The sequence below is a fragment of the Schistocerca americana genome, chromosome 5 (genome assembly GCF_021461395.2).
Source record: "Schistocerca americana isolate TAMUIC-IGC-003095 chromosome 5, iqSchAmer2.1, whole genome shotgun sequence".
Lineage (NCBI taxonomy): Eukaryota > Metazoa > Arthropoda > Insecta > Orthoptera > Acrididae > Schistocerca > Schistocerca americana.
Genome location: NC_060123.1, coordinates 327,313,663 through 327,457,841, shown reverse-complemented (window position 1 = coordinate 327,457,841; position 144,179 = coordinate 327,313,663). Strand labels below are relative to the sequence as shown.

The following is a 144,179-nucleotide window of genomic DNA, read 5'->3' as shown; positions in this document are numbered from 1 at the left end:
TATATGCTGATTACTGCACTATCCCTATATGCAAGTATATGTTGATTACTGCACTATTCCTGCATGTAAGTAGTGTTAACTCAGTACAGGCTGCTCTCGGCTCTATGTTTATGAGTTTGGTGGAACACTCAGGAACGTTGAAAAAAGGGCACCAGGAGGTGAGCATCGGACCGAAATGAAATGTATTATACTAATGATACAGATGAGAGATTCAGTTGATCCCATAATAAAGACAAGTAGACAAATACAGTGAGTATAAGTAGACAAATACAGTACAACATAACGCAATGAACCACCTTTCGCTGCAATATATGCCGCAACACGGTCCGGCATCGTGTTGATTAGATATCTGTTGTTGTCCTGAGGAAGAGTGGACCACAAATCTTGAACAGCCACTTCCAATTCATGTACAGGTAGAGACGGCGGCATTTGGCGTTTCAGTATGTTCTATAGGGGACAAGTCCGGGGAGAAGACCGGCCGTGGAAGTGTCGGAACATGACGCAGAAAGTCTTGAGCAACACGAGATGTAAGCGGACGTGCATTACCTTGCTGGAAAAATGCCCCTGATAGACTATGTAGGAAAGGTTCCGTATTTAGGCGAAGAATGTCATCAACATAACGCTGGCTCGTTGAGGTTCCAGACCAGTTCTCCATGCGGTGTAGCGCGCGACAGCGTGGGTGGAACTGCACCGCCCACCAGGCGGCCTCCACGCCCGTATAGCAATTATCATCCGTCCCCGAAACGAATCGGCACTCATCACTAAACACCGCGTTTTGACAATCAGTGGCGGCCACATCGTTCTAGCTTGGCAGTGCTGTAGACGGAGTCGCCGACGTCTCTGTGTTAAAGGCAGTACACGACAAGAGCTCCTGGATTCCAAATTCTAAACCGCAAAGCGGCTGGAAATGGTTTGCGAATAACTGGTACCGCTACGTCTGCCTGTATAGTGGAGCGAGTCACTGTAGGATCCCTAGTCGCTTGCCGTAAGATCCTTCGATCATTTCCCCTTGTTGTCTTCTTGGTCGCTCCAGCCCCGGTATGTCGCAAGTGGATGCCGTCTCGTGTCCACAGCTCCCAACTTCGTCTGACGGAACTCTCCGAACGATCGACCTGGCGAGCCACAAGACGTGTCGCCTTCCATAGGTCCCCCTCAAACTGGCCTCTGAGGAACGTCGCATAACGTGCCCATCTGGCATTCTGCGCCTACTAACGACCTCCTCGAATCAGCATGTGATCGTCACGTGTACCACTCGCTCACTATGCGCCGTTTGAATGAGTCCCCTGCCCGATTGCAGCATCATTGCATGGTTGTGGGCATGCGCACTGACCCCAGACTTGGATGATTTGCATATCGGATCTCACTGTACGCATTTGCAAAGTTTCGTGTTTGTACGTTTCTTCCCTCTGTGTGCGCTATTTTTAATGTTCCTGCGTGAGTGTATTTCACTGTTGAACTTTAGTATGTCTTTTAGTGACAAAACCCCTACCCACTGGCATAATTAAATTAATTCCCCGTAAGTATGAATGAAGATGATTGCCTTGCACAGCCGAGACTGAATTTGTCTCAATTAAATTCCCTGCAGCTTGAAAATTTTCGTTCGAAATGCAGAGCCAATTGCTACTGCCTAGAGATTGTGTAGCGAGCTGTGTACATCCTGCTGCCCGGTGTTTAGGACACAGCAGGGAGATTATACACATGTCACATTAGTGAGAGATTATAATTTTTGGCAGGTCGCCGCACAGACAGAACGAACTTTCAGACGCTGGCAATACTCAATCTGATGGGGAATATGAGACCCACATGTTGCTGCGAGGTCCCTAAACAGAGCACGTAATGTTCCGCGTAGATGTCTTCAGGCCAGTAACACGATTTAGAGATTCTGGCACTAGGTCGCACAGCACAAGGACGAATTTCCCCTACTATTCTTGTCTCCACAGCTACAAAATGATAACGAGGTGACATTCAGCTCATGACCCACCTTGTATTGGTTTACTTGGCCAGTAGCGTCGCCAGGCGTGCGCTATGTCATCCTGCATCAACGCTATTAAAATATTGTGTACCACACGAACGTAGTACGCTGTCGAAGAACTCTATGTACACTGACCGTTGACAGTAAGCTGTCTGACACACATCACGTGTTTCATTGTAGGCCTCACAATACAGCCACGACAATCTGTTTTTTGTGGATCACGAAAATCTCATGAACTGTCGACACATGAATCACTGTCTTAAACACATAGTATTTCATTGTACCCCGGTGGTGTTGTGGCAGATGTAATCATCAATTTTGTTATACTGGATTAACATATTGTGTATTACCGACACGAATAAGGGCAGTCTGAAATTTGACACTCATTGGCATTTGCTTTAAGAATGTATTTCCGGGCTGGTTGTTGTGTGATTTCTGATACTCGAGATGTTAATAATGAATAGATGTTTGTAGAAACGACCATAAGAACAGAATCAACACGTAAAAAAAAATCAGCCACTTTTTGACGAAACTATCACTGAAAATAAAAACATAGCCATAGCCTCATACGTTTCAGCTGTTTAGTTCAATACCCAGTGGTCCGTACTGTACATCATATGTTAGTTACAGTTTTAGAGTTGGTAGAACAGTCATTCGTTATTCTATTTGCAGATACTGCTATTGTTAAAATATGATTATAGAAACACTTGTAGCCAATGGTAATTAAATTCTCCATTGTATGCACGGGATTAGCTTAATAAAAAGTACCGTTATCTCTAACAATAGACATTCAGTTGGAGGCAATGTTTACTTGTGAGGAGGAAATCGAATCAACATTTGGCAGCAGCCACATGTGTAGTTTCGATGAGAATTTACCCTTTATACAACTAGTTCCCTACTGATCCTAACGCTTTGAGTGTCTTCGGTTTAAAGACATGAACAGTGTTTGTATTACCAAGCTTCAACCACAGGAGGCCTATCGTCAAAAGTCATACAAGGTTATACAAGAAAACTTAATAAATATTAAATGCTGGTTTACATAAGCAAGCGAAACGTTGGCTCCAGCTTGTACAGAAACAACGCTGGAATTATACAGTGATGTGACAAAAGTCATGGGAAGTCTGCTAGTATCCTGTCGAGCCTCTCCTTCTCCCCGGCTCAGTGCAGCAACTCGACGTGGCATGGACCCAACAAGTCGTGGGAAGTCCCCTGCGGAAATACTGAACCATGCTGCCTCTATAGACTCCATTACTGCGAAAGTGTAGCAGGTGCAGGACTTTGTGCGCTTACTGACCTCTCGATTATGTCCCTTAAGTGTTCGATGGAATTCATGTCGGACAATCCGGGTGGCCATGTCGTTCGCTCAAATTGTCCAGAATGTTCGTCAAACCAGTCACGAACAGTTGTAGCCAGGTGACTTGGAGCGTTGTCATGCGTAAAAATTTAATCGTTATTTGGAAACACGAAGTCCATGGAAGGCCTGCAAATGGTCTTCAAGTAGCCGAACAAAACGATTTCCAGTCAATAATCGGTTCATTCAGTGTAAACACAGCCAGTACCATTATGGAGCCCCCACCTACTCCAGTCCAACCGATATGGTAACGAGCCAGGAGAGGCGCTGCATGCGTTGTCATGCTGTTAGCAAAGGCTCTCGGGTCGGTCGTCTGCTGCCATAGCCCATTAACGCCAAATTTCACCGCACTGTCCTAACGGATAAGTTCGTCGTAGGCCCCACTTGATTTCTGTACGTATTTCACACAGTGTTGCTTGCTGTTAACTCCAACAACTACAACTGACAAGTATACGGAAACGCCGCTGCTCTCGGTCGTTAAGTGAAGACCGTTTGCCACTGCTTCGTCCGAGGTGAGAGATAATGCCTCGACTTTGGTACTGTCGACACACTCTTGACACTATGAATCTCGAAATACCGAATTCCCTAACGTTTTCCTAAATGGAAAGCACCATTCGTCTAGCATGCGGCTACCATTTTGGGTTAAATTCTGTTAATTTCCGTCATGAGTCCACAATCACAACGGGGAGCTTTACACATGAATTACCTGAGAACAAATGACAGCTCTGCCAATGCACTGTCCTTTTATACTGTGTGTACGCGATACTACTGCTATCTGTATATTGTATGTGCATGTCGCCATTCCATGACTTTTGTCGTCTCGCTAAAATAGTGTACTGATATGAATCCGAAACAGTAGTTGAGAAGGAAGTGAGATAAGGTACTGTTGTTGCGTATTCCCTACTTTGTGCAATCTACAATGAGCAAAGAGATATTTGGAAGATCAGTTGAAGGGAATCTATAGTGTCTTAAACATGTGCCTTAAGGTAAACATCAACGAAAGTAAAACAAGAATAACAGAACTTAGTCGTGTTAAATCATGACGTTGATGAAATTAAATTAGGAAACGAGATGCTGCAAGCAGTAGACGAATTTTGCATTTTGGGGGCAAAGTAACTGACGATGGCTACAACAGAGAGGAGGTAAAATGCAAGAAAGACGTTTTTGAAAAAGAGAAATTTGTTAACAACGAATATAAATTTAAATGGCAGGTAGTCTTTTGCAAAGATATTTGTCTGAAGTGTAGTCCTATAAAGAAGTTGAACTTGGACGGTAAACAGTTCGGGTAGCAAGGGAATAGAAGCTTCTGAAATGCAGTGCTACAGAAGAACGAGAAGAATGTAGAAGATTAGATAGGTAGAACAGATAAATAATGAAGCTGTACTCAGTAGAATGAGGGAGAAAGAAATTTATGGTACAACTTGACTAAAGAAAGGATTGTTGCCAGGACACACCCTAAAGCATTAAGGAATTGTAAATTTGGTAATGCAAGGGAGTACGAGCATAGGGGGGGGGGGGGGGCGAGGGGAGGGGACCGGAGGGGGGGGGGGGGGTGAATTGTAGAGGGAGACCAAAGCTTGTTTGTTTGTAGTTTGCAGTAGGTATGCAGAGATAAAATCTATTGGAGATATGCATTAAAGCATTCTTCAGACAACAACAACAACACGAAACTAAAGATAGTAGGTGCGCACTGACGGAGGCATAAAGGTGTGAAACACTTTCGTGAAAAGAGATCAGAATTTCTTCTTCTTCTTTTCAAAACCAATTGGATCGCATCCATATAACTTTCCTCCAGCTTTTCTAACGGAGAAGTGACTATGCAGTGAACACTATGTAGGTAACTAGTTGTATAGACCGGATGGCAGGGCTGCAGCCGAGTAGCCCACGGCCGAGGTTCCCGGAACGTGCCAAGCGCGGCTCCGCAGCAGCCTCGCGGCGAGGCTGGATCTCGCAGGTGGCACGGGCACGCGACAAGATCTTTATTGTGCCTCTGCTGAGGTCGAGGGTCGAGGGTCGGCTCGCCGGCTGCCGTCCCCACGAACAATGGCTCCTCGGCACGCCGGCGTCTTCTCCCGTATCTCGTCCCTCGAGGATAACTGTCTGGCCTACAGCTGGGACAATGTTCGCCACAGCCAGCGCGCTTAAAATTAATGACTCACTACGCAGCCATTGACAACGACATCTAGCCCGCAGCGGATTGGCGCAGAGTGAACTTACACTACCCACGAAAGAAAACGTACTTTTACCCGAGCAGGCGGGTCTGTTACTCTCCAGAGAGCACTCTAATGGAATCCTACCTCCTGATCACAGAATCAAATTTTCCAGAGGAAACTGTCAGCATATCGATATTCATCTCATATGCACTCAAAAGCAAAAAACAGAACACGCACCACGAAGTAATTATCCGAGTGGGACGAAAATCGGTAGATGTGCTGTACATCCGCAAACAACAAATGATTATAATTTCAGAAAAAAATGGATGATTTATTCGAGGGAAAGATATTTACAAGGGAGCAAGTCAGTAACGCATTGGCCCATTTCTGACCCTTATGCAAGCGGTTATACGGTTTGATATTGATTGATAGAGCTGTTGGATGTTCTCCTGAGGGATATCGTGCCAAATTATGAGCAACTGGCGTGTTAGATGGTCAAAACCCCGAGCTGGCTGCAGGGTCCTGCCCATAATACCCCAAACGTTCTCAATTGGGAGGAGACCGGCGACGTTGCCGGCCGAGGTAGGGTTTGGCAAGTTCTGAAACAAGCAGTAGAAACTCTCGCCGTGTGTAGGCAGGCATTATATTGCTGAAATGTAAGACCAGGACGGCCTGTCACGAAAGGCAACAGGACGGGGCGTAAAATATCGTCGACGTACCGCTGTGCTGTAAGGGCGCCGTGTATGACAACTAAAGGGGTTCTGCTATTAAAAGAAAAGCACCCTAGTCTAACACTCTTTGTTGTCGGGCCGTATGGCGGAGGTTGGCATCTCAGCGCTGTCTGGGACTTCTCCAGACACATCTTTGCTGGTCGTCGCGGCTCAGTTGAAAGTGGGGCTCATCACTGTATAGAATTCTACTCTAGACAATGAGATACCAGGCCGAAGACGTGTCTGGATACGCCCTAGACAGCACTGGGATATCTACCTGACTGTCGTCCCCCATACGACCCGACAAGCAAGAGTGGTGCACTTCTTGTAGCAGGGCCCCATGGGTTGTCATCCGCGGCGTCCAAACAGCACAGCAGTACGTCAATTATATTGTACGCCCCGGTTTGTTGCCCTTCGTGGCAGGCCATCCTGGTGTTACATTTCAACAAGATAATGTCCGCCTAGACACGGCGAGAGTTTCTACTGCTTGTTTTCGTGTTTGCCGAACCCAACTTGGCCAGTATGTCGCCGGATCTCTGCCCAGTTGAGATCGTTCGGAGCATTATGTGCAGGGCCGTCGAGCCAGCTCGGAATGGAGAACATCCAACGACCCTGTCAATTACTACCAAGCCGAATAACTGCTTGCATAAGCGTCACAGGTGGCGCAATGCGTTATTGACTACCGCAATTTGTAAATCTCTATATTTTGAATAAATCTAATTTTTCTGAAACTGTGATCATTTGTTTGTCTGCACATACCCATCACATGTATCGTTTCCGTCCCATTCGGATAATTTCTTTGGACTTCGTCGTTTCTTTGTCTTAGAGTGTCTTCCGCCAGGAGAGTTCATTGCGGCAAAATTTTTATACTTTTGGTATGCTGATATAGGAGTACCAAAAAGAATCTGAGCGACATGTGTCATGTGTCCAGGCGCGATCCAAAAAGGTAATGCGTGGGGGGCGGGGGGGGGGGGGTGCTAATGAAGGTCATGACCGCCTCCTCAAAGAAAGAAAATTAGCACAAGCGTTTATGTGTTTACATACACTGCCTTACAAAAAATGGGAAGCACCCAAAAGCCATGTTCGGTTGTCTGTGTAACTTTTCACACGTACATACTATCGGCTGGTATGTAAATTATTAGAATTTTAATTCACTGTGACAAGTAGAATGGCAACTAGAGTGAATAATGTCATTCGTGTTTAGTATTATTACCAAGCCTGATATGATACATAGGGGGTGTGGACAGTCAGATGCCGAGTGACCACTGTGAAGGAGTAGGAGATGCCCCGTACTTGTGTGAGACAGCATTATCAGCACATGCCAGAGTTTGAAAGGGGCCTCATAATGAGTCTCTACTTTGCCAGCTGGCCTAATCGTGGATGTCTAGATTTGGGAGGCATTCTAATGTGACAGTGGCCCGACGTTGGACTGCATGGGAGCATGAGGGCAGAGGTACTCGTCTGACTGTCACGGCGGAGGATCGCCGTTTTGAGCACCGAGCACATAGTATCCGCTTCACATCTCTGCCTGCCATGCGGCAGGCCTCCCGGCAATATTCCGTGTCATCCCGCAGCATTCGTCAGAGACTAACAGCAGCCAGACTAAAGAAATAACCGTCCCACGCATTCGTTGTCGTTAAAACCACAACACAAATGAAATGATTCAATTAGGAACGGTGTGGTGACCGGAAGGCATGGACAGCTATTGAATCGCGTTCAGGGGTGAATCTCCTTTCTGCTCAGCCCAGGTGGCCATCGACAGCGAGTACGGCGGCAGCCTTGTTTCCATGTTTTGGAGAGGTACAGCGGTGTTACTTCTGGCGTCATTGTATGGGGAGTCATGTGATTTCAAACACAACCAAGAGTCTGTGAGAGCACCTCGATCGGGTTGTTAGCGCCATGGATCCTCAACTGAGAAACTTGGCGCAGCTAGCCGCGGTACTGTAGTCGGCACGGCTCCACATCCCTGCCTGTACCTTCCAGAACCTCTCGGATTCCCTTCCTGCTCGTCTCGCAGTGAACCCTGCCGCAAAATGTGGTTATCCTGGCTTTTGACAGGTAGTCAAAAAATGCTCTGAGCACTATGGGACTTAACATCTGAGGTCATCAGTCGCCTAAAACTTAGAACTACTTAAACCTGACTAACCTAAGGACATCACACACATCCATGCCCGAGGCAGGATTCGTACTTGCGACCGTAGCGGTGGCGCGGTTCCAGACTGAAGCGCCTAGAACCGCTCGGCCACTCCGAGCGGCACAGGAAGTCACTTTAATATGATTGCACAGTATATAAAAAGCTTTTACCTAACTCTGTGGGTTGCCAAATACATAGCAGTCAGATCCAAAGCTTAACTCCAAGAGTTCTGTTTCGTAACCGTGTCAATTACATTGTAATCACTGATAGGGAGGGTCTGTTTACTCGCTAGTCACGATCACGATGCAGAAGTGGGCAGATGGTAACTTGTCATGGGCTCTTATGCACTACGAGAACGGCACTGCATGCGCCGGCCATGAAGGGGGTGTCTGTAGGACGGCCGTCGGTTGGCGGCCACGACTGATGTGTGGCCGCTTCTGGCGGAAGTACCCGTAACGACTGGTTCCAAACTCGTATCTGTAAATACACTACTGGCCATTAAAATTGCTACACCAAGAAGAAATGCAGATGATAAACGGGTATTCATTGGACATATATATTATACTAGAACTGACATGTGATTACATTTTCACGCAATTTCGGTGCATAGATCCTGAGAAATCACTACCCAGAACAACCACCTCTGGCCCTAATAAAGGCCTTGATACGCCTCGGCATTGAGTCAAACAGAGCTTGGATGGCGTGTACAGGTACAGCTGCCCGTGCAGCTTCAACACGATACCACAGTTCATCAAGAGTAGTGACTGGCGTATTGTGATGACCCAGTTGCTCGGCCACCATTGACCAGGCGTTCTCAGTTGGTGAGAGATCTGGAGAATGTGGTGGCCAGGGCAGCAGTCAAACATTTTCTGTATCAAGAAAGGCCCGTACAGGACCTGCAACATGCGGTCGTGCATTATCCTGCTGAAATGTAGGGTTTCGCAGGGATCGAACGAAGGGTAGAGCCACGGGCCGTAACACATCTGAAATGTAACGTCCAGTGTTTAAAGTGCCGTCAATGCGAAAAAGAGGTGACCGAGACGTGTAACCAGTGGCACCCCATACCATTACGCCGGGTATTACGCCAGTATGGCGATGACGAATACACGCTTCCAATGTGCGTTCACCGTGATGTCGCCAAACACGGATGTGACCATCATGATGCTGTAAACAAAACCTGGATTCATCCGAAAAAATGTTTTGCCATTCGTACACCCAGGTTCGTCGAGTACACCATCACAGGCGCTCCTGTCTGTGATGCAGCGTCAAGGGTAACCGCAGCCATGGTCTCCGAGCTGATAGTCCATGCTGCTGCAAGCGTCGTCGAACTGTTCGTGCAGATTGTTGTTGTCTTGCAAACGTCCCCATCTGTTGACTCAGGGATCGAGACGTGGCTGCACGATCCGTTACAGCCATGCGAATAAGATGCTTGTGATCTCGACTGCTAGTGATACGAGGCCGTTGGGATCCAGCACGGCGTTCCGTATTACCCTCCCGAACCCACCGATTCCATATTCTGCTAACAGTCATTGGATCTCGACCAACGCGAGCAGCAGTGTCGCGATACGATAAACCGCAATCGCGATAGGCTACAATCCGACCTTTATCAAAGTCGGAAACGTGATGGTACGCATTTCTCCTCCTTACACCAGGCATCACAACAACGTTTCACCAGGCAACGCCGGTCAATTGCTGTTTGTGTATGAGAAATCGGTTGGACACTTTCCTCATGTCAGCACGTCGTAGGTGTCGCCACCGGCGCCAACCTTGTGTGAATGCTCTGAAAAGCTAATAATTTGCATACCACAGCATCTTCTTCCTGTCGGTTAAATTTCGCGTCTGTAGCACGTCATCTTCGTGGTGTAGCAATTTTAATTGCCAGCAGTGTAGAAACGCCTGGCGTGTGTAACGACAACACCGTGAGAAAAAGCGTGTTAACACGAGACTAGCAAGGGAAAAAACAATCAGGTTCAAAATCCGTGACAAACTGTATATTTAAATCCGACAGCATATACAACTGATAGCTTCATGTGAAAAAGAAATTGAAGAAAGAAATCCATTGAAGCTAGCACAATAAATGCTGAAAAGTATCTGGGTGAAAACAAAACTATAAAATGGTGTCTTGTATAAAGCAGACTTCCTCTCAAGTTTTTCACAGCAAACACGTCCATAAGAACTGGACATTCATAAGATAAAATTATATGATGAAACAGAAATTCTGACATTGGCGGTAATAGGGCACTGAAATGAATTCAGCGGCGACAACAGAAAATTTGTTCGTCACGCACACTGCTGGAACCACTGTCAACGGCACGACATCAGACGTCAGTGCTGTCATCTGTACCTGATACAGTTCATCTATTTGCTGTTTTGCAAATGGCGACTACTGTGGACACAATCAGGTGTCTTAATAATGCGCAGCTCGTGGTATGGATATCAGTCGGCGGTTGAGGGTTCGGTTGTGGTCGGTGTCATAGTTTTTTATAGTGTAACTCGCTGTCAGCACCGCTTTTAGTGTGCCCCAATGCCTACAATTATAACAATAATAACAATAAAATATTTTGATATAGTAATAACTTGTTTACATCAGTGAATACATCTCTTTAATGTAAATTCCAATGCATTCCAGTTCAGACAACTACAGAATTTGAAAAATATTTGTCCACAAAGTTAACAAGGCGTATGTCACGCAGTTGATTTAAGAACATCAATAGTAACAAGCTTGACAACATCAAAATTTTGTGCAATATAAAGTCAAACTGTGCCTTTATCATTACCGATATTTCACATAGCACTACTCAGGCCTGCAGAATTTGATTATGCGAACTTCACATCACGGCTATCAGGGAACTCTGATGGCGCGGACGTCCTGTGTCCTCATGTGTTACTCCTCACGAGACGGTGCCGCGCTGCCGTTGGTCGCTAGGGCGATGCTCGTCCACTAGTGTCTTGTGTCTCTATGAAGTGATCGTGACTAGCGAGTAAACAGTCCCTCCCTGTCAGTAATTACGCTATAACTGACTCGGCTACGAAACAGGGCACTTAGAATTGAACTTTGGATCCGACTGCATTGTGTTCGGCAACCTACAGAGTTAGGTAAACGCCTTTTATATACTGTCCAATCACATTAAAGTGACTACTTGTCAAAAGCCAGAATAACCGCATTTTGTGGCAGGGACCGCTGCAAGAGGTGCAGGAAGAGAATCCGAAAGGTTCTGGAAGGTACAGGCAGGGATGTGGAGCCGTGCCGACTACAGCACAGTGGCCAGCTGCGCCAAGTTTCTCGTCGAGGATCCATGGCGCGAACAGCCCGATCGAGGTGGCCCCACAGATTCATCGTTGTGTTTAAATCAAGGGATTTTGATGGCCTGGGGAGTACGGTAAGCTCATCCTGGTGCACTTCGAGCCACGAACGTACACTGCGAACTGTCCGACACGCCGATTTCTGTTGCTGCCATCATTCCGAGGAACTACATGTGAAGGTGGACATGGTACCCAAGGATAGACAGATACTTGTGTTGATCCAATTATAGCTTCCATAATGACGAGATCACCCGCGATATGCCGCGAAAACGCCCTCAGACCATAATGCTCCATCCTCCGACCTGAACCCTTCCAACTATCCAACGGCTATCAGTCCGAAAGAGCCTAAAACATAATTCATCTGGAAAGGCTACCTGACATCACTCAGCTCACGTTCAGTTGCGTTATTGCCTTGAAAATTCCAGCCTTCGTCGCCTATGAACAGCAGGCAGTGTGGGTGCGTGAACCAGGCGCCTGCTGCGGAGATCCATACGCTGCAACATTCGCTTAATGGTCATTGAGGAGACACTCTTGGTAGCCCTTTGATTCATCTGGGCGGCCAGGTGCTCGTCTGTTTGCCCGTACACATCTCCGCAACGATCATTTACCCCCATTACTCATGACCCATGGTGCTTCGAAGTTGCCTCGGCGCCGCTTTTGCATAGCGCCACATGGACGGCGGCACGGGAACAGTTCACAGACTCAGCCGTTATGGAAACGCTTCCACACTTGGCCCCAAAGCCAATGGTCAAGCCGTTCTGGATGTCAGATAAATCGCTAGGTTTCCGTAATACGACAACGAGTGCCCTGCTTTCCGCGCTCCCCTTGACACGTTTTACATATCCTCCATTGCTAGTGGCGTCACCTGCATGTTGACGTCGAACATAAGCGATGGACACATTAATGTTGCCGGACCGCGTATAACTGTTGTTCTGTATCTCGTGCTCTCCTTTCTGCCTTGGAAAACACGCATCGCTGTGGGATTTAACAGGTTTGTTAGACAAGCACAGAGTTTCTGTAGTCATTTCACGTGTGCAACGCGCACAAAAAGTGTTGAAAAATGCCTGTATGAAAATAAAGCTATAAAATGGTGTGTTGCGTAAGGCGGAATTCCTCTTCAGCGTTTCTCTAGTTCTTACAACATATAATTGTTTATTAAAGTTCTAACGCTGGCTGGCAGTTGTTCGCTTCTAGTAAATATTTAATAAACAACAACATTTACGTTTATTTTCTTTACACTAACGTGAATATTTACTCTAAAAGTAAATAATGTTGTCTAATCATTATTGTTATCCTCTTCAGTTGTGGTTGGTTTGTGATCATGCTTAAAGAGATTTTTCAGGCTTCAGCAGGTCTTATTACTCGTGACAAATATATTACAATGTGTAAACAATGCATAATCAGTGGTAGATGGGTATAACACGCTTCTCTTAGGGTTCCATTAACATGCTCGAACAAATGCAGGAACGCTCACTAAAGCGTAAGAGCTATGTGAGTCATAGTTTAAACACGAATGGCCGCAGAGGTACCCACCATTCGCCACATAGTAGCAGACAAACGCCGACATCGCCGACGGTTGAGCATACGCCTTACCACACAAGGTGGTCGCTACTGTAAGGCACAAGCAGCCATAGTGAAAGCAATGGACGATCGTTTTTGTCATCTTTATTGGGAACAACCATAGATGTTGAGGCCGCTGCAGAAGCGTTACAGTAGATGACACACACTATCGACACAGCAACGGTGTTAACATTAACGGAGGAAGTCTTATCTGAAGAAGTGGGGACGCCTTGGACAAGTGTGCAGTCAATAGTCCTCCAGGGCCTGGTGGATTACCAATGGAGTTTTAACAGACCTTCCATGACTTCATGATGCCGTACTGAGTTACAACGTTCCATGAACTCGTCCCAAGACTGCACTGTACCACCTACTTTAGTTGAAGGACTTCTTATACCAGTGCAGAAGCCACTGGGAGGGAAATCGGTCAACAACTAGCGGCCATTCTTAAATTCACGGTGAAAACTTCAGCTGTCATTTATTTTACACAATTCGCTAATAGTTTGTCAATGGTAATTTTTCAAAACAAATAATAGCTGAAAGATTCACCATGAATTTTAACAACTATTTGGCGGCTGAATATCCCCACATGCAAACATACATAAACTATTGGCCATTTACAGTGTTGAACTCTGAATAAAAGATCTTCACCAGGTATTGGCAGGCGACCACTTAAGACGACATTGCTGATGATCCTAGTCCTGGAACAGATGTCGCAGGAAGAAGATACCAACACAAAAATGGCCTCTGACGACTGCTGTGTTCGCCTCGGTGTGCTTCCTGCGAGTGGCAATCGTCTCCATGGATTTCAATCGGGTCTTCGATAGAGTGCACCGTAACTTCCTCCTTTGGGTGATGGACCGTGTGGGATTTCCCCTGAGCCTCATCGACACCCCGCGGAACTTATCGGCAGCTGTCAGCTCTCAGGTCCAAGTCAACGGATGAATGGTGGATCCAGTACCCCTTTCTACCTACCTTTATGATACCCTACACGAGCCAGTCCCTGATGGTCTCAGTCGCAGGCTATCTGGCATCAGCCTGTGAGACATCACCTCTGCCTATAGGGCACACGCTGCTGACCTGTTACTGCTGGTTCGTTCCACCAATGAAGTCTACAGCTTATTAAACTCGATCGATCGATATGCACAGGCCACAGGCAGTCTTCTGAACTTCAACAAGTCAGTGGCGTTGGATATCGGGAGCGGTCTCGGGCTGGGTGCTGCTGCCCCAACCTGCCCCTTACTGAAATGAGATATCTGGGAGTCACGTTTACGAATGATGTCCACGGAACAGCCACAGTTAAATGGCTACTACAGATCGTATATGTGATGGTGCACCAGGATCTGCTCTGGGAATTCAACAAGCTGTAAGATGTGGAACATCTGAACCTCTATGACGTGTCAAACCTCAGTCATGTGGCATAGGCCTTCCCCTACTGGTAGTGCTAGGTCACAGGCTTCGGGCAGCCTTTAGTTATTTTCTGTCCTAATGATACATATTTAAAGTACATTATGACACTCTCACCCTCCTACTGTGTAATGGAGGGCTGGGACCATTTAAAGTCCGGCACGGGCACCTGCCTTCTGTGTGAGCAATATGTGGAAACGATGAACCAGTAAACACACCTTCCTTACAGGTTGTCTATTGGAGGTTCTGATGCCAGTCTCTCACGTCCAGCCGCTGTCGATGACGCACGTCGCAACACAGCTCTCCCATGTGTCGACATTCATCTTCAAATAAATGTATGTTATCTCGGATCCCCCTGCAACACACCCACTGAAGACAAAAGGTTTCTACTGCTCCCCAATTTCCGTTTAATGTGGTAGAAACCAAGTACCAAGCTGTTTATTGGCAACGAATGTGGATAACGATACACTAACATTTTCTACTCACCACCTTTCACGCCACTTGATATCAAGCCACCAGCAAACAATATTTGACGAGATACCAGCTCCAAGTTATAGGATTAAGGCAATCCCCACTTTGCTTTGCCTGTCGTCTCCTGGAAACCAATGAACGTTATTTCGCGACATCGTCTGGCTTTTGGCAACTGACACTTATCTCCATGTCACACCTGAAGTGACTGAACCTCGGTACCTCCACCATCTGGATGACTATTACTTTCCCTCTCCCCCCCCCCCTCCAAGAAAAATAAAAAATTTCATGTGCTTACATGGTTCAAGGGAATGACCGTCGACTACATCTTCAGGGAAGAGAAAAAGTGGAGTTTGGTTTCTGGTGACAACTGCAAAACGCTAATAATATCCTCGAATGCACACCGAGGTACTATACGCTCTTCATAAATTGTTCATGCAATATTTTTGTTAATCCCCTTACCGCCCTCGTTGGGAAATGTCAGGATCAGTCTGACGTTCCACAGAGCATCACATTGAAGACAGAATGTCCTGGACTGTAAACAGTGAGGATGAAAGAAATCGGCTGATCTGTGGGATGTTGCGTTCATTGAGGCATTAGCAGAGCAGAATGATATTTTCACACAGCATTGTTGGGGATAGAAAAGCCACTGGCAATGCACGAGAAAAATCCAGTTGCCCTATCTCTTGAAATAAGATTCTCTTAGAAGAAGTAGCACAAGTAATATATTAATGTTATTTTTGTTTATTCTTTGAATATTTTTGTAACATTATGTTTCATAGGATTTTCATTTGTACCCATTTTCTAGTTCTTGTTATGGCGATCTTCAGTCCAAAGGTTGTTTTAATGAAGCTCTCCAGCTCTATCCTGTGCTAGCCTCTTCATCTCCGAGTAACTACTGCAACTCTTGTGATCTGTAGTTAATAGAATATTATTGTTATTGCCTAGATAAATTTTGTAAAAATATTGTAACATCAATGAGCGAGAAGTGTTTGAGCTGCTGTAGGAATGTTAGTTCTGGGGTTCTGTGCAGCTGTTGTGGCAGATGGTTACGTTGGGGTGAATGTAGTGGCATGGGAATTGAGGAAGTAAATGGGTCTCTTCCATGGTATTGCAGATTATGTTCAAGGGATAGGAAAATAGCGAAACAGGAAGAGAAGATTAGAGCCCTTCAGGCTGAACTGGGCGGTGCCAGGGAGGGACTGATGAGGTTAAGGTTGGAGAAGGGTGAAGACAGGTGGGAAGTGGTAGCAAGGAACAGGGGCCACGTAAAGAGAACAGTATCAGATGTAAGTGTAATCAGTACTCGATAGACTTTCACTAGGAAACCAACTGTTCCAAAAAAAGCAGAAATTAGGAGGAAAGTTCTGTTGTTAGGTAGTAGCCATGGAAGAGGTGTGGGCCAGATCTTGCAGGAAAAGCCCAGTGCATGTCTTAGCCAAGTGATAGAGGACGTAGGATCATTGTGCAAGGGTTTTACAAAGAAGGATCATGTTGTGGAAGTGGTTGGGGCGAGAAACAGTATTGATAGGGATCAGGGCTACAATATTGAGTGTGACCTGGTAAAAATAGCATCTGCAACGAACCATACAATTGTTGGCTTGGTTCCTGCTTTCAAGTGGTACAATCCGCCCCAATTGAACAGCTCTGTCAGGAGGGTCAATATGGAGCTAGATCAGCTGCTTCAGGTGGCTGCTCTGTCAGGCATAGGTTTGGTTCCTGTTGATGGTATTGGTAGGTGGGGCTTCACAAGATATGGCCTGCATCTCAATAGGTTAGGGAAGGGTAAACTGGGATGATAGCAAAATCTTTAAGGGGGGCACTGAAACCCATGGGAGTACTTTTTAGGCTAAAATCATTGTCCAATCACCCAACATTGATTGATATTAAGTTTTATCAAACTGCAATTCAACCCACCTCTCCTATTGAAATTAGGAAAATAATAAACTTACTCAAAAGTAAAAGCTCACATGGAATTGAAGGCATTTCCAACAGAGTACTGAAAGCTTGTTCCCAATAAATAAGTAGGATTCTCAGCCACATTTGTAGTAGCTTACTGAAACAGGGCATTTTTCCAGACAGACTGAAATACAATATTGTTAAACTATTAAGTGAAAAAGGGAATAGGCATGATGCTAACAACTAATGCCCAGTCTCACTTTTAACAGCTTTATCCAAAATTCTTGAAAAGGTAATGTATTCAAGAGCAGCATCCCATATTTGTAAAAATGAAGTACTAAAAAAATGTCAATTTGGTTTCCAGAAAGGCTTTTCAGTAGAAAATGCTATATATACTTTCACTGATCAAATATTAAATGCATTGAGTAACTGAACATCACCCATTGGGATATTTTGTGATCTCTCAAAGGCTTCTGATTGTGTGAATCATGAAATTCCTCTAGATAAGCTTAAGTATTGTGATATGAGTGGGACAGTCCACAAATGGTTTAATTCATACTTAACTGGAAGAATAAAGAAGGTTGAAATGAACAGTACAGATAGTTTGCAAAAATCAGCATAGTCCTTTAACTGGGAAGGTATCATGAATGGTGTCCCACAGGGTTCAGTATTGGGTCCCTTATTGCTCTTAACATATGTATATTAACGACTTGTCACTCTATATTCATGAAGATGCAAAGCTAGCTCTTTTTGCTGATGATACAAGTGTAGTAGTCACACCCATCAAGCATCCCTTATTGTTCTTCATATAAATTAACGACTTGCCACTCTATATTCATGAAGATGCAAAGCTAGTTCTTTTTGCTGATGATACAAGTGTAGTGGTCATACCCATCAAGCAAGAATCAGCTGAGGAAATTGTAAATAATGTCTTTCAGAAAATTATTAAGTGGTTCTCTGCAAATGGACTCTCACTAAATTCAGAAAACGCAGTTTATACAATTCTGTATAGCAAATGACATAACACCACTAACAAATATAAACTATGAACAGAAGTCTGTTGCTAAGGCAGAATACTCAAACTTTCTGGATGTGTGCATTGATCAGAAATTGAATTGGAAGAAACACATCGATGATCTGCTGAAAGAGTTAGGTTCAGCTACTTATGCTATTAGGCTTATTGCAAATTTTGGTGATAAACATATCAGTAAATTAGCCTACTAAGCCTATTTTAATTCACTGCTTTCATATGGCATCATATTTTGGGGAAATTCGTCATTAAGAGAGAAAGTATTCATTGCACAAAAGTGTGTAATTAGAATAATAGCTGGAGCCCACCCAAGATCACCTTGCAGATATTTATTTAAGGAACTCAAGATATTCACAATACCTTCGCAATACATGTATTCACATCTGAAATTTGTCATTAATAACCCATCCCAATTCAAAAATAACAGCAAAATGCGTAGCTACAACACTAGAAGAAAGCATGATCTTCACTATTCTGGATTAAATCTCACTTTGGCACAGAAAGGGTGAATTATTCAGCCACAAATATCTTTGGCCATTTGCCAAATAGCATTAAAGGTCTGACAGGTAGCCAACCAACATTTAAAAGCAAATTAAAAGAATTTCTGAATGGCAATTCCTTCTACTTAATACATGAATTCTTAGAAATGAAATAGTAACTGTAAAAAATATAAATAAATAAATAAAAATTAATTATTTTGTGTAAAGAAGACTTACGTTAAAGTGACACGTTCCACATCATTACGAAATGTCGTATTCATGATCTATGGAACAAGGATTGATGTATGTATGTATTATGTACATATTTATGTAACCTACATCCTTATGAGCCTGCTTACTGTGTTCATCGTTTGGTCTTCTTCTACGAATTTTATCTCCCCCCCCCCCCTCCTACACACACACACACACACACACTTCCCTCCAACAATGGATTGGTGATCTCTTGACGCCTCAGAATGTGTCCATCCAACTGATCCCTTCTTATAGTTCGGTTGTGCTACAAATTTCGTTTCTCCCCAATTCTATCCAGTACCTCCTCATTACTTACGTGATCTACCCATCTAATCTTCAGCCTTCTTCTGTAGCACCACATCTGAAATGCTTCTATTCTCTTGTTTGAACTGTTAATCATCCTTGTTTCACTTCCATACATGGCTACAAATACTTTCAGAAATTACTTCCTAACGCTTAAACCTATATTAGATGTTAACAAAGTTCTCTTCTTCAGACGCACTTTTCTTGCGATAGCCAATCTACATTTCTTATCCTCCCTGCTTCGGCCATCTTCCATTATTTCGCTGCCAAAATAGCAAAACTCAGCTACTCCTTTAAGTGCCCCGTTTCCTGCTCTAATCCCCTTAGCATCATATGATTTAATTCGACTACATTCCAGTATCCTTGTTTTGATTTTGTTGACGTTCATCTTGTGCAGCTCTCCATGCTACGCTATTCCATGCAACCTCTTGATCTCAGAATAACTACTACAACCTACATCCTTCTGAACCTGCTTATTGTACTCATCTCTTGATCTCTCTATCCGAGTTTCATCACCACCTCCAATCCCCCACACACTACCGTGATGATCCCTTCTTGTCTCAGAATGTGTCCTACTAACGGATCCCTTCTTCTACTTAGATTGCGCCACAAATGTCATTTCCCCCAGTTGTGTTCAGCATTTTCTCATAATAGTCGGCGACAGCACTAATAACCTTTGGCTGTGAAAATCACAAAAAATGCTACGTTGTTGACTCGGCTGAAAGTGCGTAGACAGTAACTACTTTACGATCCTGTACCTTGTCAATGTCGCAGACCAGCTCGCTTGGAATGCTTCACATTAGAAAAACGAGTACACTTTAAAAATATGGTCCCTTACTGCTTTGTGAAACACTTTGCGCCTTCTAGGTGTTTCAGCCATTATGAGAAAACCCACACAACGCACAGCATACCGCAGAAATCAGTCAATCGTCATTTCGCGCACGTTAGAACGCTCATATGTGAACTGTGACCGCTCTGACAGGAAATCACATATCCAGTCACATAACTGAGACGATATTCCATAAGCATGCAATTTCACTACGAGTAGCTTGTGTGGTACATTGACAAAACCCTTCCAGAAATCCAGAAATACGGAATCGATCTGAAATTCCTTGTCAATCGCACTCAACACTTCGTGTGAATAAAGAGCTAGTTGTGTTTCACAGGAACGATGTTTTCTAAATCCATGTTGACTGAGTGTCGATAGACCGTTTTCTTCGAGGTTATTCATAATGTTCGAACACAATATATGTTCTAAATCCTGCTGCATATCGACGTTAACGATATGGACCTGTAATTTAGTGGATTACTGCTACTACCTTTCTTGAATATTGGTGTGACCTGAGCAACTTTCCAGTCTTTGGGTACGGATCTTCCGTCGAGCGAACGGTTGTATATGATTGTTAAGTATGGAGCTAATGCATCAGCATTCTCCGGAAGAAACCTAATTGGTATACAGTTTGGACCAGAAGAGTTGCTTTTATTAAGTGATTTAAGTTGCTTAACTACTCTCGATTCCAATTCTGGAATATTTACAGCATTGTCTTCGACAGTATCTCCATTGCTTTGTCATGTACATTTCGCTGTTTCTACGACAGTGTTCTAACCCGTTTTGTGTACCAAGGAGGATCAGCTCCATCGTTTGTTAATTTATTTGGTATAAATCTCTCAATTGCTGCCGATACTATTTCTCTGAATTTATGCCACATCCGTTCTATACTTATATTATTGATTTGGAATGAGTGGAGATTGTCTCTCAGGAAGGCGTAAAATGAATTTTTATCTGCTTTTTTGAATAGGTACATTTTTTGTTCATTTTTCGGGGATTTCGGGATTACATTATTCAATCTCACTACGACAAACCCTGTTCACTAATCCCTGAATCGGTTTGGATGGTCGTTATTAACTCAGGATTATTTGTTGCTAAGTGTGTTTTCACAACCGTTTACTATTCGCGTGGGCTCATGAACTAACTGCTCAAGCAATTTTCGGAGAATGCGTTTAGCACAATTTCAGATGATATTTTATGCGTACCTCCGGAATTAAAAATGTATTTTCGCTAACATATCGAGTGTAAACTAAAGTCACCACCAACTATTATCGTATGAGTCGGGTACGTGTTTGAAATCAAACTCAAGTTTTCTTTGAACCTTCCAGCAACTGTATCACCTGAATTGGGAGGTCGGTAAAAGGATCCAATTATTATTTTATTCCGGTTGCCAACAATGACCTCTGCCCATACTAACTCACAGGAATCCAGTTGCGTGGCAAGTTAAACTACTTCTGACAGCAACAAACACGCCACCGCCAACCGTGTTTAGCCTATCCTTGCGGAACACCGTTAGGTTCTTCGTAAAAATTGATACCGACGTGAGCAACCACCTGCAGTTGACTGCACTCTGTGCTCTTCATGGCATCCGGGAGGACCCTTTCCACATCTGGAATGACTTCACCGGTATGCACACGGAGTGCACATTAATTTTCTTACCCTTCTTGTCAGCCAAGTCCCTAAGGGGTCCCATAACGCGCCTAACATTGGAGCTCCCAACTACCAATAATGCCACCCTCTGCGATTGCCCGGATCTTGCAGGCTGAGTGGTTTCCAACGAACCAGGACAGGCGACAGCATCTGACTCAGCGACAGTGTCAGCCACAGACAGCAGCTGCAACTTGTTTGTCAGACAAACCGGGGAGGCCTTACGTGCGGCCGCCTGGGAAGTCTTTCGCCGCCTGCTTCGCCCCGGGGCGATCTCCCACTCGACCACAGGTGAGGGGTCAGCCTCAGTGCGAGCAGTAACTGGGGTGACCACCAGTGAGGACCGATCGAAGGACTCTGACGTCCTGGACGTCCGTTGGATCCCCACGGCCGGCACACAACAGTGGTGCCCATCCACTGCAGCCTCAAGCTGTGTAACCGAAACCATCGCAGCCTGAAGCTGAGAGCGAAGTGTCACCAACTCGGCTCGCATCCGCACACAACAATCGCAGTTTCTGTCCATACTTAAGACCGTGGATAACTAAACTATGCAGATAAACGGACTATCGGCACGTGTGCAACTCTACTGTAGACCCTGACGAAAACGCACGAACTGTGTCTAGTAATACGCAGATATTCAAAAACCTAACTGCCGAAGCACTCAGGTGAAACTAAATAATTTGCCCCTGATTTGGAACTTTTAATATGTCACAAAATCGATTTTCTTTCTGACGCAAACGAAAACGCGAGAACTGCTGCTATTAGATATTAAACTTAGACGCAGAAACTCAAGAAACTAAACTATTAAAGAACACAGATGATATAATAAAATTCGCTCCTGGTTAGGAACTCGTAAATGTCATAAAAGCGGTTACTTCCCTGTTTCTGCGTCTGTCTCGGTCGGCTACTACTGCCTGATCTTGACAATGACAATCTGCCTGTTGCAAATGAGGCATTAACATTCATGTTGACTGCTGTTAATGGTTCATGGAAAATTCCAATTGGCTACTTTTTAGTCAATAGCCTAGATGCTGTTGAAAAATCAAACCTATTTAAGGAGGCATTGAAGTTTACATATGATGCTGGAGTAGAAGTAATTTCCGTGACTTTTGGTGGTGCTCACGTAAACACTGCAATGGTAGACAAGCTAGGGGCCTGTCTTTCAACATGCAGAATCAAATCTTTTTTTAAACACCCTCTATGTAAGGATGATGTTTGCATATTCCTTGATCCATGTCACATGTTCAAGTTAATTCACAATACATTAGCTGGTAAAGGTGTCATTTTTTATGGAAATAAATATCCAATATAATGGTATTATGTATTAAAATTACATGAGCTGCAAAAAGTGGAGAACCTTCTGGCTGCTACAAAAGTAAGAACAAAACACGTTGCGTGGTATCGTCATAAAATGAATTTAAGGATTGCTGTGCAAACATTTACTGGTAGTGTAGCCAATGCTCTAGAAATCCTCAACAAAGATTTCCAGTTTGCTGACTTTAAATGCTGTGAACATACAGTTAAATTTATAAGGACAATGAACAACCTTTTGATTGTTTCATTAATAGGAATCTCCTGTCCAAAGGGTATAAATCACCTCTGTCAATGCAGACAGCTGGCCATATTTTACCATTTCTTGATAAAGTGGAAAAATATATTCAGGAGCTGAGACTTGAGGCTAATGGGCCATCTATTTTGTATACTAACAGAAAGGCTGGTTTCCTTGGCTTGCTTGTATGTATACAGAGCCTAAGAAAATTATATGTTTCCCTCAAAACAGCTCTCAACCAAAACTAAATTTCTTGCTTACAAATAAATTCCTACAGGATCACATAGAGACATGTTTCAGCTCAATCAGAAGATATGGTGGTGACAACAACAATCCCACAGTAGCTCAATTCAAAGCACCCTACAAACGATTTCTTATCCATCAGCAGGTAAGAGGGTCAGAATTTGGATCTACTTTGGATACTGCAGATTGTTCCATTCCCAGTGTATCTTCTGGACTGGATGTGACGCAATCTAACCCATTTACATCAATTATCAATTGTAATTCAGAAAAGTTAGGCCTAGATGTTGCAACAGTCTCTCGTGATCACTCATACAGCATTCCTGCTGTCTCATTTGAACAGCTGTCAAATTATGTACGGAATGTTGTTGCATACATAGCAGGATTCATTGTGCATAAATTGTCTAAGTCAGTACATTGTGTAGAATGTGCAAATTCCTTATGTGGGGCAAGAGACAGTGACTTTGGACTAACAGAAGAAAGAATGTGGGAGGTTTAGTTACGCCTTCTGCTGACGTTATTAAAATTTGCAAAGCAGCAGAGCAAGCTTATCGGTTGCACAAGGCGAAGGGAATGTAGCAAAAGAAAACTGTTATGCTTGTTCTTCTTTCAAGTGCTATGGCAGATGTTGCTTGTAGTGTTTCTCAGTCCATCGACGGACATATTATGGATTTTGAGCCCACAGAAATAATCTAATTCAATCAATTTTATTTGAGTATTTTAAAATTAGAAATCACCATTTTAGAAAGACTGTGACAGAAACATTCCAAAAAGGTTGTGTGAGGAATTTATACACAAAAACAGTGTTCCTTATGGGCCATTAAATGTTCTATGCCTGATCCCTATTATATTACAGAGTTAATAATTGCCAAGTTGATGTTATTTATTATTAATGTTTGAACCTTGATGGTCTACATAAAGTACAGACAGAGGTATTTGGAGTTCTTAGCCTTTCTAAGTGCCCATATTGCGTCCACTAAGCCTTTTTCAATATATGTTTGAACTTTACTTCTGTTTTCAGACCAGCTGGATTCATTTCTTTTATGTAAACCTAGATATTCTTTTCCTCTTAATAGAATATATATTTATGTACTGTCTTTTTTTATTTTTTGTTTCTTCTAGGTCGGTATGTCGTGTTGTTAATTTGTTTGGGCGCTTATATTTTCAATAGTTTTATTCCCTTGTCAGTGTCTTGTATATCTTTTTATCTGTTAAACATTTTCTGCCCTCTTAGAATATGGGCTTAAGAAATAAATCTGTTGGAAAATATTGTGTTGTAAGAAAGAAAATGTTGTGAAATAAAATTTTGTAAGAAATAAAATAATGTTCTGAAATAAAGTATTGAGTTAATTTTTTCTGAATATCTAGTTTTACCCAAGAGATGTTAGTTTGCTTTGAATACTTGCAGCAACTGAGACAAAAGTGCAATAAAATTAAAATGAGAAAAGCACTTGAAAGAATCAACATGTATTCCTTTTCTTGCGTATTATAGAAACTCAAACCCTCAAAAGTTGTTTCACATAAAAGTTTAAACCAATTTCTTGATTCTTAGTCACTGTAGCTGGTGCAATGGATAGTGTTTACTTTGGTAAAATGTGCCTACTATAGATACGTAATAGCCACCAGGTAGTAAAGATCTGTCAGATGAGCTTGTAATACAAAATTCAGTAGGCTCTGAGAGAAGCAAGTACAGGTACAGATATTTCATTCGTATGCAACAGCTTCCAAAATTTGCTACGAAACTTAGTGAAAATGTGAGATTGTGCATGGTGTTGGCAGTTGCAGGTTTGTAAATGTCATTGGAGTGTCAAGTACAAAAGTATTTACATTACCTCAGTTGTTACTGCAATGGATAGTGTTCACCTTTGGAAAAATACATCCACTACAGACACCAGGTACTAAGGATTTGTCACATGAGCTTGTAATAAAAAATTCAGAATGCTGTTTGAGGGAAGCAAGTACAGGTATGCACATTTCACTTATATGCAAGTTTCCAAAATTTAGTACAAAATTTCATGAAAATGTGACACTGTGCATGGCATTGGCAGTTTATGAACTGTGCAGTTTATGATCTCTGCAGAAAACAGACCTCACTTTTCAGTGTAAGAACAACTTTTCCTATCTTTAAAGGTTACTCCTAAGGTAGGCCCAGATAAAAAAGTGAGTTCTTAAATTCTACATTGACTTATTGTCTTCTGCTGCATTTGTAGTGAGCTATTCAAATTGTGCACAAACTGCAATGATAAACATTAGTATCTAATCAAAGAGAAGTTTTGTTTAATTTATGCTCATGATCCCACACAGTGTCAGAACAAAAGCAGATCACTGTACAGGCATTATTTTTCTAAATTAAGGGCCCCTATTCTTATTGCACGGAGAGACTCGCAAATTTTATGGGATGTGCTTCATTTTAAGCAGTAAGCAGACTGTTTTTGTTTTGGCAGATGAGCTCTAACCTGTTTGTGCCCTGGAAAATAGCTCCTAATCTGGATGAGGGTCAGTATAGTTTCGCAATATTAGGAGTGAAAAGTCTTCCTCAGATAGTAGTCTTAAAAAATTATATACTGTCACAGTTCATTGTGGGAATTATTTTGCACTTTGTTTCCCCACAGAATGATTATCTTAAGACAGAAGTTGACAAAAGTGTTTTAACCTTGAAAAGAGTTTTCCTTCAGATTGTTTTCATCAACTGTGAAGAAATACCTGTCAAAAATTAAAATCATTGCATAGGCTCTTGGAACTTTTAGTTTCTGGCCTGCCCTGGTTAAATTTAGAGCTGTAACGACTGTTTATAGATGTTTCTTGAGTCATAATTGACAGCTTTTACTATGGTGCACAATATTCACTTTGGTATATGCATGATTCATTTTGAGTACTTAACAGCACACAGGTACCAAGGATTTGTATATACAAGTGAGATTTAATAAGGTAAGAGCACCTATAGTCGACACATTAAGAGAATTTCTTTCTACTTTCTAATATTATGGCCATACTATTAAATAATTGTAGGTTCTAAAATTATTTTCTGAAACTTCAAAGTCTCAGCTTCCCTCTAAAAAGATCAAGTTTTTTAATAACTTTTGTAAAAGTAGGGGCAACTGAACCTTTGAAGTGCACCTAAAATTGATACCCTAAAGTGGACCTGCTCCTAAAGTCCACAATTTTGGCACCTATAGATGACATAATTTCCATATCCCATTTTCTTTAATGAGTGTCTAGAGCTCAAAACGGGGCGAATCCATTCTTTTAAGTTTTAGCACAAGCTCACTCTTACTTTTTAAAAGAATTTTAACGACATTTTACTTTAATTGATAGTTTACAGTAATTTCTTCTCACTGCCCACCAGAGTCGCGTTCGATGTATTTGTTGGATTTTCGAAATGGTGCTGTGAACAAATCCAGGTCAAATGTATTTCTGGCATAATTTTTCGCAAATGAAAAAGGAATTTTCGTTGGAAGCATTTGGCAGTCAATTGAGAAATGTGGGGAAAAAACGATACAAACATAGGATGGCAGACCGCTGATTTGAAATCCCGCCACGTTTTGCGAACAGTTATGTGGTTTATGTTGGAACCACACCAGCCCTATAGCTTCTGCACAGCAAGGCCAGTCTACTAGTATCTATGGTCAAAGTTGTCGACAGAGTTTACAATCTCTGGTGGGACAAGAGACTGTCGGACCCGCGGGTGAAATCAGCTGCGAGAGAGCAGCCGAAAGTGAACGAACGCAGGCAGAGCTAGCAAATCCAAGCGATATGCTTGCATTCATGTTCCAGAAGTTGTAAATAATGGAACAGCGCAGAAAAAGAGAACGCGAGGAAGGTATCCAACGGTAAAATGAGTTTTTTGAAAAGGTTGAGACTAACATAATCACTAACGTGGAAGAGATGTTAGTCAAACGCGAACAAGCGTTAGCACAGAAGCTCAATCGCGCTCTAGATTACAGGGATCAACGTATATTAGAACACGTTAATAACGATTCAGGCAAATGCCGGGATGGTTCCTTTGAAAGGGCGCGGCCGATTTCCTTCCCAATCCTTCCGTAACCCGAGCTTGCGCTCCGTCTCTAATGACCTCGTTGTCGACGGGACGTTAAACACTAACCACCACCACCACGTTAATAACGAAATAGGAACGGTAGAATCAGATGTATCTGAAGTTAAGAATGCTTGACGATGTTGGACATAAGAGTCATGAAGGTACAAGCATAAACCAGGAACCTTTAAGACCCGAGATTATCGGAAAACCATTGGGTGACTGTGAACATAGAATCGTGAGCTGTGCCGTACCTAGTCCATGCTGCAGTAGTTCATTTAATGTACATCAGGGTGGAAATAATGTGTTAAATCGGGACACGTACGAAAATTCACCAGCAAATAATGTGACTGTTAGTCTATATGTAGGAAATGAGACACTTAAAGTAGTAAAGGAGTTTTGCTATTTGGGGAGGAAAATAACTGATGATGGTTGAAGTAGAGAGGATATTAAGTATAGACTGGTAATGGCAAGGAAAGCGTTTCTGAAGAAGAGAAATTTGTTAACATCGAGTATAGATTTAAGTGTCAGGAAGTCGTTTCTGAAAGTACTTGTGTGGAGTGTAGCCATGTATGGAAGTGAAATATGGACGATAAATAGGTTGGACAAGAAGAGAATAGAAGCTTTCGAAATGAGGTGCTACAGAAGAATGCTGAAGATTAGATGGGTAGATCACGTAACTAATGAGGAGGTATTGAATAGAATAGGGGAGAAGTGGAGTTTGTGCCACAACTTGACAAGAAGAAGGGACCGGTTGGTACGGCATGTTCTGAGGCATCAAGGGATCACAAATTTAGCATTGGAGGGCAGCTTGGAGGGTAAAAATCGTAGAGGGAGACCAAGAGATGAATACACTATGCAGATTCAGAAGGATGTAGATTGCAGTAAGTACTGGGAGATGAAGAAGCTTGCACGGGATAGAGTAGCATGGGGAGCTGCATCAAACCAGTCTCAGGACTGAAGACCACAACAACAATAACATAGTCCATATGCAGTGAATGCATGTAGAAATAATCCAATAGATGTGCGCAGTGATGTACCCACTCTTACTACACTGAAACATGAAGAGTCATTGTTGAAACACAGATGATTTCAGGTGTTTCCCGAAGAAAAGAAATCTATTCATCCGGTAATATTCATAAAGAGTTTTAAGAATGTGCTACCTGTATCTTGGCAGGAAAGGCAAAAGATACAGTTAGTTATCTCATATATTACCGGAGATGCCACATTATGGGCATCAGAGGTGGCAGAGAACTGTCATTCTTTTAGCAAGTTCGAGCAACATTATTTGGCCAGGTTTTGGTCAGTTAGTATACAAGAAAGACTACGGAAACAGGTATATATCCCTGAGATGTACAATTTCAAGCTAGGAACGCTCAGAAAATATTTTGAGAAGTACAACAACAAAACGAGGTACTGGTCAGAGCCAATCGCCACACGCGACGTGCTTTGGATATTGAAATTCAAGTTGCCTATCTCAATACGGAAAGAATGGGTACATGTACCCCACAACGATTTAGAGACATTCATGTTGGTCCTGGATTCTTTGGATTTGATACAAGAGGATGCACGGCAACAATTTAGGACGGTGAAAGGACAATTAACAACCACCAACATAGGAATAACGGTTATGGAAACCAACACCAGAATAATAACTGGGGATACAAATGTGTTGGTAACAGCTATGAGAGATCGAACGGTCAAAAAGGAGGAAATGAAAACAGAGTACATGGTATGTCAAGCGGTAACTGCTCTGCCAATAAGAACAGAAGCGATATGATGGATCCGAAAAGGAGGAAGGAGGAGAATTACGGAAGTAATTTTCAGCCGAAAAGTATGAAACAAGGAGGTGGCCAGTGGCGGCAAAATATGGCTGTAAACTGGTCGGCACCGTCAAATAGACAGGAACAGGAAGTTCCGATCAATAATGTCAAAGCCGTTCCCATGCTGACAAATACTTCGATGGCGACATTATTTTATAACCTGAGTACTACACAGAATAATACAAATAGGCAGCACAATGTGCAAATAGTAGAAGTTACAGATGATAAACAGCCAACAAACTACAGGGGGTCGATGTAAGCCATCGGCACTCGGCCAATAGGAATGGAAGCGAAGGCAAACTAGATAACGTGGCTATGCTGCGTTATAATGACGGCCAGGATTTGCGGGAGGAATTAGTCACAGAACCGCGTAAATGTTCTGGCCAAGTAACCGAGATCGTGCAAGCTGCGGTACATGTAAAAGTAAATTGTGTCTTCGCAACGCTTTTAATTGACATAGGAGCGGCTGTGTCGTTGATGTCTGAGAATTTCTTTAATGTCATTAACGAAAATAAAAGACTGCCTACATTGCCGGTTCAAAACTGTAAAATTACGGTGCCAATAAATAGGAAGTCGCAAAATGTCAAAGCTCAGGTGCAGACAGGAATAGAAATAGGAAATGATGCGATATTATACACATTCCTCATTATTAAGAATTTTACTGCAACTTGCATCCTGGGATGGGACATACTGGGGGAAAGAATGCTGTGATGACATCCGTCAGGGCTTGTGCTTTCTACGAACGCCTACCAAGAAATTGCAATTACCACTGATCAAAACAATGGCAAAGCACAATAGGTACTGTCGATGGTTCGAACATGTAGAAGTGGAACCCTTTGTACTTAATATACACGATAATGTACCATGGAGAGCGTATCCTGAAATAAAAGAACAGTATGATGAATAAACCGTTAATTTACAAGATATTCAATTAAAAGCCAGGGAGTCAGAATATTTAACTAGCGAACAGCAGCATGAGCTTTCTCGATTACTGAGTTCGGAAAAGACCGGAATATTTTGTGGATATGTGTATGATACTCAGATATATCCGCACCAGACCTTCTGTCATGCTTCCTATTCTGTGCCTTGTAGTAAACGCGAAGCTGTGTTGAAGCAAATAAAAAAAAAATGCTGGTTTGGGGAATAATTGAACTGTCCCTTTCTCCTTATAATAGTGCCGTACTAGCTATGGGAAAAGCGGATGGGAATATCAGATTGGTACTTGATGCTAGAGACATCAATAAAATTATAATACCGGTAAGAACAAGGCCAGAAAACCTTGATGAACAAATACAAAGATTTCACCATGTGAAATTTCTCTCAAGCATCTATTTTAGAATGTCGTATTGGCAGGTACCCTTAACGTAACAGTGCCGGAAATATGCTGCCTTTATTTTTGGTGGAATGATGTGCCAATTTCGTGTTCTTCCCTTCAGCTTGAATGCTAGCGGGGGTGTATTTATCTCAGCATTAGACACCTTGCTAGGCCCAGACTTGTTAGATCTATTAACGCTCTATGTGGACGATTTGTTGATAGCCACAAACACATGGGAGGAACTTTTGACTCTAATGAAGTGAGTTTTGTATAAATTCTCACAGGCTGGCGTTACAATTAATTTAAAGAAATAAAAGTTTGGTTGGCACCAGTTAATGTACCCCGGGCATATAATGTGACTGATAAGTATTTCTCCATAACCAGGGAAATTAGAATCAATAAAGAGTATGCCGTACCCTACAAACCGTAAACAGGTGAAGGCGTATTTGCGTGAGGTTCCTTCTTTAGACGGTTCATACCAGCACAACTGATGAACAGTACAGCCTTACTATTCTTATTCAGGAAAAATACTCAGTGGGTGTTTACTAATCAATGAAAGCACAGCTTTTATCAAATTAGAGAAGCTTTGTTAAATTCCATGGTACTTCGTCATCCAGATATGTCGAAGGATTTTTGTATTGCGACGGACGCTTCTACTATGGGCCTGGGGGTATGTTTGTTTCAAGTGGACGACACCTCAGGGACTAGTCTGGGCTTACCGTAAGTATCACTATTACGTATACGAAAGAAGATACTAGTATTTTGTGACCACCAAGTACTTAGTTTCCTACTGTCATGTAATCTGCAAGAGGCAGATCCGCTATGGCGAACAGTGCGAGAAATGCTTAACAGTAGTGAGGATAGTGAACTACAAAGGCATTATAAAATCGTGGACAATGTTGTGTTTTTTTTTAACCGAAGGAAATCTGGGTGTAAACAACGGCTTGTTTGTATTCCAGGAGAAAGTTTAGAAAATTTAATCTGGTGTACATACCATTGTTGGCGACACTTCGGTATAAAAAAGTGTACAACAAGAATTGCTACGTATTGCTACTATCCGAATCTACAGAAACATGTGCAGAAGTTAATACGCACCTGTACCATATGTCAAAAAGTTAAGACCACCAATAAAAGTGCAAAAGGAGAATTGCACTCTATTATACTGAATAGACCGCTAAGTCTTGTTATCAGTCGATGTCGCGGGACCTCTACCCACTGCTCGAGGAGGTGTAAAGTATCTCCTAGCGATATATGACTTGTTCACGGAGTATGTGAAATTTTATGCCTTAAAACGTACAACCTCTATCCCTATTATTAAGCGTATAGTAAGGTAATTTGTTCCACAAGCGGGCAAGGCTGTGGCTATCTTATCGGATAATGCTTCGTATTTTAACAGTACGAAATGGAAGGAGTTCTTAAGTGATCAGGAGATCAAGCACATTTTGATATCACGCTTTAACCCACACACAAGCCCAGTGGTAAGAATTTTTCGTGAATTTAACACATTCATGAGGACACATCGTGCAACTAATACGAAATGGAGCGAATGCCTCAACATTTTTGAACAAATGTATAACAACTTGCCACATGATGCCACTGGTTTTACACCAGAGGAATTGATGTTTGATCGTCCTGAGAAAAATGAATGGCTTGAACTCCTACCTCGTCTACCGGGTATAGAACGACACTAGGATAAAATAAAAGAGGCACTGCTGGTATTGAGAAAACTACGGTATGCCGACAATTAAATAAAGTGCAACAATACAGAGAAGGAGATCTCATGTTGTTAAAGACACACCCGAAAGCTTCGGCATTAAAGAAAGTAAATCGAAAATGGCAGATGATCTATACAGGACCTTACAGAATAATGAGGATTCCGAATGAAGGATGCTTTATTCTGGGGTATCGAGAATCAGGCAAAATATGCGGGTTATACCCACATCATGATTTAAAAATGTACATACAGGGAACGATAAACAGTTAAGAAAAGTAATGTTTGTACTTGAAACGTAATGTAAATAGTAAAACACTTTAGTGAGCAATGAAGTTTTATATTCATGTGTTAAACATCATTGATGTTGCTTGCATAAATTTTATGTCATAGACTTCCCTGAACCTTTCGTGCCGAAAGTAGACTTTTGGCCATGAGTTTTATAATAGGGAATTGTGTTATAAGACCTTCAGTCTTAAAGGTGACCCTGACACAGAAACAAAGTAGAATTAGCAAGAAATAATTGCATTGAAAATATGACTAACAGAGAGATTTCAATTTTATGTGTATATAGCAGGATAAGAATTTCTTTTGCATTTTTTGTGATTAACTAGTTTCAGTAAGTCGGAGAGTGGTGTGATTTAATAATGTGACCAATACTTAAGGAGTGCTTACGATGTATCAATGCATAGTCGTGACGGCTGATTAATTTTTCGGAGTGTGAATGTAAGCAGGTGTGTTTTAATTACTTAAGAATACTGTTGAGATCTAAGAAATAGTTTTGTTTGCTCCAGTAGTGTCCTTCAGTCATGTAATTGCATGCGACCGGGGGGGCACTATTGAGAATTAAGGGAATATATGTTCTCGTATAGAGAAAGTAACTGCGTGGCATGAAGTTTAGAGCCGCGGTATATAAGGAACGATACGCACGAAAGCATGAATTGCACACATGCAATTGAGACCTGGTTTTCGGGCAAACGGTTCCTCACTTAACATTTTAAATAGTTAAAAGTGTGGATCTGTGATAAGTGATGAATAACACACATATAACTGCCTGAGTATCGGTAGTTCAGATGGCCAAAAGTCTACTTTCCGCACGAAAGGTTGAGGGAAGTCTATGACACAAAATTTATGCAAGCAACATCAAATCCTTATGTGGACTAAATGTTAATGTCATGAATTGTAAAACTGAGAGATGTTATGTCAACTACAAAGCTAATACATATAGCAACATGGTGAATAGTGCTTCGATAGAAACAATATGTAAAGCAATTTAATTTGCAAAACAATCAGCGTGGGCTACGAAAGTGAGAAAAAAAGTCTAGCAAACGCATAAAGACAGTGAAAGACTGTGTCAATGCGCACTTTTATCAGTTTAAAGATAAAAAGACTCGGAAATCTGAGTATGAAGGATGGCATAATAATATGTTTTATTCGTGTAAAAAATTTGGTATTTAGTGTATTAAGATTACAACTGTGCAGCAAAGATGACTTCACAGGTGTAATGTGCTGCAAATACATAGAAGAATAGATCCCTTATCATTTAGCTACAAAATAGCAGGTCAGCAACTGGAAGCAGTTGATTCCATAAATTATCTGGGAGTACGCATTAGGAGTGATTTAAAATGGAATGATCATATAAAGCTGATCGTCGGTAAAGCAGATGCCAGACTGAGATTCATTGGAAGAATCCTAAGGAAATGCAATCCGAAAACAAAGGAAGTAGGTTACATTACGCTTGTTCGCCCACTGCTTGAATACTGCTCAGCAGTGTGGGATCCGTACCAGATATGGTTGACAGAAGAGATAGAGAAGATCCAACGGAGAGCAGCGCGCTTCGTTACAGGATCATTTAGTAATCGCGAAAGCGTTACGGAGATGGTAGATAAACTCCAGTGGAAGACTCTGCAGGAGAGACGCTCAGTAGCTCGGTGCTGGCTTTTGTTAAAGTTTCGAGAACACACCTTCACCGAAGAGTCAAGCAGTATATTGCTCCCTCCTACGTATATCTCGCGAAGAGACCATGAGGATAAAATCAGAGAGATTAGAGCCCACACAGAAGCATACCGACAATCCTTCTTTCCACGAACAATACGAGACTGGAATAGAAGGGAGAACCGATAGAGGTACTCAGGGTACCCTCCGCCACACACCGTCAGGTGGCTTGCGGAGTATGGATGTAGATGTAGATATAATGAGTGAGGACAAAAGTAAATCTACCTTTGGACACCAACTGTAGTGTCTCATTAGATGTTTTACAACTGTGTACGCACGTGTTGTGAACATCGGTACAGAGTTAGAATTTTATGTAAAGTGACTACGGGAGTTTACAGGACACTCTAAGAGTGCGAAATTTTGCTAGTTACGAACCGATAGACTGTGTAATTCTCAAAGGAATTAAACAGAGATTACATCGTGTTCCGAAAACTGGACTAAAGGTGGCTCGGAAAACTAAACACGTTACAGAACATTAAAACGAATATTCATGTGCGAATATCGGATGAATGGACCCCTAAATAATTCTCTTTTCCCACTAGCCAGTAACATCTGTTACGTAAATAGTTAAAGTGGGTTATTTCATGTTCACACGCCTGCAACGGACACGATACTGAGCCGGCGCGAGAGCAGAGGCGAACCAACTGATGGGAGAGCCAACGGCCGCCGCCCCAACAGTCGCCGGTCCGCGCGTGGGAAGGGCGTTTGGCAGCTCCGTCACTTCCAGTATCGTCGCACCACCGTCTTCGTCACACCAGCGTCGCAACGGCTGAAAATCGGCGATCGACGACGTGTATTACGTGTGATGAGTGCACGTCTGGTGTGGTAACAAGCTTCACTAGTATAATTCGAAATGTGTGTTCCACTATATGTGAAAAATGCGCAGCTTGTCACCTACAAGACTGTTTATTTCCATTTATGGTATCATAATTTCACTGTTTTCTCATGTTGTATTCTTTGATGTGGTTCATTTGGGGAACATTCGATCAACATGTCGTTGAGTAGAAGCAAAATGTAAATTGGGATTTTTGGAGACACTGGACGAATGTGGCCATACAGTCCGAAGACCCTGGGCTGGTTTTTAACTCCAGGTTTTCCCATGCCCGCGAACCTAAATATGGGGGTTAACTCACGTCATTATTAGGTGAGATTTGTTAATACCTTTCCGGACTGAAACATCTGCCACACGGGTAGGGAAGTATTGTAGTTACCCTCCCTTAGAATTAGGCAAAGCACATATGTTAATTACTATTGTGTGCAACCTATATTTGCAAAAGTCATCTAAGAAACATACATGTACAATGCTGTGAAATTTGAAACTATAATCGAACAGTACTGTGGTCTGACTGGTACGCATAAATAAATTTGACCCAGCCATCCCAGGGAGCAATTGTACTGTATCTCCTGGGTGGTCATGAGTTTGAAATTTATAAATTCTATGTAGTGATAATTATTGTATGAATAACTGACGATTATGCCAGAGATTAAACAAACGCATTGTGTTGCAATATATTCCATTGACGTTCCAGACTCTGTGACTGAACCTTTTTTTTTTCTTTTTTGTCTTCATCTGTTCTTGGACTCGAAGAAAAAAAGAGGATTGTCTGAGGTTCATCTTGCTGTAACAGTCTATGTAAGTTGTAAATGAAACTAAAATATAGTTGTTCATGACTTAAAAATTTTGTTTACAGTGTGTAATGATTTGTAAAGTTAAACCTTTATTGTCCTGAGTAGACGTGGCCTTAACGAAACATTGACCATTGTTAGCGCCATACTAGAAAATAATTAGTAATTGATGTGTCAGCTCAACATGAAATTCAGCTTTTACACAACGACACAAGCTCAGCACAATAGGCTGTGGGGTGGTAAGACTGGACCAAGTGACACATTAGGTAATCACCATCGATAGTTGCACTGATCATTTATTTGGCACATTTAAACAATACAAATAACAAATAAAACCATAAACACATTTTTAATATTACCATTTAGGTGAGAGCAAGTTACTTTAAAATTTAAACATTCATAAACCACGGCACTCACGGCCTATTACACATTTAGTGAAATGAGTTAAAAATTATTTACTCCAAAACTATGATCAACCTGAAGTACAATTTATTAAAATTAATGAGAAAATGTAGTCTTTCATTACTGCAGTGATTGGTATTACCAAAGTAATTCAGAGTACAGGCAACAACAAACCAGATACCATGGCACACAACCACATTACTTAAATTGCAGGCACCCTACAATGTCAAATATAAAATTTCCACATTTTTTCATTGAAGGAATTCTTGTACTTTCATTAATAGAATCAGTTTCAAACTATTTAAACACACAATAACAACTGGTCTCTCAGTAACTTGTAAGAATTTATGAAACTACTCATTTAGAATTAGACATGTGTCTCTCAGACACACTACGACTTCAGACAGAAACGTAACAATAATGTTATTGCAATTCGCAGCAAGATATATCCAGGGAAAATTTTATCCATGTATATCTCTCTATAGCAATTGGCCAGCTTAACTCCGTCGTGTGATATAAATACAGTAAGCAGGCGGCACTTCGACAAGGCCCAGCCAAGCTGTTTTCAGTGGCGGTTAACACTGATAGTAGCGATGTACAAACAGAATGTATCAGCACTCCAGGCCCTAGTAAACGTTAATAATCACATCACATACAGCTCTGACCAGAAACTTGCGTACTAAGCAAGTTGAAATTAACACATTCCAGGACAGACTCAGTGGGAGTAGCAAAGGCCGGCCAAGAAAATGAAGTCAACAGCACTGAACCCGGTAGTCGATTCCGGCCACAATTTACAGCACAAGCGAGGCCCTTAACCTCTTGCTTGTTCGACGAAGCAAGCCGCCGCGGATCCCGGAGCCAGGAGACATGCAAGAAGCGAAATACACCAACGGCTTCCACGCCGGCGATATTTGCTACGGCGCCGTCACCCGGGTAAACAGTCCCTTTTAGATGTTCTCTTCCTGCTGCCTCGCACGAAGTCTGTACTGTCCGCCAGACTTCCCAAACGACGTTACCGCTAGGCGTCCCAAAGCAAAACCCTTGCAGCTTACCCCTCGCTCCCCCATCGGCCCGGTAGGTAGCGCCACCGCGCGCTCTGCGCACACCGCTGGAAAGATGACCCATACCGGCGGCGGGAATATCGCTGATCGAGCCACACGGCTCAGTAATTTTCTTTTAGCTCATCTTCCGAATATGCCGCTGGTTGGAACCCTAACCTTTCTTTCAGATTCCACGCGCTATGCGGCCGCTACGAATAATTTAATAAATTTCAGTTAAGATTTTCTCAAGGTTGCAAGATAACATCCCAGGCAGAAAGGCCTGGTCACAGAATTCTAGTTCTAGTATAAGATTTCATCTGCAAAAGATAACGCTTCTTATTTTATATTGGTATTCGAAACGAAACCACGACCTGGAGTTATGGGTTTCATTACTTCACATTGAACTGACCTACGAAATATTATCTGGTGCTATAACCACGCCAGTTTTCTTTCTCCTGACAATTTTTCTGAAATTTCTCCTGAAATTGATGAAATGTATGATGAGATAAAATAAATTATTCAGGTAGTGAAGGGAGACGAAAATTTAATAGTCATGGGTGACTGGAATTCGTGCGTAGGAAAAGGGAGAGAAGGAAACATAGTAGGTGAATATGGATTGGGGGAAAGAAATGAAAGAGGAAGCCGTCTGTTAGGATTTTGCACAGAGCATAACTTAATCATAGCTAACACTTGGTTCCAGAATCATGAAAGAAGGTTGTATACATGGAAGAATCCTGGAGATACTAGAAGGTACCAGATTGATTATATAATGATAAGACAGAGATTTAGGAATCAGGTTTTAAATTGCAAGACATTTCCAGGGGCAGGTGTGAACTCTGACCACAATCTATTGGTTATGAACTGTAGATTAAAACCGAAGAAACCGCAAAAAGGTGGGAATTTAAGGAGATGGGACCTGGATAAACTGACTAAACCAGAGGTTGTACAGAGTTTCAGTGAGAGCATAAGGGAACAATTGACAGGAATGGGGGAAAGAAATACAGTAGAAGAACAATGGGTAGCTTTGAGGAATGAAATAGTGAAGGCAGCAGAGAATCAAGTAGGTAAAAAGACGAGGGATAGTAGAAATCCTTGGGTAACAGAAGAGATACTGAATTTAATTGATGAAAGGAGAAAATACAAAAATACAGTAAGTGAAGCAGGCAAAAAGGAATACAAACGACTCAAAAATGAGATCGAAAGGAAGTGCAAAATGGCTAAGCAGGGATGGCTAGAAGACAAATGTAAGGATGTAGAGGCTTATCTCACTAGGGGTAAGATAGATACTGCCTACAGGAAAATTAAAGAGACCTTTGGAGAAAAGAGAACCTCTTGCATGAATATCAAGAGCTCAGATGGAAACCCAGTTCTAAGCAAAGAAGGAAAAGCAGAAAGGTGGAAGGAGTATATAGAGGGTCTATACAGGGGCGATGTTCTTGAGGACAATATTATGGAAATGGAAGAGGATGTAGATGAAGATGAAATGGGAGATATGATACTGCGTGAAGAGTTTGACAGAGCACTGAAAGACCTGAGTCGAAACAAGGCCCCGGGAGTAGGCAACATTCCATTAGAACTACTGACAGCTTTGGGAGGGCCAGTTCTGACAAAACTCTACCATCTGGTGAGTAAGATGTATGAGACAGGCGAAATTCCCTCAGACTTCAAGAAGAATATAATAATTCCGATCCCAAAGAAAGCAGGTGTTGACAGATGTGAAAATTACCGAACTATCAGTTTAATAAGTCACAACTGCAAAATACTAACGCGAATTCTTTACAGACGAATGGAAAAACTGGTAGAAGCCGACTGTGGGGAAGATCAGTTTGGATTCCATAGAAATGTTGGAACACGTGAGGCAATACTGACCTTACGACTTATCTTAGAAGAAAGATTAAGGAAAGGCAAACCTAAGTTTCTAGCATTTGTAGACTTAGAGAAAGCTTTTGACAAGGTTAATTGGAATACTCTCTTTCAAATTCTGAAGGTGGCAGGGGTAAAATACAGGGAGCGAAAAGCTATTTACAATTTGTACAGAAACCAGATGGCAGTTATAAGAGTCAAGGGACACGAAAGGGAAGCAGTGGTTGGGAAGGGAGTGAAACAGGGTTGTAGCCTCTCCCCGATACTATTCAATCTGTATATTGAGCAAGCAGTAAAGGAAACAGAAGAAAAATTCGGAGTTGGAATTAAAATCCATGGAGAAGAAATAAAAACTTTGAGGTTCGCCGATGACATTGTAATTCTGTCAGAGACAGCAAAGGACTTGGAAGAGCAGTTGAATGGAATGGACAGTGTCTTGAAAGGAGGGTATAAGATGAACATCAAAAAAAGCAAAACGAGGATAATGGAATGTAGTCGAATTAAGTCGGGTGATGCTGAGGGAATTAGATTAGGAAATGAGGCACTTAAAGTAGTAAAGGAGTTTTGCTATTTGGGGAGCAAAATAACTGATGATGGTCGAAGTAGAGAGGATATCAAATGTAGACTGGCAATGGCAAGGAAAGCGTTTCTGAAGAAGAGAAATTTGTTAACATCGAGTATAGATTTAAGTGTCAGGAAGTCGTTTCTGAAAGTATTTGTATGGAGTGTAGCCATGTATGGAAGTGAAACATGGACGATAAATAGTTTAGACAAGAAGAGAATAGAAGCTTTCAAAATGTGGTGCTACAGAAGAATGCTGAAGATTAGATGGGTAGATCACGTAACTAATGAGGAGGTATTGAATAGAATTGGGGAGAAGAGGAGTTTGTGGCACAACTTGACTATAAGAAGGGATCGGTAGGACATGTTCTGAGGCACCAAGGGATCACCAATTTAGTACTGGAGGGCAGCGTGGAGGGTAAAAATCGTAGAGGGAGACCAATAAATGAATACACTAAGCAGATTCAGAAGGATGTAGGTTGCAGTAGGTAATGGGAGATGAAGAAGCTTGCACAGGATAGAGTAGCATGGAGAGCCGCATCAAATCAGTCTCAGGACTGAAGACTACAACAGCAACAGCTATAACCACATGAGTTATAACTATATTTTTGATATATGTTGAGGAATATCTGTTATGAGTCAAGAGAGAGACAATTAATTATTTATAATCCCGTAACCACCCTGACTACTGAGCTAGTTTGTTGATTGTTGATCCGTGTCGGGTTAATTTAAATTACATTACACTGTTCACAGCATTATTAGAGTTTATTCTCTTTTGTTTTGACGTCACTTTGTTAAAAGCTATCAAAGTAATTACATTACAACTGATGTAAGTAAGGTGGTGATATCGGAGGCCCAATTGCTATCGCTGCACGTGACTCATCACATGTCGGATGGCACATTACCCCCAGCTAGCCGTTACAAGGCCAGTCCAGATGATAAGGAGAGAGTTATAAAAGTTTCACACAAAAAAACCATTGTTTGGTTTCATGTGAAAAAAAACAACTCTTCGTTTACAGTTAAAAGCATAAACTTTATACAGGGTGGTCTGAAAAGCTTGTAGGGATGTTGCAGGATAGAATCTGATGAGAAATAGTTGCTTAGAAAGAAATTCTATACGTCGCACCATTGGCGAGTTAATTAGCATCGAAGTTGGCCAGCAGACTGTTGCGCGCGAAAATTCAAGAGGGGCCGACAAATAAAATTAGTGTCAATTATTCTCATAGCGTAGATTATAGCGCACGAGACTGCTCCGCCTTTGGCTCGGATTCAGTCCTTACTGCCGTTTTATATCCAATTTTTGTAACGCTGTCTTGCTCGATTCTAGGAAACAAATCATTTGGCGACACCGTCTCTGGCGGGCCTCTTGAATTTGCTCGCGTAACGACCTAACTTCAGTGTCAATTAATTCGTAGACGGGGCAAAGCATCGAATGTTTATCTTAATTGTTTCTCAGCACGTGTAAAACAGGAGAAATTGATGGAACCGCTGAATGAAATATGTGATGCAGTCAAGTTCTACGTACCAGATGGCGAGTTGTTTAACGTACTTTATGAAACCCATTCTTCTGCTGGCCATAGTGGGCGAGATGGGATGGTGAAGGAGTTGTCTACTAGATTGGTGAACACAAATATACACTGATCAGCCAGAACGTTATGACTACCAACCTACTATCGATATAAGCCTGTCCAGACGATAGCAGCGTCACGTGGCGAGAAATGACAGCTAGTCAGGCACATGTACGGTGCATGTCGTACCTGTGCGCGTGCTGTCCGTGTGTAGAATGGGGAACGCTCGCAATCTATCTGAGTGTGACCGAGGGCAGATTGTAATGGCCTGGAGGCTCGGCACGTGAACTTCGGAAACTGCACAATTTGTCGGGTATTCGATGAGTGCTGTGGGAGTGTCTTCAACAGGTGGTAAAACCAAGGTGAAACCAAGTCTAGACGTCGTCGGACTGGGCGGTCACCGCTAATTACAGATGTCGAACGTCGTAGGTTGAGCGGACTGATGAAACAGGACAAGTGGAGGAACTAACATCAGTGTACAAGTGTATTTGAACACACGGTGCACCGAACACTCCTAAAGACTGGACTCCACAGCCGACGACCCATGCATGTGCCAATGTTAACACCACGACATCGGTAACTACGACTGAAATGGACACGTGGTCATGGGCACTGGATATCGCTGCAGTGGCAGATCGTTGCTTGTTCTGATGAATCTCGGCACTTTCTTCATCATGCCTATGGGAGGGTGCAAATCCGTCGTCTTCCAGAGGAACAGCTCCTTTACACCTGTACTCCAGGTCGAGGGCAAGCTGGTGGCAGCTCCATTGTTCTCTGCGGAACGTTCACATGGAGATCCATGGGTCCAGTGGAGCTCGTGTAAGGCACCATAACGGCCAAGGAGTATCGTACACTGTTTGCAGACTACATACACCCCTTCATGATGATCGTGTTTCCCGAGGGCAGTGGCATTTTTCAACAAGATGACGCGCCATGTCACTTGGCGAGAAGTGTGATGGAGTGTTTAGAGGAACAGAGTGGCGAGTTCCAATTGATGTGCTTGCCCAGATCTGACCCGATCGAGCAAATCTGGACTGTTATTGAACGTGGCGACAGAGCTGATAGCCTCCCCCCCCCCCCCCCCCCCCGGAATTTACGGGAATTAGCTGACTTATGTGCACATGTGGTGCCAACTGCCTCCAGCGACCTACCAAGGCCTCGTTGCTTGCATGAAACAAAGCATCGCAACTGTTATCCGTACTAAAGGTGGACATACCCACTATTAGGTAGGTGGTCATAATTTTCTGGGTGATTAGTGTAATTCGTGACACAACTACATGAATCCTACCATCAGAAGCGGTGTAGAAAAGGCATAGTAATAAAAGCACTGATTTCCTCTGAATTTGCTTATCGATGACGAGTTGACCTAAATGATTTCCAAACTCATCCCGATGGTGAATGTAAATTATTTCACGATACCTGACTAAGTTTGTTGTACTTAAAGCCCTTAAAATAAAGACATCTGAGGAAGTAGAATGCCACTTGATTCATATCTTTACACTTCTCGGACCTCCGTCAATCCACCAACCAGACGACGGAGGAGAGTCTGCCAACAAACTTCTTTCTAACTTAGAGATTAGTGGTCCCAACTGAAAATCGTACATGGGAAACCCTGTCATAGCCAGTCCAGAAAGCGTTGAAAAAGAAAACCAGGATGTGGGGAGTATGTTGACAACATGGTAGGAGACCGAACAAAATAATCATTGAAGCATGGTTTCATTAAATACATAACTTTTTAGTTTGAACACGTTATTTCATTGTAATTTTACACCTTATCCGTGCCCATCTCTCATTTTATAAAATACCATGGCATTTTATACATTTCCAAGGAAAAGTTTTAAATTAAATGCCTGAACAAAAAGTTACAGGCATTCTACTAGCGCCGATGACGGTCAAGCAATGCAGCAACTCAGTAACACCAGTAATTTAGATCAACGCTGTGAGATGGAAATACGTTGAACAGGGTGTAAAATACCAAGTGGTGGGACGGCGAGCCATGCATGGCTCAGTGCTTAGGCAGGAACCTAAGCGTACAAGATAGCAATTTTTAGAAGTGAAGCGGGTAGCGAGTCACTGAGGTGACAAAAGTCATGGGATACCTCTTAATATCGTGTAGGACCTCCTTTTGCCCGGTGTAATGCAGCAACTCAACGTGGCATAGACTCATCAAGCCGTCGGAAATCCCCTGCAGAGCCGTGCTGCTCCATAGCCATCCATAATTGCCAAAATGTTGCCGGTGTAGGATTTTGTGCACGAACTGACCTTTCGATTACGTCCCATAAATATTCGGTGGGTGGCCACGTCATGCGCTCGAACTGTCCAGAATGTTCTTCAAATCAATCGTGAACAATTGTAGGCTGGTGACATGGCTGATTGTCATCCACAAAAATTCCATCGTTATTTGGGAATATGAAGTCCATGAATGGCTGCAAGTGATCTACAAGTTGCTGAACACAAATGATCTACAAGCTGCTGCAGTTGCACCAGAGGACCAAGTACGTTCCATGTAAACAGATCCCAGACCATCATGGAGCCACCAACAGCTTGTACAGTGCCTTGTTGACAACTTATGTCCATGACTTCGTGGGTTCTGGGCTACATTCGAACCCTTCCATCAAATCTTACCAACTGAAATCGTAACTCATCTGACCAGGCCACAGTTCTCCAGTCGTCAAGGATCCAACCGATGGTCACGAGCACAGGAGAGGCGCTGCAGGCAGTGTCGTGCTGTTAGCAAAGGCACTCGCGTCGGTTTTCTGCTGCCATATTCCATTATTGCCAGAAATCGCTGGACTGTTCTAAGGGATGCATTCACCTGCTTCCACATTTACTACTGCGGTTGCTTCACACAATGTTGTTTGTCTCTTACCACTGACAACTCCACACGAATGCCGTTGTTCTTGGTAGTTAAGTGAAGACCGTCTATGGTGAGAGGCAATAATCTGAAATGTGGTATTCTTGGGATACTCTTGACACTGTGGATCTCGGAATACTGACTTCCCTAACGATTTTCGAAATGGAATGACTCATGCGTGTAGCTCCAACTACTATTCCGTGTTCAAAATCTGTTAATTTCTGTCGTGCGGCATAATCACATCGAAAACCTTTCCTCAAGAATCACCTGAGTACAAAGATAGCTCCGCTAACGCACTGCCCTTTTATACCTTGTGTACGCGATACTACCGCCATCTGCATATGTGCGTACCGCTATCCCATGAATTTTGCCACCCCAGCATAGTTTCATTCTGTTTACGAGTGTGTCATTAATTTCCGAGCGTGTGATCAGGAAGAAACCTAAGAGCAACGCTTAAATTCCTGGAAGTGCAAGGGTAGCGATGACATTTACAGTCTTGCTGATCAAAGAGATTTGTCGTTTATTAGTGAATATGTTCCCCTTTCCGATCGTGGGGATGGGCAAGAACCTGAGAGCATAGCTTAAATTACTGCGAGTTAATTGAAAGCAATGGCATTTTATCCTTGCTAGTGACGAATTTCCAAATAAATCGTTATCTCCGAACGTCTGGTAAGGCAGGAACTGAAGATTACAGTTTGTATTCTTATTGTCATGGATATTTGGCTCTTTATTTTTTTTCTTTATTGCATTTCGATTTCCCCCCCCCCCAGAGGGTGGGGAGCGGGATGGCAGCAGCGTAATAGGCCGCTCTACAGCATACAGAAAAGTGAAAAACATAATGAGAATATAAACAAACAATAAAAACCGGTGGCAAACGGTGACATTGTAAAAAACTGTAAAATGGCAGAAGATTGTGGAATTTAAAACATAAAAACACGGCGTTGACGCTGCGGATGAAGACACACAGTAAGTAGACAGGCACAATTAAAAAAACACGGCTACAGTCTGGTTTCTGTTCTCACGATATAAAGAACACAACTAACGACAGTGTGTTGGCTGACAGGAGATACGCAACACTGAACATTCACTTTAAACAGCACTATAGAGGCGACACGGCGGCAGATGGGGGCGGGTGGAGGACACGGACTGATGAGGGGGAAAAAAGGGGGAGCTGATGGAGAGAGAGGACATAGAAAAAAGCGGGTAGGGCAGACGCAGAAGGATTGGGGGAGGCAGTGGAGGGGAAAGCAAAAGGACTTGGGGAGAGAAGGGAGTCAGAGAGAGGGTAGGTAGGGAAGAAAACAGGATGGAAGAGGTGGAGAGGGAGGCCCGGGGAGAGGCCAGAGGGAGGTAGAGGGAGGTGAGGATCGTGGTTGACAGGAGGGATAAATGGAGGGAGAGAGGGCATCATCCGGGAGCGGGGGGTGATGGAGGCCACTTTGGGAAAGGAGCTGAAGGGTGTAGAGGTGGAGGCTATGGGGAACACAACATCGAAGGTGCAGCAGACGTCAGGAGTCAGAGAGGAGAAGAGCAACCAGAGGATGAGGGGGATCAAGTCGGCAGGAGGTGTAGAGGACATGATATGTTCGAGGAAAAGGAGTAGATGGGGGAAAGGAATCAGAGCATAGAGGATCCACGTGGGGGATGGGAGGCGTATACACAAGGCGAGGCGGAATGCATGGCGCTCGAGAATCTGGAGGCACTTATAGAATCTGGGGGGGGGGGGGGGCGGATATCCAGGTGGGGCTGGCATAACAGAGGATGGGACGGATTAAGAATTTGTAGGTGTGGAGGAAGGCAGAGGGGTTCAACCCCCTTGTCCGACCAGAGAGGCGTTTAAGGAGACAGAAGCAGCTGTGGGCTTTGGATTGGTTACAGTGGAGATGAGGGATCCAGGTGAGGTGACGGTCGATGGTGAGTCCAAGGTAGGTGAGGGTGGGGGAGAGGTGAATAGGACGAGCGCAGATGGTAAGGGAAGACTCTTTATTTCCGAATATATCGCTATTTCCGTGAGTGTAGCTTTGCACGTAGCTACGAGCACAGATAAAATTGCTGTGAGTAAAATGGGCAACAGTGATATTCCTAGTCTTCCTAATTACAAAGATTTGGCTGTTTTTTCGGATTGTGTTGCTATTTCTGCGAGTGTGGTTAGGAAGAAACTTAGAGCCCAGTTCACATTGGCGCTGGCATCTGCCACGGACGTGGCGCTCTTTCGCGCCACCTCCATGTTAACAAATGGAACAATTCACACAGAGATGGGGTGGCTGGAACACGTCGTTTGTCGCCACGCGTGCCTCACAGAAAGGACGCGTAGCGGAGACGTCCGAGTGGCGCGCTGCTGTTTTCATTAATTTGAAATCAGCCGATGCGCGTAAAAACTTGTTTTATGTAGATGAATCAAAGCTCTGTATATAGCTTCTCAGTAAAACTTTGACTTTTCGTGTAAAAAATTAAAAACCGTTGTTTCGGGATATGCGCGCGTTTTCTGCTGTGCAACCTTTCTCATTCGATTTTGAGGAAACTATTCGAGTAAAAAATTATTTTTGAACATGGTATAATCTGACATCATCATTTGATAGGGAACTGGTTTTATTTTCGTTATTGCCCATAGTTATTGTGATACCTCCCATATAAATAAATAAGTGCCCGCATCTCGTGGTCGTGCGGTAGCGTTCTCGCTTCCCACGCCCGGGTTTCCGGGTTCGATTCCCGGCGGGGTCAGGGATTTTCTCTGCCTCGTGATGGCTGGGTGTTGTGTGCTGTCCTTAGGTTACTTAGGTTTAAGTAGTTCTAAGTTCTAGGGGACTGATGACCATAGATGTTAAATCCCATAGTGCTCAGAGCCATTTGAACCATATAAATAAAATACCGGAAATATTTTGAAAAGTGTGCAGTGAAGAATGTAGTCACTAGCCAGTTTACGTCTGGTGACTTTTAGGACACAGGTTGCCGCTCACCATGTATGGCTAACATACAGAAATTATTTTTAACTGGGAAGGAAAGCGATACCTCTTTCCAGTCCAAGTATTTAAGTGATATATTTTGAAGAGATATTTTGATTTTTAAACTAGAGGTAGACAGTCTCAGATACAGCAACAGAATTAGGTGTACACTATATACGTAACGTTTTCTTGTATACACTAACAGCGTCATTCATGAAGCATCCAATAACCGTTTTCGCTCGCGTATTGACGAACAAGCGGTGTGTGTTCCAGAGAGCAGTGAACGTAAATTGGGATTTTTCTGTTGATATAACTAAAGTATTCTGTGTTCTGGATGTTTTATGCTCATCTATTTGCTTACCTATGTTATGTTTACATATTTGGGCTTTCTTGATGTAATCAGTGCATATGAGAAAAAACGCCATTTTGCATATTTTTGTGGTAGTTATTACACAATTACTTATGATCTCTTCGAAAAAACAGCACTTCTATCTTTTTTATTTTCCTGGACGAACAACGTTGAACCTGTTGTGTTACAAGGCTGTGCTACTGAAACACACTGATTTTTCTGTGTTAATTATTGCATAAACGGAAACCTTATTTTGAGAATGTACAACAACAGAGGTCACAACACAAAATGTTTACTGCAACACAGATCTGCACAAAGAGCAGCAAAGGATACGGAAAAATTTAACACTATTTGTGTTGCAATTACACTAAACATGTACAATCAACATTACACTTTATGTCCTCAATCAACGCATTTTACCAGAAAGACGTGCAAATGTACTATTCACTTGGTACTTGCTCATGCAGATCCTATTTTTCAGCTGGAATATACTGTCATATGTCAAGTACAGCTTTCTTCTTGGAATTTTTAACAGGTGGAATTTTATCACACTAGATAGGGAAAACTAAAGTTATCTAGCGGCAGATTTCTTTTCCCAGCACGTCTCGGCTTCTTTGCAGTGCTTTAACAAATTCACGTTAGGTAGATGTTAAGAATTTTCATTCCCCTTAGTGTAGGAGGGCTGTCAGATGAAATGTGTAGCCAAACATACTCAGTTATTTTGAATGAGCCTCTGTGCAACCCGTATCTACTGCACTAAGATGCTTCAGATCCTATGGTTCCATCTTGCACAGAAGGAACTCGTTGTCATAGGTGTTAGGAATGACAGGAATCCAGTTTTCTGAATGAAAGTATATTTTGTCCTCTCTATAAGAACAAATATCCATAACATGTAGGAAACTATGCCTGCATCGAGGAACACCTGGTCTGCAGCTGTGAAATATTTACGGATGATCAGATTTTGGAAAAGTGTCATAATATTTTGAGCATCTCACTCAAAATCAGCAATGTTCAGGCATACGTCCAAGTGAAATCACACGAAAAATAGGAATTGTGACCAAAACAATCCAGTATCGTTGCTTTTCTCTAAATGGTATCCTTCACTTTGTCTAACTCAATAAACAAACACTTTTGAGACATTCTCTAAAAATGCTCGAAACGTTCAGGACACATGTTCAGTTCTTTAATTACGTCGAATGTGCCATATTTCTTCTCTTTTTTCCACTATAACGGCTGCACCCGATACGTTCTTCGCTGCTCAACATTTACGAGTTACAAACGATCCAGCAGATCAATATCTTCGTCCGACGAATATAACATTTTGTGATCCGTTCGTAGCATGACAGCCCCGCGCCTCTCTGACAGCACCATTCCAGTGTAAACTGTTCACATCCGCCGGCCGGGGTGGCCGAGCGGTTCTACGCGCTACAGCCTGGAACCGTGTGACCGCTACGGTCGCAGGTTCGAATCCTACCTCGGGCATGGATGTGTGTGATGTCCTTAGGTTAGTTAGGTTTAAGTAGTTCTAAGTTATAGGGCACTGATGACTTCAGAAGTTAAGTCCCATAGTGCTCAGAGACACTTGAACCATTTTTGTTCACATCCCGTCCACGCCACGTTGCTGCCAGGCGTCCGCGCCACGCCACTTCTGCGTGAATTAGGCCTAAGAGTACAGCTAGGCATCGTTATCTAACCATTTATTTACGAACTGTCTCGATTTCCGAGGAACAGTTAGACAGGAACCTAAAAATACTACTTAAATTACTGCGGGTGAAATATGCAGCAAATGACATTTATGGGGGGTGAATCCGGAGGAGTGGTGGTGTTGGTGATTTTGGACAAAAAGCTTCAAATTAACATATGCCCTTTTCTTAACCGTATCCGACATACAGCTGTTTGAAAATCACAGTCATCAGTCGAATGTCCTTCATCAGCACCAACACAACCAAAGCGACATGAGGCTGCATAGCGTGGTCTTTACTGACCATTTCAATGAGCACTTCACTTGCACATGGCAGGGCAAATGAAACTGAGGTCAGATCTGCAACAGAGCAGCTGTCTACAAATGGTTCAAACGGCTCCAAGCACTATGGGAATTAACATCTGAGGTCAGCACTCCCCTCGACTTAGAACTACTTAAACCTAACTAACCTAAGGACATCACACACATCCATGCCCGAGTCAGGATTCGAACCTGTGAGCGTACCAGCCGCGTGGTTCCGGACAGCTGTCTACAAGAGCTGCAAAATGCATTGCAACTGACAGGGAATTTTTGAATATCTTATGTGGGGAAATGTGCACAATTAAACAAAGTTTCCTTTGATATCGCCTGCGTTTCTCCTGTTCCCCATTGTTTTCGTTAGCTTCCTGGGACTGTTACGAACAGGACATAAGTTCAAGTCCATATGATACTTTATGTTTAGAATCACTAATACTATCACCCCTCAAACCTTGTACATTTCCTCCTGACTCACCCAGTGTTCTAGCTGGTCACGTTCACTTGTCTGTTAAAATTTCCCAACATGTTCCGATTTCCGAGGGGTGGTTAGGCTGGAACGAAAGAGCATTGCTTAAATGCATGCAAGTGAAACGAGCAGTAATGACGTTTATAATCTTGCTGTTGCAAATATTTTCCAGTTTCCTTCTCAAAAAGTAGTGGTCTCCAAGGGTGTGCTTAGGCAGAACTAAGAGCACAATATAAAGACATATTCTTGCTGGTTACAAAAATTTGTTTCTTCAGGATATCGCGGTTTCTGCAGGGCGTGGTTAAACAGGAACGTAAGCGTACAGTTAAAAATAAAATCTGAAAATGAAGCGAGCAGCATTGAATTTTATATTCTTGCTGATCACAAATAATTAGCTGTTTGTTTCCGAATCTTTCGCGATTTCCGAGGGTGTGGTTGAATAGAAAGAAACCTCTAACACGACAGCCTATTCTAAAGGGAAGAGACACTTTATTCAGTCACAGACACGCGACCGCTGTGGCACAGGTGGTGGGTTACGCGTATAGCGCGTGTTTTTGTAATTTCACAGGTTCAAATTGTGGTTGTGGCACAGTTTCTCGCGCCGCGCGAGCACTGCAGGAGGGGTGAGGCGGGTAGCGGGAAGGCAGTCCTGTCGTATGCTCACCTCGGCATGGCGCTTATGGGCAGTGGAAGTATTTCCCATCCGGAAAATACGGCCTGATAGTATACTAAATTTTATCATCACTGAGTAGTGTTTGGTTTTTCGCTATTTAAGCGCTCCATCTATTTTCGTTGGTGCATAATAGTTTTCAGTTACATCTGTACAATTCTTTTGTTTTGTTTATTCTTTTGTCATGAACAATGCACAGTTCAATAACTGGTGAGCCATTGGCCATTAGCCACTGGGATTATATCTTCTGCCTCCACAATGTTTTCAGATCGTAAGGTGGGACAGACGATTCGTCGAGTAGGTAGTGAATAAGGAAGTAAGGAATATAATAAAATCACGTGATTTAGAAGCAGGGCACGAAAGTAAAACAAGGTTATCTACTTGCTGCTTGTTATGCTGATGTATCTCTACGATCTGTTGCAAAAAGTCGAAAAGGCGTAATTTCCACCGGTGTGATCCCCTTGTGCTTCTGGTAAAAAGAGATATGAAGTACATGGATGTAATAAGAGACATTACACTATGTACATGTGGACATCACATTTCCACTGCAAGCTAGAAACAATCGAGAAACCCTCACGAATAACTACGTTTTAATTAGCTAGCCGTAATGAGAAAAAGCATTTCAGTGGTTGCATACACATTATCAGCATTAATAAGCTAATTATACAACAGGCTACACAAATGAAAAAAAGGTCGGTATTATTACGAAAGTATGGGTATCCTAAAAGAGTGTGGTGATTAGGTATATTTAATTTGTTGAAATGTATTGCTGACAAAGGCAGATTTACTTTCATCATAATGTTTTTCGAATGACGTGAACTCCCGCTCACAAAGCAAGCTTCCGCATTCCTGTCGCGCGTTATTCTCAGCTGCTGACAATACATTATTCTCAGCTGCTGACCATTGTGTTGCGCAAACAGATAAATTGTTTATTTTTCTCGATAGCAACTATGTTGTTCGTGGATCACTCAATGTCAGTTTGGCAAGCCGTAGGTGAGTAACCATCATCTGGCATGTGCCTATCATTCCGCCTGAAGAGAACGCTCATCATTATTTTAATACTTCTCAGATCAAGAAAAGGTATAAAATCTTTTGGTAAGTTTCCATTCCAGACGTTCAGTGTTAAAAATACAGAGGGTTAAGGGAATTCAACCAAAATTCCAACATAACTGGCAATTTATTTTTGTGTGAATTGTTAAGCTTTTCTCATTCGAAGTTTGTTGACAGGTTTAATTGTACTTCCTTTGCCAAAACACAGTATAAATTGAACAAACTCATCTTGCAGCAGCTATTGCAACAGAATTCTGAAACAGAGTGCCTCATTAAACAAGTAGCTGGCAACCAGAAAGCTCAATAGCCTACGAAGAACCTCATAATGTCGGTTTGCAGTAACATATGAGAAGAAATTTCGTGTTTATTTTCATACTAGGAAACGTTTGTTTCACCAGCTGTCGATAACTATTAAAAAAATTAGTCACTCGAGTGAAAAAAATAAAAAAAGGAAGTATAACTACTGAGATATCGCCATAGATAAGAAAGTTCCAAGTGTTTACGAACTGGCAAAATACTCTGCTCCTTGTGTGCTATCAATCGCCAAAATCTTGTTTCGATGTCTCGAGCTGTTTTGGGAGATATGAGAGAATATTTCATTCTCGCGGGGGTGAGATCGGAATGAGCACGATACATAGGATCCATTTTCTCGGGATTCAACATGTTAACTGAATTTCATACGCAGCAACATACGGTGTAATACGCACCAAACGCAAAATCATAGAGACCCCTATTTTTCATTGCAAACGTTTCGAATTTTGCGTAGCGTCTTACTAAAATGTGTGTATCACAATAAGTATACGACTAGCTAGGCGATGGGCCCTTCTCCACGAAGCTGACAAGTAACGCTACAAACAAGGCAAAAATCAACTATTTTTGCTGTATAGTTTCCGGAAAATCGTTTGAGAAAGATTACAGGGTGCGCGCGCTTCGTTTCTGTCAGCGCAGAGCGTCTGCAACAGGCGCGTGCAAAGTGCGCAGGTTCCCACTAGAGCGCGGCAGCGCGGCGTGCGGCAACGGCAGCGGCAAGCGTTTTCCGCTTTGGCGCGGCGGCTCGCGGAATTGGCGTTTCCACCTGGAAGCGGCAGACGCTAGCGGTAGCCAATGACGGACAGCCACTCAGGTACGGGGTGGGACCCACCGAAACGACTGGTGTGTTTGAATAACTATATCTTACACCTACATGAAGGAAAGACGAAGTTGGGTGAAGACGTACCAATTTTTCATTTTCTGTACAATGTACTCTTTCACATATTTCATTATTCATGTTTTCTCATTTCAACATAAACAGATTTCATGACTACCGTTCATGATTGTTCACTATCTCCTAACACATTGAAACAATGTACGATAAAAGAGATTATTCAGATAGTTAAGCGAGACAAAAATTTTAAATGTGATACGGTAGCAGGTACACGAAAACAGTAAGAACACAAAGGCTAGGTGGAAGGGATGAAAGTGGAAGCCACCTGATAGAATTTCGCACAGAGCATAATGTAATCATCGCCATCACCTTGCTTAAGAATCAGGAAAGAATAATATATATTTGGAACAGAGTTTTCGAAGCCAGATTTTAAATTGTACGGCATTTCCTGCTGCAGACGCAAACCTGACTGAAGACTGCCAATAGCAAGAAAAGCGTTCTGAAAAAGAAAATTTGTTCACATCGAATATAAATTCTAATGGTTGGATACTATTTTACAAAGGTATTTGTGTGCAGTGCAGCCTTGTATGTAAGTGAAATGTGGATGATGAACAGTTCTGTCAAGAAGACAATGGACGCTTTCAAAACGTGGTGATCAATAAGAATACTGAAGATTAGATACGAGGATCGTTATGACTAAAGAAGAGGTACGGAATTAAATAGAGGAGGAAATTATGGCACAACTTTGACAACATTAGGGGTTAGTTGACAGGACGTATTATGGGGCGTCAAAGAGTGAGGACAAAGGGGTTGGGTGATAGTATTCTGATAATAATCATCTGTTGAAATACTATCTATTAATGTAAGCAGTGAATTTACTCTTCCATGCACTCCTCCACAAACCATTTAAACCAAAACTGAAATCAGCTGAACACCAAATCTTTCAACCACTATCTGACAACTACTGGATTCACTTTCAACTTTCTATAACTATCACTGGCTACCCACACACACATACAGATATAATGAGAACAAAAATAAACAAACATTAGTTTTCAGCATATAATTCTGGAGGTTGGCAACATGTACATAAACAAACCAGACAGGAAGGGACATGAGATGAACACACTGTAGTTACGACTTCATATCAGAGTTTTCGGTAAAACATCTACTGCTAGTGACAGAAGAAAAAAGAGCGAACATGAAAATGTGCTTATGTTCCATAATCCAAGTTTTAGTTCAACCTCCAGCATGTGACCAGGTGAGGGGAAACGTATATGTCCGCGAAAAACTCGATTCACTGTAAGTAATCAGTCATTCACGTAAAAAAAAGATGTGAACTGTTTTATTATCTGCAAGTATCAGATATCAAAACAAAACTGAATCATTCTAGATTCCACCGAAGATGCCTTAAAGTAAAAGGCTGAACACTGATCGCTCCTGGGTAGGCAGATCTGCTCAGTATTTGTGTTGTCCTGTCACGGTCGCCAAATTTAATATTTTTTTTGTGGTATTCAAAAAATTTAAAAACCTCTCTCACACCGGCCTGATTGAGCTTCACTGATCAGGATAGTAAAAACATGCGCATGTTAAGGGAATTTTCATTCACAAAGCAGGCTTATCACATTCACACAGTTCGATACTGTTCTATCTTGATTAAATTGAGCTTAACTTAAATTCCATAAGGCAGTGAAGCAATTTCGAAGTCTCGGTGCGACGAAGATTGTCAGTCGATCTCCTGAAAACATTTGTAATAATTATTAACTTTCGGTGATCACATGTGAAAGACCGGAGATCTGCTGGTTAAGACCGTGTTAGCCTATTTATTTGAAGTAACTGGATATCTTGAGCATACAAAACGGCAGCTTCGTCCAGTGTAAATCAGGCGTTCTCCACTGATCCCGTGCAACACAGTATAGTAAGCAGACACTGTCAATAATAATCAGTTAAATAATACGCGAACACACTTACTTTAGTTTAGTTCATGTATTAAATTCCTTCTCATACAGAATCTCATCAAGATGGCGACTAGCTCAACATAACATACATATACATCCTCCTTCTTTCACGGCTAATCGGCAAGCATTGCCTCATTCTTTTCATAAGAGAAAACACATAGCAGAGAAGCTATTCCATGGAGTAAATGGACGCTCCAAGGAATAATAAGGCTTGAAACTACTTTGCATTGATAGTCATCGTATATTAAAGTTTAGGAATCGGTAAGATAAGAAGAGATATTTTGAGATATGTACTGAGTTATATAACTTATGAAATTTCTGAAAATATCGCTGAGAGACCGCTGCAAGAGACATTACAGCGTCTTGAATCAGTAAAGTACACTGGATAAAGAAAAAAAAGTTTGTTACTTTCCAAAGGAAATAATCAATAGCTGTAGACATTTAGTAAATTACATCTTATGACATACCAGCAAATTAGTTTCGGTTTAACTTCTCATTCCACATGCTATAAAATGCTGTTTAAAAAAATTCTTCTATCCCTTCTGAAAAACTGTAGTTACTTTCATATCTCGGTAGACAAACAGATTTAGGATATTTATCATGCGACGAAATACATGACTTTTTACAAGTTATCGTTTGCAAAAAACACGTTTCGATTTCTTGAACCGCTTACGAAATTTGCGGTTGATACAACCACATGGTTTACGACGAGCAGGACGAAGTACCGGTCGCGTCGCGAGCGACCCGCGCGCGGTCACCGCACAGCCCATCCGCCGACATATCATTCAATATCTCGAGAACGGTGATAGCTATCGATCTGCTCTCAGCTTTAAAAACAATTTCGATATGTTGACTAAATTTCATACGCAATAATGTATTACCTAAAATGAACTGTACGCAAAGTCCACGCAATGCGTTTTTACCTCTGCACACTTAAAATTTCGTGTAAAGGTTTACGTAAATGCGATACAGCAAGTAGCCACGACGAATAACGAAAAGAAATTCGGTCCTTTATCGAGAGAAGATATCAGGCTGTAACATGCCCAAGAATCAAATTTTTCTGCCGAATAGTTTCCTTGGAATCGGATGATAAGTATTTCATAGCTGCCGCCGCGTCCGCGCCAGCGGTTCGGTGAAAGTTCGTGTGGCACAGAGTTCCGTACCTGACGTCACGCTCAGCGCGTTCTGTGATTGGCGGCGCGCACCTGGAGCGCGGCACGTGGCAGCGGAAGCCGTTCCGTTCGACATGGTCAAACCGCGACGCAGAGCCCGCAGCGCCGTGCCGCTGACGCCGTTTCCATGGCAACCACGCCGCTGACGCGTGGCTTTGACGTGCGGCAGCCCTAGTGGGAACCGGCCTTTAATACGCGTTGGACCGGCGCGGCAGGCGCGAAACGTCCGCGTCGCGCCGTAATGTCGTGTCGCGTAAAGGCCGGTTCCCACTAGAGCGCGGCAGCGCGGCGTGCGGCAACGGCAGTGGCAAGCGTTTTCCGCTTTGACCCGGCGGCTCGCGGAATTGGCGTTCCCATCTGGAAGCGGCAGACGTTAGCGGTAGCCAATGACGGACAGCCACTGAGGTACGGGGTGGGACCCACCGAAACGACTGGTGTGTTTGAATAACTATATCTTACACCTAAATCAAGGAAAGACGAAGTTGGGTGAAGACATACCAATTTTTCATTTTCTGTACAATGTACTCTTTCACATATTTCATTATTCATGTTTTCTCATTTCAACATAAACAGATTTCATGACTACCGTTCATGATTGTTCACTATCTCCTAACACATTGAAACAATGTACGATAAAAGAGATTATTCAGATAGTTAAGTGAGACAAAAATTTAAAATGTGATACGGTAGCAGGTACACGAAAACAGTAAGAACACAAAGGCTTGGGGGAAGGGATGAAAGTGGAAGCCACCTGATAGAATTTCGCACAGAGCATAATGTAATCATCGCCAGCACCTTGCTTAAGAATCATGAAAATAATATATTTTTGGAACAAATTTTCCGAAACCAGATTTTAAATTATAAGACAGTTCCTGGTGCAGACGCAAACCTACAATAATTTATTGGTTATGAGCTGCGGTTTACAACTAAAGAGACAGTAAACGGTAGCAAATTAAGGAAATGGAACTTGAATAAGTCAAGACCCACAGTTTTTCGATAACCTTAAAGTTACCATAATGCAACGATTGACAGAAACAGAGGACGGAATCCGCTAGAATACGAATGGATATCTTTGAGAAAAGAAGTGGTGAATGCAGCAGAGTATGTGAACGGGAAGAAGGTACAGTAGAAATCGTTAGATAGAACGTGATATATTAAATTTGACACGAGGGAAAAACATAAAAATGTAGCAAATAAAGTAGGCCATCGGAAATAGAAATGTCTAAACATGACGTTAACAGAAAGTCCAAAATTGCAATGCGATTTTGCTCTTGGAAAACATAGGGGAATGAAAATGAGAAAGAACAAAGGAAACTTTGCTCAAAGGAGAAGCAACTGTCAAGAACTCATTTGGCAAAGCCAGAACTAAGCATATGAGAGAAGGCTAGAAAGTGGAAGAAATATGTAGAGAGGAGAGGGGGAGGGGTTGTACAAACTAAAATAAGCACAATGTTAGATTCCTGTGAGATGTCTGAACACGCAAGGCAATACTGATCCTACCACTTAGCTAAGTAGAAACACTGAAGAACTGCGAAACTGTGTTTAAAGCTTTTGCATGTTTAGAGAAAGGTTTTTACAATCTTAATTAAAACATTCTTTGAAACTCTGGAGATGTCGTCGATAAAACACAGGGCCACAAGATTATCTACAACTTGTGCAGAAACCAAACTGCATTTCTAAGACTTCAATGACTTGAAAGGGAAGCAGTGATTGAGAAGGCAGAAGTAGAGAGGATATAAAATGAAGACTGTGAATAGCAACAAAAGCGTTCTGAAAAAGAAAATTTGTTCGCATCAAATATAAATTCTAATGACTGGGTACTATTTTACAAAGGTATTTGTGTGGAGTGCAGCCTTGTATGTAAGTGAAACGTGGGCGATGAACAGTTCTGTCAAGAAGACAATGGACGCTTTCAAAATGTGGTGATCAATAAGAATGCTGAAGATTAGATATGAGGATCGTGTAACTAAAGAAGAGGAACGGAATTAAATAGAGGAGGAAGAGGAAATTATGGCACAACTTTGACTACAAGTGGGGTAAGATGACAGGACATATTATGAGGCGTCAAAGAGTGAGGACAAAGGGGTTGGGTGACAGTATTCTGATAATAATCATTTGTTGAAATGCTATTCTACTATTTCATCTATTAATGTAAGCAGTGAATTTACTCTTCCATGCACTCCTCCACAAAACATTTAAACCAAAACTGAAATTAGCTGAACACCAAATCTTTCAACCACTGTCTGACAACTACTGCATTCACTTTCAACTTTCTATAACTGTCACTGGCTAGCCACACACACATACAGATATAAGGAGAACAGAAATAAACAAACATTAGTTTTCAGTATATAATTCTTTAGGTTGGCAACATGTACATAAACAAACCAAACAGGAAGGGACATGAGGTGAACACACTGTAGTTACGACTTCAAATCAGTGTTTTCGGTAAAATGTCTACAGCTATTGACAGAAGAAAACAGAGCAAACACGAAAATGTGGTTCAAATGGCTCTGAGCACTATGCGACTTAACTTCTGAGGTCATCAGTCGTCTAGAACTTCGAACTAATTAAACCTAACAACATCACACACATCCATACCCGAGGCAGGATTCGAACCTGCGACCATAGCGGTCGCTCGGTTCCAGACTGTAGCGCCTAGAACCGCTCGGCCACTCCGGCCAGCACGAAAATGTGCTTACGTTCCATAATATATGTTTCAGTTCAACCTCCAGCACGTGACCAGGTGAGGGGAAACGCAGATGTCCGCCAAAAACTCGATTCACTGTAAGTAATCAGTTATTCACGTAAAAAAAGATGTGAACAGTTTTATAATCTTCATGTATCACATATCAAAACAAAACTGAATCATTTTAGATTCCACCGAAGATGCCTTAAAGTAAAAGGCGAAAAGCATCTTGAACCAATAGAGTACACTGGATAAAGAAAAAAACGTTTGTTACTTACCAAAGGAAATAATCAATAGCTGTAGATACTTAGCAAATTACATCTTATGACACACCAGCAAATTAGTTTCGGTTTAACTTCTCATTCCGCATTCTATTAAGTGCCGTTTAAAAAAATTCATCTATCCCTTCTGAAAAACTGTGGTTACTTTCATATCTTGGAAGATAAACAGATTTTGGATATTTATCATGCGACGAAATACATGACTTTTTACAAGTTATCGTTTGCAAAAAAACGCGTTTCGATTTCTTGAACCGTTTACGAAATTTGCGGTTGATACAACCACATGGTTTACGACGAGCAGGACGAAATATCGGTCGCGTCGCGAGCGACCCGCTCGCGGTCACCGCATAGCCCGTCCGCCGACATATCATTCAATATCTCGAGAACGGTGATAGCTATCGATCTGCTCTCAGCTTTAAAAACAATTTCGATATGTTGACTAAATTTCATATGCAATAATTTATTACCTAAAATGAACTGTACGCAAAGTCCACGCAATGCGTTTTTACCTCTGCACATTCATTAAAATTTCGTGTAAAGGTTTACGTAAATGCGATACAGCAAGTAACCACGACGAATAACGAAAAGAAATTCGGTCCTTTATCGAGAGAAGATATCAGGCTGTAACATGCCCAAGAATCAAATTTTTCTACCGAATAGTTTCCTTGGAATCGGATGATAAGTATTTCATAGCTGCCGCCGCGTCCGCGCCAGCGCTTCGGCGGAAGTTCGTGTGGCCCGGGGTGTCGTTTCTGACGTCACGCTCAGTGCGTTCTGTGATTGGCGGCGCGCACCTGGAGCGCGGCACGCGGCAGCGGAAGCGGTTCGACATGGTCAAACCGCGACGCAGAGCCCGCCGCGCCTTGCCGCTGACGCCGTTTCCATGGCAACCACGCCGCTGACGCGCGGTTTTGACGCGCGGCAGCCCTAGTGGGAACCGGCCTTAACTCATGCTGTACGCGTCTCAATTTGCGCTTAGCCTAAGCCCGGGTCATATTCGTGTTGACAGCTGAAAAGAGCTTGAAAGGATCATGTGGAGGGCCAATTTCACACTATGCTTCACAGATGGGGTTGCATCTGAACTTCCACCGGCCGCCGAGGTAACCGCGTGACCAGGAAAACCCATTCTTGGACAGCACAGTGGCTGCTCATTTCTCATGGCCGGTTTTCGTGTCCAGTGCAAAATTAAAGCTTATCCCAAAATTGATGAATATCGAACCATATGTGTCACTGAAAAGCCAATAAGCTCATTTGAAACGGAAAAGATGGACGATTACGCGTATGCGCCTTCGATATCCGCATTAATTTATACGTTATTGTAAGTTTAATGTTATGAACAATGCCCGAAATTTAAAAGTAAATATCTCGGTAACGCATTATCTGACTGCAACAAACGCGGTGTCTACGTATACATCTCGTAGAATTGTATCGGGCTGTGATTGTAGATATATTGAAATTATTTAGATATTTGAATGAGAGACCTAAGTGTGGATTTAGCACAAGTAAAAAATAGCCTTTCTTACTAAATAAGTAGAAAAATATTAAAACGTAGCGGCAGTACTGTAAACTTTAGACACATAGAAAACTATTTAATGTATAATTTAATTTGTTTGTCAATATTTACACTTATAAATCAGAAAAACCATAGGAATTGTTGTTTACAAATAAACTATAGTAGTTAAAAGAAAACTGATAACAGCATAATATTTACCGGAAAATTTCCGTGTGATATGACGTACCACAAGTGTATAAAAGGTTAAAGTTAAGAATTTAAGCAATTTTCAATTTCAGTAGTTTATCCGACTTCAGTGGTGCTTGACCGAGGCTTCCTGGCTGAACAGCGCCAATTTGGTGGGAAGTCTAGGCTCTGACGCCGTTGGAAGCGATCAGACGACATTAGTCTGTGTTAGGAGAAAGTTTTATATAAGGAGCAGTGAAATAGCCGCTAGTTCGCATGTGCGAATTATTCAGAGTTCCTACTTTCACACATAGATATTTTTCGGCATCTGATGAACTTGTTACTCTCGGGTTGTGTACGATACAACCCGCACTTACAAGGTTTCAGTGTGTGTTCCTTGTGGAATTTATAGCTTGGTATACTGTGGAACTTTAACGGTTTCCTAATGATAACACTCACAGTTAATCGAGGTTTATTCAACCGCCTCCAAGATCGTCTGAAATTAATTTATTGTGAACTCAGACTTTCGATTTTTCTGTCTTCTTATTGCAAACAAACTTGAAATTGTAAAACTTTAAAAAATACATGAATGCGTACATGATTTTTGCTTATCAAATCCTGCCTGAATTTATATTAAATACTTCTGTGGAACATTGACTAATGTGAGATGGCGCCCCATAGACGAAATGTAGCAAACCTGTAAGTCCAACTACATTCACGGGGTCCCATTGAAGTGCTTGTGCTGTGTAATGTGAGGGTAAGAATTTTCGTGCAGTAGCAGATGGGGGCTCTGAGCTCATATAAAAGTTGTGAAAAATTTAGAACTTCGATTTTTCGGCTAGTTGATGCCAGAGATTGTATTTTATTTCGTCATCAACACCAAATGCACATTCCCATACAACCTGTACGATCGCAAACCTAAGAGTAGTGCTTAAATTCCTGCACATGAAACCAGCAGCAATGTCATATATATTCTCGGTGGTCAGTTGTTCATTTACGACGATATCACTGTCTTCGAGCGCTGTATCGCTATTTATGGTAAGGCAGGAATTTAAAAGTACGGAATAAAAATTTTTGCTTGTGAAACGAGCAGGCTTGATGTTTCTATTCTCGCTGGTCACAAATTTTTCGCTCTTTCTTTCCGAATAATTAATAAGAAAATAGGAATGTGGGTAAGCTACTATGATCAGTATAGTAAATGCATTATTGTAGCCAAGACAGACATGAAGCCCACACCCACCACAGCAGTCCAAGATTAATATGCCAAATAGCTCCGCAGATGATGATGAGACTGAAGAACTGTATGACTAGATAAAATAAATTATTTAGATGGTTAAGGGACAGGAAAATTTAATTGAGATAAGGGACTAGATATAGGAAAAGAAAGAGAATGAAAAATCGTAGGTGAATATGGACTGGAAGAAAGGAATGAACGAGGAAGCCGTCTGGTGGAATTTTGCACAGTTCTTAATTTAATCATCGCCAACACCTGGTTTAAGAAACACGAAAAAAGGTTGTATACATAGAAGAGACCTAGAGGCACCAGAAGTTTCAAATTGATTACATAATTATATATATTTATATTATATAAATTGTAAAACAATCCCTTCAGCAGATTGTGACTCTGACCACAATTTATAGGTTATGAGCTGCAGATTAAAACTGAAGAAATTTTTAAAAAAGTAGGATATTTAAGGGGATGGGACCCGGATAAATTGAAAGAACCAGAGGTTGTTGAGAGTTTCAGAGAGAGAATTAGGCAACGATTGACTAGAACAGGGGAAAGGAACACAGCAGAAGACGAAGGGTATCTTTAGAGATGAAATAGTGTAGGCAGCAGAGGAACAAGTAGATGGAAAAACAAGATCTAGTAGAAATCCTTGAATAACACAAGAGAAACTGAATTTAACTGATGAAAGGAGACAATATAAAAATGCAGCAAATGAAGCAGGCGAGAGGGAATACAAACGTCTAAAAATGAGATTGATAGGAAGTGCAAAATGGCTAAGTGGGAATGGCTCGATGACAAATGTAAGGATTTAGAATTTCATATCACTAGGGGAGAGACAGATACCGCATGTAAAATAATTAAAGAGAGCGTTGGGGAAAAGAGAAGCAACTGTACGAATACTAAGATCTCAGATGGAAAACCAGTCCTAAGCAAAAAGGGAAAGCTCTAAGATGGATACAAAGGATCTATACAAGGGTGATGAATTTGAAGGCAATATTATGGAACTGGAAGAGGAAATAGATGAATATGAGATGGCAGATTTGACAATGGGGGAAGAAATTGATAGAACAGTGAAAGACCTGAGTAGAAACAAGGCCCTGAGGGTAGACGACATTCCGTCAGAACTACTGATAGCCTTGGGAGAGCCAGTCATAACAAAACTCTTTTATCAGGAGAGCAAGATGCATGAGACAGGCGAAATATCTTCAAGGTGAAAATAAATAAAATCAAAGCAAGAATAACGGAACGTAGTCGAATTAAGTGAGGTGATGCTGAGGGAAATACATTAGGAAACTAGACATTTGAAAGAGTAGATGAGTTTTGCTATTTGCGCAGCAAAATAACTGATGATGGGTGGAGGAGAGAGGATATAAAATGTAGACTGGCAATGACAAGAAAAGAGTTTCTGAAGAAGAGAAGTTTGTTAAAATTAATTATAAATACAAGTGTTAGGAAGCCTTACCTGAAAGTATTTGTTTGGAGTGCAGCCATGTATAGAAATGGAACATTAATGATATACAGTTTATACAAAAAGAGAAAAGAAGCTTTTGAAATGTGGTGCTGTAGAAGAATGCTGAAGATTAGATGGATGGAAGACATAAGTATAGCCCACGACAGCGTTTATGCCCTCTCGGCCGGGGATACGCAGTAGACTGTTGCACAGCGAGCCAATCAGCGCTCAGTCTGTTTCTGCATTGCGAATTATATAAACTTCCGTCACATCTGAGTGTTCTAACGTGCGCGAAATGATGATTGACTGATTTCTGCGGTATTCTGTGCGTTGTGTGAGTTTTCTCGTAATGGCTGAAACACCTAGAAGGCGCCAAGTGTTTCACAAACCAGTAAGGGACCTTATTTTTAAAGTGTACTCGTTCTTCTAATGTGAGGCAATTCAAGCGAGCTGATCTGCCACATTGACAAGGTGCAGGAACGTAAAGTAGTTACTGTCTCATTTTTTGTGAGCTGCGCAGCCAAAGAACATCAGCGCTGTCGCCGACTATAATGAGGAAGTAGTGAACAGAACTAGGGAGAAAAGAAATTTGTGGCGCAGTCTAACTAGAAGAAGATATTGGTTGGTATGACACATATTGAGACATAATGGAATTAATCAATTCAGTCCTGGTGGGCAGGGAGAGAGAGGGGGGGGGGGGGGGGGGGAATTGGTATAGAGAGACCAAGAGATGAATACAATAAGTACGTTCAGAAGGATGTGTGTAGCAGTAGTTATTCGGAGATGAAGAGGTTGCACAGAATAGTGTAGCATGGAGAGGTGCATCAAACCAGTCTTCGGACTGAAGACCAAAACATTTCTGAATAGGTTGTGATTTCCGAGGGTGAGCTTAGACAGGCTTCTAGGGGCATAGTTTAAATTGCTGTACATGAAACAGCCAGTAAGGCCGTCTATATTTTTGTTGGTCACAAATATTTGTTTGTTTATCCAGAATACCAACGTGCGATTTTGTAGGGTGTGCTTAGGTAGGAACCTAACAGTAAAGCTTAAATTGCTGAGTGCGAAACGAGCTACAATGGCATTTATATTCTTGCTGGTCAGATATATTTGACTGTTTGTTTCCGACCATATCGCAATTCCTATGAGCGTCGTTAGGCAGGAACCTAAAGGGACAGCTTCAATTGGTGCGTGTGAGATGGGCAGCCATGATGTTCATATTGTTGCCGGTTACAAACATTTGACTGGTTTTTTTTTTAGAATATGTCGCGATTTCTGTGGCTGTGGTTAGGAAGAACCCTAAGACTACAGCTTAAGAATTGCTCCGACTGAAACAAGCAGCACAAACACTTATAGTCTCACTGGTCACAAATGTTTGGTTCTTTATTTCCGAATACATCGCAAGTAGCAATCCTGTGTCTTGGAAGAAGCCTAAGAGCACAAATTAATTTGCTACGAGTGAAACGTGCAATTATGACATTAGCAAGGAACCTAAGGCTACAGCTTAAGAATTGCTCCAAAAGAAACAAGCACCAGAAACATTTATATTCTTAAAGGTCACAAATATTTGGCTGTTTATTTCCGAATGTGTGTGATTTGTGAAGGTGAGTTTAGGCAGGGACTTAAAGGCTGGTACTGAACGACGCACCTAATGTGTGAAAGTCAGGTGTACATGGACTGTCATCTAGCGGTAGAAAGGGTGAAGCTGCAGTTTTAGCAGACGGTTTTCCGGCATGGAGAAATAGGACCCATTCTATTCTGCTGTGGATCCGTGTACACTGAACCGGCAAAGAAAATGGTATAAACATCCGTATTCAAATACAGAGATATGTAAACAGGCAGAATACGGCGCTGCGGTTGGTAACGCCTATTTAATGCAGGTGCCTGGCGCAGTTCTTAGACTGGTTAGATTTGTTACTTCTGCCAATGGCAGGTTAGCAACACTTAAGTGAGTTTGAACGTGGTGTTACAGTTCCCGCATGAGCTATGGCGTACATCTCCGAGGAAGCGATGAAGTGGGACTTTCCCGTATGACCATATCACGAGTGTACCATGAATGTCAGGAATCTGGTAAAACATCAAATCTCCGACAACGGTGCGGCCGTAAAAAGATCCTGCAAGAACGGGACCAACGGTGATTGAAGAGAATCGTTCAACGTGACAGAAGTGCAAACCATCCGCAAACTGCTGCAAATTTCAATGCTGGGCCATCAACAAGTGTCAGCATGCGAGCCATTCAGCGAAACATCATCAATTATGGGCTTTCGGAGCCGAAGGCCCACTTGTGTACACTTGATTACTGCACTTCACAAAGGTTTGCTGCACCTTGCCTGGGTCAGTCAACACCGACTGGAAACATGTTGCTTAGTCGGGCGAGTCTCGCTTCAAATTGTATCGAGCGGATGGACGTGTACAGGTATGGAGACAACCACATGAATCCATGGATCCTGCATGTCAGCTGGGGGCTGTTCAAGCTGGTAGAGGCTCTGTATTGGTGTGAGGCGTGTGCAATTGGGGTGGGACCTCTGATACGTCTAGATACGACTCTGACAGGTGACACGTACGTAAGCATCCTGTCTGATAACCTGCTTCTATTCATGTCCATTGTGCATTCCGACGGACTTGGGTAATTCCAGCAGGACAATGTGATACACCACACGTTCAGAATTGTTGTATAGGGGCATGAACATTATTGAGCATATCTGGATGCCTTGCAACGTGCTGTTCAGAAGAGATCTCCACCCCCTCGTACTCTTAAGCGTGTAATTTTTTTTTATAAATGCAGTAATGAAACAAATCAAAGTTCTCTTTCTGTATTTCTGTTGAGAAAAGCTGTATGTCTAATGATAGCTTCTCAGTGTATAAAAGGAAGGAAACGACAGAACTATAAGCTTGCTTATTAAAGCATACAACAAGGAACGGTGTCTATATCATCCTCTATATACGCTGTACGATAATAAGGTACATCTACAAATGTTTAAGTCAGAGTTTATATATTTTACGAAAATGTGCAAGTGATTTTACTTTCGACGTGTGTACATATAACCTTAATTGGCGAAAGTACTGCATGTGTTTGATTTGGTTGCATCTTTTGCATTATAACAGAATGCTTGGAAGGATACTTTTGAGAGAACTGCCATAGGACCAGCCTGCTGCAACCAGTGACGACCGTACAAGCTGTTTTGCGTGTCTGTGGTCGCACTGTTATGAAATAGCTTCCCTCACTGCTACGCCACTTGCACGAATCGCGTCATGAACGATCGACAGCAGCTTATCAAAACAAGGCACATCCATTTTGACAATGTTCCTAGATTTCTGATGATCTTTGGACCTCAACTCCTTCATTAACAGGAAGTATGTGTCTCTGCCTTCACCCCTCCTTACAGCCGGGGTCGAACTAAATTCCTACTCCTGGCATTACACCTTCGTTCTGCCCTTCACCTAATTACTATGGCTGACACCATCGCGGCAAATCCTGCGTAGATAACTGCGTCCTCTTTGTTCAAAATTCTGTGAAATGTGTAGGTTGTTTGGTTGTACCAGTTTGACATAAAACGAACACATTGGTCCATAATTCTGTATAATCATAACTTAATTTCACTATAATTGCAGTACGAAGCTACACCTCTCAGAAATGTCAATACTAGTAAATAGCAGCTTCGCAAAAGTATTAACTTTCACGCTCAAAGCGCGGCAACCATTAGGCTCACTTCACTGCGTAGACGGCAAACGACTTTGAATAAACTACAAGGTAAAAAAAAATAATGATGATGATTCTCGGGCATTTCATAATTTTATTCGTCAGCTTCATTATGAATCACTTATCATGTCGTTAATCGTCATAGTTATTGTGGTATTTCAAAATTAATTCAACTACTGCAACAAACTCGAATAGCTTGCAATGGAAAGTAGAGGTCGCCATGAATTTGCATTTCGTTTACGTTAGGTAGTACGTTGCTGCGTACCAAATGTAGTTAACATATTTAGCTATTCTTTAAACTTAGGATGAGATCTAGAATTCACCCCATTTTGAAGAAAATGGGTTCTATATAGCACACTCCGATCCGCACGTGCGACCAGATGATAAAGTGAGAATGGAAGATTAATATCATTGTAGCCCATAAATGCTTTGAGATATTGAAACACGATTTTTGCAAATGAAAGCACGCAAAGAGGAGAGCAGGTCGCCGTATGTTTACAGTATGTAACTTCGTTATCTAGCGCGATAAATTAGAAGTAACTACAGTTTTTTTCAGTGGAATAACGTAAGTTTTAAGGGTCATTGACAACTGCTGAAATGAAAATTCTTACAGATTCCTAGAAACCAAAAGAAGTTTCCGTGACATGGTTCTGACATTCACAGTAGGATTCACAGCCATTGTAACAATTGTGGAGTCAATTACGAGTGTTGCGGGGTTTCCTCCAGCCACTCTACCTTCTGTAGATGATTTTCTAAATACTGTAAATGATTTAACAGCACAAGAACTTTCCAAATGTAGTCGGTGGTGTTGAAATAAACCACATTTATCTAAAATGCCCAGAAAATTCTGGAATAATGATTTATAGTTATAAACATTTTCAGTCAATTATACTACAAGCAGTTGCAGGTCTTCATCGGAAACTCATTATAATCGATGGTGGGTCTATGGGAAGGAAAGCGAAAATTGTAGTTCGTGTATTTCGCATTATGCAGGAAGGAGAGATTCATATTCCGCCAGATTCCCCACTACCAAATCTGTTATATTGCCTTCTGTACTCATTGGAGATTACGTACATCCATTGTTGAGGCATTCAGTCAAATATTACAGTCGATGGGGATTTAGATCCAGGGAAAAAATATTTCAACAAACACGTTTCCTGCCACGACGATTAACTGAATGTTCTTTTGGAAGAATGGGCGCTAAGTGGAGCGTATTTTAGAAATTAATAGTACCTTCACCAGGATTTGCGGACGATGTTGTGAAGTGTACGTGTTCTCCACAACACTGTCATTGACCTAGAGATATCCCTGAGTGTCGCTGAGTAACATATAGTAAAAATCAATTACTTTTCTTTGGAAGGCACTTACCAGACACGACAGAACTTCAACAAATCTTCAAATGAAGTTGTTGAAACGAGATGGTTTTGAGAACTTTTCTCACATAATAAAATAACGATTTTCTTTTGTTTGTCTGCTATCCTACTTCCACTTCATTATTGCCTCTTATTTTAAGACAATGAAAGAAATAAGAGAATAAGGAAATGTATTCTGTACTTGTTGTTGTTCTTGTTGTGGTCTTCAGTCCTGAGACTGGTTTGATGCAGCTCTCCATGCTACTCTATCCTGTGCAAGATTCTTCATCTCCCAGAACTTACTGCAACCTGCTTTCTTCTGAATCTGCTTAGTGTATTCATCTCTAGGTCTCCCTCTACATTGCCCTCCAATGCTAAATTTGTGATCCCCTGATGCCTCAGAACATGTCCTACCAACCGGTCTCTTCTTCTTGTTAAGTTGTGCCTCAAACTCCTCTTCTCCCCAATTCTGTTCAATACCTCCTCATCAGTTACGCGATCTACCCATCTAATCTTCAGCATTCATCTGTAGCACCACATTTCGAAAGCTTCTGTTCTCTTCTTGTTCAAACTATTTATCGTCCATTTTTCACTTCCATACACGGCTACACTCCATACAAATACTTTCAGAAACGACTTCCTGGCATTTAAATCTATACTCGATGTTAACAAATTTCTCTTCTTCAGAAACGCTTTCCTTGCCATTGCCAGTCTACATTTGATGTCCTCTCTACTTCAACCATCATCAGTTATTTTGCTCCCCAAATAGCAAAACTCCTTTACTACTTTAAGTGTCTCATTTCCTAATCTAATTCCCTCAGCATCACCCAACTTACTTCGACTACATTCCATTATCCTCGTTTTGCTTTTGTTGATGTTCATCTTATATCCTCCTTTCAAGACACTGTCCATTTAGTTCAGCTGCTCTTCCAAGTCCTTTCCTGTCTCTGACAGAATTACAATGTCATCGGCGAACCTCAAAGTTTTTATTTCTTCTCCATGGATTTTAATACCTACTCCGAATGTTTCTTTTGTTTCCTTTACTGCTTGCTCAATATACAGATTGAATAACATCGGGGAGAGGCTACAACCCTGTCTCACTCCCTTCCCGACCACTGCTTCCCTTTCGTGCCCCTCGACTCTTATAACTGCCATCTGGTTTCTGTACAAATTGTAAATAGCATTTCGCTCCCTGTATTTTACCCCTGCCACGTTTAGAATTTGAAAGAGTGTATTCCAGTCAACATTGTCAAAAGCTTTCTCTAAGTCTACAAATACTAGAAGCGTAGGTTTGCCTTTCCTTAATCTTTCTTCTAAGATAAGTCGTAAGGTCAGTATTGCCCCACGTGTTCCAATATTTCTACGGAATACAAACTGATCTTCCCCGAGGTTGGCTTCTACCAGGTTTTCCATTCGGCTGTAAAGAATTTTGCAGCCGTGACTTATAAACTGATAATTCGGTAATTTTCACATCTGTCAACACGTGCTTTCTTTGGGATTGGAATTATTATATTCTTCTTGAAGTCTGAGGGTATTTCGCCTGTCTCATACATCTTGCTCACCAGATGGTAGAGTTTTGTCAGGACTGGCTCTCCCAAGGCCGTCAGTAGTTCCAATGGAATGTTGTCTACTCCCGGGGCCTTGTTTCGACTCAGGTCCTTCAGTGCTCTATCAAACTCTTCACGCAGTATCGTATCTCCCATTTCATCTTCATCTACATCCTCTTCCATTTCCATATTATTGTCCTCAAGTACATCGCCCTTGTATAGACCCTATACATACTCCTTCCACCTTTCTGCTTTCCCTTCTTTGCTTGTAGTTTGTAACTCTGCTGCCACCTCATCAGATAACTTGCCCAAAATGATTCAGTTGCGAGGACGGCTGTTTCACCACTTCCACAAAAGGACGCCGAGCAAGAATAGCTGCTATCGAGGCTCCCGCTGATGCCATTCTCTCAATAGTTCAACAAAGTAAACACAAGCGCCAGCTACAGTACTGCCTCTGCTGCCCACGACAGCCAAAAGCTGGCGACGTTGCCTGAATACAGTCGGAATCACTCGAACAATCTGGCGGCCGTGCTCAGAAACAAACACGTTCAATTCGCTCAAAGCCGTTCTGTGCCGCTCTGCTCTGCGCCTTCCAGATTGCACTGAAACGAAGTACACTGACAGCGAGCAGCACCGGATTGTTATGGCAGCGCTGCTCTGCTCGTATCGCACTGCTCCAGTATAACCGCAGCCAAAAAATGTATAGTTATTCAAACCAAATTTGGCAGTTCCATGTTGCGCTGTGGCAGACTTGTATATTATATACGTGCCGTGGAATTACGGTTGAAGAGTCCAGCCGAAAGTGCTCTGACTGAAACGAGCGGCAGAGATATTTATAATCACGCTGGATACTATTATATAAGCGTTTATTAACGAATGTGTAGCGATTTCCGAATTCGGCTTAAGTTGCTGTGAATAAATAAGCAGCAATTACAGTCTTATTCTCGCTGGCCACTAATTTTTGGCTGGTTTTTTTTTTTTCAGAATATGTCGAGATTTCCAACGTTGTGGTTAGGCAGACACCTAAGACTACAGCTTAACATATGCTGCATGTGAAACGAGCAGCAGTGGCATTTATATTGTTTTCATTCACAAATATTTGGCAGTATTTCCGAATATGTAGCAATATCCGAGGTTATGGTTAAGCAGTAACCTAAGAGCACAGCTTAAATTGCTGCGAACGAAACAAGGGGCAATGACATTTATATCCTTGCTAGTTACAAATATCTGGCTACTCATTTACGAATACATCGCTTTTTCCGAGCATGTGGTAATGTAGGAACTTAAAGAGTACTGCTTAAATTGCTGCGAGCGAAACAAACAGCAATGGCATTTACATTCTTCCTGTTAGCAAATATTTTGCGTTTATTTCCGAATCAAATGTGATTTCTGACGATGGAGTTAGGCACGAACCTAAGACCACAGCATAAATTGCTGTGAGTGAAACAGCCTGCATTGATATTTATAGTCTTGCTGCCCACAAATATCGGGCTGTTTATTTCCGAATATGTCGTGATTACCGAGGGTGTGGGTGCGCAGACACCTAAGACTATGGCTTTTAGTGTGCTGCATGTGGAACGAGCAGCTATGACATTTATAGCCTTCCTCGTCACAAGTTTTCGGCCAGTTACTTCCGAATATGTCTCGAATTTAGAGGCTGTGGCTAGGCAGAAACCTAAGATTACAGCTTAAAAAGTACTATGATTATGTGTGGAATGGGCTGACTGACATTTATATTATTGCTAGTCACAAATGTTTGACTGTTTATTTGCGAATATTGTGCGATTTCAAAGGATATGGTTACCCAGGAACGTAAGAGTACAGCTTTAAATTTGTTGTGAGTGAAACGCGCAGTAATGACGTTTATACTCCACCTGGTCACAAATATTTGGCGATCTACGTCTGAATATGTCGCAGTTTACAATGACATGGTTATTCAGGAAGGTAAGAGCGCAGTTTAAATTAGTGCGCATGAAACCAAGAGCTGTAATGTTTAAATTCTTGCTGGTCACAAATATTTCGCTGTTTATTTGTGAATACATTCATCGATTTCCCAAGAGCATAATCTAAACTGTCCAACAAAGCTGTGACAGTAGTGGTACCCTCTAGTTGGAAATACCATGGTGAATTATTGGCTGGTCGGATGTGCCATGATGCCTGCATCACCCACAAAAGGATACAGTCGTAAATTCCACATAGCTACCTCCATATAACATTATCTAATTTTGTTCCATCTGTACTATTAGAGTTGTAAGGTATTCAGAACTTGAAATCTACTGATGTTTCCTCGTTCAGTTTACAAGAAGCGAGCCTCTATCAGGAGATTCTCGAATCTTGTGGTCTGTTTATAGTGGTCTGCAGGTCGACAACATAATTTTTTGATAGAAATGTTTATTAACTTTACAAATAACAAACAAAACTTTGAATAAGGTTAGTTTATTATTGTTCAGTACAAAATCAAAGACATATGGCACTTGGCTTAGTTTGTGTTGCCAACATATGATGTAATAAAATAGAAAAACCCGAACAACTAGCCTAACTATCTCAATACTCTCCAAAACTCTCAACAAAACTCACACATTCAGCTGATGCTGCTTCTTTTATAATGATAGCTTGTTTCATTATTCCATGACATCAAACAAGCTTCCCATCAGAATAACTGTGATATATCTTATGAATCAATTTAAATTTTATATAATTTTCAATTATGCCAATGGCTGATTATGTGGATAATTCAGTGCACTTAAATAACATTCGGGGTCCCTCACAAACCGCTGGTTTTTTTTTATCTTATGCAGGTCTTATTCATAAAATTCAGAGTGTCATTCTGGCCTTCCTAGTTGCAATAAGTGAGTCATGCAGCTCTGTTTCGCATCTTACCAGTAACAATATTCTCTTCACATTCTTCTTTAAATCATGGAATGTAAGTACAAGGACAAATTGTCAAAATGTATTTTTTGAGGAAGAAGATAAGTGAGTACTTACTGTAACAAGTACTTCAATCTCAATTCTGCCTTCATTGTTTTCTGGTAAGAATATCCTGTGATTTATTTAGTGGTTTTGTAGTTTTGGGTTCAAATGTGTATTAATTAATAAAGGCTTCTCAACTTGTGCCCTTTTAATACTTTGCATAAATGGTACTGGTCATTCTGTATGAGATCTGTTCAAAACACTCTGGAACATTTGTATTTTCGTGCCAGTGTTGTGCTGGAGCGAAATGCGGTTAGTAGTAGGGCAACCTGCATTTTACCCCTGCATGGTTGCCAAATTTACAATCCCCACTTAACCTATTGTTCTCCTTTGATTGACAGGTCAATAACTCATTGTTCCGCTACATGGATTATGACACCCTGGGTGTCTGCCAGACAAAGCAATTTGTGGAATATTCTTTATTTAAACAATGTCATTGATATAAGGTGGCCGGCCGGTGTGGCCGTGCGGTTAAAGGCGCTTCAGTCTGGAACCGCGTGGCCGCTACGGTCGCAGGTTCGAATCCTGCCTCGGGCATGGATGTGTGTGATGTCCTTAGGTTAGTTAGGTTTAATTAGTTCTAAGTTCTAGGCGACTGATGACCTCAGAAGTTAAGTCGCATAGTGCTCAGAGCCATTTGATATAAGGTGGTGTATGGAATATAGTTCATTTATTTACCTAAAGAATTTAGCGGAAAATCTATTGTAGTGTAGGGAATATTGTTTAAACAATTTCTGGTAGACAAGGTAATGTGTACCATGTTGTTTTTTTAAACAGTTTATGGGATACAAGGTAATGTTTGGAATATAGTTTATTTATTTATTTAAGGAATTTGTAGGGAAGTTGATTGCAGTTTATGGAATACTGTTTATTTAAAAAAGTTTTGGGTGACAAGGCAGTATGTAATATTTAAGCAGTTGCAACGCTTTTTATTCCGATCATGCATGGAAACGCTGAGTAGACTTAGTTTATATTTGCTGCTGGAGTCAGGAATGTTAAGGAACTCACTTTTTTATTTTCCTCACTTTTCGAAGCACTGGTGCCTAAGCACGGACAGGAAAATCAGAACAATTACATATCTGAAAGTTCATGACATATTTCGAAACCCACAGCAGACTGGATGTCTAAAAGATACTTCTAGAGTTCGATGCACTGTCTTGCAGATGAGGACAATGGCTCGAATTTGCGGTGAATTTTCGATGTTCTACAAATGCTGGTCTGTATATATTCTAAAGCCACAATAGCAGGTGGGGAACTTCATACCACCTGTCCGAACCAGAGGAAGCTAGCCTGCTTTGACTTGTCTCTGAACACTCGAACAAAGAAGTCATCATGTGACTCTCTGCTGTCATGGAACTTTCTGGAGATACCTTGCTCTGCCCCTGTCTGATTCCAACCAGTCTGTAGACACTCCTATGCCTCTCCCCCCCCCCCCTCCCCCCCCCCCCCAACACGCACACAAAGGATGCCTTGTGAGTCTCTGATGTCATGCAACTTCTGTGAATAGAGAATTCTGATTGGTTCTTAGCGAAAATACCCACCAAATGGCTGCTGCCAGTGCTGGAGCAATGTCCGCCACTTTCTGCAGATGTACAAGTGCAAATTAAGAGGCATTTAGTGGGAAACTATTTTGTACAGATCGAGAAACATACTGCAGTCATATGGCACCGACATCAATAGTGGTCTACAGATTATTAATGGAATGAAGTGCAGTATAGTAGGCACTGTTTTGGGTCTCCAGGTCTCTGCCAAGAAGGTCAAAACCACAACAAGCAGACAGTGGTTTTCATCTCTCCTCGCCGGCCGCGGTGGTTGAACGGTTCTAGGCGATTCAGTCCGGAACCGCGCGATTGCTATGGTACAGGTTCGAATCCTACCTCGGGCATGGATGTGTGTGACGTCCTTAGGTTAGTTAGGTTTACGTAGTTCTACATTCTAGGGAACCGATGGCCTCACATGTTAAGTCTCATAGTGCTCAGAGCCATTTGAACCATCTCTACTCAGAATACTGCGCTCCCATTGGCTAATGCTGGAGACAAAGAGAGAGCTAACGCAATTTCGATATCAAAAATATAATGAAATAATCCATTTACATTACCCTATCAAATCAACTGTTTTCAATTTACAGAGTCAAATAGATCGCTTAAAACGCTCACCTCCATCTTACGATGATCCTTCTTCACACTAAAATATATTTTCGCTGTTTAAGTATCACGCGTAAACGTTATGCAAATCAAGTAAAGAAATTTCCTCCATAAATATATCGTGGTGCTTAAATATATGCGAGGTCTTGCATGAACCAACGTTTGAGAGCACAAGCACCCTCCTCCACCACAATGTTTCCACTAAACATATCAGGTCAAAAAATCCAACTGATCCCATAAACTCGCAACTGCGAAGAGCGCTCCCTACGCGTGACTGCCGGGAGCCACGGTCGCACCATCCACAGCCAGCAGCGATACTGCATCGTTTCATGAGCGCCTGTGAGGGGAGACCCGCACATGTATCGGCTGTGTTGGCAGCTGCACTCACATCCCCCAGCATCCACACGCCCACCATACCAAATGCTCAGAGGTCGGAAGGAGACTGTCACCAAGCAGTCAACCGATCAATTTGCATCGGTGGAGTAATCGTTTAGTGCAGACACCATTTTGAATCTTCTAATGCAACACACACGTCTGCTTCTGACACCATTAACCCAGCACACTGGACACTTCACTAGCCCCCGCTGGTGCAGGCAAGAGCAGAAAGGTCGGCGCAATCTTGGTGCCTAACCGGCCGTCACAGGCTGAGCTAATCCGTTACTTCGGTCGCCGACTCATCGTGATCACTCCTGCCATAGCAAACTGTGAGTGAAACAGCAGCAGCCTGGATGTATACAATAGTTCTAACCAATGTCACCCCGATAAAGGGTCCCAATTTAAAAAAATCCACTTTATCCAATCCGAGACAGTGATGTTGTTGACCATACACCTCTAATTTCTCACGCGAAATGTAGATTTCTCCCTTTTATACCTTTTCGAAGACAGAAGAAATTGGGACACACACGCGTTTTCACATCACTAAAGTATCGTTACTTGTCAAAATCCTGTACACCACAATGGCGTAGGTTACATTTCCTCTAAGTATTCTCTCATCATGTAAAAAATCTGTTCTAATCAGCTTAATATCTGTTACGTCTTGCATCACAGAACTAGAATATTAAACTCATTTTTAGCTCGTGTCGGAGTGCTAAAATCTACCTCTGTCACAGGATGCCTCCTCCCTATCGAACTCCCTTAAAGTAACAAAATGCTTCGCCACATACAAGGGCTCTAAAGGTAACAGCACAGACAAGTTGTGAATATCTGGTTTGTACTACGTATCACTTTATAAATTCGGTAATACATCTGATTTTATTAGGACAGTTGTCTCTCCGTGTGTAGGTGGGAGAATGAAATTTCATTAAAAGAGATGGCCGCAACGAAAAAACGCCTGTTTACCGCTCCCACTCCCGAACCATATCCGTGGTATCCTAGGCACCGCTTGCACCCTTCAACCGGCACATCATTGATATCAAATTGATAGGCTAATTAAATATCTTCATCATGAGAGTCACTATGCATAGCGAGTAATTTATCCTTTTTTATCAGCAGCCGGATTACACTCGCCAGGTAGCTGACCGCAGAAGGATTCTACTGCCTGCAACATACATTTCGCGTAAGGACCTCGCTATTAAACACGATCGCAACGACTATGTTACTGTCATCCTCCATAAAACATGGTCTTGGTTCTACAGACAGAGACATGAGTCGCTGACGATATCCATGTTAAACACTATACATGCTTTAAACTCGAAGTATGGTGTTACTTCCGAATGAAGTGGTCTTCCGCACAAATACTGTAACATGGAATAAAGACGACGATTGCTGGTGTGTGTAATAGACCAAAAGTGCGGGTGCACGTCGCCAGCTGTCTAAGCTCGTAACAAAATCACATTTATCACCGAATTTAGAAAGTGATTCTGCTAAGCAACTTGGTATTAAGCCTATATTTGCAACTCCCTCATACCGCTGCTAGACATTTCCCACGCTAACAAACTGTGTATGTAACGCATTCTATCTTGAAGCCATGTAGACAGTGTAACAGAGATTCCGCAGTATATCCACGGCATTATAGGCGAGGGAGGCTGGTGGTTGATTGAGATTGATCACATACAGCAGATGATGAGCTATGTGAGGAATCACTTAAAAATGTAGTGCTAGATTGTATTCATTAGAAATGTACAAAATTCTACGACCAAAACATTGGCTTTTCAGGTCTATAATATTACGCTTTCTGGTAGAAATTCCGTCAGCGATTTGGAATCAGGTCTGTCCACTGAACCAAGTAATTGCGTTGGATCCTATGGACATGTCTTTTAATGGTTACAGACAATGGTGAATCATATTCTGACACTCTCATATCTCGACAGGAGTCACATTTTCCGAACTTATTTTAGACAGTCTGTCCGCATCTTGTAATTGTTTCTTAGTCCCTGCCTCTCCCTCCCTGCATTTTTGTCCATATGATTGTTCTAATTTAAGTCGGAACTGACAGGTAATCCTCTATGACAGGTTAGGAACCATTTACCTAAACATTCTGTAGAATATCAGAATTTCACACAATGCCAGTGACGAATATACTGGCCATCCAATCAGTAAGAGGAATTGAATCTGCAATTGCTGTAGAGCTGGTCACCACCATGAAGTCGAGAAGACATCGTCGCTCACCTGCCATCTGTTGGAACAGCCATCTCTGTTCACCAATCCACAGGATTGCCCTCCTTGTTGGTCCATCCTCAGCACTAATGCCAGAGCGTCACATATAGATGCTCCCAGCCACCAGTCCGCTGGATCTTTGACGTCACAAGGTGCCACCAGGCAGACACTAAGGCTAGGGTACACACTCCCAATGTCTACACTTCCATCCAACTGGATGAAGCTTCTAGCCTAATTTGCTAGTAGTATAGCAGTGCTTGGCCACAGGGCCTGTTTCTAATACTGCACCGCAACTGGTCTAGAATGTGTACCATGCAAGGCTCCTCCACTTCCTAGACATGCTGGACATGGTGGCTGGAAGTGACTACACAACTTTTTAAAAGTAAAGTAAAGACTCTCAGACAGAAAATCTGTGGTTACTGAGCTCCTTCAAATGGCTTCGAGTGCAACTCCATTGGGAGTGGAACTTTTACTATAGGTCTGGCAACCGGAGAAGAGGCACTGGACAGATGCAACGGTGGATTCTGAACACATTCACAACAGCTGATGTGGAAGATTTAGAAAATGTAAACACCATTTTGCACCAAGTATAGACGGACGCAGAAGATAATCTGGGAACCCTAGAGTTGCATCCCACAGAACTATCAAGCCTTGAGAAGGATGTAGTTAATGATACACACCATTTGCATGCTTTGGCCATGGCACTGACGACACACATTTAGGAGGCAGCAGTCACAGTGAATCAGGACTTAGGCATTATCAAGACCTTACTAGATGTAACTGACATGCAGTTGACAGTCGCGAGGCTCCTTTGGACCATTTTGGATAGCATAAACAATGTTCGCATTTAAGGTGTTGGATTGCAAGAGTAATTCATTCTGCTACTTGTGGGTACCTACCTCGGCACTGTTATCACTGGAACAGTTCCTTGAAGGGCTGCTATAGAATGTTCAGAATGGGTTACTGGCCCCATTGGAGCTACTATCCATACTGGAGGGTAGTTCTTTACTCTTGATATACCATATGGCTGACGTTAATTTTACCTCAGATAGAACCCAATTGCAAATTCAGATACGAATTTCTCTGACGTGTAAAGAGCATCAGATCAACTGCTAAATAATCACGGTAGCATGTGGACTCTAGTAAGTTCACACGTTTGAGGGTGCAGGGCCTCATACTCATCGCCCCTGACCAAAAATCTAATACATTTCTTTCCACTGCAGAATCACTACTACTCCGAGTCATGCCCTACTATTCTAGGCTCTTGCTACCTTAACCAGTTCCACACAGATAATCCAACATATAAGTATACTTGGGAAGTGCTTGCAAGATGGGCAGACTATTTCCATAGGGTTGTGTCACATACGCTCTTCTCAGAGGAAGAAGCGCTGAAAACCATTCGCACATATTATGTCCAGAGTCACCTAAGTAACATACAACACCTAGAACTACAGATACACGGTTTGATAATCTGTGGTAGCCATTGTAACATATTGAGTCATTCTTTTCGATTGCCAGAAACTATTACAGGAATCTGAATACCACATATTCGCTATCTTACCTTCCTGATCTTCCTTTCAACACCACCTTGGACTCTGTGCTTCTCACTCCCATAAACCAAATGGTGGCAGCCCAGAATGATCGAATTTCGAAGTAACAGCTATTGTGACACATAATTCAATATCACAGGAAGCATCAGTATTGACTCAGTATAGTAGGAACTGCTACATCAGACAGACCTTAGTCATAAATAATAATGGCATGTGACGAGGGCCTCCCATCGGGCAGACCGCTCGCCTGGTGCGAGTCTTGCGATTTGACGCCATCTCGGCGACTTGCGCGTCGATGGGGATGAAGAGGTGATGATTAGGACAACACAACACCCAGTCCCTGAGTGGAGAAAATCTCCGACCCAGCCAGGAATCGAACCCAGGCCCTTAGGATTAACAGTCTGTCGCGCTGACCCCTCAGCTACCGGGGGCGGACACCTTAGTCATGATCTTGATGGCAACTGTCGTTTACTACCACTAGTGTAGAATCAGCCAGATCCTGTGCCAACTGTTCTTCCAACTTTAGGCCTATACTAACAATGTCGACATTCATGAAGAAACAACATAGCAATTGGAAAGTTCTAAATGCGTCCCTGTAGAAATTTAACAGCATGGTCAATGTAACCAGAAAATTGAAGAGTCAGTGAAAAACTTGTTCAGAATCAACTGTATGAAAAGTAGTAAAGTTCCAGGTTCAACTGCAGCATAGAATTTGGGGGCCAAATTCTCAGAGTTGGAAAGAATGTAGCAGAGGGCATAGTATCGTGACAGTTATCGATGTATCTATATCAACGTTTTGATTATTTAATAATAATTAAATATCTTCTTATAAGAAAAATTAGTTATCAGAGTCGATGTACTTTGAGCATGGACTTCGTCTGAAATACACCAATTTCTGCAAAAAGTTTTCTAAGAATGTATCAAAATTAAGACCAATAGTGCTCTCATATCAGGTTACACAGGATTAGTTCATGAAAACTATCCCCCACTAGACCTATTACATCAATGTCAATAAGAGGCTGTTCTGATTTCGAATAGATGTTAGTAAAGCTGGAGATAATTTTTAAAAGAGAAATCAAATATGAAAACTCGAATTACACAAAGAAAGCTGATAAAGTAAGCACAAGTAAAAACATTTATACGGAAAAGTCATATACTGTCTATACACTGGACGGAAGTGTCTGTTTTGTTACATCAGAACCATTATTTATTCCGCAAAATTTTAGGTTACAGTTTACAAAGGAGTTTCCATCTAAAGTTTTCGATTAGGAATAGATCGAATGGTCGCAATCCAGAGAGAGCGGTACCAGCTCATGTAAATATCAACCTACAAATGAAGCAACTTTGATAAATGATCCATATGAAGCGTCTGATATTTCCAGTCAGTAATACATAGATGTGGTGGATGGGTTGGTCAGAAACCAAACCATCCAAATAGTAAATAACATAAAAAGCTCCAAAATGGTAACAGATTGTATATTCCTATCACTAACAAATGAGTCAGAAGTCATAAACATAATTCAAAAAGAAACATTTAGAGTGATTGGATCGCATATCTCTTAAAACAATTAAGCATATTTCTAAATAGATAAGTAAGTCTCTCACATTCCTTATAAATCAAATACTACAGGAACAATATTTCCAAACTGCCTAAAGAAAAGAAAAGTGATCCCCATATGTAAAAGAGGAGACAAAGAGAATCCCATCAACTACAGACCTATTGCAATCACATCTGTACTGTCTAAAATTGTACAAACAGGCATAAAGGATAGAACAGTAAATTGCATTGAGAAACATAACATAATAAATAGTACACAACATGGTATCTTAAAAGATCGACCTTCAAAGACAGCTGTGGCAGATTTCACAGCTTATGTAGTCAGGTCATTGGAAAAACAGGAACAAGTTAGTTTATTCCTCGAACTGTCAAAAGCTTTTGATTGTGTGTGCCACAGAATCCTGTTACACAAACTAACCATCGTGGCATAAGATGCAGGGAAAACAATATTATCAAAACATTTATCGAAAGTAGGCAACAACATGTAGAGATAAAATACAGAAACGGCAACACATTCGAAAATGTGTTCTCAGCATTCAAAAAGACAATATATGGTGTACTGCAGGGCTCAGTATGGGGCCATTATTTTTCTTCTATATGTAAATGACATGGCAGAAGCTGTAAATCTGGTCATGATGCATCTCTACCAATCACAAGCAAATTTGCAAAGGACCTTGAAACTAGGATATTTTTAGAGATAGAAAAGGCATGCAAATATTTTTGGGGGGGAGGGGATGTAGCCTTTTCATAAATGGAGGTAAAACAACTTACAGGAGTATACAAGCAAATGGGACAATCGAAGCAGATGAGCTTGACATCAAGGTTGGGGAGTGCTAGTCCTGCATGGTTCGCAGGAGAGCTTCTTTAAAGTTTGGAAGGTAGGAGACGAGGTACTGGCGGAAGTAAAGCTGTGAGGAAGGGTGTGAGTCATGCTTGGGTAGCTCAGTTGGTAGAGCACTTGCCCGCGAATGGCAAAGGTCCCAAGTTCGAGTCTCGGTCTGGCACACAGTTTTAATCTTCCAGGAAGTTTCAAAGTAAAACCTAGCTGAACTTTCTGTGGTGTGAAGAAAGTTGGATCTCTTAAGTTGAGCCACTAAAAATTGGGAGTTCACACATGCAACTGCAGTATGCCATTAGATGTGGCAACATTTTTGTTGCATGTGTGAACCCGGCTTAGTGTGTGGTGGCGCACAATGGTAAACGCATTTGTAAATCGTCTCTTAAGTTGCATACAGGACGCCGAGAGTTCTCCATAGTTGCACAGCTTTCAATATAGCGTTGGATGAAATCATGTGAGCGGATACTAATGTTATAGTGCAGGTATGGCCTTTTAGATGTGTGAAAGAGTTGAATAGAAGTAAGACGAAACCCAAATGTTGGATCCGAAAATAGATTTCGCACAGGGATAAATCAGGGGCCACAAACATCTTTATAATAGAAGTAACATTCAAAGATGAAAATTCTGTCTGCAGTGGCAAACTAACCAATAGCTGGCGTGTAAATATCATCTGCTGACACGCAAATCTTCCAAAATTTTAGAATCTTGTACATTGGTTGATATACTAGGCATTTCAAACAAGTAACTTTTAGTTTAACAAGTGCCACATCGAACAATGGAGCTATTTCCTGCATATAACCCACAATTTATAGAACGTCTGGTCCCACGAAGTTTATACAACTCACTTTTTTAGTTACATATATTAAGTTTATATATTTAATTATACAAAAATCTATTAAGGTTGTGGAGTATGTCATTGGTTTGGAAACATTGCACACACACACACACACACACACACACACACACACACACACACACACACACACACACAGACACACTGCTGGTACAGAAAATAAAACATAGGTAGCTGTTTTTGTGGTTCCAGAAGTGAACTGTTTTCACTTTTTTTCAGAAATAAAATAAAAACTCACTGTAATCGAATGGAGTACAGTACCTGCGACGGAATGCTCGTGGTTCGAAATACAACAATCAGGGAGCAATTGTAGTTGGAAAGTGGCGCAACGAACTACAATCAAGCTGAACTTTTTGTGGCGTGACAAAAGTTGCGTCTCTTAAGTTGCGCCACTAAAAGCTGGGAGTTCACACATAGAATAGTCTTGCAATTGCATTATGCCATTACCTGTGGCGACACTTTCGTTGCGTGTGTGAACCCGACTTAGGGATGCTACGCCAAAACTTGTGAAAAAGTTATCGTTGTCTGACAAACATAATGCATGTCCAATAGGATATAATCGTTAAAAGTGATTACATCACTTGGTATTTTCCTTACCAATAATTGCCGTACAAAAACATGCATACTGCATTTGTTGTCGAATATTATTGTATATATTTATATCTCTTCTGTAATCAGTGACGGTACCGTAGTGGCGCGCATGTTTAATCATAATCTCTGGTAAAGTTGGCGTTTCATTTCCCTCGATGTGCTTCGTTCTGTTAAAGACTCAATCACTGTTAACTGTGTAATTTCATTTACAGAAAAAAGCGTAGAATTTTAAAACTGAATTTTATATTACGCACTGTATTTGGTGTTTGCATGGATAGTTTTATTTGTCATGAGTAAAGGCGGTGAACAAAATGGTGTGCAGTATGTGGTATCCTTGCCGGCGCAGGAACAGCATCTGAATTTGAAAAAAGGTAGTTTTGGATTGTTTTAGCAAAAGACGTGAAATATTTAAGGACAGGTGTCTTGTGATGTATCATATCTTGGCATGTGTTTGCGTAGATGTATTGTTTATTTTACTTCAACTTTCATACGAAATAATTACGCCTTTTGGTGTAGAACTTAGTTCGAATGTGGAGTAGGGAAATTGCACAGAAACTTCTCCGTCGGTTTCTGTACAGACACAAAATTTACCACTGTGTGACACATGCTTTAATTTTTGTTGTATTTGAATTTCGAGTAGCACAAATAATTCGGTTGCCTTATAACAGCATAATTTATTATACTTTCCCTGTGGTTAGGAACCTTCCAAATGTTCCTACAGAGGCTTGGTGAATGACTTTAATAAGTCGTAGCAACAATATTGTAAAATATGATCCATGGGCTAGTAAACAACTTCAGTACAAATATGTAGATGACATGTTTTGTTTGAAAACTGGACGAGAAAGCTACCTATACGTCCCTTATTTATAATCTCTATATAGTTTTTGTTTATTGATGTGTAGGAAGTACATGTGATAATTTGTTGAAGGTCTATTGTAGATAAAGCAGTTTACTCGATTTTCGTGGGCTTCGTGACAACTGCAGAGCTGTTGAACAAAAAAATCGCGGAAATGTTATTAGAAATTCAGATTGGGTCTCCAATGAGCTGCTATTCTGTAAATATATCTTAAGGCACCCTGGACGTGCATAGTAGTTTCATAATAAAAGTTGTATTTTGTTTACAGTCAGTTTGAAGCATATTCCTACATCGGCAGTGACACAGATAGTTAAATGCACAAATCTGGTAACATTGACACATGGCTCAAATTCGTCCAGGTAAGATGCTGCCTAGGTGCTTATCATATGACTAAAAAGTTATTACCATCTTTAGTATTTCTCAGCTCAGCTTCTTTCTTCCAACTCGTTCCTTGCTTTATGTTTTTTCTGTTTCACTTTGACTTTACAAAAGGGTGCCTAATGTTGTACCTATTGTTATTAGCAAAGTTATTTGAATCATGAATACATGTTCTGTTAACCCTATGCAAGATAATTATAATGTATGTACATAAAAAGTTCAGAAGTAGGCTAAGGCCTACATTAATTCATCGTGTCATATATGATGATCATGTACTGCAGTGCATTATTTAATATACTAAATAAAATAAGCTTCTACCACTTTGTGGTAAATACTGTTATAATTTGATCCTTTCAGAAGACAATAATGTTGAAACTAAATAGTGTATTACAGTGTAAAGTCTTATTGAAGGGCAGTATACAGAGGCAAGAATTTTGTTTTATTAAGCCATGTCATTGAGGTGCCCTGTGGGTAGATAACATTATCATGTAAAGAAAAGATAACTAGCATAAAATATAGAGGATCCACTTTTGGAAGAGTTTCTTGTTAGCCCCCACGGCATGGCTCATCTGCAGTGTGATTCAGCCTATCTGGGAAAGTGTTTGTTCATTGAGGAGTGAAATGTGAAGCAATTTGAGGCAGAAAAAAAGTAGGCCAGCAAGGAAATGCAGCTTACAAAATTCAGGATAATCTTCTTCTGATTTTTTAATTTAATAAAACCTTAAGACAGTAATTGCTAAGTAATGCTATTGTAAATCCCGGTACTTGCAATAATAGTGCAAAAATGAAGTTGCTTGAAAGTTTGCCATCTTCAGTGTGAAAGGAAAGTTTTGCAGTAGGTACTACACCATGTCTTCCCTTTACGCAGATAGACAGTTCAGTTGTGTGCCACCAGTTATTTGCCTCCACTATGTGATAAACTGGAACTTCAACAGCAACCTAGGGCAAATGATCAAAATTCTCCAGACCATCAATCTTGAAATTTTGTGAGTGAGGTAAAATGGTACTGAAGGAAGTTGCTGAGCACTGCATAGCCTATGTAACTTCCCAGTAATACAGAATAATTTACACTACAAATAAGATTAATGGCTAGCGAGGGAAACTCCATGAATATAGAGCTCCTTTAATCATGTACCACTTAGTGTCCACAACATTGTACAGCTTCTGTGGCATTTTCTATCAGTCATGAGGCTTCACCAGTCCATGCAGTGGACACTCCCTCGTGATGATGTGCCCCGCATGTGTTTGCTGCCTCATGACTGACTGAAAATGCCAACAATTGATTCCCCATGTGTTCTTTGTTTTAGTCTTAAGAAATTTGCTATCACAGCTGTCGCACAGTGTAATGAAGTGCTAACCCTGTTAACCTCCACAAGGTGCCTTAGATAAAGCAGTTGTTACTAAGATTGTAACACAGCTTTACCACACACTTACTCTCCTGGGAAATTTTAAGGTGCTGTAGAGTTAGCAGGAAATTAATTAAACTGTTTGTGTCCCTTCCCTGTCTCCCCAAAAGCCCACATGAACTCTCTAAAAAGTGCCAAAATCCTGTCAGTTGGCATGCTTCTATGGTCACACTGACTGCAAAGTGGCAAAACTGACTTGAGATAGCTAAGCTCTAGACATTATCAGTGTGTGAACTTGTCATTTTTATTTCAAGATCTGAGACTGAGTTGCTCTGACACATGTGCTGACACTTCTGTGAGCATAGCTCTATCAATATTCAACACTGGTCGTATGTCCTGCCAAACATTTTGGGTCTTGGCAGGTTAATGCAACTTTAATTGACTTGTTTGAAGCCTTACTGATGCAGGCTATGGTATTCTATGAGGGTGTGCTGAAAAGTTAGGCCTCCAAATTTTGTGTGTGATAACTCTGAAGGCTTTTAAAAATGAAACAGATGTTATTAACATTCTACATCTTTATTCTTCATGCCTACAAAATTACAGCCTTCTGCCAGTAAAGGGTTCCAAATTGTAGCAAGTAACATGTCCGTGCACAATGTGACTATGTTGGTGCATAAGAAACAGCATGCTGTAATAGTGTTTCAAATTCTCCTTCAACATGACAGTGCCAGTCACATACAAGCACTGCGACATCTGCAATTACCCAGTGCCCTGGGTTCGCTGTCATCACTCATCTTTCATACAGTCCTGACGTGGTGCCATCTGATTTTCATCTGTTTCCAAAACTTAACACCTTTGATGACTTCACTTTGATAGCGATGAGGCCATCCAAGCAGAGGTGAAATTGTTTCTCCATCAGCAAAAACATTCATTCTGTAGTGATAGTATGAACAAACTGCTATCTCGTTGGGAGAAATGGGTTTGTCCCCAAGATGACTTATGTTGAGAAATAAAAATGTAGACATGAATAAAGATGTAGAATTTTAATAATATTTGTTTTATTTAAAAACTTCCTGAGTTTCACATAAAAAATTTGGAGCCATTACTTCTCAGCACGCCCTCATACATGAACGTCAGTACTCTGGAAACCACAGTGAAGTGCATGGCAGAGATGCTTCCCATTGTACCACTCATAAGACCATTCATGCATGCTGTGAAGGATGAATGGTGGGTCTTTGTGGCCCCTACGTACACTCTAATATATTCTTCACTTCATACTGGTTCTCAAGACTTTTGTGATTTAATAGGTGTCTGTCTTCAAGTTGCTGACAGATCAGTTTCTTCAGCATTTCCATGAGACTGTCCCATGGCTCAAACCTGTAACAATTTGTTCTATCCCCTCTTTGTCTATGTTAAATGTCTCTGGCAAAAAAGGGTAGACAGGAAGTGCAAAATGGCAAAGCAGGAATGGCTAGACAAGAAATGCAAGGCTGTAGAAGCATGCATTACTAAGACAACAGATGTCACCTATAGGGAAAATTAAAAAGATCTTTGCAGAAAAGGGAGACAGCCATCTGAATTACGAATGTCAAAATTCAGTTGGCAAGCAGGTATTAAACAGAGGAGGGAAAGGTGGAAGGAATATGTAGAAGGGCTGTACAAGGGAAATGAACTTGAAGTTAATATTATAGAAAGGGAAGGGGAAGTAGATGAATATGAATTGGGAGGTACGATACTGCAAGTGGAATTTGACAGAGCCTAAATTGAAACAAGACCCCTGGAATAGACAACATTTATGGAATTAATGAGATCCTTGGGCCAGCCAACCATGACAAAACTATTCCATATGGTGTGCAAGATAGACCGAGGGAAGTGGCACAGTGGATAACAAAGTGTACTTGCATTCTGAAAGAAGACAGTTAAAATCCCCATCCAATGATCCAGACGAAAGTTTTCTACAATTTCCCTAAATCACTGCAGGCAAATAATGCAATGGCTTCCTTGAACAGGACAAGGCCAGTTTCCTTCCACATACTTCCAGACTCGGAGCTTGTGCTCTGTCTTTACCATGATATCGACGGGATGTTAAATTACAACCATCCCTCATACTTTTTAAGATAAGTGGCATGTGAAATACCCTTGAACTTTGAAAAGAATGTAATAATTCCAATTCCAAAGAAGCTAGTTACTGGCAGTTGTGAATATTACTGAACCATCATTTTAGGAATGCCTAAGGCAATATTGACCCTATGACTGAATCTTAGAAGATGGTTTAAGGAAAGGCAAATCTGCATGTAAGCATTTGCAGATTTAGATAAAGCTTTTGGCTGGAATACACTCTTGGAAATTCTGAAGGTAGCAGTGATAAAATACAAGAAATGAAAGGTTATTTAAAACTTGTACAACAGCCAGATTACAGTTAGGAGTCAGACATGATAGGTAAGCAGTGGTCAAGAAGTGAGTGAGAAAGAGTAGTAGCCAAGCCCATATGTTGTTTAGTCTGTGCATTGAGCAAGGAGTAAAAGAGACAAAGGAGAAATTTGGAATTACAGTTAAGGGATAAGAAATAAAAACTAGAGGTTTTCCAATGTCATTGTAATTCAGTTAGAGGCAGAAAAGTACTTGGAAGAATAGTTGAATGGAATGGACAATATCTTGAAAGGAGGATATAAGATGAACCTTAACAAAAGCAAATCAAGGCTACTGGAATGAAGTTGATTTAAATCATATGATGCAGGGGGTATTAGATTAAGAAATTATACACTGAATTTTGATATTCGGGCACAAAATAACTGATGGTGACTAAAATAGAGAGGGTATAAAATGCAAACCAGCTATAGCATGAGAACGATTTCTGGAAAAGAGGAATTTGTTGTCGTCTAATATAAATATAAGTTTTACAAGTGCTTTTCTAAAGATATTTGCCTGGTGTGTAGCAAACATAATTGCTGGTATGAAATATACCGAGGAATTTCAACAGCACTGTAGTATCTCACATGTTCAGTGGCTTTATTAATGTTTTCTCACTAAGGGACAGTAAAGAAAGGAGAAGCTATCCAGCATATACATCAATAGCTATGTACGGCCGTAAAAAAGTAATATAGTGATAACTGCAATACAGAACTGATGGGAAATAATGTACGAGGGTTGTAACTTTAATAGTGGCAACTATTTATTTACAGCTCGTACAAAATAAATGTGTGTTTCAAAGTTTTACTGACCTTCAAAGTAGTCACCAGCCTTGTGCATAATCTGTTGCCAGCGATGTGGAAGTCGTAGGATACTCTTAGCAGTGCCAGTTGTGGTGACAGTTCGAGCAGCATGGTTTATTGCCCAACAAATTTGCAGCAGTTCTGAAGCGAGTGCTGTGAAGCCTTTCCTTCAGTTTAGAAATAGAGTTGAACTCACGGGGGCTTAAGTCAGGGGAGTGCAGTAGGTCGTATAGTACTAAGTAGCACCTTCAGTCAAACAAAGCAGTAACAGCTTGCCTTGTCCTGCAAAATAATGGTCAGGTCCTGCAGAAAGTATCACCACTTCTGTCTCTATGCTGTTCGTTTGCTGGCGACTACTTTGAAGGTCAGTAAAACTTTGAAACACATATCTGTTTTGTACGAGCTGTAAAAGTTCCATCCCTCGTTTATATAAAAGGCAATGTACTGACTTGACTCATCATCGCGCAGCCCAAACTGCTAAGTATAGAAACTTAAAATTTGCAGAAGGTGTGTGTCTTATACTGTAGGTGTCATTACAAAGGGATTTTTCAAAATTCCAACCCGAATAGGGTGAAATAGGGGCAAAGTTTTTTTTTAACCAATAATCACACTATTAAGGCAATTTTGCAGCTAGGCCTATGAAAATTTAGTATTTGGTCTCTTGGTCCGAAATAAAGAAATATATGTTTCAGCATTTTTTGGAATTTGATCCAATGGGGGTGAAATAGTGGGTGAAAGTTTTTTAAATATATAATCAATAAGGAACTGTTAAAAGTATTTTTAAGGTAGCATCATTGTGCAAGCATTTTTGAAGCTAAATATATGAAAATTTGTATTTGGCTTCTCTGTTACAAATAAAACAGAAGCATGCAGTTGTTTTTGGAAATTCATCTCCTAAGGGGGTGAAATAGGAGGTGACATGTTTCATAAAAATATTTCATTGTGAAAGCATTTTTGAAGTTAATACTTTGAAGATTGGTGTTTGACGTCTCAGTTAAAGATGAAAAAATTAATAAGTTTTTAACTGTTTTTGGAAATTCAACCCCTAAGCAGATGGAATAGTCAGACTGATTCACTGACTCATCATCGCCCAGCCCAAAGTGCTAGGATAGAAAACTGAAGTTTGGAGAGGATGTGGATCTTCTACTGTAGGCTCCATTTAAGAAGGAATTGTCCAAAATTCCACACCTAAGGGGCTCAAATAGAGAATGAAAGCTTTTTGAAAGTGACACTAGTAAGAGAATTTTGAAGCTAGAACTGCAAAAACGTGGCATTTAGTTTCTCGGTCAGAAAATAAAATAATGTGTGTTTGGTATATGATTTCTTGATTAGAAATTTTTTTAAAATGTGTTTGTGTTTGTGGAAATTCAACCACTAAGGGAATGCAATAGGAGATGAAAATTTTTAAGAAAATATTTCGTTACATTAAAAATAATTTAAAGCAAAATTTATGAAAATTGGTGTTTCACATCTTGGTTAGATATAAAGAAGTATTTGTTAGGGGGTGAAAGTTGCTATAGAAATATCTCCACAAGAATGCAAAATGCATGATTAACAAAAACTTTGGACTCCAGCTACCAGAATTGCTTTTTGGTCTGAAGTACATTCGGAAAAGATCGTGCTAATGTGGCCTTAATTAGTGCGAAAAGCTTAAAAGGTGTTGCAATATGTGAACAACATAAAAATTTGATTAACCATGAACAAAAAAAGTCTCTGCAGGCCATAGAGTCTATGCAAGTGAAGCAGTGGACACTATGCCAGTAATCCATAAAAAAATAGTGTTCTTTCTAACATAACTGTACATCCCTTTTAGAGATCTAGTAAACAACTGTAAAATAAAATCTACACAGTTCACCGTGTTTGACTTCTTTATGATGTGACACAAATTGTGTTTGCAACAAAACTGCAGAAAAGTGAATTTATTAAGTAACACATTCCTGTATTTTATTGCTGATAATATTTCTTCCTTTTGTTTTCAGTGCAAACATTAAAAGAAGTATTGACAATAATGAAAAGTTAACAGTAGTATCAGAAATTGATCATCAAGGTGAAGTTAGTGGAGATTTGCGTGAAAATGAAGTGCTTAATATAGAACAAGTGCCAAAGAGATTGAAGACTGATGTATCAATGCAAAGTTTAAGAAAAAATGTGAGAGATGAAACAGATGTAAGGTCTGACGTAATAACTAATGATAAAATATCAGATGGTATTGGAACTGATGATGAATGGGATGAAGATACTTTGGAAGAGTTTGATGATGTAAGTGATACTTACATTAACAGACCATCACAATTTAAAACAGGAAGAAAAAGAAGCACATCAAAGGATGAAGCGCACTACTATACCAGTAGTAATTCATTTAAGTCCAGAAGAATACGTGACAGTGTAGATAAAAAGAAAGGCAAACCAAAGTTATTCCGAGCTGAGTGGTTGACTATTGATATATTTAGAGATTGGTTAGCTAGAGATCCAACTAACCCAAGCAAGGCAAGGTGCTTAGCATGTAATACAACAATGAATGCAGGTAAAAGTGAACTTGAGAAACATGCTACTGGGGCAAGGCATTGTCAAAATGTTCAAGTTATGCAGAATCAGCAGATGCTTCTGTATCAAGAAGGCGATGAAGTGTCAGGTAGGCATTAGACATAAAGTTAAGAAAACATAGTAATAACTGTTACATCCATTATGGACTGTGTTGTGAGGACTTTGACTGCTAATCTTAAAAATATTACAGTTTCTGTGCCAGTCATAATATTTTTAATGTCTACTAAGCAATTAGACGACTACGCCACCATCAAATGGTAGGCATCATCTACTTAACTCTTTTAGATGTAAATCACTGATCTCTTGCAACAGCATGTGTGATGACCAAAAGCTTATGTTGTCTTGGATGTGCTAGAAATAAGCATACATTAGTGTCCTCCAATTTGTGTAACATTGCATATGCTTTTATCTTTACATGAGTTGACATAATTTAAGTTTGGAAAGTAAACTAACTGTTTTGTTGAACTAATATTTCTTTATTATGAACCAGTTTCCAGCTTATTTGGCCAAGACTTAGTGTACGAGAAATCAAACTTTTAAAACTGAAGGTATTATTAGCAAGCCGAATTTTCGGTCATTACGTAGGATGTGTTGAGAGCTCATCACTTGGGTCACATATTGTTTTGCATTAGGTAGGCCTTAGTTGATGAGAAAGAGGTCGAGAGTGGATAAATTGCAATGTAAATAGTTGTCATTCTACAACAGATTTTTCAGTGCTAATATCATATTTGTTCTAATTGCTAATGTACAGAATAATATTATGAAAAGGATAGTTGCTACTTACCATATAGTGAAGAAGCTGAGTCACAGATAGGTGCAACAGAAAGACTGTCACAAACTAAGCTTTCAGCCAATAAGGCCTTTCTCAAAAATAGATCAGTCACACACACACACACACACACACACACACACACACACACACACACACAAAATGCAGGGATGAGGTCGAGAGAGCATAAGGCAGCTAGGTGCAGGCGGGAGGTTAGACGGAGGCCAGGGGAGAGGGGGTGGTACCGGAAAAGGAGAGAAGTAAAAAGACTGGTGCCTTGGTGGAATAAAGGGCTTTGTAGTGCTGGAATGGGGACAGGGAAGGGCCGGATGGGTCAGGACAATTACCAACTAAGGTTGAGGCCAGGAGGGTTACGCGAATGTAGCGATATATTGCAAGCAGAGTTCCCATCTATGCAGTTCAGAAAAATTGGTGTTGGTAGGAAGAATCCATATGGCACAGGCTGTGAAGCAGTCATTGAAATGAAGAATGTCATGTTGGGCGGTGTGCTCAGCAGCAGGGTGGCCCAGCTGTTTCTTGGCCACTGTTTGTCTGTGGCCATTCATGCAGATAGACAGCTTGTTGGTTGTCATGCTTAAGTATAATGCGGCACAGTGGTTGAGAGAGAGACAGGAAGCGTGTGTGAACGACAGCAGTTGAGATTATGGAGACTAGAGCAAATGAGTGTGCACAGCGTGCTTCAGCAGTGGACACGAAATCAATACCTGTTGTGGCGGCACTATGGTCGGCAACATCTAAGACATACACTCATGCCCGTAAATAAGTATAATGCTGATACATGGTGAAACAACGCTCTGGTGGGCAGTTTGTTGGTTTAAATCGCCTCTGGGTATGACCATGCTGTGCATTTGACCTACGTCATTGGTGCATGTCAGAGTACGGTGCAGCAAGTAAGTGTGCAGACGTTCTCAGATGTGCTAGTGGTGACTGTGTGTTGAAAACGGCTCCAAGAACACACGTTATGAGGGGTAGAATACTAGGTGATTGGAGGCTGGTCAAACACAGCAAGTCGTAGCATGGGCCCTCTGTGTGCCACAAAGTGTAATCTCAAGATTATGGCAATGATTCCAGCAGACAGGAAACTTGTCCGGGTGCTACAGTACAGGATGTCCACAGTGTAAAATACCACAAGAAGACCGATATCTCACCATCAGTGTCCACAGACGGCCATAGAGTATTGCATGTAGCCTTGCTCGGGACCCTATCGCAGCCTCTATAACAGTTGTCTCCAGACACATAGTCTACAGATGGCTGAACGGACATGGTTTATTCATCTGGAGACCTGCAAGGTGCATTCCACTGACCTCTGGTCACAGGAGATCACATATAAAGCCTGGTGTCAAGAACCCAGTAATTGGTCATTGGAACAGTGGTCCCAGGTTATGTTCATGGACGAGTCCAGGTATAGTCAGAACAGTGATTCTCGACAGGTTTTCATCTGGCGTGAACCAGGAACCAGATACCAACCCCTTAATGTCCTTGAAAGCGACATGTATGGAGGTTGTTGTTTGATGGTGCGCGTACTGGTGCGCGTACATTCCTGCATGTCTTTGACAGAGGAACTGTAACAGGTCAGGTGTAACGGAATGTCATTTTGCACCAGTATGTCTGCCTTTTCAGGGATGTAGTGGGTCCCACCTTCCGCCTAATGGATGATAACGCATGGCCCCACCAAGCTGCCATCGTGGAGGATTACCTTGAAACAGAATATATCAGCTGAATGGAGTGGCCTGCCTGTTCTCCAGACCTAAACCCTATCGAGCATGTCTGCAATGCTCTCGGTCAAAGTATCGCTGCATGTCTTCAAACCCCTACGACACTTCAGGAGCCAGGAGCTCCGACAGGCACTGGTGCAAGAATGGGAGGCTATACCCCAGCAGCTGCTCGACCATCTGATCCAGAGTGTGACAACCTGTTGTGTGGCCTATGTACGTGTGCATGGTGATCATATCCCATATTGATGTCGGGGTACATGCTCAGGAAACAGTGGCATTTTGTAGCACGTGTGTTTCGGGACGGTTTTCTCAACTTATCACCAATACCGTGGACTTAAATATCTGTGTCGTGTGTGTTCCCTATGTGCCTGTGCTGTTAGCACCAGTTTTGTGTAGTGCCACGTTCTATGGCACCACATTCTGCAATTATTCTTAATTTATGAGCATGAGTGTGTTTATATATATATAGAGGGGCTATGATGGGAATAGTTTACGCTAGTCTCCAAGGTAATGGGAAAGAGCTTCATACTGTGCAAGCGCTAAACACTATTGTACTGGTATTGGTGGATGTTGCGTATCTTTGCGCCGCTCGCAGTAGAACACAGAACTATCGAAAGAACGCATTTCAAGTATGCTGGTACTACGTATTCTCCTATCCTGTGCACACTCTATTCTGCATGGTTAAGATAACATGGCCAGGTAACTGATGGCCTATGTAGCAACATAATCTACTCTTTAAAATTGCAAAGTAAGTTGTAATTGTCTTTCTAAAGTGCCATGAAATGAACAAGAACATCAGTGATTAAGAATTGGTGCTTATATTCATTGTAGAATGCCAAAAGAAAACACGAAATGATATCAACAAAAATATGTGAAATGTTGGGAGACTGATCCAGCACTCCCTTTTTCTTAATTGGTACAAAAATTGTACATAGTAAATCGCATTCTAGTTGAAATATTATATTCTCCTTATCATACTCTGTCCGAGAGAAAGAATAACTGAATGTGATCATGGACAATGGGGATATTTCTATCGGCACAGCATTTTGAATATTTTCATGCTTGCACTTGTAACTTTTGATACGGAGGTGGTGTGAAAGCTCTTTTTAACTAATATTTTTACATTTATTCCGTTCCCCAGGCAGTTGAGGTGGTCTTTGCAACTCATTAAAAAATTGCCTAAAACTTGTCAATCTGGTTTAATTTGCACTGATAAATACTATTATATATTATTGAATATCATATTAATGATATGGTTATAATAGAGGGAAACATTCCACGTAGGAAAAATATATCTAAAAACAAAGATGATGTGACTTACCAAATGAAAGTGCTGGCAGGTCGACAGACACACAAACGAACACAAACATACACACAAAATTCAAGCTTTCGCAACAAACTGTTGCCTCATCAGGAAAGAGGGAAGGAGAGGGAAAAACGAAAGGATGTGGGTTTTAAGGGAGAGGGTAAGGAGTCATTCCAATCCCGGGAGCGGAAAGACTTACCTTAGGGGGAAAAAAGGACGGGTATACACTCGCGCGCGCACACACACACACATATCCATCCACACACATACAGACACAAGCAGACATATTTAAAGACCATGGTCTTTAAAGCATGAGTCTTTATGAGCATGAGTGTGTTTATATATATATATATGAGGGGCTATGATGGAAATAGTTTACGCTAGTCTCCAAGACCATGGTCTTTAAATATGTCTGCTTGTGTCTGTATATGTGTGGATGGATATGTGTGTGTGTGTGTGTGTGTGTGTGTGTGTGTGTGTGTGTGTGTGTGTGTGTGTGTGTATGGGAGTGTATACGCGTCCTTTTTTCCCCCTAAGGTAAGTCTTTCCGCTCCCGGGATTGGAATGACTCCTTACCCTCTCCCTTAAAACCCACATCCTTTCGTCTTTCCCTCTCCTTCCCTCTTTCCTGATGAGGCAACAGTTTGTTGCGAGAGCTTGAACTTTGTGTGTATGTTTGTGCTCGTTTGTGTGTCTGTCGACCTGCCAGCACTTTCATTTGGTAAGTCACATCATCTTTGTTTTTTGAATATCATATTATTTATATTACAGGTTGGATAGGACCTGATCCAAATGATTCATGCTCCGCGACTTGCAAGTACTGTCGAATTACATTAAAAGTGGACAAAAAGGATCTCGTGAGTCATGCAAAGACTGATAAACATAAGAAGGCTCTAGCATTCGAGAAATCTGCAAAGTCATGCAAAACTTTAACTTCAATGTTCAAATCAGTTTTGTCAGAAACAACCAAGATCACTGAATTGAAAATTGCTGCATTCATCTCAGAGCACAGTTCATTACAGACTGTGGACCACATGATTGAGATACTACCACAGCTATACCCTTCGTCTCCTGCAATTTTGGATCTAAGACTCCATTGTATTAAATGTTCGATGTTAATTAAAAATGTGCTTGGTCGATGCATGCTTCAGTATTTGGCAGAAGCCAATTGGTGATGGTCCGTATTTGCTCATAATCGACGAGAGCGGTGATCTTTTAATGCAAAAAGTTTTGTGTGTTATGCTGTGATTTTTCTGTGCAAAGAAAAAGGCACTGATCACAACTTTTCACAGATTGATAAAAATAATTGATGCTGATGCAAAAAGTATGCATGGTGCCATTAAAACTCAGTTAGGAGATGGTTTGTCAGTTGAAAATATGGTTGGGATTGCCATCGATGGGGTGTGTGTGTGTGTGTGTGTGTGTGTGTGTGTGTGTGTGTGTGTGTGTGTGTGTCATGGTTGGGAAACACAGTTCACTCAAGTCTCTGTTTAAAAATGAAATAAGTTACATAACTGTCATGAGGTGTGTTTGTCATTCACTCCATCTATGCACTGAAAAGGCATTGGAGAGATTACCACGTCAGTGGAATTCTTAGTACAGGAAACACATAATTGGTTTTCCTGTAGCCCTAAACGAAGAGAAAAGTATAAGATATTGTACTAAACTATGAATGGTACTGGAAAACCAAAAAAGATTCAAGGCCTTAGTGGAACACGTTGGCTTGCATGGTCCGAGTCAATTAACACAATATTAGATCAGTGGGAAGAACTACAACTGCTATTTTCAGTTGCTAAATTGGAAGATAAATGCTTTATGGCTGAACAGCTTTACGATATTATGACAAGATTACCATTCAAAGCTTTCTTGGTCTTCTTAAAATTTGGACTGAAAACTATAATGCGACTGAATTTAGTTTTCCAAAGTGACCACGTGGAACCTACTAAGTTGCTCAAAGATCTCTTTTTGATGTTCAAAAGTTTACTACAAAAACTTATTGTATCATTGAGCCTACAGAAATTGAGTGACTAGAGATTTTGATTTCGAGTCCCATCTAATGCATACGTCCGCAGTGTATTTTAGCTCTGAGTTTCATTCCATTGCACAAAATATCGCTGAAAAAGTCTTACCAGATGTCAAAGAACGGTACAAGAAATTTCTCTGTACTTTGGGGTGAGAAATTCAAAAAATATTGCCAGATAATTTGTCTATTCTGAAGACGGTGGACAATCTTCACCCTCAAGTTGCATTGTCTCAAATAAAACAGTGTGTGTCTAGCATTTTCACTAAAATTTACAGAACTTGCTTATATGGCAACAAGAATGAAATAAAATTGGAATTGAATCGGTTGCAAAATAAGTCATGGCAAAATGTAACCAACTCCATTGAATTTTATACCGAGGTATTTCAACATTGTGATTCCTCTGGAGAAAAGCGTTTTGGAAATACAGCCAAATTTTTAATGGCACTACTTACGCTACCAATATCAAACACAAGTGTCGAACATGCTTTTTCAACATACAGTGTAATTAAAAATAAATTATGCAATAATCGGTCTTTTGAAGTACTTAGAAGTATCTTGATGGTAAGATTTACATTGCAAAGAGACTGAAGTTTGTGTGTCAAATTCGTTCCATCCACTCGTATGCTTGAATTATTCAGTGTCAATATGTATGATCACAAACATTCAGGCAATAGTAAAACTCAACATGATACTCAAGCAATTGGCGAAATATTCAATGTTTTGTAAGGCGAAATGAGAGCACATTTTTATCATTCCTGAAATATTTTTGTTTCATGTTAAATTAGAATAATTTGTACTGTGCGTAATTTTTTTCTCCTTATCATTATTGTCTTAACTTTCAGATTTACTATCCCCTAAGTTAGTTAACAAACAGCATTATTGAGTTTTTCAAATAATGAATCACACATACTTACATAAAAATGTCTATTTTTTTTATAAATGAACGTCATCACAAAGAATTAGTCGAAAAAATTCGCCATTGTCTGTTTGTCATATTAGGGTATGTAGATTGTAAGTTGCATTGTTTAAAATAAGACTATGTAAATAAAATCATCATTTTTTCCTACCCGAATGTTTTTTATTAATAGTTTAATGTTTCTATCAAACACAGATGAATATTTTTAATTTTAGGGGGTTTGAAGGAAGATTTAGGGGGATTTCGAATTGATCCTAGGGGGAACGTTTTTTAGGAGTTGGCAACACTGGTTTCATCAAGGTTAATACACTGTAGAACTACCTCCTCCTCTTGTATCATGCATCTTTATAACGAATGTTCTTAGTGCTGCTTCTGTCTCTCTTCTTTCCATTAAAAACTCTCTTCTTAACATGTTTAAAACCAATGTATTAATAATTCTTTACACTGATGAACCGCTACCTTCGAAACCAATTTGCTCAGGCATAATTGCAACAAGTTTTTGTGATGTTGGGTATTCCCTTCTTATACAGGGTGTAAATTTTATGTTGACAAACCAGAATAACTCGAAAAATAAGCTTCACACAAAAAAAATGTGTAGAATCTAAAGTTGATTGTTTTTGGGAGAACATCTGCTGGTGCTAAAATTAGCCCGCCACCCCAGCCCCCTGGGGGTGGGGCGGGAGGAAACTTAAAAATTTCAAATGGGAACCCCCATTTTTTATTGCAAAATCAGATTCTACATTAAAAAAAGCTATATACATTTTATCTTAAACATTGTTTTGATTCTCAGTAGTTGGCGCTGTTATTCAAGAAAATCCATGTTCTCATTTTTGCGTGGAAAATGGTTACGGATAAATAAAAAACGCTTATTTACTTCGTAAATTTTTATTCGCTAAAACTAAAACTCTCCCTGTCTCCGCATAGGATGGGGTTTGAGAGAGAGCAATTAAGAGTTTTACAAATGTTGACCCAAATATTAATTTTTTCCGCAGATTTGGATAAGTTTTGTTTGTTTCTTGGTCATGAGGCCACCCAACTTTTAATTATCAAACAAATCATCTGACTAGCTAACTAACTAACCAAACACCCTACTTACTAACGAGTGAACTCATTGACTAACAGAGTAAACAAACTAAAAGACTAACGGAGGAAAAGACTAACCCACTCGCTAACTAAAGATGAATGTATTCCCGTTTAATATTTGGTTGTCCTGAAAAGGAACAATTTGTTTTCTTTTATTGTTGATTATTTTCAAGTACTTGTAAGTAAATGAATTTTGGGGTGTTTGTTTCCAGTGAGTCCCCTCGCCTCTCACTTTCAGCCTGCTTGTTGTCTGTAAATCCCTTGCACCTCACCATTTTATGAAATAAAATGTTCAGAGTGATGACCTCAACTTCAATGAATTTATTGACTCGTGCCGTAAATCCCTGCAGACATCTTGATAACATTTCTGGTGTAATTGCAGCACAAGCATCTCTTATTCTTTGCATCATGTTTTCGGGAGTGGTAGGCATTTCCTGATAAACGATACCTTTTAGATAACCCCATAAGAAAAAATCTGGCAAGATAAGGTCAGGCGATCTGGCTGGCCAATTCACAGGACCTGCCCTGCCGATCCAGCGACCATGGTAAAGTCGATCTAATACACTGCGCGCTACTAATGAATAATGCATTGGACAACCATCATGTTGAAACCACATGTTTTGTCGAAGTGCGATGCTCAGGTCTTAAAGTAGATCTGGCAGTTCATTTTCAAGTAGGTGTTGATATTTGTTGCCATTCAAATTACCGTCGATAAAATATGGACCAATCAGTTTATCGCCAATTATACCACACCAAACATTGACTGACAAAGGTCGCTGATGGTTGACTTCTCGAAACCAGTGTGGGTTCTGTTCACTACAGTGCTGCATGTTATGGCTATTAACTTCACCGTTGTTTGTGAATGTTGCTTCATCGGAGAAAAGTAATCTGGCAAAAAAGTTTTCGTTTGTTTGCATCTGCTGAACTGCCCAGTGACAAAATGTTAGACGGTTTTGGAAGTCGTCATGTAGTTCCTGATGCATGGATACATGGTATGGATGAAATTTGTGGAGCTTCAGGATTTTCCAAACACTCATGTGTGAAATTCCTGATTGCCTTGCTATTTCTCTTGTGGTCGCATGTGGATTATGAGCCACAGCAGCTAGGACTTCCACTTGATTGTTTTCTCCACAAGTAGTAGCTGCACGGGTTCTTTATTTCTGGTTCACACTACCTTATGCAGTAAATTGTTTAATAACTCTTAACAAAACAGGACCACGATTGCACTTGCCCAGGAAAATGCTGCAGATAATGCACAACTGCATCGTCAAAATTTTTCCCACTTTCTCAAAAAATATACACCGTCTCAACTTTTTCGTCCACAGAAAGATAATTCATAATGACATAAGCCACCTATTAATCTCAAGAGGGGAAAGGTAGGGGGTGGTGAGAAAGGCAGGTTAGAATTTCTATGAGCAAGAAGCGGCCCGCTCGCTGTAATTCCGCCTAGCAGTACTAACTCAACATCAAACACGACTGGTAGCGAGCATAAGCCGCGAACGCAGTCACACAAGGTAATCAAACATAAGTCACCCAAAAGACAATCGTTATAAATGATGTATTGCTATCTGAATGCTCAGATGGGTAAAAGATGCAGTGTGTTTATTACATTAATACTTATAATTTCTAAAGCTCAGTCTTATTACGAGAAAGGGCGGATTTCTTGTCCCTGCGTCACCTATCGGTGGCACTCCGAAACATTACGCCACTCATCAGCAAGGGCTGGATAAGAGCATCAATTATCGATCAGGGCTGAGTGGGATATTGATTATCATATATAATTCTAAAAATGTAAATGACGTAACAGCCGCGATATTCTGAAACAAAGTAAAGGTGTGAACAATATGTGATTTAATTCAATAAATTTATGAATGTCATTTCTACATTTTTACACCCAAAATTAAAAGACTCAAATTAACTAAGCACCCCAGTTGTGAGACCTCTCAACAAACAAGAATGACTACTCCGAATCTAATTAAAAATTAGGTTTGTGAGTCAGTTTTTTAGTTAATGAGTTCACACATTAGTAAGTAGGATGTTTGGTTAGTTAGTTAGCTAGTGAGATGATTTGTTTGCTAATTAAAAGTTGTGCGGCCTCATGACCACGAAACACACAAAACTTATCCAAATCTGCGGAAAAAATTAGTATTTGGGTCAACATTTGTAAAACTCTAATTCGTCTCTCTCAAACCCTGCCCCTATGGGGAGAGAGGGAGAGTTTTAGTTTTAGCGAATCAAAATTTACAAAGTAAATAAGTGTTTTTTATTTGTCTGTAACCATTTTCCATGCAAAAATGAGAACATGGATTTTCTTGAATAACAGCGCCAACTACCAAGAATCAAAACAAATGTTTAAGACAAAATGTACATAGTTTTTTATGTAGAATCTGATTCTGCAATAAAAAATGGGGGTTCCCATTTGAAATTTTTAAGTTTCCTCCCGCCTCACCCCCAGGGGGCTGGGGTGGCGGGCTAATTTTAGCACTAGCAGATGTCCCCCTGAAAATAATCAACTTCGGATTCCATGCATCTTTTCATGTGAAGCTTATTTTTCGAGTAATTCTGGTTTGTCAATTGAAAGTTTACGCCCTGTATACTTTTCAGACTCGGAGTGCTTTAAAACATCATTGTCAAAACCATCTATTTGTCTTACAGGTTTCATGCGATTTCGATGATTTTCAGGTGACACAAAAACAAATTTTTGTGAGGATTCTACAGTTCTGACATTCTTGTTTACTATTCTCTTTACAGTTCTCTTGCCGACACGTACTTCTGCAGCTCATTCTTGAGTCTTCAAAATGTCAATAATAGAATTATCGCTTTCAGATTCACATTTGGAGAAGTTATAAATGCAGGACATAAACCTCCTCGACCGCTAGTGAAGCATCTACATCTACTTGATCGCTCTGCAATTCACAATTAAGTCCCTGGCAGAGCGATCATAGAACCACCTTCAAGCTACATGTATTTCTCTACCGCTCCCCTCTCGAACAGCACGCAGGAAATTTAAATGCTTTTATCTTTCCTTGCGAGCTCTAATTTCTCTTATTTTATTGTGATAAACGTTCCTCCCTATGTAAGTGGGTGCCAACAACGTATTTTCACAATTCTTAAAATACATCATAGTCGCCGTTGACTGTATAAAATGTTTATTATTACGACTGCAATTTCGGCCTTACGGCCATTTTCAAGTAACACTACAAAAGTTACATTCTGTCAGAATATAAGACTATCTGACGTGAGTACATGTTGTCGTCAAAAAGCACCCTTTTGACTGTGAGAGAGTCACACAAGATCCGATGAGTACGACACTTATAGCATCGTAATATGTTGTTAAATATACACTGAACTGTCAGTGTTACTGTCGTTCTAATAATCTATCACACATACAAGTTCAGGTGCACTGACAGCATGTGGAGCTAAGTCCGTTGGTGCAACTTTTCATGCCAACAGACTTAGCTCCACATGGTGTCAGTGCACCTGAACTTGTATGTGTGATAGATTAGTAGAACGATGGTAACACTGCTGATACCTGCGCCGTTAACTCCCCACGTATGCCAAGGGGTAGATGCCCATCCCCCTGGGGCATCGGGACTCCCGGCAATGGCCGTCCTGCCAGGCGGCCTTTGCTGCGGCTGGGTGGCGCCCATGGGGAGGGCCCCTGTTCAGAGTGGGTCGCATCAGGGTGGATGACACGCAATGAAGCTTAGTACATCATCTCTTGCAGGTGGTCAAACACTAGCAGTCTCTAAGTGTTGACGGGCTCAATTCAAGGCATAGAAGTATGACCCCAAATTGTTCCCCTCCCTGGCCACACCATGGGAGGAACGTCAGGATAAGGATGGCAGCAGCTCTTATTCGCCCCGGTACCTTGTATGTTCGAGAGCTGATTGGGAATCTTTCATGACGATGAAGCCTCAGTTTTTTGTTAAGCATTTAGAGCACAAGTTTGGGGAGGTGGAGGGCTTGTCCAAAATGAGATCTGGGTCAGTCTTGATCAGAACAGCATCCTCTGCTCAGTCGTGAATGTTATTCGCTTGTAGCAAGTTGGCGATGTTTCTGTAACCATCATGCCCCGTAAGAGCTTAAATACGGTCCAGGATATCATGTTTCACAGGGACCTTCTTTTTCAGTCTGACCATGAGCTGTGCGCCAATTTAGAATGGCGAGGCGTAATTTTGTTCGGCATGTCCACTGGGGTCCGAGCTATAATCAGGTTGCCACCGGTGCCTTCATCTTGGCCTGAAAGGGTGATACATTACCCGAGAAGGTCAAGGTGATGGTCTACTACTGTGATGTAAAACCCCATACCCCTCCCCCAATGCGGTGCCTTAAATGTTGGAAGTTCGGTCATCTGTCTTCCCGCCGTACTTCCAGCATCACATGTCGAGATTGCGGTCGCCCATCACATCCCAATACTCCATGTGCCCCGCCTCCCATCTGTGTCAACTGTGGAGAGCACCATCCGCCTTGCTCACCAGACTGCAGGATTCCCCAGAAAGAAAGGAAAATCATGGAGTTAAAGACGCTGTACCGACTGACCTGAGGCTAAGAGGAAATTTGAACGCCTACATCCAGTATGCACGACATCATCTTACGCCTCCACTACAACAGTTCTAGCCCCGTCAGCTCTGCCAACCCCAGTCACCTCTAAGAGCCAGAATACTTCACCTGCCCCGTTGATGGTGGGAGGCACTTACTTCCCTGTTGCTCCTGCACCACCTACTTCAGGAGCAACACCCCCCCACCCCAACCATTGGGGACATCCGTCCCCACTTCTATACCGGAGAAGCATAAAACTTCTTTGGCTGTTCTCGCTAGAAAGGGACCCCTTGGGTCACTCCCTTCCCAGGTTTCTGTTGGTGGGAAAGATGACTACCGACAGTGGCTGAAAAGCCCAAAAGCAGCTTGTCGCAGGGCTTCACGCTCATCCTCAGTCCAGGAGACTGAATCAGTGAAGTCCTCCCAGTCAGGGAAACCCAAGGAACAGTGAGAGAAATACAAAAAAGAAGGTCCTGGCATCTGCTGAGGACCTAGATCTCGCCAGACCCTCAGACAAAATGGATATAGACTGCTCAGGCAAAAGGTCGGTGGCAGCAAGTGACCCTGAGATGTAAACTGCTTCATTGAATGTTCCATGACTTCCAGTCTCACAATGATGTCATCCTCCAGTGGAATTGTGGCGGTTTTTTCCACCGCCTGGCTGAGCTAAGGCAACTGTTAAGCTTTTACACCTGCTTTCTGCAATGCCATACAGGAAACCTGGTTCCCAGCAATGCAGACCCCTGCCCTCCGCCATTATAAGGGATACTACAGGAACCATAGCGATTGTAATAGTGTGTCAGGTGCAGTTTGCCTTATGTCCTAAACTTAATCTGTAGTGAACCTGTGCCCCTTCAAACCCCTCTTGAAGCCATGGCTGTCAGAGTAAGGACAACACAAAAAATAACTGTCTACAATTTATATCCTCCTCCAGATGGTGTAGTATCCCTGAATATAATAACTGCACTGATTGATCAGCTCCCTAAACATTTCCTACTTTTGGCAGATTTTAACGCCCATAACCCCTTGTGGGGTGGCACCATGCTTATGGCCAAGGCAGAGGTGTCGAAACTTTACTGTCTTAGTTCGACCTCTGCCTCTTAAATTGGGGCCACCACACATTTCAGTGTGGCTTGAGGTAGTTACTCGTCCATTGATTTATCAATTTGCAGCCGAGGACTTCTCCCATCTATCCACTGGAGAGCATGTGACAACCTGTGTGGTAGTGACCACTTCCCCATATTCCTCTCACTGCCCCAGCAACAGGCACACAGACGCCTGACCAGGTGGGCTTTAAACAAGTCGGACTGGGAAACTGTTGAATCTCCCCCACACAGGAACATTGATGTGATGGTTGAGAAGGTGACTACAACAATCGTTTCTGTGTCAGAAAACACTATCCATCGCTCTTTAGTGTGCCCCCGGTGAAAGACAGTCCCCTGGTGATCACCAGAAGTTGCTGAAGCAATTAAGAATTGTTGGCGAGCTCTACAGCGGCATAAGTGGCATTCCCTGGGACACCTCATAGCCTTTAAACAATTCCGTGCCTGCGTTCGCCAGTTCATCAAACAACAGAAGCAGGATTGTTGGTTGAGATATGACTCGACCATTGGGTGCCATACGTCACTTTCCCAAGTCTAGGCAAAGATCAAACATGTTTTCGGGTACCAGACCCCACCAGGTGTTCCCGGTGCTAACATAAATGGCGTATTATCTACCGACGCAAACACGGTTGCTGAGCACTCTGCTCGAGCCTCTACGTCGGACAAGGATGGCAGCAGCTCTTATTCGCCCCGGTTCCTTGTATGTTCGAGAGCTGATTGGGAATCTTTCATGACGATGAAGCCTCAGTTTTTTGTTAAGCATTTAGAGCACAAGTTTGGGGAGGTGGAGGGCTTGTCCAAAATGAGATCTGGGTCAGTCTTGATCAGAACAGCATCCTCTGCTCAGTCGTGAATGTTATTCGCTTGTAGCAAGTTGGCGATGTTTCTGTAACCATCATGCCCCGTAAGAGCTTAAATACGGTCCAGGATATCATGTTTCACAGGGACCTTCTTTTTCAGTCTGACCATGAGCTGTGCGCCAATTTAGAATGGCGAGGCGTAATTTTGTTCGGCATGTCCACTGGGGTCCGAGCTATAATCAGGTTGCCACCGGTGCCTTCATCTTGGCCTGAAAGGGTGATACATTACCCGAGAAGGTCAAGGTGATGGTCTACTACTGTGATGTAAAACCCCATACCCCTCCCCCAATGCGGTGCCTTAAATGTTGGAAGTTCGGTCATCTGTCTTCCCGCCGTACTTCCAGCATCACATGTCGAGATTGCGGTCGCCCATCACATCCCAATACTCCATGTGCCCCGCCTCCCATCTGTGTCAACTGTGGAGAGCACCATCCGCCTTGCTCACCAGACTGCAGGATTCCCCAGAAAGAAAGGAAAATCATGGAGTTAAAGACGCTGTACCGACTGACCTGAGGCTAAGAGGAAATTTGAACGCCTACATCCAGTATGCACGACATCATCTTACGCCTCCGCTACAACAGTTCTAGCCCCGTCAGCTCTGCCAACCCCAGTCACCTCTAAGAGCCAGAAGACTTCACCTGCCCCGTTGATGGTAGGAGGCACTTACTTCCCTGTTGCTCCTGCACCACCTACTTCAGGAGCAACACCCCCCCACCCCAACCATTGGGGACATCCGTCCCCACTTCTATACCGGAGAAGCATAAAACTTCTTTGGCTGTTCTCGCTAGAAAGGGACCCCTTGGGTCACTCCCTTCCCAGGTTTCTGTTGGTGGGAAAGATGACTACCGACAGTGGCTGAAAAGCCCAAAAGCAGCTTGTCGCAGGGCCTCACGCTCATCCTCAGTCCAGGAGACTGAATCAGTGAAGTCCTCCCAGTCAGGGAAACCCAAGGAACAGTGAGAGAAATACAAAAAAGAAGGTCCTGGCATCTCCTGAGGACCTAGATCTCGCCAGACCCTCAGACAAAATGGATATAGACTGCTCAGGCAAAAGGTCGGTGGCAGCAAGTGACCCTGAGATGTAAACTGCTTCATTGAATGTTCCATGACTTCCAGTCTCACAATGATGTCATCCTCCAGTGGAATTGTGGCGGTTTTTTCCACCGCCTGGCTGAGCTAAGGCAACTGTTAAGCTTTTACACCTGCTTTCTGCAATGCCATACAGGAAACCTGGTTCCCAGCAATGCAGACCCCTGCCCTCCGCCGTTATAAGGGATACTACAGGAACCATAGCAATTGTAATAGTGTGTCAGGTGCAGTTTGCCTTATGTCCTAAACTTAATCTGTAGTGAACCTGTGCCCCTTCAAACCCCTCTTGAAGCCATGGCTGTCAGAGTAAGGACAACACAGGCAATAACTGTCTGCAATTTATATCTTCCTACAGATGGTGTAGTATCCCTGAATATAATAACTGCACTGATTGATCAGCTCCCTAAACATTTCCTACTTTTGACAGATTTTAACGCCCATAACCCCTTGTGGGGTGGCACCATGCTTATGGCCAAGGCAGAGGTGTCGAAACTTTACTGTCTCAGTTCGACCTCTGCCTCTTAAATACTGGGGCCACCACACATTTCAGTGTGGCTTGAGGTAGTTACTCGTCCATTGATTTATCAATTTGCAGCCGAGGACTTCTCCCATCTATCCACTGGAGAGCATGTGACAACCTGTGTGGTAGTGACCACTTCCCCATATTCCTCTCACTGCCCCAGCGACAGGCACACAGACGCCTGACCAGGTGGGCTTTAAACAAGTCGGACTGGGAAACTGTTGAATCTCCCCCACACAGGAACATTGATGTGATGGTTGAGAAGGTGACTACAACAATCGTTTCTGTGGCAGAAAACACTATCCATCGCTCTTTAGTGTGCCCCCGGTGAAAGACAGTCCCCTGGTGATCACCAGAAGTTGCTGAAGCAATTAAGAATTGTTGGCGAGCTCTACAGCGGCATAAGTGGCATTCCCTGGGACACCTCATAGCCTTTAAACAATTCCGTGCCTGCGTTCGCCAGTTCATCAAACAACAGAAGCAGGATTGTTGGTTGAGATATGACTCGACCATTGGGTGCCATACGTCACTTTCCCAAGTCTAGGCAAAGATCAAACATGTTTTCGGGTACCAGACCCCACCAGGTGTTCCCGGTGTTAACATAAATGGCGTATTATCTACCGACGCAAACACGGTTGCTGAGCACTCTGCTCGAGCCTCTACGTCGGACAATAACCCCCCCCCCCCCCCCCCCCCCTCCCAGCCTTTCGCACTCTCAAACGGCGGCTGCAAGGGAAAGTCCTCTCATTTACTACACACCACAGTGAATTCTATAATGTCCCATTTACAGAGTGGGAGCTTCTCAGTGCCCTTGCACATTGCCCCAACACAGCTCCTGGACCAGATCGGATCCACAGTCAGATGATTAAACATCTCTCATCTGACTACAAGCGACATCTCCTCGTCATCTTTAACAGGATCTGGTGCGATGGTGTCTTTCCATCAAAATGATGGGAGAGCACCATCATTCTGGTGCTCAAACCTGATAAAAACCCACTTATTATGGATAGATATCGGCCCATCAATCTCACCAACGTTCTTTGTAAGCTGCTGGAACATATGGTGTGTCGGCAGTTGGGTTGGGTCTTGGAGTCACGTGGCCTACTGGCTCCATGTCAGGGCAGCTTCCGCCAGGATTGCTCTACCACTGATCTTGTGTCCCTAGAGTCTGCCATCCGAGCAGCCTTCTCTAGATGCCAGCATCTGGTTGCCGTCTTTTTTTGATTTACGGAAAGCATATGACATGACCTGACGCCATCATGTCCTTGCCACGTTATACGAGTGGGGTCTCTGAGGCCCACTTCCGATTTTTATCCAGAATTTCCTGTTTCTTCGTACTTTCCATGTCCAAGTTGGTGCATCCCATAGTCCCCCCCCATATCCAGGAGGATGGGGTCCCGCAGGGCTCTGTATTGAGTGTGTCTATTTTTAGTGGCCATTAAAGGTCTAGCAGCAGCTATAGGGCCGGCCTCTCACCCTCTCTGTATGCAGACGACTTCTGCATTTCATACTGCTCCACCAGTACTGGTGTTGCTGAGCGGTGCCTACAGGGAGCCATCCACAAGGTGCAGTTATGGGCTCTAGCCCACAGTTTCCAGTTTTCGGCTGCAAAGTTGTGTGATAGCCACTTCTGTCGACATAGTACCGTTCATCCAGAACCATAACTTTACCTTGATGATGATCCACTCACTGTAGTGGAGACATATCGATTCTTAGGACTGGTTTTTGGCACCCAATTGACTTGACTTCCTCACCTTCGTCAGCTTAAGTGGAAGTGCTGGCAGCACCTCAGTACCCTCTGCTGCCTGAGGAACACCAACTGAGGGGCAGATTGCTCTACACTGCTGCAGCTCAACAGAGCCCTTGTTCAATCCTGCCATAACTATGGGAGTCTGGTTTATGGTTCGGCGGTGCCCTCAGCTTTGCGTTTACTCCAGTGCACCACTGTGGTGTTCCCCTAGAGACAGGAGGTTTTAGGACGAGTCTGGTGACTAGTGTCCTTGTGGAAGCCGGAGTGCTTGCAGGTTAGCCATGCACAACTGCTGCCCAGTGATGTAGCACACGTTTGTAGTTCTCCTGAGCGTCCGAATCACCGTCCCCATCTTTCTGAAGTGGAGTCCTTGCCTTTACCACCTATACTTGAGGTCCATTCACATACACCTCCATGGTGTACACCTAGGCCGCAGCTTCACCTGGACCTTTCACATGGCCCTAAGTACTCAGTTAACACCGCGGCTCTCTGCTGCCACTTCCTCTCGATTATTGATAAGTACTGAGGCCACGAAGTGGTTTAGACCGGTGGTTCGATGGCTGATGCTCACATCTACTCCACTTACGTCCATGGAGGACATATTGAACAGCATTCCTTGCCCGATGGCTGCAGTGTTTGCACTCCCGAGCTGTTGGCTATATCTCGTGCTCTTGAGCACATTCGTTCATGCCCTGGGGAGGCATTTCTTCTGTGTACTGACTGCTTGAGCAGCCTACAAGCTTTCGACCAATGCTACTCTCATCATCCTTTGATAGCAACCATCCAGGAGTACATCTATGCCCTGGAACGGTCTGGTCGTTCAGTGGTGTTTGTCTGGACCCCAGGTCATGTCGGAATCCCAGGCAACGAGCTTGTCAACAGGCTGTGTGGAAACCGCTTACAGAGATCGGCTTCTCCGCACCTGACCTGTGTTCAGTAGTACGCCGCAAGATTTTGCGGCTTTGTGAGACGAAATGGCATAACCTCAGCACGCGCAACCATCTGTGTGCCATTAAGGAGACTACGAATGTGTGGCAGTCCTCCATGTGGGCCTCTCGCAAGGACTATGTGGTTCTCTGCCGGCTCTGCATTGGCCACGCTTGGGTGACACATGGCTACCTCCTGCACCGTGATGACCCACCTCAGTGTCGGTGCGATGCCCAGCTGACAGTGCCCCATATCTTGGTGAGCTATCCTTCTTTGGCTGCACTGTGACGGACTTGTTGCCATTAATTTTAGCTGACTATGCCTAATTGGCTAATTTAGTTTTACGTTTATACGCAATGGTGGGTTTTATCATTCTATATACGTTTTAGCGCATGTCCTTTGTGTTGTCCACTCTAATGCTTTGAGGGTGGATGTTTTAATGTGTCGCAGAGTGGCTGGCTTTACCTTTTTATTGTCGTGGCCAGCCAGCCACAGTCATCTTCTCTCTTTTTACTCCTTCTACGTGTTTCTTGCTTCTCACTGTGGTTTTATTTTCCTGTTCTTGTCCGTAGTAGTGTTGGTTGTCCTCCTGTCATTCTTCTGCTTCTTCCTTTCTCTTGTTTTTGTGCTGTATGTCTCCTTTCTTTTCTTCTTTCCATTGTGTAATTATTTTACTGGGAACAAGGGACCAATGACCTCACAGTTTGCTCTCTTCCTTCCCTCTTTTAAACTAACCAACCTGACTGTGTCAGTAAATTTGCCAAGTATTACTATGACAAGGTCATCTGCTGGAATTTAGTTCCTCAATGAGCTAGTTCACCACTAGATTCCACAATAAAGGGGACAAAACTACTCCTTGTGGACAACCTCTAGTGGTGTTGATTACCATATTTTCATTCATCATGGTGGCCTCTACCTTACTTGCACTAAGCATAACCCTAGTCCACCTACATACATATTGGGGTTTCAATGCTTTATAATATTTATTACATTAAACTTACAGTTATAAATGATATGTCAAATGATAAAGCAACTTGAAACAGTTGTGTTTGGACCTGTGTTTACGCGCAGCGCGCAATGTTTCCGCCGCAGTCCGCTAGACAGCGATAGTAGCGAAGATGGCGACTAGTGAACAGAAAGCGTTTTGTGTTTTGCAGTTTGCAAAGACTGAATCTGTAATTACTATGCAGTGTGTGTTCCGGCTGAAGTTCGGTTGTGGTCATCCAACTGATTATAACATTCATAGATGGTATCATCAATTTGAAGATTTGTAAACAGAAGAGCACGGGACGACCAAGAATTAGTGAAGAGACTGTTGAGCAAGTGAGAGAGTTGTTCACTCATAGCCCAAAGAAATCCGTCTGGAAGGCTAGTCATGAATTAAAAGTTCCTGTGTCGACTGTTTGGAAAGTTTTAAGAAAACACGTATAACTATGTCTTTACTGTTTACAGTTATTACAGGCTCGAAAGCTGGCTGACCATGGATTACGTGCCAACTTCGCAAACGAAATGTTGTTTCATGACGATGAAAATTTTCTGGATCATTTTGTCTTCAGTGATGAATCCACCTTCCACCTTAGTGGACATGTTAACACTCAACGTGCACGTCTGGCGCTCAGAAAATTCTCATGAGGTGGTACAAATGCAACAAGATTCCCCTAAAGTGACTGTTTTTTTGTGCTGCATCCTGGCGGAAAGTTTATGGGCCTTTCTTTTTTGGTGAAGCTACTGTAACTGGCACTTCTTACCTTGATACATTAGAGCAATGGCTCTTCCCTCAGTTGGAAGAAGATGAGCCAGAGAACTTCATTTTCCAGCAAGATGGTGTGCTACCTCAGTGGCATAGCGAAGTATGTGATTGGTTGAACTTCACTGTACCCAAGCGCTGGATAGGCCGCAAGGGGCCCAATGACAGGGCTTGCTATGCATGACCCCCCACATTCACCCGACCCAGTGCCATGCGATTTTTTCCTTTGGGGCTTCATCAAGTACATGCCTCCGCTACCAGCAGACCTCTCTAAATTAAGAAACTGGATTGAAGCAGCTGTTGCTACAATCACTGAAGACACACTTATCAACGTTTAGGAAGAACTCGGCTATTTACTTGATGTGTGCCGTGTGACAAATGGTGCACAATTGAACATTTATAAGGTTCTTGGTAAAACTGTTTGAGTTGCTCTTTCATATGAAATATCATTTATAACTGTAAGTTTAATATAATAAATATTATAAAGCGTTAAAACCCTGATATTCATTTATAGTGGTCCCTAGGTCGTGCACCTCTGCTGACCTAAATGTGGAATCGAATGTTGTGTTACTAAAAGCTCCCTCGATGTCCAGGAAGATGCAGAGGGCTATTTCCTATAAGTTTAAGTGCTTTCTCCACCTTCTCAATCAGTTGGTGGAGAGCTTTCTCACATTATTTATGTGCTTGATGTGCATGTTGATTTGAATGTAGAGGAGCCCTAGTTAGCCTCCTCTCCCCAGCATGTACCTTAACCAGTTTTCCAATGTTTTGAGAATGGAGGAGAACAAACTGATTGGTCTCATGTCCTTGCCCGTGGTATGATCAATTCTCCCTGGATTTGGAATAAAGACAACCTTCACTGCCCTCTAGGCATTGAGAATGATTCCTGCTGCTGGGCTAACCCCGAATAACCTACATAGGACTCTTATAAGATTCTCTCCTGCTTGTTGCTGGAGAGCTGGGAAGATTCCATCTGTGCCAGGTGACTTGAATGGTTGGTATGTTCCCACCAGCCATTGGATTTTACTCAAATTGACACACTCCATGGCTGATTCCCAGTCCTCTCTTCAAATGTCTGAGAACCATTGTCTCTCAGGGATCACATTCTGGTCTGTGTTATCTGCCAGAGCATATTGAGGGAATTGAGTTTTGAGGATCAGTTCCAGTGTTTCATGTGCTGTCTTTGTATATTCCCCATCCTCCTTCCTCAACGTACCTCCTGGATTAGTTGGTACTCTAGTGAGGATTTTGTGAAGTCTGGCTTGAGCAGTTGTGCCCTCCACTTCCTCACAGAATACTTTCCAGGATGCCTCATTTGCTTGTCTGATTTCAAGGTTATAGTTGACAAGGGCCTTTAAACAGTCTTCGTACCTGTCTTTGCGTTTCCAAGTCATTGTTCCACCAAGACACGCTCTTATTTGTGCACTTCTTGGTGACTGAGTAGTTGTCCTAGTACTACGAGGTCACTGGTAGCAGAGATTACAGTATCTGCTACTTCCTCAAACTCTACTGGATTCCTTGTCGTGGTTTTAATTTCTGATAAGTTTAAGTCAAGGTCCCTCCTATATGCCTCCCAGTCGGTTTTTCTGGGATTCCTATTTGCTGTGGTCTGTCTGATTCCCACTTCAACCTTGAATTTAATATACATGTGGTCCAATGACACATGCCAATATTTGACATAGGTGGCCGTCACCATGGAACCAAAGGTTATGTCAGTTACTTCTTCCCTTCTGCTGTTCCTGAATCTAGGTTCATCACCCCTATTCAGGACCTCCAAGTTGTTACACAAGAGAAAATCAAGAAGGCATTCACCTCTACTGTTGGTGTCGTTGCTGCCCCCACACTAGGTTGTGGGCATTGGCATTGCATCCAACCCACAGCTGAGGCTCTGAGGAGAAAGTTGGCGACTGAAATCTCATGAGAAGATCCTGCTGCAACAAAGATCACCTTTTTTTTTAAAAGATTGCCACTCTAATTCACGTACCATATCCTGTGGCACTCTCTTCCCTATTTCGTGATAATACAAAATGAACTGCTATTCTTTGAACTTTTTCAATGTCCTCCATCAATTCTATCTGCTGTGGACCCCACGATTGTCAGCAGTATTCCGGAAGAAGGTGTAAAAACATAAGTAGTCTCATTAATAGACCTGTTGCATTTTGTAAGTGTTCTACCAATAAATTGCAGTCTTTGGATTGCTTTCCACACAACATTATCTGTGTGATAGTTGCATTTTAAGTTATTCATAATAGTAATCCCTAAGTATTTAATTTAGAATCGTGTGTTGTATCCTATCAAACGAATTTAGCGGATTCCTTTTACTACTCATGTGAATGACTTCAGACTTTTCATTATTTAGAATCAATTGCCACTTTTCTCACCATACAGGTATCTTGTCTAAGTCATTGTCTATTTTGTTTTAATCTCTGATGACTTTATAAGACAGGAAATCACAGAATGACCTGCAAACAGTCTAAGAGTGCGGCTCAGATTGTCTCCTATATTGTTTATTAGATCAGGAACAGAGAAGCGCCTGTGACACTTTCTTGCAAATGCCAGATATCACTTCTGTTTTTTCAGTCGATTACTGCATACAGTCATCTCTCTGATAGGAAATCGGGAAACCAGTCGCACGATTAAAATGATACTCCATAGACAAGCAGTTTAATTAAAGTTGCTTGTGAGGAACTTCACGTTTATTGCCGTCACTTGACATTTTCATTTGAAAATCACACTAAAACCTTTTTAGATACGCATTCACAACTGCAAGAAAGTAATATAGACATCTGAGTGAGTAATTTGGTTGCTCTTTGAATGAAACTGCATTGTTGCAAAATACGGCAACAGCGCAGCACATTGTAGTGAGATTCTCGCAGTCTAGTTTGTAACTCGCGGCTAGCCACTTGGAAAGAGAATGAATCTTATTGGCTACTAGCAGTTAATGGTGGGAGATGCACAGAATGGATGAAAATAGGACCGCCTTGCAACATGACTTGAGCTATAGTCTTTTCTCTTCTCTGCTTCTCTCCTCTCCCTCTCCATTGCCCCCTCCCTAGTCCCACTACAGCCTCCCCACACTCCTCTCCCCACCACGTCCCTTCATGTTCTCACAGGCAGCACAGGCTCTTCCCCCACCTTCCATCTTGCTGTCCCTTCCCCTCCCCGCCCCATGTCTTCTCCTTACCCTCACCACCCACCTCAGCAGATTGCTTTCCACGTCAGTCACAAGCACCCAGAGACAGTAGTCGTGTGCGTTTCCTGTTTCAGAAGGAGGACTTTGTCTGAAAGCTTAATATTTTAGCAGTCTTTTCCATTGTGCCTGTCTGTGGCTCACCCCTTGCTCCATGCTGTGAGTAACTATCTATTCTTTCCACTTTGCTTTATAGGATGCTGTAGAAATTCACTTCATGCGTGGTATAGAATGATGGTTGCCCATAAAACCAAACAAATGTACAGAGGAAAGTTTTGCAGCAGATATAAGGATGAGAATAAATTTATCATGACAGACAGAAAATTGAGAATTTGGATTACTCAGTACATAGAGTGCTGGTGAACATTCGCAACAAATTTCAGAATTCAGTTCTGCCAATGCATTATCCGTTGCAGCACTGCAGTGCCAAACATTTATGAGACATCCTTCAACCATGATGATGTTTTCAGCTGCTGTAGTAGCCACTTCTGGAACAGTGAAAATCACTACAGCATACTTGCCTGATCACTAATAATTATCTGTCAACTTGTGGTGTTAAATTTTACAAGATCAACTAACATGACCTTATTTTCTGTCATCTTATTTGCATGGTGTACATTACGTGACATTTGAGATAAGTTTTCACTGTTGGAGACTGAACCTCTTAGCGGCCATGTGACATGGTGCGGCTTCAGCAGATCAGTGCACCATCTAAGTTGAAAATAATGTGCATGTGAACAGCTGAACAAGAGGTACCCTCATCATTGGATTGTAAGTCCAGATTCTATCCAAAGATCAGCATGGTCGCAGGATATTACTCATGGATTTTTCCTATGGGAAAACCACAGTAGAAAATGAAGAGGAATTGAGTGGTAGGGTACTACTTCACTGTCGGAGAAAGTGACATTTGAGTGGGTGCAATAATCTTTCACACACTTGTAATGCATGCAGTGAAATGTTTGCTGTGAGGGTAAATTATTTCTATAAGGCATAAACTGTTTATGTGCATTTTAAGCAAACAGATGTGCAACATTGTGTGTGTGTGTGTGTGTGTGTGTGTGTGTGTGTGTGTGTGTGTGTGTGTGTGTGTGTTTTCTACTAAATGTTTGAACAGTATTGATCAATTGCTATAGTTTATTGGATAAATATATCTCACATTTTATTTTACGCATTTCAGATATGATGACCAATGTTGAGGTGTCGCTTAGTGAAGAAGAACCTGTTGGAGGGTGAGTGTAGCATAGCTTTAATAGTACAAAGCTGCTTCTTCAGATTGGTCATTCCATCTCAGTTCAACCAGGGGCTCCAGCTCATAGTCTCAGATTTGACTGAAATTCAGTACACTAATTCTACCACATGTGGAACACTCGTGTACAAAGTACTGGTTTCCCCTGCCAATTAGTTCCAGAATTATGACTTGTCAAAGAAGGTGGCATGACCCGGAAATTGCAACCCGCATCTGGCTATCTATCTTCAGACCCAACTTCAGGTCTTAATAACTTTGGAACTATTCCACACAGCCCAGTGAAATTTTTACAACCCAGTAACATTCATTTAGAGAACACACTCTGTGAATCAAAACACCAGAAACATATTTCTGAGGGAAAATAAAAAATTCCAAAATGTGATTTAAAAAATGTAATACGTTAAAAGTTACATATTGTAGGTGCCCTCTATGCCAAATATAATTCACTCAAAAAGGGTATAAATTTTTTTGTGGTAAGCTTAATGTGGCCTAAACACACACAGAACTCATCATGCCCAAATCGGTCACAAAAACTTAGTTACATGCACATGAAAATGCAAAAATTTGAAAAATTACCTGAAAAACATGGATTTTCGAAGTGCGGTAGCACAAAAGGGGCAAGTGGTATCCAAGCCAATTTTCACACACTGCATAAGTAGACCATAATGATATATATCTCAAAATTTTAGCATGTTATTGCAAGACATTTGTGTACAATGGAAGTTGACAGATGTATTTGGTGATGTGGCCATCGTTCCACAACACAATTTTGTAAAAACATATCGTAAACTGTTCTGCCTCTTCTTATCCTCTCCCACAACTGTTTAATCACTAAGAAACAACATATAGACAGATTAACACAACCTATCATTAATGTTTACTGCACCTTAACTGCTAAAAACCAGTCGATTGTGCTTCGAACAGAAGTTCTCCCACACTTTAGCTACTGTACTCTGTACATTGAGTGGCAAAACTTACTGCCTTCCTGACACTGTGGTAGGAACTGGAACTGTCATAAGAATATGTTTGAAAGGAATCCAACACTTGTCTGCCAAACGTGGCCAATGAAATGATCTTGCTGGTCCTGCTGGTGCCATGAAGTTCACAAATACATCACCTTCTGCTTCACAGCATTCTGCAACACATCCTAAGTACCATTTGTCATCATTAACATTAATAACATAGCAACCTGGTTGTATGTTGCTGTTTCTGCTTCTGAATCCTGAGTCAGACACACTGTGAAGACACACGTTGTGCATGAACCTATAGTTATAACCAGTTAAAACCGGACAGTTTGCTCATCTCCACATTGTCAGAGTCCGCTGGAGAGAAGTGATGATGGCTCCTTGTGCCTGCAACAGTTTTAACGTGTTCTAGTCTGCTTTTTAGCAACTCTTCGACTGATTTCACCTCATCTTTCGAAATGTAGAATGATTGTATGCTAGAGATATTTTTCTGTACCCAGGTAGATAATTGAAGAGGTGTTAGAATGTGACCTTCTGTAGGGTGCTGAAGACTAGCTCGTGATGCCATGCACTTAATGGTAGCACCAATACCATCACATACATTTTTACCATGACTTGTTGTGCAAAAATTCCATTCTGTGTGAATCTGAATCATGGTAATTCATGCATAAATTTTCGAGATTTTTACAGTTTTTGTACTGACTAGCTGCCCTATCACTGAAATATTGCGCAAAATGTATGTGAGGCAGCTTGTTTTTCGCATATGCTATGACAGCGCGAATGTGGGCATGAACTGTAATGGCATCAGGAATTAAACAGTCACTAAAAATGCACAGGTTCGTGACAGACACATCACCTGATCCACCTCTATAGTGAATCGCAAATGGCTGGAGAGTTGCTTGACTGTTGTCCCAATGATATCGTTGGATGGCATCTTGAACTATAAATGCATAATTTTCAGAAAAGTCTAGTAATACTATAATTTCATCTTGTTTCAAATTATCCTTACAAAACTGGAGATAAGCCGATTGTGCTGTTGCTGTGAAGCTGTATGTGGTCAGTTGGCCTGTTTTTTTGACAACACATTTCAACAAAATCTTCCACTGTACTTTGCTTTGTTTCAAGACTTGTGCGATCCATGTGTGTCCATTGTTTATAAGAAACAAGTTCATCGTCATCCATAAGGAGCTCACCATACAGTTTGTTGTTCATGTGTTCTGCAAGATTTGCCTTACCAGTACACTTTTCACACCTGTGTATCATGCACTGGTAGGAACTGATGTCACACACTAGCAGCTTCATTGTACCTTTGTAATCCAGACCAGAATCCTTTATAGCAACAAACATCAGCTTAGCATTTTGATGGGTCTCACATACTCAAACATTGCACTTGCAGGCACAACCCATTTTGGCCAAAGATTGAAAAAAGATGATAAACCTACTTTGGTATTGGGGTACTTTTCCTTGAATTCTACATATAGTTCTGATATGTTGCATAGCAACAGTCTTTTTTTGCATCTGTACACGTACATTTCCCATTTTCACCATTACATAGTCTTTTTTTTTTTTCCAGGCATTATTCGGCTGTAGTCATTATTTTCATAAAACTCCAACACTAGCACCCTTATTTCTGAACTCAATTGCGTACCCTAAGCCTGATGAAGTTTAGGGAGCACTCCTTGGGTTGCTTTTCTTTTCCTAGCTTGCTTTACCATATATGTAGAAACATTGAATTCCTTAGCAGTGTAGTCAATAGACCAGCTGGAAGGTGCAAGGGTAAGAATAGCTGCTGTTTTCTGGCGTGTGGAGATGGCACATTTTTCTTTCAAATAATGCACAATTTTGTCCAAATCAGAGCATTTCTGGCATGATTTCTGTTCCTTTGGAGCAGATAGTTCTTCCTCTTCCACCATTAGTGTGTCAGCTATTTTGTGTTTTTAATTCCATTTGAGCTTCTTGTAGTTTTCTTCTACCATAGCTGGGCCTGTCTCTCTTCCCAACTTTGTGTGTCTTCATGGGAGACAAACCAAGAGCAGAACCTCGTCTCCTGCCTTCCAATCCCCCAGGCTGCGGCTAAGCCATGTCTCCACAATATCCTTTCTTTCAGGAGTGCTAGTTCTGCAAGGTTCGCAGGAGAGCTTCTGTAAAGTTTGGAAGGTAGGAGACGAGGTACTGGCAGAAGTAAAGCTGTGAGGACGGGGTGTGAGTCGTGCTTGGGTAGCTCAGTTGGTAGAGCACTTGCCCGCGAAAGGCAAAGGTCCCGAGTTCGAGTCTCTGTCCGGCACACAGTTTTAATCTGCCAGGAAGTTTCATATCAGCGCACACTCCACTGCAGAGCGAAAATCTCATTCTGGAAACCAAGAGCAGTCGTTGAAGTATTTAATTGCTCATGTGCTGTGGTTGTAGGTGGCTGATACTCTTCGTCACTGTCATGTAAATTATCAGAATAGTCTTCATTTTTAGCATTGTAACACACCTGGAACATAACTTTTGTCCTAGTTTCATGTTAAGCCCCATGCACTGATTCACTTTCAATACTAATTTTATATCAGTTTCTCTGAGGCTACACTTCACTGTCTTCTTAAGAATCTGAAATGGATCAAAACAACTTCTTCGTAGGAAAGAATATTTATCCACGAACACTTTCATATGATGATAATAAACACTAAGGTTTACTGGAACTGTACTTCTTGGGCCCACAGGGTGTATCCCGGATCTCCATAGCAACAAATCTTTGTCCGATTCATCCAGATCATAGAGTACAAAGTGATTGCCACATTTTGTTCCGTATGTTGTTTTATGACATTCAGATGCTTGTGCTCTACCAATACTGCAACTTGTTTGAACAAAAGCACCACTAGTACGCTCTTCTGCCTCCATACTGACTTTCCACAACAGTACTGACCAGTCTGAACTAGAATCTTAACGTGAGTAACCTGTAATTGTTGCTTTTTTCCTTTGTTGTTCCTGCCTAACAATGACTCATTCTGTCCCTGAAAACTACTATTGTTTAACTTTCTGTTGCCTAATGGTTCCCAACAATTGCTGCAGCTTTATCTGAAACAAGCTGTCTGCATCATCACTATTACTTGCTAAATTGTGTTAAAAGAAACGTAACCAAATACATCTCTGTCAACTTTTATTGTACACAAATGCCTTGCAATAACAATTGAAATTTTGCCACATATGATATTATGGTCTACTTCTGCAGTGTTTGAAATTTGGCTTGGATATCACTTGTCCCTTTTGTGCTACCACACTTAGAAAATCCATGTTTTTCAGGTAATTTTTCAAATTTTTGTATTTTCATGTGCATGTAACTCTGTTTGCGTGACTGATATGAGCAAGATGAGTTCTGTGTGTACCACCAAAAAAATTGTATAACCTTTTTGAGAGAATTATATTTGGCATAGAGGGCACCTACAATATGTACCTTTTAACGTATTACATTTTTTAAATCACATTTTGGAATTTTTTATTTTCCCTCAGAAATATGTTGTTGGTGTTTTGATTCATACAGTGTGTTCTCTAAGTGGATGTTACTGGGTTGTAAAAATTTCACTGGACCTTGCGGAATAGTTCCAAAGTTATTAAGACCTGAAGTCGGGTCTGAAGGTAGATTGCCAAATGCGGGTTGCAATTTCTGGGTCACACCACTTTCTTTCACAAGCCATAATTCTGGAACTAATTGGCAGGAGAACTTAAAATTTTGTACATGAGTGTTCCACACTTGGTAGCATTGGTGTGTTAAATTTCAGCCAAATCGGAGACTATCAGCTGGAACATTTTCTCAAATTGGTTTAATTGACATGGAATGACCCAGATGTTTTTGAATTAGTCAGTACTCACTATTAAGTAAGTGTAGCTGTTACTTATTCATCTTTCTTAAACATAGGAGTGCCAAATTTTTAAAATAATTTTCTGAATATTTACCTTTACGTGCACTGCATATGACTGACTCCAAAGGGATTTCTTTCGTGCACATACTATTTTGGGGCATGTAATAGCACATTTCTGCTTTTTAGTATAGTCACAGTACAAAATTAAGCGTATTGTCATTTGCAACTCCGACTCAAGGAAAAAAGTGGTGCTACACATACATCAGGATCATTTAATATACAGGGTTATTACAAATGATTGAAGCGATTTCACAGCTCTACAATAACTTTATTATTTGAGATATTTTCACAATGCTTTGCACACACATACAAAAACTCAAAAAGTTTTTTTAGGCATTCACAAATGTTCGATATGTGCCCCTTTAGTGATTCGGCAGACATCAAGCCGATAATCAAGTTCCTCCCACACTCGGCGCAGCACGTCCCCATCAATGAGTTCGAAAGCATTGTTGATGCGAGCTCGCAGTTCTGGCACGTTTCTTGGTAGAGGAGGTTTGAACACTGAATCTTTCACATAACCCCACAGAAAGAAATCGCATGGGGTTAAGTCGGGAGAGCGTGGAGGCCATGACATGAATTGCTGATCATGATCTCCACCACGACCGATCCATCGCTTTTCCAATCTCCTGTTGAAGAAATGCCGAACATCATGATGGAAGTGCGGTGGAGCACCATCCTGTTGAAAGATGAAGTCGGCGCTGTCGGTCTCCAGTTGTGGCATGAGCCAATTTTCCAGCATGTCCAGATACATGTGTCCTGTAACGTTTTTTTCGCAGAAGAAAAAGCGGCCGTAAACTTTAAACCGTGAGATTGCACAAAACACGTTAACTTTTGGTGAATTGCGAATTTGCTGCACGAATGCGTGAGGATTCTCTACCGCCCAGATTCGCACATTGTGTCTGTTCACTTCACCATTAAGAAAAAATGTTGCTTCATCACTGAAAACAAGTTTCGCACTGAACGCATCCTCTTCCATGAGCTGTTGCAACCGCACCGAAAATTCAAAGCGTTTGACTTTGTCATCGGGTGTCAGGGCTTGTAGCAATTGTAAATGGTAAGGCTTCTGCTTTAGTCTTTTCCGTAAGATTTTCCAAACCGTCAGCTGTGGTACATTTAGCTCCCTGCTTGCTTTATTCGTCGACTTCCGCGGGCTACGCGTGAAACTTGCCCGCACGCGTTCAACCGCTTCTTTGCTCACTGCAGGCCGACCCGCTGATTTCCCCTTACAGAGGCATCCAGAAGCTTTAAACTGCGCATACCATCGCCGAATGGAGTTAGCAGTTGGTGGATCTTTGTTGAACTTCGTCCTGATGTGTCGTTGCACTGTTATGACTGACTGATGTGAGTGCATTTCAAGCACGACATACGCTTTCTCGGCTCCTGTCGCCATTTTGTCTCACTGCGCTCTCGAGCGCTCTGGCGGCAGAAACCTGAAGTGCGGCTTCAGCCGAACAAAACTTTGAGTTTTTCTACGTATCTGTAGTGTGTCGTGACCATATGTCAATAAATGGAGCTACAGTGAATTTATGAAATCGCTTCAATCATTTGTAATAGCCCTGTACTGCGCACATCATTTCATGTGAATGAATTAGCCATAATTAGTTTCAGACCCACCATCTATTTACCACATGTCACAGAACAAAGAAAACTCGACAGATATTGGCACCAAAGTAGACTCAGCTCAGACACATAGTATGTATGTGGAATATATTTACAGGAGAAGTACCTAGCACTTATGCGGGAGGCAGAGTGTGAGCAGACATGGAAACAGGAATGGGGTAGAGATAGCTTCAGGACAGGAAACAGCAAAAGTTGAAAGAAAATGAACCAAATAATAAGTGGGAAGTTAAAAAATCCTGGTGGATCTAGATGGCAGACGTTGCTAAGCAGGCCTTAAAGTCAGTTACTTAGGCTGAGTAGAATGCTTCCATAAAGAAGCCAAGCAGACTGTTGGCCACAGTTTGGTAGCTCGTTCATTGGATGTACACTTAATTGTTGATCATACATAAAAATGTGGTGGAATATTTACAGTAAAATTGTTAGATAACGTAATTGCTTTCATAGATGGCCGTCCCTTTGATGAGGTAGGGTGTATCCTGGTTTTAGGAGTATTGAATTTGTGGAAGGCTAATGTATTGGACAGGAAGTTGCCAGTTGTGTTGCTTACTTGCCCATAGAACTATTGAGAACTTTATCTATAAATTACATTACTGTGGATGTTCTTGCCCACTTTAATCTGAGCATAATTGTTTTAAACAGACTTATAGGATTCTGCCCCCCTTAAGCAACAAATAACTTGTTCTGTAATTTACTTTACTTTTTTGTGGGTCGTTCCCCACTTAAAGGTTCTAAAACCTACCAGGTTCAGTAAACATAATTTCTCCAAGAGCATCAAATCCGAGTTTACAGCAGTGAGCCATTAACAAAACTTGACACATTTGCAGTAAAACAGTTTGGCTGCCACAGCTAATGGACTCATAGCAGTCATTCTCAAAAATTTGCAAGGTTGTGAGCCTTTATCAGAGAAACTTCCTGGCAGATTAAAACTGTGTGCCAGACCAAGACTCGAACTCAGGACCTTTGCCTTTCACGGGCAAGTGCTCTACCATCTGAGCTACCCAAGCACGACTCACACCCCGTTCTCACAGCTTTACTTCTGCCAGTACCTTTATCAGAGGCTTACAAATTGAGTCTTTTGAGGAAACCAGTTGTAATAACAGAACTTAACAAAGTACTAACACCTCCGTTCAAGATAACTGCATGGAATGTGAATACAACCAATAATTTTTACCCAGACTTGGTAACGCAGAGCATGAGGTATGTTCTGTAAACTGGTGCATGCTCAGTTTTACTGGGCTAGTGTCAATATTTTCAGGCTGTTGGTGCTCCCAACCACCAGTTAGCCCACACCCTGCACTATATAAATTTCTAAGAATACACAATTATGTGCGGGCTTCTTAAACAGACAGAGAAGCACAGTCAATTTATACATTAATACAGATACACAAATCTCAAATGACTTCTCAATGGTATAAGCTGGTAACCAGGATAAAATCTTTAATTAGGAACAATTACAGAAAAGTCCCTTCTCTCCTTATCATTCAGAACACCTCGGAAAACAGTTTTATTGATTAGTAAATATAGCGCAGGCTAGACTAACACTTCCAGTGAAAGCAACACTTTGCCCACACTAGAATTCTAACCCAAGGACTTCGTGCTACAACCAGTAGGCCACACAAGTGCTGGCTGCCCTCTCTATCTCTGGTGTATGCTGCAGTCGGAGGACAATCAAAGGCTTCACTGGTGCTGCCTAGCTGTATTGGGTGTGGAAATTCCATGTGACCCCATCACAAGGAACACAACATGCTCCTTCTTGCACGGAGTAGCAATGAGTATCATTGCGCCTGAGCTCAACTGCGGAGAGTATCCTCCTCAGTTTTTATTCAGTTAGATAGTTGGAGAATCCAAATACTGTAACAGGACAATGACCATAATTCCTCATATAAAGCAAATCATCAACGAAATGAGGAAAAATAAATTTGAACTTAAATGCAAGAGGGATAAGTAGTGAAAAAGTTTTGTAATGATGCACTGTTACATGTTGAACATGTCTGATATCCATGTAAGAAACACTTCAGCCTGTGCCTTAGAGCATACATTGCGTGAGAAATGTCATGTTTGGTGAAAAAGAAAGTTAACTAAATTAGAATCCATTGGATACTGATGGTGCACAGTGACCATTGAATAGTCAAATGTAAAGGACAGCAGTCACTCACAGAAAACTGTAATTTCTCCTGTGTAAACACTAGTGTCAATTGTCACATGTTCGTGCCGTGGCATGGTTATGCCTGTATGACTCTTCTGGTAATGCATTGGTGATGACTATGTTCTAGTCGAAATTTGGATCTGCAACTGATTGCGTCTTTCTTTACATTTAGAAAAGAAAATTGTTAAGTGTACTGTGACTGTTAAGAAATTGGAAATTCATTATTTAATAAGTTCCAATATCAAATAGTTACGGGTTAGAAGCCATCCTACTGACACACAGAGATTCATCTAATGCTCAAATTGGTCATAGCGTCCACTTTCTCATCATTTCTCCTACTTTATGTATTCTCTAAATATTCATATTGTCATGCAGATGAAATCTAGTACCTATATGAGCAGTTCTCAAACTTTTTGAGCTTCAGGTGCATTTAAAAGGTCGCAAATAATTCTGGGCATGCTATTACACATTTCTGAGGAATATTTTACAACAGTCAATACAGGAAATAAAAGCTGTGATAAAATAACAATTAAGTCATTTTATTTTGAATTTCACATCCGGACTACAGAAAATACAACTTATATTGATAAAAAAACATACATTATCACAATATGAAGAAATGATTTTTGTATAAAAAGTGAGAGAGATTCACCAAGCACGATTGTCACCCAAATGCGACGGCCAAGTGCCGTGTTGCCTCCTACCCTGCCAAGACGAAGGGTAAGAGAAACTGTTAAGTGAAATGTATTGAAATGAAATAATGCGATAGAACTAACCATTAATTCAAATTATAGAGAAAAGTAATAATGCGATACAAATGAAAGATGCCTTATGTCCACTCCTAGTGTTTATGAGAAACATGAACCTGATGTGTCCTCAAGATTTCTTCAATGTCTGGAGATATATGTGAAAGACAAACTCTCATTTCCTCGTCAATACGTTGAACTGTTCCTCTCTTTTTATATTTAATTTTGTTGAGGGCAGAAAATCCTAATTCACATAAATATGACATCGAAAGTTGAAGTGAAATGTTCAGAGCCTTTTTAGGTATTGACACACATTCTTCTTTTATAGAAATTCGAAGGGCTTCAAGAGGCAATTCCTTATGCTTAATCGTCAGTCCACGATCAGTAGATATAGCTGCCAGTTCTTCTTCTGTTAATGTTAAGCTAAAATCGCCTGAAGTTTCCATGAATGGGTTTCAAATCCAATTGTACTGTTTGGTGTTGAGGGATGGAAAATATGAACTCTGTTTCTCTTCTAAACTTATTAAATGATCTACTAGAATTGGAAGTATTTCGTTTATGCATGCGCTCCTTGCCAACGGGAGTATTTTCAAGTTACCTTGAACAGCTTTTCTTTTCCATATTTGTGGTTTCCTGTGAAATGCTTTAATTTTGTCAGTGGATGTGAGGATATTTTCTTCTTTCTCTTGTATGCTAGTATTCAAAATATTAAACAGCTGAACTGTATCGGCCAAATACTGCAGTCTGGCACACCAAAATTCATTCTGGAGGAGGTTGCAAAAATGTAAATGTTTCATGTCTTTGAAAAAACATGAGAAGTTCTTGTCATACCTCGTGCACATGGGTAAGTACTTTCACCCTCAACAGTCACCTGACTTTTGTGTGTAAAAGCAACCATCTGCATTCTGCCTCCATATTGATGCAAAGTTTTTCAAATAAAAGGATTTTGACAGGTCTTGTTTTAATAAAATTTACCGTCTGAACAACTTGCTCTGAGACTTCTATCAATTTTTCTCCCAATGGTTTTGCTGTTATGCCTCCCTATGAAGAAAGCAGTGAGTTATGGTAACATCTTCATTCTTTTTTTTTTACTAAAGAAATACGGCCCTTAACACAGCCTACCATTGAAGGGGCGCCATCTGTACAAATGCCTCCACACGACTTCCATGTTAACTGCCACTTATTGAGACATGAGATAATCATTTAAATTGTTGAAAACGTCCTCATCTTTAGTACACATACTTAATTCTTTGCAAAAAAGAAACTGATATAATGTTTGATCTTGATTAATGAAACAGACAAGTGCTGAGAGTTGTGATTGGTTGGTAATGTCTGTTGAGTCATCAACTTGCAATGCAAAAGACTGCTTGAGTTTATTACTGCATACATTTTTTTCAATATCAGCAGATATTAATGTGCCTGTGAACTGTATCATTCGACAAAGGAATATTGCTTATTTTCATAGCTGCTTCATTTCCTAGCATTGTTATGACCTCCCCCCCCCCCCCCTTTTTTCCCTTCAAGTGGGCAAAATAAGTGACTCGCCTGTAGTATGAGCTTTTATACTCTTTGCTATTAGTTCAGGGACTTGGTAGGTAGCAATCAGAGCTTTATCAGAAACAGACATTACACTTTTAAAAGTCTCTGGAAATAGCTTACAGGTTTATCTTGCAAATGAGAATGCATTGTTTTAAAATGTTTGCTCAGCTTACTAGGAAGCAGAAATTCATTTGCCATTTTATACCCACACACTAAGCATAGTGGGAAAGGATAATTTTCACTCCCAGTCCAAGTGAAACCATAGCCTTAAAAAGAAGTAACTTTCAATGTACTCACAATTAGGCCGCTGTTTTGCTTTTTTTCTTGCACTTAGCATTTTTTCACTTCCAGAATCGGATTCTTTGTTGGCATGCTTGTCTTTCGGATATCTGTCCATTTTATTCAGTTGTATTTTGCATACGAGATTCACTTATAGCACTTTGAAAATAAGCTGTACACTGTACACAACACACGAACCCCACTAATGCTAACAATTCCTCTCTGACATATCACCTGAAAAGCTCTGCGATAATGTCAAGTGCACAACGATGGAAATATGTTTTCCTTCTGGTCCTGGATTCTTGTGCCTCCATGGGTTAACAGTGCTGCCAATGACAACTTTCATGTTCCGTTAACCTTGCTGGAAGCTTCTGTCATGAATCTGCTGGATCACTAAACTGCAATGGAATTGATGCTCAGAAGTAGCAAGGCTTCATGAACAATTACGATCATATTCACTTGTGCTGCTCATCTGTAGCAAAGAACATGAAACGAAATTCTTTTAGTCACAGACAGCTCAAGTTCAAACAATAAGCAGCGCGTATAGATACTTTCCTCTCTCAGTTTCTCTTTTCAATAATATTTTACTGACAACAGAAAGGTAAGCATTTTTGATAAAATATTAGAAAGTGAGTGGTTGCGGATGTTATTTATAGTTTTTTGATATATTGTTGTGGTACCTAAAATGATAATAATATGCAATTCACTTCCTACGCGCTGTTGCAGCGCCACTCACAAGGGAACCTCCCCATCGCACCCCCCTCAGATTTAGTTATAAGTTGGCACAGTGGATAGGCCTTGAAAAACTGAACACAGACCAGTCGAGAAAACGGGAAGAAGTTGTGTGGAACTATGAAAATAATAAGCTAAATATACAAATTGAGTAGTCCATGTGCAAGATAGGCAACATCAGGGAAAATCTACTCTCAGGAGTGCCATGGTCCCGTGGTTAGCGTGAGCAGCTGCGGAACGAGAGGTCCGTGCTTAGCTTAGTTTTTGAAACTGTTTATTTTTCTAAAAAGCAATCCTGCACATTTTTCCACCTATACTAATTTTTCTTGCTGCCTATCCAGTCACGTATCTTCAGCTGCAGTAGTTACATAAAGTTGTCAACTGGTTTGGTGACTTCCTTATTAATGTGAACAAGTTTTTTTCATGTGTGTTAATTATACATTCTTTTAGTACTTCAGATGTACTTCAAAATTTATTATGTTCTCTGATTACATGGACATCTTATGTTCAACAAGCCATCTTACGATGTGTGATACAAGGTACTTCATGTACTCCTGTCAGTTCCCCCCCCCCCCCCCCCTTTTTCTCTTCCAGTCACAAATGATGTGCTGCAAGAACTATTGTTGTAAGACTCTGTATGACATTGATTCTTTCTATTTTACTCTCATGGTTTGTTGCAAGATGCTTTTAGAAGGCAGTAATATGTTAGTCAACCTTTTGACAAACTTACACTTTCTGGGTTTTAATAGCAAACCACAATGAGATAAACCATACCTTTCTTGTTGGATCCACCACTGGAAGTTAGGTAAGCAACTTCATGACACTTCACAACCCACTAGTCTTCCAGACTTAAAAAACCTTGACAAAATGTGCTGCTCTTTTGTTGGTTTCCCATCTGGTAAGGATCTCGCACTGAGGAGCAATATTCATTTGTCAATTGAACAAAGGTTTTGTGAGGTATGTCCTTAGTGGGTAGACCACATGTCGTGAGGACACTTCCAATGAATCTGTCTGGCACCCCCCTCTCACCACCACCACCGCCACCACCACCACCGCCACCACCCTCTCCCCTGTGCCAGTTTGGAACAATGGGGTTTGCGTTTTGCCTGTCGTCTTTAGCGAGGGACCAAAGGACAGTAGGATTGATATTTGGGCCTTCATCTTGGCCTTTGAAGGCAACTCGTTGGAAAAGGTAAAGGTGATTGTGTTTTAATATGATGTGAAACTGTGTGTCCCCTTTCTCATGCCGTATCTCAAATCCACACTATTCGGACAAATCTTGGTGTTGTAATGCCAGACCTGTCTGACATGATTGTGGATGTCAGTTGTACACAAACTCTCTTCGTGCCCCTCACCCTTCTTTGTCTCCTGTGGAGAGCACAATTTCCTGTGTTCACCAGAAATGAAAATCCAAAGATAGAAGACTCTCAAATTACTCTGGAGGCTAAGAAGAAATATGATCGTTTGTGTCCTGTACATTTGTCAGTGATGTTTGCTGTGGCTATGATAGTGTCATCCTCTCTAGTGACAGTACCCTTGTTCTTCGTGCCTTCTGTGTCCTGCCCTTGGGGCCCCTCAATCCCTGTTCTCTGGTGGTTGGGGGCCCTCCTACTGTTTCCCCCACAACCAGTTCTGGAGTGTTGACTCCCCACACACCAGGGATGTCGATCCCCAACCACCAGCCAGAGAAGTGAAACCCTCCCCCAGCCTGTCACTAGGAAGAGGTTCCTTGGAACACTCCTCTCCCAGTCTTCTGCTGATCTGCAATGGATACCAGCCAGTGGCCGAAAAAGCCATAATTTGCTGGTCACAGGGCTTTGCGTTCCTCTTCTGTCCCTGAAACTAGGGTAGACAAGCCCTCACAGACCTCGAAATCATCCAAGGAGAAGAGTAACAAAAAGAAGACCTTAAAGACGGAAAAGGTTCGAGTGGTCCCCATGCTACCAAACCTCACATGATCCAACTCTTTACTGGAAGTAGAGATCCTGATTGCTCCTGTGATACTGGGTCCCTCCACATAACCTGCTTCAGAACTGCTTTGTATTTATGCCACCAGGCAACCCTGGGGCATGATCTGCCTCCTTGGTCCCTCGACACCTCCACAGGATACAGAAAGTGGGATCCTCTAGTGGAACTATAGAGGTTTTTACCATTACCTGGCCAAGCTAAGATGTCTGTTACACTTTTCCCAAGTTTTCTGCATTGCCCTCCAGGAAACTTGGTTCCCAGCATTGCAAACACCTATCCTCCACAGCTAATGGGGCACACCCTACTTTCTGGGTCCAACTTGGTGTTACCCTTAGCACCCACTACATACAAGATAATGGAGTCCCGCAGGGCTCTGTATTGAGTGTGCCCTTTTTTCTAGTGGCTATCATTGGTCTAGCTGCAGTGTCACCCTGCTTGTATGCTGAAGATTTTCGCTTTTAAACAGCTCCTCCACTGCAGGTGTTGCTGAATGCTGACTACTGGGTGTCATATGAAGGGCACAGTCCTGGGCTCTCGCCCATGGCTTCCAGCTTTCAGCTCTCGAGACATGAGTCATTCACTTCTGTCACTATCATACTGTCCATCCATGACCAGAACTCTACCTCAGTGACAAGGTGCACAATGTGGTGGAGTCTTATCACTTTTTGGGACTGATCTTAGATGTCTGGTTGACATGGCTTTCTCATCTTTGCCAACTGGAGTGAAAGTGCTGGTCACACCACAATACTCTTTGCTGCCTTAGCAACACCAGCTGGAGTCCAGAGCACTCTACACTTCTGTGGCTTTACATAGCTCTGATCCTGTCCTGTCTGATTATGGGTATCTGGCATATAGCTCGACATCACCATCAGTATTGTGGATGCTGGACATTATATACTGTCGTGGAGTCTGACTTGTGACAGGTGCCTTTTGAACCAGCCCAGTGGAAAGCGTATTTGGGGAAAGTGCAGTCTCTCCTCTACCAATCAGGCATCAATAATCCCTGCTCACCTATGTGATACACATTTGCTACTCCCATGAGCATTTAAGCTACTGTGTCCTTTTTCCCTGTAGGGAGACGCACCTCTCTCAACAGAGGCTCAGGACTGGAGCATGATTGCAGTTCGCATACAGTGTCTATGCTCTGCAATTCAACTTCCCCGACTGTTGTCTCTTGTCAAGGAACGATCACTTATTCCCCCATCACGTGCACCCCATCCTTAGATCTAGCCTTTGGACTGAAAGACACTGTTGACCCCCATGTTTTTTTGCTGCCCATTCTTAGCCATCCTTGATGTATTTCCCAGTTTGGAAGTGGTATACAGAGATGGCTTTATGGTTTGTGGACAGTCCGGTTTTGCCTACGTGCAAGGTGCAGTGAACTACACTTCCTGTCGAACAGATGCAGTGTACTCACTGCAGAATTGGTGGCTACTGCCAGAGTCCTCTGTCATATTCTTTCTTGCACCAGCAAAACATTCGTAATCGGCAGTGATTCCCTGAGTAGTCTTCAGACTCTTGACCAGTGCTAGCCACGACACCCATTGATTGTGACTATCCATGATCTTTCCGACCTGCATCCAGCTGGACAGTCAGTCATCTTGTTTGGACCCAGGCCACATTGAGGTCCCATGGAGCAAACGTGCTGGTCAGTTGGGCAAGTTGGCTACCAGGAATCCTACTTTGGAGGTTGGGGCACCAAAACTGGATCTTCGGTTGAAGCTGTGGTGTCAGTCATTGGAGGTTTGGAAAGCAGATTGGTGTTTCCTGATCTCTCTGAACCAACTTTGAGCAATAAAGGGGACCATGAAAATGTGGCAGCCCCCCCCCCCCCCCTTTCATGCTTCTCACAGAGAATCTACCATTCTCTATCGGCTGACCCAAGGCCACATCCTGCAATGCTAGGATCCACCCCATTGTTGGTGTGATGCATGTCTGACTATGGCCCACATCCTACTGGATTTCCTTAATTTGGCCACCTTATGGGAAACCCTTAAATTTGCTGACAGCATCTTAAGTGTTTGTGGACAATGCCAAAATGGTTGATGGTTTCGCATTGTACCCCTGAAGGTACTCCTCTCTGTGAGTTAGGGCGTATTGAGAGATTGCAGGAATGTCTCATCATGTTCTCCGACCCGAACTTGTTTTTCTGTTGGAAGTTTTCTCTTGGTGAAGAAAAACAAGCTGTGTTCTGTTTGTTCAAAACTTTTCAATCTAGTAGCAAAGTTGGTCTCGCATACCATATGCTTGTATTTTGTTCATTAGCTGGCAGTGTGTAACTGTATCAAAAACAGTCCAATAGTTTAAAAAAAACAGCATCAACATAAGCTTTGGTGTGAATTTTAAAATTTTCCCGGCGAATTGACTGTTCAAACAAATTTCGGGCTTTTTCTAAAGGCAAACATGAAATGAAGAAAATATAAAGGTGGAAGTGTGTTCACTTGAAGTCCGTCTGCCCCTGAGGCAAAAGTGATCAAAGGAGGATTCCATGGGAGTGGGAAAATATTGTTTTGTGCATTTGGTGTGTTGTATTTCAACCAGAATGAGTGCATCATTGATTCTGCAAAATCATTACTTAACTTCAAGAAAGGAACAGCTCAAGGATTTTGTACCAGAAAATTACAAACAAGAAACTGTGAAGTGTGCAGATAATGTTGAATTAGTAAGTGAAGGGATAGAAAATATTGTTGTCAATTCACCAGGTTTATATTCAATCATAAATGTTACTCTTGTTCCTGCCATAACCACCAAACTGTCAGAAGTTTCTGGTTTCATTAAGAAAGGCACAAATGTTTCATAGTGAGCTTCTTGGTGAACACCAAGTTGTTGCTTCTGTTTAATGCACTATATTTTGATGACTGACATAGCCCTCTTCTTCAGGTGCTGCGAGTTTTGCTGTTACATGTACTTATTGTGTGGACTTCAACCACACTGTGAACTATTGTTGGTCTGAGGCCACTATTTATAGCAGAGTTCTTGATTCCTGATACCCAACCTTCTCTTTGATGCCTTTTCACTTTTCAGAGTCGTCACTGATGTTCTTTGAAATGGAGATGCTATCAATATCTTCCAGCTGTTGTGCATGTGATGGCCGGTAAGAGCCAGTAAACTGAGCACCAGACCTCAAGCATTATTTAAATTGAAACCATTATCCCTGTTTATTAGATTTTCTGATGTCCTTAGTTCAGTAGAGTCTTAATTATGCCCATCTGTGGTGTCAGGGGCTAGAATAGACCTGCACTGCAGCCCTTACTTCTCTCTCTCTCTCTCTCTCTCTCTCTCTCTCTCTCTCTCTCTCTCTCTCTCTCTCTCTCTGGCCGCATCTCGTGGTCGTGCGGTAGCATTCTCGCTTCCCACGCCCAGGATCCCGCGTTCGATTCCCGGCGGGGTCAGGGATTTTCTCTGCCTCGTGATGGCTGGGTGTTGTGTGCTGTCCTTAGGTTAGTTAGGTTTAAGTAGTTCTAAGTTCTAGGGGACTGATGACCTAAGATGTTAAGTCCCATAGTGCTCAGAGCCTTAGTTCTCTGTCCTAAAGGGGACTGATAGGAATCTCTTTATTTTGCCACTTTTTTACCTTGGTATTTTTACTATGATTTGGATTTTCGAAGGTTTTTGCTATTTTCACTTTTTTTACACTTTTTCCCCTCATCTTTTTTGGCTTTTTAAATTGTGGTGTGCATTTTGGGTTTGACCTCCGCTTTCCAAATTTTACAGAAATGCAGGACATCTGGGGAAGGGTGCATTAACTTTCCCTGTGCACTGTTATATTTTCCACCTACCAATCAAGTGGCTCTACCCCTGCAGCCGAAATCCAGTAGTCAGTCCATCATTGTGGGGTTGTCATGTACCTTCTCAGTGATAGACCCCCTCCCCGACAGTGCAGGAAGTGCACTGCCAATGCTTGTGCTGTAACCTCCCTGTGTCCGTCAAGAAGTAGGTGCCTATATACTTTTGGGTACTGGGACTCTGGGCAACAGTTACTGTGCCAGGTGGCCTTTGCCTTGGTGAAGTGGTGCCCACAGGGAGAGCCTCCAATTAAAGTGAGTGGCATCGTGGCAGATGATCTACAATGAAACAGTTCAAACTTAACAGTGGCTGTGCCAACATGGCCGACTCAACAGTCAGGAAAAGTGGTTTTAATGAAGAGGCATACAATCCTATGCATTTCCATCCTGACCATGCCTCAAGACAAAACTCGGGTAAGGAGAAATGGAAGTAGACAGTTTACTGAATTCTTGGTTTGTTCCCAGACTGACAGAGGATCTTACGTTACAAAGAAGCCACTGTTTTTCGATGAAAATATTAAAGATCAGTTTAGGGAGATTTTAACAATAGAAAAGATGAGAAATGGATCTTTGCTGATCAAAACATCGCATGCCAACCAGTCACCATTTTTCGCATAACACTCTCAGAAGAATTCGAGGTTTTAACTTCCATCGGGACCTAATGCTACAAACTGATGAAGAGTTGCATACTTATGTGGCATGGCATGGAGTCCATTTTGTTTATGTGGCATGGCATGGAGTCCATTTTGTTTGTCACATCTAGAAGGACCTAAGGATAATAGAGGGGACACTGGCACTTTCATCCTGGTCTTCAACTGCAACATTTTGCCTGAGAAGGTTAAGGTGATGTCTTGTAAGTGTGATGCCAGGCCTTATTTTCCTCTTCCATTGAGATGTTTTAGGTGCCACAGGTTCGGACATGTCCTCTCACTGTTCTAATGAGGCTTTCTTTCAGACATGTGGATGGACGTCCCACAAAGGCTGCCCTTGTGACCACCCCTCTCAGTGTGCCAAAAGTCTGGAACTGCACCCTCCTCATGCACCGCAATGCTCATTGCTTAAGAGGGAGAAGAAAATCAAGAGTATAAAACACTTGACCATCTGTCTTACCAAGATGAAAAGAAAAAGTTTGAAAGACTTCATCTGACTGACATGCTCTCAAATTTTGCGACTGTTGTGTCACAATCCACACCTCACACGATGAAATGGTCTCGCACGACACGTCCTGACCAAGGTCGTATTCCAGGGCCTGCCCCATTATTGGAGGAGGGAATGTCAGCTCCCACATCCCCTATCCATGTTGCACCGCTGGTTCCCACACAATATCTGTGCCCAGAGTTACCTAGTCATCCTCTGGCATCATCAGGGAGGAGGTTACCTGTTAAGGTGCCCTCTCTCAAGACAAGGACCAGCAGCCACAGGCTGCAGGTTGGAGAAAAGTATGGTCCTTTTCAGTCTTGGAAGATAAAATGGGGAAATCTTCATGTTAATCAAAGTCTCACAAGGATAAGAAGGATAAGTAGAAAGATAAACTACTTTCTGAGGCCTCGGATGTTCTGCTCCTCACTCCGCAAAGATTGAGCCAATGCAACTTGACAGTATATCTCTCAATCAGGCAGACTGTGACCTGGTAGCGAAGTAATCACACCCATCTTTTCAATTGGCCACTTTCTCAAATGTGATGCAAACACTCCTTCAATGGAACTGTAACGGCTACTATCACCATCTGTTCGAACTCAGTCATTTACTGTCTACTTATTCTGTAATTAGCTTAGCACTTCAGGAAAAATGGTTTACGGCGACACATCTCCCTGTTCTGGAAAAACTACAAGCCCTACTGTATGAATCGCATTAATGACATGAGACCATCCTGTGGGGTTTGTACCCTCATAACTCTAATATTTTCAGTGAGCAGGTCCCCCTTACCTCTGAACTAGCGGCTGTGGTCGTTAGTGTCTGCCTGTCAGTTCGGATGACAATATGTAATGTTTATCTATCCCGAGACGGACCTTTCCGTTATCATGAGCTGTTAGAGTTAGTGGATTCACTACCTTCCTCCTTCCTCTTACTGGAGATAATCGGCATTGAGAATCGAACTTGGATATAAATAGCAGTGTGATATCAGCAATAGTTGTATGGCTGGGGTCCAGGCAGTGAGTACATGTACAGCAAAACTCACTGCATCTGAAGAAAACTGCTGAGTTGGTCATCAAAATACTGTAAATAAAATGGAAACAACTCTGCAGAACACTTGTAAGTATAATTGTAATCAGTTGCACCTTAAAGAGAGAGAGAGAGAGAGAGAGAGAGAGAGAGAGAGAGAGAGAGAGAGACAGCATAAATGTTGTTTTTAATAATGATGGATGTAAAAGGCATTAGCTGCTTTGTTCTGGATCAAAGTTAAGTGGTATTTATAAACTAAAAACATGTTGAACCTGTGTTATTGAGAATGCTGTAGCTTTTACAAATTTTTCTCACATGGAGCGCTTACGCCATCATAAACTTGATGTTAGAGCTGATAGCGGACTTAGGTTATGTTTACAGAGTAGAGGCATAAAGCTGGAGTGTTTTTATTCTGAACCTGTGGATTATAAATCGTGTGCTAGGTAAGTTGTTTAAATTTCCATTTCCTGAGGCTGAAGGATAGTGTTCATAAGATGCTTGGGCTTGTTACATATAGATGTGTCCCCATGGAGCAGATGCATGGCTAAGTGCATGTATGTACTAGCTGATGATTATTCCAGAAGGACTTCTGTTATTTTCTCCAGAATAAAACTCAAACACTTAATTTTTACTGTGAGTTTATAACTTGGGTAGAAAATGGGGTTGATGCAAAAATCAAAGCTGTTAGATCAGACAATGGCAGTGATTTTGTGCACTCTAAAGTTGATTCAATTTTCAGAGAGAACTGGAGTGAGCATCAGATTAGTATGACCTGTAGTTAAGAACAGAATGGTGTAGTGGAAAGGACAATCAATTTGTGAAGTGACACACTGCATGTTATTTGAATCTGATCTACCTAAGCAGTATTGGGTGGAAGCACGCAGTACAGCTGCTCACATAAAGAAACACGCTCTTCACAGAACACTTAATAGGAAGACTCCAAAGGATAAAGTATCTTCTTTGAAAAATATAAAAGTACTTGGTGGTCAAGTCCGTATCCACATACCAGATCAAAATAGAACAGAGTGGGATGCAAAGGCTAAGGAACTCATTTTTGTAGGGTTTGATGAAGTGATTAAAGGCTACAGACTAAGTGATCCACAGAAAGCCAAGAATATTGTGAAAGGCTGGAGTATTGTTTATCTGGAGAATGAGTGCAAAGCCGGCCGGAGTGGCCGTGCGGTTCTGGGCGCTACAGTCTGGAACCGAGCGACCGCTACGGTCGCAGGTTCGAATCCTGCCTCGGGCATGGATGTGTGTGATGTCCTTAGGTTAGTTAGGTTTAATTAGTTCTAAGTTCTAGGCGACTGATGACCTCAGAAGTTAAGTCGCATAGTGCTCAGAGCCAATGAGTGCAAGACTGACATTACCTGGATATGATGATCTCATATGAGGAAGAGGAAGTAGTGGAAGTCAGCTCCGCTGGGAGTGACTGTGCAGACACCAATCAACACCTAGACTATATCGTGGATGCTCAGTCAGTGGTAGACATAGGTTAGACTGAGATGCTGTTGAGGGATCCTGATGCTCCAGAAGATGACCAGCCAGTCAGAAGGCCAGCCCATGTACTCAAACACAAGGAGTACCGAGATGGTCACTGTTTTGGTAAGTGATGTTTCCAGTTTGGGCAAAGATCCTGTGAACATGGAAGATGCCATGTTAAGGAGTGACAGAGAAACTGGATGAAGGCAATGGAAGAGGAAATAGTGGTTCAAGAACAATGGTGTTTGGGAACTTAACTTTTGGACCCACCAAAGTGTAAAAGTATCTTTGGCAATAAGTGGATATTAAAGTTGGAAAGGGATGCAAATGATACAGCACTATATCTTGTTAGAATTGTTGATAAGGGATTTACTCCAAAGTGTTGTATAGACTATGATGAAACCTTTTCCCCACATGTGGGAGATAGTACTCTATGATCTCTCTGTAGTTTAGCTGCAAATCTTTATGTAAAGTTTAATCATCTTTATACTAAAACTGTTTTTCTATGTGGGATCTTGGAGGAAACCATTTTCATACAGCAACCAGATGGTTTTGTAATGAAGGTAAATTCTATAAGCTATCCTAGGCCATTTATGTTAAAAACAGTCAGTTAGACAGTGGAATGAGAAGTCAAAAAAGTGTACTTCAAGCCTAGGTTATGTTGTAAATACTGATGAAGATTGTCAGTTCATTAAAAGGTCAGGTGAAAATCTTGCAGTTGTTAATTTTTATGTATAAGATTCGTGTACCTTTTTTTGGTAATAGTATGGTGAAAGACAAGTTGCATTGGGAATGATGAGCACTTTGAGCATAAAAGATTTAGGAGAAGCAAACCCCTGTCTGGTGTACATTTAATAGATGCTCAAAATACGCCCTCCATTTACTTAATATAGCACTGGAGTCTGTCAGTATTCCCCCGGCATCCCCTCGAAGTGTGTTTGCCCTAGCCTTGAACCCCTTCCTACACACATTTATGTCTAGATAAAGTTCCCTAATGTTTTTTGTTTTAATTTGAGTGTTCAAATAATCCCTCTTCTTTGCCCGTAGCCTACGACCAACTTCCCTTCTCGTGTTCAAGAACTCCTCTCTTTTTCTGTCTCCCATTCTACCCTAATCTAATCGCGCTTTTCTCCTTTCCTCTACCAATTTCGTGCATTCCTCATCAAACCACGATTTCCTCCTGTTCTTCTTAATTGTACCTATTGTGACCTTCGCTGCCTCTTTGATGTTGTTCCTCACAGTGATCCACTGTTTATTTACATTCTCGTCTTGATCTTCATGTGTCCTGAGAGCATCAAACCTATTTGAAATTTCTGTGATGTACATCTTCTAAAGTTTTCATCATTTAGGTTGTCAGTGTCGAACATAACAAGTTCTGCATTGTGACACCTTGATGTTGCTGTAGAGGCAGGAAATGAGCAGGTGTACGAAATACGTACAGCAGAACCCCAGATACCTGAGCCAACATTAAAGGAAGTAAGAGATGCAATAAACAAATTGATAAACCATAAAGCACCAGGATCAGATTGCATAACTGCAGAATTAGTTAAAAATGGGGGACAGAAATTGGTGAAGTAGTTCACAAAGCGATAACTAAAGTATGGAACTCAGAGATGATACCTGAAGAATGGCAGGAGCCGATTGTGATCCCAATTTTTAAGAAGGGCGACAAAATGGATTGTAGTAATTATAGAAGGATAGCGCTATTACCAGTATGTTCCAAAATTTTCTCGACTATTCTGCTGAGCAGTCTTACATCATATGCAGATGAAATTGTGGGGGATTACCAAGCTGGCTTTCAGAGGAACAGATCAACTATAGACCAAATATTCACCCTGCGTCAAATTTTGGAAATGAAATGGGAATACAATAAACCAGTTCATAATCTTTTCATAGATTTTACAAAAGCATATGATTCAGTATTGCAATCAAAATGGTGCAGAATTCTTTTGGAACTTGGAATACAAAAGAAGCATGTTAGACTTATAGAAGCGAGTTTGAAAAACACAAAAGGTAGAGTACGCGTGGGGAAATTGGAGTCAGAAGAATTTGTAATAAAGAACGGACTTAAGCAGGGAGGTGCCCTGTCTCCGCTACTTCTTTATTTAGTCTTAGGATATATTGTACGAATAGCAGCAGATAATTCAGAGGGTGTGGAGTTAAATGGAAAAATTGAGATATTAGGGTATGCAGATGATCTAAACATCATTAGCGATAGGAAAGCATCTCTAACAGCAAATGCGAATGCGTTAATCAAGGCTAGTGAAGATGTAGGTCTAAGGATAAGTGAAGACAAAACTAAATACCTGATTACTACTAGAAAGCCAACAGCAGCAGATCAGGAAATGTTAAGAGTTGGAGACATGCAGTTTGAAAAAGTGAACAAGTATAAGTATCTAGGCGTGGACATCATTTCGAGAAATGAGATTGAATCCGAACTGAAGAAGAAATTACGGGCGGGAAATGCGTGCTACTTCTCACTGAATAGATTGCTTTCATCACGGATATTGTCTAGGAATTTAAATATTAGAATATACAAAACTATTATTCTACCAGTTATGCTGTATGGGTGTGAGACTTGGTCTCTCAGTGTGCAAAATGAAAAGCCGTTTCGAGTATTTGAAAAGCAAAATTTTGAGGAAAATTTTCAGAACAAAAAAGGATGACATTAGCGGAGAGTGGAGAAAACTGCATAACGAAGCGGTTCACGAACTCTATTCAAGCCCTGACATAATCAGTATTACTAAATAACATAGGCTGCGATGGTCGGGTCACATAGCTCGAATGGATGAGGGCGGGACAGTGCGCAGAGTACTGGTAGGGCACTTAGAGGGAAAACGTCCTGTGGGGAGACCGAGGCGTAGATGGGAGGACAATGTGAAGGCTGATTTGAGGAGCCTAGGTATTGAAGATGAATGGAAGGAAATAGCCCAAGACAGGGACATATGAAGAAAATACATTGCTGCAGTAATGAACTCTCGAGTCCAGTATAACCAGTGAGTGAGTGTAAGTGAAAGCACTGTCTAGTCCAGTCTTTTCTGGTGAAAGGAAGAGGGAAATGTATCTTTTGGCAAGTAAATGTAGGGATCCTACAGTATTTGCACACTACAAAAACTACTTAAAGTTAGCAAGAAGGGTTATTAAAAAAATCAGAAAACATGTACGTAATGTCAGAAATCAGAAATTTTGACAAGAGACTTAAGGCCTTGTGGAACATAGTGAAATGAGAGACAGGGCAACCAGACACAGAACAAGATATCAATATTGAACTGGCTGGAAGAGCTATAAATGGTGACAGGTAGCAAACAGATTTAATAATCATTTCTTAAATATAATAGAAAGCATAGGGACAAAGAATTCAAGAGAAAAATCACAGCAGTATGTTGTAAAGGTAACTCTCATAAAATTCAGTCATATGAATGTAGCACCAGCTTCTCCTTCTGAAATTAAGAAAATTATGCATTCTCTCAAAAATAAAAGCTCATCTGGTTTTGATGCTATCTCCCATATAGTACTAAAGATTTGTTACCATACAATAATTCCAGCCGTATCCAAAGTATGTAATGCATCACTAACTCAGTGCATTTTTCCAGAGAGACTGAAATACGCCATTTTTGAACCCCTTTTTTAGAAATGTGATAAGAGAGATGTCGGGAACTGCCAGCCTGTTTCACTGCAGACAAAATTTTTGAGAAAGTGATGTATTCTAGAATAGTATCTCACCTTAGCAACAATAATATCCTCAGCAAATCATAATTTGTTTTTCCGAAGGGTTGCTCTACTGAGAATGCTGTTTACTTGTTCACTTACCAGATTTTCCAAATGTTAATGAAATAGCACTGTTTGGTATTTTCTGTGACCTAACTAAGGCATTTGACTGTGTGAATCACAATATTCTTCTAGATAATTGAAGTCTTGTGGGATTTGTGGTGTAGATAATTGCAGTCTTGTGGGATTTGTGGTGTAGCCAACCAATTGACAATGTCATATCGTACCAAAAGAATACAGAAAGTTTTAGTTCAACCAACATAGTCCAAGGACATTAATTGTGAATAGAAGAGTAATCACGTAGATGTAGATGTCTACTAGTTAAGAATATAACACATACACTCCTGGAAATGGAAAAAAGAACACATTGACACCGGTGTGTCAGACCCACCATACTTGCTCCGGACACTGCGAGGGGGCTATACAAGCAATTATCACACGCACGGCACAGCGGACACACCAGGAACCGCGGTGTTGGCCGTCGAATGGCGCTAGCTGCGCAGCATTTGTGCACCGCCGCCGTCAGTGTCAGCCAGTTTGCCGTGGCATACGGAGCTCCATCGCAGTCTTTAACACTGGTAGCATGCCGCGACAGCGTGGACGTGAACCGTATGTGCAGTTGATGGACTTTGAGCGAGGGCGTATAGTGGGCATGCGGGAGGCCGGGTGGACGTACCGCCGAATTGCTCAACACGTGGGGCGTGAGGTCTCCACAGTACATCGATGTTGTCGCCAGTGGTCGGCGGAAGGTGCACGTGCCCGTCGACCTGGGACCGGACCGCAGCGACGCACGGATGCACGCCAAGACCGTAGGATCCTACACAGTGCCGTAGGGGACCGCACCGCCACTTCTCAGCAAATTAGGGACACTGTTGCTCCTGGGGTATCGGCGAGGACCATTCGCAACCGTCTCCATGAAGCTGGGCTACGGTCCCGCACACCGTTAGGCCGTCTTCCGCTCACGCCCCAACATCGTGCAGCCCGCCTCCAGTGGTGTCGCGACAGGCGTGAATGGAGGGACGAATGGAGACGTGTCGTCTTCAGCGATGAGAGTCGCTTCTGCCTTGGTGCCAATGATGGTCGTATGTGTGTTTGGCGCCGTGCAGGTGAGCGCCACAATCAGGACTGCATACGACCGAGGCACACAGGGCCAACACCCGGCATCATGGTGTGGGGAGCGATCTCCTACACTGGCCGTACACCACTGGTGATCGTCGAGGGGACACTGAATAGTGCACGGTACATCCAAACCGTCATCGAACCCATCGTTCTACCATTCCTAGACCGGCAAGGGAACTTTCTGTTCCAACAGGACAATGCACGTCCGCATGTATCCCGTGCCACCCAACGTGCTCTAGAAGGTGTAAGTCAACTACCCTGGCCAGCAAGATCTCCGGATCTGTCCCCCATTGAGCATGTTTGGGACTGGATGAAGCGTCGTCTCACGCGGTCTGCACGTCCAGCACGAACGCTGGTCCAACTGAGGCGCCAGGTGGAAATGGCATGGCAAGCCGTTCCACAGGACTACATCCAGCATCTCTACGATCGTCTCCATGGGAGAATAGCAGCCTGCATTGCTGCGAAAGGTGGATATACACTGTACTAGTGCCGACATTGTGCATGCTCTGTTGCCTGTGTCTATGTGCCTGTGGTTCTGTCAGTGTGATCATGTGATGTATCTGACCCCAGGAATGTGTCAATAAAGTTTCCCCTTCCTGGGACAATGAATTCACGGTGTTCTTATTTCAATTTCCAGGAGTGTATATGAAAAGCATAATCACTCATGTTTATGAATGAGAGCTTCATACCTTGGAGCTGTGTAGTTCAAAAGTTACAATTCTGTAGCATACAAATGTGGACGATAAACAGTTTAGACAAGAATAGAATAGAAGCTTTTGAAATATGATACTACAGAAGAATGTTGAAGATTAGATGGATAGATCACATAACTAATGAAGAGGTACGGAAGAGAATTGGGGAGATAAGAAATTTGTGGCACATCTTAAACCAAAAGAAGGGCTTGGTTGACAGAACACATACTGAGGCATCAAGGGATCATCAGTTTAATACTGGAGGGAAGTTTGGGGGATAAAAATTATAGAGGGAGACCAAGACACGAATACAATAAGCAGATTCAGAAGGATGCAGGTTGCAGTAGCTATTTGGAGATGAAGGGACTCACACAGGATAGAGTAGCGTGGAGAGCTGTATCCAGCCAGCTGTATCTTAGCTCAGAAATGTTAAGAAACTAAATGATAGGAAAACTGAAAATATTAACCAATCATTATTCTGTTGACAGTGCTTATTTAAGGAAAGATGTTGATTTGGACAAGATGATATAAACTTTGTTTTGTTAAAATAAGTACGGGCTCTCTAAATTTTGGTTCAGTGTGTGTAGGGGAAAATACTTAAGACTTAATTTCACTGCTTTATCTGTCTTACTGAAACACACAAATTATATTTACTGCAGTTTTTCGTTTTCTATGTTTTACAGGGATGACATCCAGAGCCATTATCAAGAACAACAATTGGAAGCATTGAATAAGATAGCTGCTTCAGTGGATAACCTTGCTTCAAATGTTACAATCTTTTTTGAAAAAATGTGTTCCAATCAAGAGACTCTAATCCAAGTTCTTCAACAACTAGTTTCAAAATGAGTAATTTTTTAAGTGACCTTTGTTTCTGTATTATGTACTATGCAGCAGAAAAATAAAATGTTTTGTAAATTTTTGACAACAGTGAGTGTAGTTATTTTTACAGAAAGTTTTTTACATTATTTTCAGAGACATTTATGACAGTTGACATTTCATGACTATACTTTAGTTTCCAGTCTGGTAATAAAAAATTCAAGAATGTAAGTGCAGAAATGTAGTGTTTTGTGTGATACTACATTTATTGTATTAGGAAATTAAACTATAAATCAAAATTAAACAGAACAAAAAAGAAAAGAAAAAAGAAAACTGTCTCCCAATTTTCTGTGTGTCCAGAGATGAGAGTGAGATGGAAGTTAATTAATATTATTCTGTCTGTACAGGAGGAATTTTAGGTCAGGTAAATTTTAAAGAAGCTCCATGGTTTGAAGGATGACACCAGCATT

At 41.7% G+C, this 144,179-nt stretch overlaps 1 protein-coding gene and 1 pseudogene across 3 annotated transcripts; both read left to right on the top strand.

Annotated features, from left to right (window-relative positions):
- The first annotated feature begins 75,833 nt into the window (after window positions 1-75,833).
- On the top strand, window positions 75,834-75,989 carry LOC124617252 (annotated as a pseudogene).
- A 6,989-nt stretch (window positions 75,990-82,978) lies between these two features.
- LOC124616078 lies at window positions 82,979-143,820 on the top strand. 3 transcript variants are annotated; one of them, XM_047144323.1, is made up of 5 exons: window positions 82,979-83,219; window positions 83,973-84,063; window positions 90,620-91,272; window positions 115,922-115,973; window positions 143,577-143,820. In XM_047144323.1, exons 1-5 carry the CDS (start codon window positions 83,138-83,140, stop codon window positions 143,737-143,739), a joined length of 1,041 nt encoding a protein of 346 aa, XP_047000279.1. In that variant the 5' UTR covers window positions 82,979-83,137; the 3' UTR covers window positions 143,740-143,820. The 3 variants fall into 3 exon arrangements, with proteins under 3 accessions (XP_047000279.1, XP_047000280.1, XP_047000281.1); XM_047144324.1 differs by lacking the exon at window positions 82,979-83,219 and adding an exon at window positions 83,432-83,576; XM_047144325.1 differs by lacking the exon at window positions 82,979-83,219 and adding an exon at window positions 83,451-83,628.
- Window positions 143,821-144,179: the final 359 nt, after the last annotated feature.

Coding starts and splice junctions, on each gene's coding strand:
- LOC124616078 (XM_047144323.1), top strand. CDS start 83,138: ATGAGTAAAGGCGGTGAACAAAATGGTGTGCAGTATGTGGTATCCTTG. Junction 83,220..83,972: donor GCATCTGAATTTGAAAAAAG/GTAGTTTTGGAT, acceptor TTTTGTTTACAG/TCAGTTTGAAGCATATTCCT. Junction 91,273..115,921: donor AGAAGGCGATGAAGTGTCAG/GTAGGCATTAGA, acceptor TACGCATTTCAG/ATATGATGACCAATGTTGAG.